Below are 109,606 nucleotides of genomic sequence, written 5' to 3' on the forward strand. Positions count from 1 at the left end.
GTAAAATAAAATAAAAATAATTTTGGCAATATAATTTACAATAAAACACACTAATTGTATTGATATTTGATTACAACAGCCAATAGCACGCGAATAACGCGGTTCTACGATTACAACAATGTGATGATATCGGTGTAAAATACAAATTAGTTAAATGTTCATGTAGCGTCGTAGCGAAGATATAATATATAGGCACACGACGTTGTTATGACGGTAAAGTGCAATGAAGGCAAGATACCCGTACTTTTTTGTAAATACTATCTTTATCGCACTGAAAAAATAATTATTGATATATTCGTATAGCTGTATTTTAGTTATAAGTATAAAATATAATATATGGAAAAAGCTCCTCAAAATAACAAATTTTTTAATTTAATTTTTATTTCGGGAACAATAACCGTGGGAAAAAAATGTTGGGTTTTCGGATTTTCAGGCAAAATACCTACTTAAATATACCATTCGGGAATTTTGATTCAGGAAAAACAATGAGTACCTTCCTAATAAATTGTTACAATGACAGTTGAAAAATATTAATAATAATGTAAGTTTTTTTTTGAAAAGTATTTAAAGTTCAAAGTTTGACAAAATACATCATAACTCAAATTTAACACATCCCTTGAGTTATGATTTAACGATTTAAGCGTACCTATACAGACAATTGGATTCCACATTTTTATAACTTCCGTACCTTGTTGGATGGAAAAGTGAATCTAGTTAGTGCATTCAAGAGGTCAAAATTTAAAATTTCCAATAGTTTTTAAAAGCACCGAGAAAACAAAAAAAAATGTTAAGGAACACCAGGAATTTTTACGCAAAATCGGTTTTTGACAAAATCGATTTTGATTATTGGTGTATGTATAAAACAAATTACATATTACATGACATTTTCACTGAATGTTTATATTAGCATTTTCTATACACCACAACATTTTAAAAATATTTTGACTTGTTTACGGACATTTTCAGTTTCTAATTTTTTTTTTGTTTTTTTTCTATAGATGTCAATCAAATTGTATTCGTTGGGTTAAAAAGCTTGAAAATTTAATACAAGACTAATAATATATTGCTACATTAATAGTTGAAAAATATTACAAATACATGGTCACAAGTATTAAGAGGATGTCACACCCACATGTGTTATCACAGTCTTACAAATGTACAACATACCAAAAACTGTTTTTCACGGGAAAACTTTTCTCGCACCATATTTGTTGTAGAATTACCAAATTTTCACAACACGTAAAAAAGAACTTTATCTGTGCATCGGCGCGCTTTTTTTTTTAATAGCACTATCCAATCATTTTTTATAAGCAAATGAAAAAAACAAAAAAACCATATGTTTAGGAGCAAATAACTTTTATTGTATTTATGTTATCTAAAATATGGGCACGCTATTGGATAGATAATTTTTCACCCTGTATGTTCAGAAATTTTGGAGCCACTAATATGAACACAGAAAGATAAAAGTTGTCCGGCGCAAAACAGTTTTTGCTATGTTGTGCATTAATTGTAGGACGGAGACAACACATGCGGGTGTGACATCCTCTTAAGTTCGATTTTAGACAAAATACGTAAAAATGTTTAAAATGTGCAAATTATGTTGTGCTATATATTCATAAAAATTTTTCTTTTTAATCTAAGATTTAAAAATTTAATATATTATAAGATTTAGATTTGATTGACATTTAAAGAAAAAAACAAAAAAAATTGGAAACTGAATATGTCCTTAAACAGCTCAAAACAAATCAAAATATTTTGAAAATGTTATGGTATATAGGAAATGCTAATATAATATTCAGTTTAAATTTCATGTATCTACGGTCATTTGTTTTAGAGTTACACCAAATACCAAAATCGATCTGGTCAAAAATCAATTTTGGGTAAAAATTCCTGGTTTTCCTTAATTTTTTTTTTGTTTTTCTCTGCGCTTTTGAAAACTACCAACTATAGATTCTATAATTTAAACTTTTCTCTCGTTAAATTAGTAAGATTTTAGTTTAAATGTTCTTTCTCTCAAAATGTCATAAAGTCTATTTTCAGTAACACTTTAAATCGATTTAAAATAAATATAATTAACTAATTACCTAAATTTCCAATATTCCATTTACATGCGTAATAATGTAATATTTAATTTTTTTATGTTTCGATGAGTGGTTTAAGAAATCTATACTCTAAAATTTCAATTAAGATTAATATAGTTACGTGTTAATAAATATTTACAATTTTTGAGAAACTAATGATAGTTTTAGTAACGTATCATTTTTTTATGACAAAAACTCAATAAAAATGATAGAATTTTTACTAGAAATTGAAATAATGCAATTTAGAATAAGTAACAGGGAAAGCCATATTATGAGCAGTGAATATACAGATAGAAAAAAATCAAAATATTAAACAATTAGAATGACAGAAAGAATTGGACATATGAATTGAAGAATTGAAACAAAAATAGAATTTAGAAACAACAATCATAGGAAAAAGATAGATCAAGCAACCAAAGAAGTTAAACAAATAATATATTACATACAAAATAAATATTTGGGGAAAATGTTTAATAACAATGATTATTTTAATAAATAAGAACAACCGAACAATAGGAAATACTCTGATGATAAAAGGGATTCACCCAGGGATAGAAACAACTATGATAAAAAATACTAGGTACATTTCCCACTCACGATTTTCAGAGTATAAAAATAGAGATTCAAGTACAAGGTTAAAATATGATAGGCAAAACGGAGATAAATAGCAAAGTAGAGATAAAAGCCAGATAGATCGAATTACAGGTCCAGAGAACCAACCAAAGATAGCGATCATTATTAATAACTATAAGAAAAATAAAAATAATACTCATTAAAAAGACAACAATTACGAAAGGAATTATAATAAACAAGATGACAGGTATAATTTATTATAGAACTCAATGTAGAGACAGGCATTACTTTAGAAGCAACCGTTATGATAAAAATTAGTATAGACAAAATTACTGGTATACCTAGTAGTATATCAAAAATCAAAAGACTAAAAGAGATAGTATGCGGATAAAGTAATCTGTTATAGGTGAAATAAAACAGGACATTATGCTTACAATTGTGAAAATTCAAAAAAATAGGTAGAATCTGAGTCAAGAGGAAATCGGAATATCCTGTTCGGAAACATAATAATATAAGTTATAATCAAAATAATTCGAAACATAATTAACATAAAGAGATTGGAAAAATTAATTATATATCTTTTAAATGGTATAAAACGGAAAATGTAAACAAATTAACCATTGACAATAATATTTATAACAATGAAAAGGAAGTCGAAAACATATTCATACAAAGTAGTTTGAACCCGTAAAATACATTTCAAAATTTTTAATCAGTAGGTAATGACCGAACAAATTCCACATGCGATTACTCTGAACGCCCAGTAAACATTTTTTTCCTACCTACTAATATTGCAATCAGCCACTGTGTTAGCCAATGTTTCCTACGCCAATTGCCTTACAAGTTAATAATATAATTAAATTAATAGACAAAGATAAAAACATAACCGAGGTAGACCACTTAATAAATAATGAACAGTGGATTCTATACCTCATAACGAAATGTAACTTTAACGATAAACACACATTCTCTAACATTTTAAGTACATTACAAAACACCAAACAATTTTGCATGGATAATAACATAACAACGTTAGCATTACCTAGAGTCTGCAATGGATATGATAAAAAAATGGGACATTATTTTTGATATTATGATAAAATTCCCCAATAAAAATAATAATATGTACATTACCAGAAAACAAAAATGACGAACAGATAAACGATTTTAAAAAGAAAGAATCACTGGGAAACGAAATTATGTTGGGTAGGAATTTTAATAACACGATCAAAGATAAATTAAAAAACAATATTTCACTTATCTCAGCAGGTTCAATCACTTAAATTATAAAAACAGTAATAGTACACGGAGACGCACTTATTATATTATGTCTAAAACAACATGATATATTTAATTCAAAAATCGGTACAACAGAAATAATAGAATGCACTATAAACACAAACCGTAATAATAAACACAAAGTAAAGATTAAATCTAATGAATATGTTACTATTGCATCAAAATCTTGGTAAAAGCCGAAAAATAATATAAAATAAATCCGACAAGACTTTTAAAATTTAATAAGTACCAAAAAAAAAAAATTAGGTAGGTAAAAAAAGGTAATATTAAATTATAATTTGCCTTATAACACAGACTGATTATTGTCACAGAGAACATATTATAAAATCACACAATATTTCCAAATCTACCTTCAATCAGCAAAACTTAAGACTTATCAGCAACCAATATATATATATTATAATAAATATTCAAGAAAAAGAGGGAAACAAAAACGACAAAGATATCATACATTCATACACTAGACTCCTAAAAATTACAAAATCGGATTCAAGGAAGCCAAAACAAGCAAAATTCCAATACTTCTCTTAATAAAAAAAAAAAAATTAAATAAAAACAGCTACAAACCAAATCACAAACATCCATAGAGGGTCAAAAGTGGAAGAATAACGAATGACGTTAACTGATATTTGTCGAAATAAAATTTCAAACTTCAATCCGAGGACATTCTGTAAAAGAGTGATTTGGTCCTATAAAAATAAATCCAATATTAATTGATTTTTACAAATGATTTTTCACAGTATACACAGTATTTAAATTATATAGGTACGCAATACGCATGTTAAACAAAAATAATTAATTATTAAAGGATGCAGTAGGATTAAATTAGTACGTCAGTATAATTTTATAGTCAATAACGCAAATAAATCTAGGGATAAAATTATAGTTAGTAATAAATATAGAAAATAAAACTTTTAAATGTAAAAAAAAGGGCGCGGAAGTAGGTTACAGGAGGGTCACTGTAATGGAATGTGTTAAATAACTTAAATTTGAATTTAATGATTTAATATCATTATTCATTGTTTAGGAAAAACGATTCTAAGCGAACTGACTGACCGTCAGCCGATGATATTACTATAAGTAGGTATATTTGATGATATTATTGTGAATGAAGTAATTTATAACCTATTAACCTATTTACGTGGAACCTTGTTTTAAATTTTCAATCCTTATAAAAGGATACTATAAAAGTTGAATACATTTTTAACTACAAAATATTTATTACATTTTATTTTTGATATATTTTGTCGAAATTTGAACTTTAATTATTTATAAAAAAAAATTGTGCATTTGTATTTTTAATATTTTTCAACTCCTATATAGTAACAACACATCAGGCGCCTTGTATTACATTTTCACGCGTTTTACCCAACAAATAAAACTTTATTGACAGTTATAGAAAAAAAAACTTGAAACGTGGTATCAACAATAACATAAAAAGTAATAAATTATAATAGGTAAATTCTGTTTTCACCAAAATTCTGTACATATAAATACTAACATTTCCAAACAATTTAAACTCAAAACCACAATTTTTTAAAAATTGAGCATTTTGAAGTTTTTTGACCATAACATGATCCAAATTAAGTTTGAGTGGCTTTTAATATTACGAGCATGCAACAGCTCATATTTAAAAAAAAAACTACAAACATTACTTGGTAGGTTAATATTGTTATTAATATTATAATATAAACCATTAATATTGTTTAATTAACGAAAACTTTAAGTTTAGTTCTTTTAAAATAATATACTGATTTATAAAAAATAAAAATTCGTAGTAATAACTGACAAGTAAGTATAGTTGTTGAAGATGGTAAAAACAATTCAAAAAATTATTCGGTAGTGCAGATTATTCGAAAAATTATCAAAAAAATAAAGTTATTTAGTCATGTATTTTATTATTCGATAGTTTGTACTAATATTCGAATAAATTTCAATAGTCTGCACTAGACTAATGTATTGTACCTATCGTGTTTGATGATTCTAAAATCACAATTTTACATAAAATTAATAAAAATTTAACCACATCACTTTATAATAATACTTAAATGATTATCGTCTAATATCGACTATCGTTGATTGCATTGATAGACTTAATCGTAAATAAAATTGTTGAACATAAGTTCCGAAACACTTCATGAGTTATAATGTGTCGGCGTTGTTCGTGTTTTATTTCTTTGCCGAGAATGCCGAAAATTAAACAATCCGTGACAAGTCGTTTAAAAAGTTTCGTGTTGGAATACGCTACGGATATATTTAAAACCGATGGAAGTATTATTTTTTGTAAGTTATGTGATGGGCAGATAAACAATGACAGAAAATTAGTTGTAACTCAGCATAACCATAAACCGATGAACATAAACAAGCTGCTATTAAGAAAAACGAAAACAAAAACTCTGAACTCTGAAGTTCAACATCTATATAGTAACTAATATTAAAAAAAAGTGTTTATTCTCGCAAGGCTTAACATTCCACTTCACAAAATTAGCAACCCTCAAGCATAGGTACTTCAAGAGAAATCCCTAGAGCCTCAGCACAACGCAAAACTTATTTCAGCGACGTATACGAAGAAACTATGAAAAATATACGAGAAAAAGTTAGCAGAAATAAAATATGGGTGTCGATCAATGAGTAAACAGACTCTGAGGGTAGATAATAAATATGTACCTAGCCAACGTTATAATAGGAACTTTAAAAACTGACGCACCGGGAAAAATTTACTGTTGACAACTGAAGTTCTTGAAAAAGTAAATTTTTCAACTATAGTTAAACTTTTTGATAATTTGATGTTTGTTTTTTGGCCTGATGATGGAATTCGTCATAATGACAACTCTACAATACTGGTGAAAGCAGGGTGAACTCTACAATCCCTGTATTCTAAAATGATTCATTTAACATGTCTTCCACATGGTATTCATAGAGTTGCCGAAAATGTATACGCGAATAATTTAAAAAAGTTGATAAACTTATTTCATGAGTTAAACAGGTATTTTTGAAGACTCCTGCACGTGCTTTAGAATTTAAAATCGAAGAACCAAATATACAACTTCCTCCCGAGCCAATATTAACCAGATGGGTACTTGGTTAAAAGCTATGCTTCTTATCACTGTAAGTAAATGTATTGGGTAAAAATAATGGATATAATACAATACTTAGGATTTCAAAAATATTAACTGGACTAGAAAGATTAATGGAGAGTCTACCCGGTGATTTAACAGGTGACGTTATAACATGGATATTTTAAATATGCGTCAACTACTTCAACTTTTGTCAAATGTAGTTTTTCAAAATATAAAAATTTGCTAACGGATAATACCGATTTTTTAACTTTGAAAACATTAAAAAATGTTTAGTGGTTTAATGCAACAGTTTTACAGGTAAGAACAAAATTACTTAGGTACTTGCTTTTTTTTACCAAAGTTAGGTACTGTTGACTGCTTTACCAAGCATTTTTTTTAATTTGAATTATGCTTTACAGATACTTACACAATTTAATGGGAACATTTTAAAAGAAAATTAATTTTATTTAGTGAATACTTTTCAAGCTATTTATTTATTTTACCTTATCTTATACTTATACATTTAATATTAATACCTGGAAATTATGTTGAGTTTAGTAAACAAGTTGTACTGTTATGTATAATTCAGTAAAAAAATTGTATTTATGAAAATATTGCATTAAAAAAATAATAAGTAGACAATTTTAAAGCATACCTATTTGTACTTTTTTAAGCGCTTAAGTGCATGTATATTTAGTACTTTTTAAGTGCATTAAGTTCCAAATCCTATTTATTAGATAACGAGGGTCGAGGAGAGTGGTATTACCCACTGTTTGGTATACGCCAACATGACGCAGCGTATATTAATTTATAGTAATTAAATGACAATATCATAATAATATGGGTAAGCAAGACGTGACGTTGTGTGGCACGGCCTTAAACCAAATCTGAACTATTGTGATCATACCATGTTTTATAGTATACTAATGTTAAACGTTAATACCACGTTTCTATTTTTAGTTCTCGTTCATTTAACAAATTGTCACACACTCACACAGGCTGCACACAGCACATTCTTAAATTACATAAAATGTTGACCATTCTCAATAGGTACGTTCCAGGTTCATTTGATTCATCACTTTGTTTTTTCTTTCTATTCTTTGTCTCAAATCTGAACTGATTGAAATTATAACCTACATTAAATTAAATATTTGTACGATATCACAAAATCAGTTTTCAATTTATTCACGGATCGTTCTAATCCATCTGCCTCAGTACAGGTGAATCATTTTTCAACATAGTATCACGAGTCAACTAGCTCCTGCAAGGCTGCAACGGATGTTTTACAGCTGTCTAATTATTTTAAGTGCCTGGCATGCAACATTCCTAATAATTGGCCATCTGCTTATGAAAAGACTATATTTTTAAAGTTGTTGTGAAACATGTTTGCTTAATATAATCGGTAGGTTGATGATGAAAAATATTCATACACATTTTGAATAAATAAATTATTATTATTTCTACCAAAAACCATCTACAATATTTAAGCCAAAAATTTTCTTCTCCAAAACTTGCCGTCAGACGTATTGTATTAAACTTACCTATTGTAAAACCAATACATTCCTTACTCCACTCAGAATCTGATACATGAAGAAAAACATTGATTTTCTGTATTATAGATTTATTTAATTTATCCACAATTTACAATTAATATATTAAAAGGCATTATACTGAGTTATTTTATAGAATAGTACTTATTGTTTTTTTTGGCTTTTAGTAATATATTTTTACAGCTCAACAGTTATGAACAATATGCATTATTAACGTCGACTATAATAGTGGTATGTTAATTTAATGAAAGGTTATGGTATAGGAGGGGGCGATGCCCAGAATTTCCAAAGGGAATGTTATGAAAAATAACAACCTTAACAATTGAATAATAAAATATAGGTACATAATTTGTCGATACTAATCAATATTAAAACATTTCATTGTTATGCAAAACAAAAAAAACATACTTACATAGTTACTACACAGTAGTTACACATCATGATTCTTCGTTTCCTGGATTCCTGATTCACAATAGTATTTTTAACGTTTGCTCGTATTAAAATATTAATATTTATAATTAAAACTCGTGGTAATTGAATTTCATATGTATGATTTCAAATATTTTTTTATAGGGAAATACCCACATCAGACAACTAAATAATTATTGTTTTAGTACCCACACGGAAATTTACGAAAAACAAACAATTCTGTTTAGTCCAGGGTTTTTATGTTTAAACATCAGAAAAAAAACATAATGATTTTGTTTTAAACGTTTAAAACACATAGAATTTTTCTATTTGGCGGGATACTTTTAGATTCTGATTGGAGCGATGAATGTATTGATTTTACAATGATGTGTTTTTTTATTTATTTTTTTTTGTCTGTGTACACGATAAGTAGTTGAAATAATGTTTCGATATTCATATTCAACTTCAGTATCTTTTCAGGTGGGAAAGTGAATCTAGTTGTTGGTACCTACCTTCTTTGGGGAGGTCAAAAATTAAAGTTCCCAGTAGTTTTTAAAAGTGCCGGGAAAAACAATTTTTGCCAAAGTTCATCAAATTTAAAATTTAATAATTATTTTGCAACTAAAAATGTATAAAATGTTCAACTTTTAGCTAACGATTGAAAATTTAAAACAAGATTCCATGTGAATAGGTTATATTATATAATTGCTTTATTCACAATAATCTCATCAATAGAGCCCGGATTTCAATTTCATATATTATTGGTTGATCTTAGACAATGTTTTCCAAGTACAAAATTTGTTCAATGTAACGAATGCTTCAAAAATAAAAATTTTATTTTGCAATTTTTTGTATATTTTGACGTTTTTTAATTTTTAGAATTATTTGTTCAATATACTCTACATATTTAGCCTATTCAAAATATTATCTAAAGATAAATTGTTTTCTTGATATTTAAGTTGTTTTCGTTTAGAGGTTTATCGGGTTTTTCCATAGTCCATACACATAGTTAATCATTCAATTCATTTCGATTTCATGTTTGTAATTTTAATAGGGTTAAATATTGTGTTAAATAATAAAATTATTAAAAAATTAATACGGCATTTTTAAAGTTATTTTTGCGGTAAAATGCATTTTTTAAGGGCATTTGGGGCTATTATTTTAGAGCCTATTTGTATGATTTAAAGTGCATTTAAATCCGGACCTTTCTCATTAAATATATTTAGTTATATCATACTATCATAGGCTGACTGACCACCTTCGCCTAGAATCATTGTCTTATACAATGATATTATATTATCGAATTCAAATTTGACACCAACCATTACAGCGACCCACTTGTAACCTACTGTACAGCAGAGCAATAACCACTTGCCCACCTTTTTTTTCAATGGTATAAGATTCTGATCAGAGCAATGTTTTTGGTCTATCTCTATTCTCTAAAACAAATGACCGTATAGGTGCATGTCATATTCACTGAATGTTTATATTAGCATTTTCTATACACCATAAAATGTTCAAAATATTTTGACTTGTTTACACACATTTTCATACTCCAATTTTTTTAGTTTTTTTTTTCTTATAATGTCAATCAAATTTCATTTGTTAAAAAGCTTGAAAATTTAGTACAAAATTGCTAATATATTGTAACAATGGTAGTTGAAAAATATTACAAATACACAGTCACAATTAGTTTTTATAATAATTTAAAATTCAAATTTTGAAAAAATACGTAAAAATCACGAAAATGTGCAAATTGTTTTGAGTTAGAAATTGATTGATCATCGATCATGTGCATTTTTGCAAACTATAAAAGATGAACACTTAAGAAAATATAAATTGTAGATATTTCAGTTAAGCGATTATATAGTTGTATTAAATAAATATTAACTACTAAGATATAAAGCCTCTTCACATATTAACACATATTAAATTATTTAAATTATTTTTATTACATGTTTTTAAATAACAATTATAATAATGAATGTTTGATGGATTTTATGAATGAACAATTATTATAGTCTTACACATAATTAATAACAAACTATTTAGTTTAAATTATATTAATAACAAACTTATAATAGTAGTAGTAAATATTTTACAAAATGATTGTTAGTAAACAATTGTCTTAAATATTATTAACACACTTGGATTCCTACTAGGATAAAATACATGTTTTCATAGTTAAGTTCTTAATGAATTAAATTAATTAATTATAATGAGAATTAAGTATATTAAGTTAGATAGTTTTAAATTATTTGTCCATTTATATAATATATACTAATTTCAGTGAAATAAATAAAAGTAGTTAATTGATATTGACTAATATTTGAATTGCTTCTATACAAATAGTTAATTATATAAATAAGTTATAACATACATCAGCATGTAATTTAATACATACAATTTAATACATTATACACAATAATTAAATGAGATTAAATAATAAAAAGTCTTTAAATTTAAAAGGCTATATTTATCCAGACCTATCACCTAAATTAAATTAATTTTAAGTTTCAAGTTTCTTCTACACAATTATATAATATTATAATTAATTAGGTAAACAAAAACTAAGATCAAGATACAAATATTTTAACTTCATGACAAAAGCAAACTATGTATATCATTATTTTTTTTTTAACTTACTAGTAAAGGGACATTTAAAACGACATATCAATCCAAGGGTTCGGAGAAATTTTACTTCTTCGTTAATATCATATAATTTAATAGCAAACATTTTAAATGTGTTGTTGGGGAATTTATCAAAAATTATTTGATCCAATTGTTTTCTTTCTTCTGTTTGAAGCTTGATTGTTTTTCCACGTGTAATTCGTACATCTGGAGTTTGATTAATTACTGAATGATCACATGTTTCAGATTTCGGAACACTTTTATTATTAAAAGAGTTTGATGTCATACATGTCTGTTTAGTTTCTTTTGTAGCAGTTAACATATTACATTTTTCTATCTTTGGTTCAAGCTTATTGTATATTTGAAGTTCATTTAATTGAATATAATCTTCTAATTTTGTATAATTTTTATTATTGTTGATATTGTTATGATCATCAAACGAATCTCCATAGATTATTGATGGTGGTAATTTAGTGAGCATTACATATAAATGACGTTTGTCAAATATATGCTTATAATTAGAAGGTACCATAATTTCGTTATTATTTTTAACATTTAAATTACTTATTTCTTTTGAACTTGTTTTAAGAAAAGATAATTTATTGTTTATCTTTTCTTTTGGAAGAGACTTTTTTTTAATCGTATTTTTTGTTTTTGATATCACAATTTTACCATTTCTTAATATTCTAGGTTTATTAGCTGATAAAACCATAGAATTTTTCATTGATATGATCAATGTTACGTATTTTGAAGAAAGAAATTTGAACTTTAAAATTATTTTAATAGGTATGTTGAATAAATAAATTTGATACCAATTGTTCTTTGTTCACTGGCTTAAAAACCTAAAAAACAACAAATAACTCAATTAGCAAATACAATTTATTTTATATATACATAATTAAAATCTATGAGTACCTTAGTAGCAAAAAATTTAGAATTAATTAGGTAGAGATTTAATATTTTTTTACATAAGCGCAAATTTCTAAACAGTTGCATATTTTTATCATTTTAAAATTTTTGGATTTTTGTCAGTTATCTTCACAAATCATAATAGTTTAAATCTAAGGCCGGGAGAACACACTGTCCGGTTTCGCACAGATCTATAACCGCTGGGGCTGTCATAAACCGTAGTATGTTGACGGTTTATTAATGCTGTGGCTGTAACAGGACGGTGTGTTCACGGCGTTCACGCACTAATGGTGAATCTTTTTTTCATATTCATGCATATTTAATGGTTATTGCATATTGAAGAGAAAATTTAAAAAAAAAATTGGATATTTTTAGAAAATATGTTAAATGATTGTTCTGTTTTTAAAAAAATTTCTTGCATATGTGTTGCATATTTTCACGATTTTGACTGGACATTATATGGCACAATTTGATACTTTTTAGTGCAGAAAAATCCATGCTCTACATAATATAAACTGAATTAGAAATGTTATTTTTAATTGCAAATAAATTTTCAATATTATTTACAAAAATGTTTATTTCCAAATTTGACATAAGTAGTTGAGTGTACTTATATAGTGGATACACAAAATAAGTAGTTACCGTGTTTGGTATTTATCAATTCTTCCTATGATTATTTCTCGTGAGTTTTTATTATTAAGGGGGCTCATGGCGTATCATGTTTTAAGGAGTAATATTCAGGCAATTAACATGACATGAAAATTTTGGGCTATGTCTAAGCATGAGTAGTAATTGAACATTAGTTTGTTTCCGAGAATTGCTGTAATGTCGCGTCGGGAAACCGCCGCTTGATGCAACTCTCGCACACGCACGCACATGTTAATAACTCGGGAAAAATAAAAATAATATATTATACTTATAATAAGTATTCTTGAATACTAGAATATTATTCTTGTTTGCATAAATATAAAAAATACTAAAAGCAGTAGTAAATTAAACATGCTTTACGAAGTTCGATTGTAATTTCGAAGAGATGGTTATTGACTTTATAAGCTTCTAGACTGGGTATGCTCTTCAGGAATCATTTTTAAAATCAAATGTGCCCAAATTAAATATAAATGTAATGCAATTATTTCATGTGGTTTTTGAAAAAAAATCTTAATTTTAAGGTCTTTAAAAATTAAAAAATTAATTTCCTAAAAAGCCTAGATATTTTTTCAAAGAGTTCATACACGCGTAAAAAATTAAAATCGGACATTGACATTACTAAAACGTAAAAAAAACACGAGTTCTACGATCCCCTGATATTTTAACAGATTAAATCGAAAGCATATTAACTATGTACAATGAAGAGCATTATTTATTTGTATTAGAAATTTATGCTTTTTTAATTTTAATTATTATACCTAATTTAATTGTTAAATTATGCAAAACCAATACTAATTTAATTACGACACGCATGTAAGTATTGGCTACAGCTATTTAAAAAAAATAATATACCTATTACTATAATTATAAAAATATTGAACTTATTATTAGATGCATAGGTGGTAATATTTAAGGTTATATGATAGAAATGACACTTTTTAGTACCAAAAAAAAAGAGTCTACAATAGGTTAGATTTAATAATATAGTTTTAAAATCAATACTATAGTCGGGGGAATGAAAACTTGCTGCTGATACGCACACTTCTGGTGGTGAATTTTTGAGATGGTTTTGCAGAGCGTGCATTTTGAAATATTATATTCAGATAATATTATTTTATATTATAATTACCTAATACAAATGTATTATAGAATTATGTTGTCTATGATTTTTAGTACTCCTGCTTTCCGAAGAAAAAAAAGGTTGCTAACATATCACTAGCAGCCAATTTTCATTCTCCCGACTATATCATACAAATAATTGGTATAAGAATTTAAAGTGATACCCGAAGAAAATGTAATATTTATTATTTAATGAACAAAGAATATAAGTACGGCTGTACATACTTTGATTAGGGTAACCACCATCTATAATTAAAATTCTGCCGTATATATAGTCAATTTATGAGCATTTTTTAATTACCTACATTTATTATACACGCTATAACTCACTTAAAAACTAAATTATCATAAAAAAAACTTCCAATAAAACACAGATAACGTTCTTACCATCAAGTTTCATAATAGGTCAATTCACTCTAATTTTTAAGCTAACGGCATAAAACTTGAATTTCTGAGCGTAAATTTGGTATGTTACGCGTTGGTAAGATGGAGACAACACATGCGGGTGTGGCGTCCTCTTAAACTATGTGTTAGGTATATGACACATAAATTGACTATGCATACTACGGGCAGAAGACATTTTAAATTTTTAATGAGGTACAAAATTAAATGAAGTTTGGTATCCATTTTATTTCCATTTTTGGTACTCTACTACATCGACTTATCAAGTACCTACCTACTAATGTTTTTTAACTGGTTTTAGGTTTATTCATATTATCCGTTTGATTATTTAAATATGATTCTTAATTTAGGTAATTTATATTTAATCAGTGTGAACAAAGTCCGTACTAACTGTAAGAAATTAAATTACGTTTACATGAAGGTTAAGTTAGATTAATGTCAGCATAGCCGTCTTATGGAAAATAATAATATTATATATTTACTTTAATGGTATTTTAATGGTATTTTAACTATCTAAAAGTGGATATATAATTATTAACATGTTAGGTATATACCGGCCGTGGTTATATTCGCAGTGGATCGAGATATTTTTTATTAGTAGAATGATAGCAAGTAGCAACCGAGATTACTGTGGACGGAAAAAACACGTGTTTTTAACTCCGGATAATACTGGATCTATACCATTTTTTTACCATAAGATTATGAACATTAATATATATAAACTCATCTCCAAAGAATGTACGTTGAGTATCGAAATATATCATAGGTATAATACTCATACTCACATGTAGAACATTACAGGCGTTTAAACGTGTTGACGCATAAATGAATAATAAAAATCTCGAAAGACTTGTTGAGTGTTGAACCGGACGACGGACAAAATGAACTAACAAAGACAGTTGTGCGTCAATCGACAGTCACGTACTCAGTAGTCCCTGACTAGTCAGTACTCCCATTCAACCGACACCAAATATTGTCAGTATAGTACTGGTGTGACCACAGAGCCATGATTACAGTGTTGCAAACTCAACGGTACGTAAGCCGGACAGTGAACAAAATATTATTATATTGTAGGGATGATTCAATGGTTAGGTGTTGGGACATCCATCCACAAAGAACAAGGGGAATTCCGAAATTTCCAAATCTCATACGGTCGAATAAATCGAAGATTTTCGTTGTAGAAATTGTACGTTGAAATCATGAACTAATCGTAGGCATTTTAGGGTTGGACCCTTTAAAATCACCAACATTTTCATAACATGAGCAAACCACACATTTACCAACCGAAAAATTCGTTATTCATTAATTAACTTAACCACGAGTAACATAATATTATTATGAACACCCTGAATGAGATAAAAGTTTGATAGATATATACGTTTATATTATACGAAAAAAATAATTTAATACCTAGAATATCTGATAAATATTAATAATTGACTGAAAACTTTTTAAATATTTTGTTTATTTATATGAGTGAATATTAATAATTAATTTATTCATTTAGTTCAAATAAATATAATGAACCCTTATTTTTCCCAGGAGAAAATTGTCTTACACAAGGAGAAAAAGTTTATTATTTCATCCAAAACAGATAAGATACTGACTGCTTCTCAATCAATACCTCATTGGTATTAACCGGTGTTCTTTTTAATTCAATGATTCAAAACGGTTAACATTGCCTAATAGGTAACTACTTTGAATATGACAGTGTTTTTTGAACTACATAAAAAACAAAGACTATACTCCAGTCGTGAGGTTTGACTTTTCAGTGAAGGCAACAGTCTTGTAACCATCTGCTGTAAGACTAATTTCATTACTCATATAAATATATAATATACAAATATATATATATATATATGTTATGAAGACATTTCAATAAGACTAAGTAAACGTATATTTAATGCGGATAACAAAGCAAAACACTTGGTATCTTTTTTGTAAATATCTTTCATTTAGGTAGAAAAAAGATGTTTGAATGGGAAAATTGTATGTTTTTTATCTATACTCCTATTAATACAAATCAAAGAAAATATAATTTTTGATGGTCTTCCAAAATCTTTTGATTTCAAACAATGAATAATATATAAATGCACTTACTCCTCTGGTAATATCCAAATAGGCAGAAAAAACTTTTGTCCCCGAAGTGCTAAAAAACAAGGAGTGAGGTGTTCAAAGAAAAATTAATGGTTTAGAGCAGTGTTTCTTAAACTGTTCTGCGAAGATCACTTCAGGGTTTCTCAAAACTTAAGTGCTTTAGGAGGTGCTTTATTTCAACATTTTCAAGAAAATTGCTTTAAAAATCTAACTAAAGATTAATAGTGGCTAGTGGGTATTAACGAAAAAAATATTTTTTGTATATTAAATAATAATATATATGATATAGTTTGTAGTTCTATAGTGTAGGTACTTATAGTGCTTATATACAGTACAGAGGTTAGGTGGTTACTAACTCTTATTTTTTAATTAAGGGATGAGGTGCATGCATATAAAGTTTAGGGTTACTGGTTCTTTGCTAAAAATCTCTCATACTCAACATGGTTATGAACCTTTAGCTATAAGACTCAGTTTAGATTCCTTGGTTGATCGTCAACATTCACTTAATCTCCAATTCTTAAAAAATATTCAATCTAGTAAAATAGACTCACCTACCCTCCTATACTTGATTAGTTTTAAGGTTTCCCAACGATCAGTCCGACATTCAGTCCCTTTTTCCATTCCACTATTCTCCACAAACAATATGTTAAATGAACATATTAAGTGTATTATGTCCATTGCCAATGTGAATCCTTCTTCCTTCTCTTTTTAAATTATTATTAATATTGTTGTGTATAAATCTTAGTATATTAAATTTAATATTGTTCTTGTATATTAATATATGTGCTATGCAATATTGTTAAATGGCTCAGTCCATAAAATCTTAATAAATAAATAAATAATGTATACTCTTTCTACATTCCTACAAAGGTAAGAATATTATCTTCCTGGTTTTTATTGATATTTTAATTTTGAAGTCTACTTGGAAGCGAGTTATAAGCATTTTAAAATTATAATATTTTAGTATTATAACTTTAAACTGAAAATATCAATAGAGGCATATAATATGCACTATATCAGGTGTGCCAAATGGATCTGCTCGGCCTACGGAAGTATTCAAATCGACCCATAGAAATTTTAAACAAGTAGTAGATATAAATGAAAAGAAATATTATTATTTAAAAACAATTGTATTTTTGATTACTTTTAATAATTACAAAATATCTAACAATAGGTAATTTATTATAAATATTATATATTAATACAAATAAATTTGTGTTTACTTTGCCTTAACTGATTCTATTAGCTGTTAAATGTGTAAAATGTGTAATCCCAATTGTTAACAAGGAGTGTAGATGTTTATCAGTTCAACAAGATTTTGTTTTAAATGAGAATTGTGCATCTGCAGTTCCAAAATCTAGTTGTTAACTTGAATGGAGATATCCAGTACTTTAAAGTTTTATACAAACAATAATTTAATAATACAAAGTTATATATAATAACTCAGTCATCAATTTAATAGACGAGTGATATTTTATTAAAAAAATAACTATCAAAACACAATAGTCTGCATTATCTAAATTACTTTAAAGAAAGATAATATTGCATTTATTGTTTGCTTCAAGATACTTATCGGAATGAACAAAAATAAGGGTCAGCACGACTTAACCTAAATAATGTTATTACCTTTAAGTTTGATAATTTTTCAATTGACTATAATATATATTATATAGATAGTTATATAGTGTTAAAGCTAACAAATAAAATTTGGTTCTGCTTAGTGTAAATTTGATGTGTTGTACCTAGTACATATTGTTTATGTACAGGTAGTGTATTGTTGTTTATTTCTTCAAAAAGATAACAGGTTTGTAAGTGTTTATATGTTAAACTGAAACAATACATGCGGCATACTATGATCCTATTAATAAAAAATGTTGTTAGCATGTATGACAAAAATGATTTAATACTTAACTGTGAATTAATGAGCATATTTTACACTTTAACAAATATATTTAGTTGCTCAAGAAAAAAATTAAATTATAAAAATATAGAATAATTAATCAAGTATTGTTTATGAGAGATGCAGGGAATAAGATCCCCCACATGTTTATAAACTATGGGTACATTTCTGCAATCCCCTCGGCAATCTCAGTATGTATGCCCAAGTGCTGCCTATGTCTACATTCTACACTATTGTAGTACCCGGTGTAGCTTAATACCCTATGTACCTATAGCTAATAGAACTAATATTAATGGCAATAGTAATTATCATGAAGAAGGCTAGGTTGACCTTGGATCCACATTACAAATAAAATATAGGTACATAAATTATACATATAATATAAAATATCAACTGAACAGGTTAAGAAAGCAGAGGACCTCGAAACAGACGAGCAGTGAATTAACGGATTTACGAATAAGTAATAGTTGGATAATTACAATTTTTAAGAAAGGGGTGAAGTACAACTAACGAATACCCAAACCGGCCAAACCATCATGTTATATTAAACTACACACATTTTTATATTTTAACCGGTGCTGCTCTCATATGCGGACTACAAATGCAAGCGGTTTAACATCATAAATGTAGACCGCATATCGTAGCAGAAAAACAATAATTATTTATAAACAGCGTTATAAACACATACATCCACTAAAAGATAAAATTGGTCAGATAAAATGTTCTGATATATGTCATATCTTGTATTTTACAACTATGTTTATTGTTATTAAAATATGAAATTGTTGATATACCTAACCTAGTGACTTACCTACAATTACTGTGCGACATTATAACAAATTTAATAAGTTTGTTAGTTACGAATTTGTCGTCGATTGTGTTGTACCTACTGAGTTTATATTTATGTCCGTTTTGTATATTGTGTGCATAATTCAATTAGAAGATTTTTATTCGTACATTTTTTATATTGAGGTTTTTCATTTATTTTATGTAGACATATTATTAATACATTATATTTTTCAAATTTTAGCTAATAAACATATTATATTATAATTATGAAAATATAAACATGGCGTATTACAATATAGGTATTATGCTATCTACGTCTTACAAGGTAGACCGCATACGTGAGCAGAAATATGTCGGTAGTCCGCATATGAAAATAGCACCTTTTAACCTATCAATAAAATGCATCATACCTATATATAATAACATATTACATATATGATAATATTATATATGTTAAGGTAAAAGTACGAATAGCGATAAATCCTAGGTTTCGCCGACTACTGACGGTAAAAGTCTGAATTTCAGACATTTACCGATTGATTTCGGTAAAACCTAGGATACACAAAATAGTTTAGTCAAACCCCGAATGATTTTTGTAGTATGAAAAAGTTACCTTTTTGGCTAATTTATTGACTGTATGAGTAGGTACACGTGTCAAGGTCTTCCGTTATTATTTATTATATTTAAGTCTAACTAAAATCCCTAAAATCGAACGTTGTACAATGAAGGAAATAGTTTCAATTTTGTTATATAATAAATTATAGTAATAATATTAATAAAAAATTGTTACGAGCACCTTCACGTTAGTCAGGGTAACGATTGTCAATTTTTGGACTTAGAATAATTTCACTGAAGAATCAATAAACGACTTAAACATTTTCAACTGAGTCTATATTTTATTACACCTGAAAACCATCCTCATTCCATGATACGCCACCTGCACAGTATTGGCTAATACTAGTATATTAACCACACATAAAATACAAGTACAAAATAGGTAGGTACTAATATTTTTAAAGATTAAATGACTTTAGCTAGTTACAATAACAATTTATTTATTAACTACCTCTTAAAAATTTAACTTTGATCAGTGTTATATTATAAGTTCTTTTTAATTGCAATTTTATAAAAGGTTATATTACCTATATAAATTATGTATTTGTGTAACTATTAAGATAAAACTAATCGCACCCTCAATCAATATTTCAATGTTTAGATGCTTATTTTTTAATTTTTAATAAATTTTGTATCAGAGTAATTTTAAAATGTTCCTTTTATTAAAGTTAAATATTAATAACTATTTATTGTTTGAATATTGAATTAAATATTTATAAGCAAGCAGTAGATTATGTACCTACTAATAAATGCCCATAAAGGTGCACTTCATTTTTTTTATAAATATATGTAAGTATTTATTCTAAGTCAATAATTTATATCAAATTGTCATCATATTCCTGAAAAATGGGTACTTAAACCGTTAATTTTCCTAAATAATAAGAATAATACCGCATAAAAAAAATTTATAATAATATAAAAGATAATAGTACCTAATTCAAATAATATTCTATTCTATTGAAATATACCTACATGGCAATTATTGTAAAAATTGTATTATTAAAGACCCTAATTTATACGTGTACCTACCACAAAATTAATACTAAGAACCTACACGTAGTAATAATAGTTTAATCTTTAAGCTAGATAAACAACAGTTTAAATTAATGATTGAAGAACAAAATATGTGTCTATGCGATCACATTAACAATTTTAGTGGTTGTCTTTAGCTTGACATGAACACGGTACTTTTTTTTAAATATAATTGTGTCTATTTTTTTTTTTTTTTTTGTAGTTGCGTATTTGTGTAGGTATTAAAAATGGTTCAGGTTCCAGGTAAATAATTTTTGTCCATTTTTGTTTTACACATAGAGGCAAAAATTGTTTGTAATAAAAATTACGATAGAATAATTGACGAGTTCGCTGAAAAGTTGTATGTAGGACTCTGTAGGCAATGCTATTTTTTAAAAAATGTATGTATTTTATTTGTGATATTGTTTATAAACTTTATTTCAATAATTATTATTTAATCGAATTTTTTTTATTATTTTATTTTCAATGTCTATATTAAAGTAAATTTTCAATAATTTGAATTTGCCCTATTTCCCCTAAGAGGGGATAGGGTGGAGGAGCGGAAAATTATTCAGGGGCCTATAGCGACACTTGTGCTAAATACGGCCTTGACCCTAGAAGCATAATAATAATTGGTCGTATTGCTCTACTTACAAATGGTTATAAGAGTTGTGCGATCCGACACGTGGGGTTGAACAGCGTGAATGGCTGTCGCAAACAACGACGCATTTAAGTATGGTGGAATGTGGGTACAACAGCAGCACGCTTCCTTCCACAAACGGTTCGTCCGACAACGTGACGACAGCAGCTGCAGCGAAGCGTTGTTACGGAGGCGACGGAACGGCGGCAGATCATTTTCAAACGCAACCGAGGTTGGTCTGAGGGAACATCGTTGCTATTCGCTTGGCACACGTAGAAGGTGAGGCGGATGTCGACTATCGAGGGAGGTCGTATTTGTTGTTATCGTTGTTATCGCTAGTATCGTTATTATCGTTGTTATCGTTATTATCGTTATTATCGTTATCACCCCACTTAGTTAAGAGTTGAAAGTCGTGTTGGGACGATGAGACGAAACTGAGATATCAACATTCGATATTGTCGGTTTGCTTCGCACTGAAAATGTTGTTGTAATCGATTGTTGTAGTTGTTGTGTAGTTGTTGTATCGGGCGAGTCGTGATAAGGACGACTCACAGAATAACGGCGTCTTGGTCCCCGTGCCTCGCGCGCACGGTAAATAATGTTATTATGGCTTGACGTGAACCAAATTCCGTCAGGCTGGACAAACTGCTGCAGTGCCGCTACTAAATATAGTTTATAATAATACGTTTGCAGCTACAACTGACGGATACCTATTTAGGTACTGTGCGAATCGAAACTGCGAAAACAATAACGGGTTCGGACGACCGAGTCTTTCGCATTAGACGTAACGGGTCACGACTCAACGCTCTCGCGGCCTCTCGCACGGTCATACGATAACAATATTGTTATAATAATAATAATTGCATTACCGTGAACGGAAAGCGGGCAATGCAATTTACCCACCATGAAACCGGGCACCCGTGACCGCGGAACAGCTGTTCGGCGTGGTACGAATGAACTCGACACGACAGTCGACACTATTATTTTGTTGTACGTTTTGTCTTGTCTTGTCTACATCTTGTCGTTTTCTGTCGATAACAATATTAAGATACATAAATCTTGCTTGCGGTGACAGTCAAACCTTTTCTTCGATATTTATAACAATATAAATAATATATTATATTATGTTTAGTGATCAAATGGTGCACGTTGAAAAATTCCTCGCACCCCCCACCCCCATGACAATACTATTTGACCGCCACTGACAACTTGTATAACAATAATGTCGAGGGTTAAGGGATAAAACCATTTAAGCGGATACCCAACCGACAATGTCATGCAACATCAGAATACAATATCTAAGGCGACTTGCACATCAGTCCGCTAAATGACAATTTAACGAATCAAACACGTTCATTTTTATTTTAAATTTTAGCTAATGACCGCCAATGCGCAATACCTACGCGCATATTAAAATGTTGAATGTTAATGGGTAGCTAGGGATGGCATTCACCATTTCACCGTTAAGAAATAAAATAACTTCAACTCAATGAGTACCAATACGATGTGCTTCAATTTCATAATTATTAGAAAGATGGCAATTATTATTTTATACTTTTATCTAAATCTATGCAAAAATGTCCAGAAAAAAAAAATAAAAATGTCCGCTGAGAGGAAGAATTATTTTAGTTTATGTAGTAAATATACTAGTAATAACTAATATTACACAGACCGTTAAGAACACGCGAGCGCACATTGTGTGGATAATAAGGAGAGCACCTCCAAACTTGAACAAGCTCGCATCAGTATGTGGAAGAATGTATTCGTTCTTGTGGACACCGTGCGTGGCACACGCATCTCATGCGTTGTTATTCGACCAAATCCCGGATTTTTCCCCATGCTTTTTTAGAAAAATAATACGGATTTTCTGGATCCCAAAGTACATCTTACAGCCTAAACTCATAAATTAGTTGCAAAGAAGTTTTGGTGCCCCAATCTTTTCTTCTAGCTTTATTCATCAATCATCAGTCATCTTAAATAATACAATATGAACAACTAAAAAATCAAATTCTACAATTAAATTTTAACACGTATAATTGTATAAGCTAAATATTTTATTTTGAGGATGCGTAAATTAATTTCTTAATTAAATTTACTTAAGCTTAAAATACTAATGCAATTGGTAGTACTCAACAAGTACTTAAACATGAGTGGAAAAAAGCCCCGAAATAAAATCCCTGGAAAAAAGCCCCTCACCAACAAACACTAAACATTCAATGATTATGCTCTAATTATTGATATTATTTATTATTTATTTTAACATTTAACAAAATGTGATACAAGGTTCCACGTATGTTAGTAGGTGATTCTGTAACCAAATAATCTAAAATATATATATACACAATATATAATATAGTTTATTTTTCTAGTTATTTTAAGTTCAATTTAGGTAAAAATTAGATATTTAAACGAAGAATAACGATTTTAATTTTGTTTTTTTAATTTAATGATATGATTTGTAAGTAGGTACTCGAAACTTCTAAGGTATATTATTATTTACAAGTATGATAATATACAATAATATTACTTCAAATTACCGGTTACCGTATTAATTAATAATAATTCCAATAATAATAGAAATATAATATAAAATATTTATCATTTTTTAATCATATTTTTTTAAATTTAATATTTAAAACTAGATTTTGTATAATTTTAATATTATTCAATAACAATTTATAAGTACACTAAACATTTGATTGAATTCAATGATATATTATTGTATACGAAAAACGATTCTGCGTGGAGACGGTTTGTCAATTGTCAGTCTATAGGATATTTTATATTATTATTAATACGGTAGAAGGTTAAGTTGAATTAATATATTTGTTTATTTTCATATTTGCATATAATAAAAATAATTATATATGTATACAATTATATACTTTAGAAGTTTCAAGTACCCACGAATAATATTTTTAAAATATAACACAAAACTAAAACCGTTCTGCCTTGTTTAAATATCTAATTTTGTCCAAATTCGAATTTTAAATGCTTATAAAAAAAAATTGTGAAAATTTATTTTTAATATTTTTCAACTGCTTTTGTAACAATATATAAGAAGGCCTGTAATAATTCTTCCTCGATTTTTGACCCAACAAATAACATTTTATTGACATTTTAGAAAAAAACTCAATAAAATGAAAATTGAAAATGTCCGTAAACAGCTCAAAATGAGACGAAATATTTTGAAAATTTTATTAAGTATTTATGGGATAAACATATGGTGTAAATTTCTAGTATTTACAGTTATTCGGTTTTTATAATTACAGCAAAATAAGAAAATCGCTAAATGATAAATCAAGTGACATCAAATGTTGTAAAAATGTTAACTTTCTTTTTTATAACGATAGACAAACTTATGAACTATTTTGTATTACTTTTTCAAAGATTAAATTTGTATGAATTTCTAACTTAAGATGATTTTCACGTATTTTGTCAAAATTTGAACTTTAAATGCTTATAAAAAAAATTGTGACTGTATTTTTAATATTTTTAAACTAATATAGTAATAATAATGTGTGAGGAGTCTTGTATTAAATTTCCAAGCGTTTTGACACAACGAATACAATTTTATTTATGTTTACTGTAAACAGCTCAAAACAAGTCAAGATTTATTTTGAAAATTGTATGGTGTATAGAAAATTCTAATGTTATAAACATTCAGTGAACATTTCATGTATCATGGTAATTTATTTTACACCAAAAACATTTTGTCAAAAACCAATTTTGCGTAAAAATTCCAGTTTTTCCAAGCGCTTTTGAAAACAACTAGGAATTTTAAATGTTCACCTCCTCAATGCAACAACTACCTACGTAGTTTTATTAAAACAGGACAAGTAGCTGCCATTCTCTGACTTAATCAAAAACTTAAATTTGATGAAAACGAATTAAGGTTTATAAAATAAAGTTGAATTGGAAAAGTTCTACTGACAAATTGTACCGACGAAGAGTGAAGTCGAAAAATAAACCATGACTGAGAACAGCGGTCAGTGATTACTGATCACTGCAGATGAGTGCAGAATATTGATTGATGATTAGTGAGAACAATATTAATATTTAATGTCTTCCAATATGATATTATAAATTAAAATATGAAATTGAGTATGTGAGATATTAATATTTGAAAATTCTCATAATTCACTTAAAAATTAAAATATTGTAAAAAATCTCCGTTAGAATACAGATAATATTCAACAGTTTAAAAATAGGTCAAATCACTCTAATATCAAAACTAACAGCACACTATTGGAACTGGTGAACAACAATTTTCTATATAAAAGATATTCAATTTTTATCTAGATAAGTTATCTAGATATTTCTCAATACTGTTAAATACCATATAAATAAATAAATAATATATTAATTAATAAAATTTATCTAATTAAAGATATTTTTTCCGGGGTTTTTTTTCCAAGGATTTTATTTCAGGGTCTTTTTATCCGAATACCCTTAAACATATTTACATATATTATATATATATAGTCGACTCTCTTTAATTCAAACCTTCGATAGTTCGAAAATTTCAGTAATTCTAAGTAATTTAACTCGTTCCCTTAAAAATCTCGTAACAATTCGAATAAAAACAATGCATTTAAGTACATTAATTGGTTATTTGTAGTAAAATTTTAGGGAAAACTAGCCGTCAACACACGACACTCCGAATTCAACGCTCGGCAATTCGAAGTATAGTCACTAAAATGTATTTCTTATTATATTACAGTTACTAAGCGCTGTATTTATAGTTGATGCTTAAGAATAAGTATCGCTTAAGCTAATTTTGATAATTTAAAAAAAAATGTTCCTTGTTCGCCGTACAGCGTGCTCTCGTGTGTACGTGCCTATGTAATTATAGGGGAATTTCTGCTGCAATTCCACTTTCAGTTTGTAATGTACATTGTACACGAAGTTACGTTAAATAATGACCAAAGAACTAACAATAAAACTGAAGGATGGGCTTCCACCAAAAAAATGAATTGCTTGTTAAATTACTAAAATCTCCGTAAAATAATGATAGGTGCGTATAATTTTTCCTGGAATAATCCATTTGCTGCTTATGAATCCTCTAGCTAGACGCAATATATTATTATATTTTATTTGAAGAAACGGGTTTCTACCTTTGAGCTTAGGTTAACAAAAATATTTTCCAAATTATTGCAATCTATCGAATATATAGATAGTATTAAATATGCCTACGACATTGTCACAAAAGTAAAACTATATTTTATAAGGTGGTGATTAATGTTTGGTGCTTTTTAGAATATTGATTATTGACTATGTAAATGCTATGAGCTTGCTTACCCGTCTATTTTAGTATACTATATTTATTTAGTATTATTTATAGCTGCGTTTGCGTGATCTGAGATTTAGGCTTTAAAGGAATTTCTTAACTTACTATGAATAAAGGTCGTTCGTATACAAAAGTCTAAACGCTGATTATAACAATTTATCTACCTAATATTACCTATATGTATTTCAAATTTTCATATGGGCCTGTATACACCTATCACAATGACACATTAGTACATTATACTAATACATCACTACACTATATGCACACACATAATATAAGTGATAATCAGTAGACGGTACCACGCCACTCAGATTTTGTATCCGGCCGCCATCAATAATAAATAGTAATAATAACTAATAGTATAAAAGTGATAATAATTAATTTTTTAATTTGTATAATAAATAATAATAATATATTTCAAAAAAGTAAGAATATAATGTAGCGAGAGGACATATTATTTTGTATAATAATAATAACTAGGTATACAAACAACATTGAAATAAAGATGGAAGCTTAATTTTTCCTTAAAAATGCCCATTGTACGTTTTTTTTCGAGTATCATAGAATTATTAGATTATAATATTAACGTGATAATATAATATACTTTATTATTTGGTTGGCAGCGTGATAGCTAACTTGCGTGGCGGGGCGAGAAAGTTTACACACGTCTGATTGGGGATATAACAAACCACTATAGTTTACTCCAATAACAGTTTTTTTATTACCTAATAATAATAAAGTACATATATTATTTAGTACAACAACTATCTATAGTCATATACATAACGATGCATGTAGGTTTATTTTACATACCGCCCCTAAAAGAGGGAAGTCCTAGACTTTTCTTAAATCTGAAGACTAGGATACAATATTATTAAATGCTTATGTTAAGGCTTAATGCATAGTCGCATAGATAATTATTTTTGTTAACCTCACTAAATGTGGATTTCGGTATTAAAGATTAATTAGTTTTGATGGACTCGTGAAAAATAATTAGGTAGTGATATATAGTACCTATATATAATTAACTATTAAGAATAATTGTATAAGTATTATATTATCTTTTACTTTACTTTACTTTCGCTGATCAATTATTTCTCTATTATATTAATCTTATTTATGTTTAAATCAATACCTATAATAAGTATAATATATACCTTATATATAAAATAATTATAAATGTTTTATTAAGTAGGTATTTTAGTATTTATTTTATACTCACATTTCCTTAGTTCCTTATCATCTATAATTAAAAATTCACTCAATAAGTTTGATATTATCAGTGCGTGGGTTGTGTATACACGAGTTTGTGTTTGTCAGAACATTAAACATAATATATAATAATGATGTTTTCAATTTCTTGAAGAATTAATAAACGCCCTTCTTTATTATAATAGTGAATAGAATAGTAGGATCACTAGGATCTATTTAAAAAATGATTTGCTTTGATTTCAATTGTTCTAATACTAATACTAAAATACTGATTTTTAAATTCATAATAACAGTTTATTTAAAACTGGAAATTGTTTTAATTGTAGTCTATTTAGGTACTTAATTAGGTAGTATGTTTTTATCTGAATGTTTGTTCCGCTAATCATTCGATATTCGATAAAATAAATATTAAATACATAATTATAATAAAAATTATCTTATTACCTTTTAAATTGTAATTTTTAATGAAAATGTGCTGGCTATTAATTGTGGTTAGTTGAGGTTGGTTTTAAACCTATATTAATTATTTACTTTAAACACGTATCTAGTAATGCTGACTTATTTTAAATATTCAGAGTAGGTTTTTCTCTTAATTCCTCGCCCCGCATACAGACCTACTGTATGTCGTATAGCTACCCCGTTGAGTGGTATTAAAAGAGGTTTTATAATAATAACAGTCCAGATGTCCAATCTATTTTAGATTGTTCTAGATATTATAACCAGTCTAGTTTTGATTATCACGGGACACTCAAAATCCATAATAACGATGTTCTGGGTCTCATTTCTAAATAAATAAAGGATCAATTTTTATTAAATTAAAGGAGCTTGAATTTTTATCAAATTGATCAAATTGAAAATTGAAAAATGATCTTGTAGTTAAATGGTTATAAAATGTTTAACTTTTATAGCTAAGGATTGAACATTTATAACAAGGTTCGTCGTAAATAAGTAAATAAATTACTTTATTCACAATATTATCATCAAAGATCAAGTATACTTAATAATATATTATATGCTGACTGACCGTCTTCGCTCGTTTTTCGTATACAATTATATTATATCGTTGACTTCAAATTTAATACCATCCATTATCTATTTTAGTGACTCACTTGTTACCCTACTGTACAGCAGAGCGACATCCACTTACCCACTTTTTTTTTTTATTTAACATACGAATATATAATATTATAATACACAGACAGCCAACTTGCTATTTGCTCTAATTTGATAACTATAAATAAACTGTAGTAAGATTCCGGTAGGAAGGTTTGCCATGTTACAGCTGATACAACACATGCGTAGCGTCCTCTTATATTATTACTGTAATTATTTTTTGTTAAAATGTGTCAAATCATTTATTAGTTAGGTACTTTCATTATTTTACATCTTGTATAATTCTCTTTCAGACCCATTCATAAACAAAAACCACCTAAATAGATAATGTGGTCCATAAACTCTGGTTTTCTCCTCGAATTTTTCTAAACCAGAATTTAAATTTCCAAATTTAAATTTTCTCTGTACCTACTTAAACTGCTAAAATCCACAATAGGTGGTGGGTTCCATACAATAGATCTTTCTCTCGGTTTGTTAATACAGTTATTATTATAATAAACTCAATTAGGTACCTACTTATAGTATATTTTTATACATTTAACATTTGCTTAAAATCTGGAAATCTAAATTTCATATTATTTTTATGTATTCTATATTACCCCTCTTCGTTTTTTCCTTTTTCCGTTTTTTTTGTTATTATGCGTTTTCCATGTGTATGTCGTGGTACCAAATATTTTAGAATAATAATTTTTAAATGGTGTTTATTTCTATTTTCTATGGCCTGAATGCCTGATCCAATATCTGCTTACATTTTTTCGGATGGGGTACTCAGAAAATAAACCCGCTATAACGACCCATTATTACTTTTATAATAAAATCAGCCAGGTTTTTGAGGTATTATTTTTTTCTATAAAGCTCGGGTTTTTGCCATCCATGGTTTGATGTGAATTTTGAATCAATTCAAATTATATTCATTGTTCCTTATTGTTAAATAATTTTACTACCTACATAAAAAGTTTTGAGAGGGTGTGGGATTTTAAAATTTTCCCCTCCTCTTTAGCTATTCTCTTAAGTCGTTTCCTTTTTTTGATCCCATGAATGGCGTAGATTTCTACGCCACTGAATGGAATGTAAAAACCGTCGAACTTCTTTTGTAGTTCTGTTATATTGTAGACTTCGAGAGAACCATTTGCAAATTACTTCTAGTATATTTACCTTGTCAGTCATCACGGAATCAGGACAAGCCTCTGTCCCAGGTCGCAAGTTTTTTTTAAGCACTTGGAATTTTACAATATTACTTTTAATATATTCGAATAATTAATATGGTATTATAATTTGTAAACCACTGAAATGAACTAAACATATTTGTTTTCCACTAGGTTGTAAGCATGTAAGGAAACCAATAATGTCTTAAATTATACAATAACATTTAGTTTGGCTCGTCTTCTATATGTAGGTACCTACTATTATCAAGCCAATTTGGACAACTGTGGGGCTGTGCCAGTAATTCCAATTTCCAATATCGTGATTATTCAACGCTGTCAAAATATTGCTCTCCGTACTATTGTCGCAGTGGTTCGACAGAAACGACATTAACCACCGAGATTTGATGATGACCTCCGTCCAGGACGAGATTCTAAGTCTGCCCTAAAAAACGAGATAAGGCTGACCACACACCAATCCAGTAGCAATCCAATTATTTGATAACTCTCCGAGACATAAGGCGTCTCAAATGCCGAAGACCGAATGACTTAGTATAAAATATTTGACTAAGATCGGGGTATCACCACTGGAAGTGATAACCCAAACATGTTTTTATATATATTTACCAATTACCATTATTCATTAATGTTAAATATTTCTGTACAACTTTGAAATGTATTGTTAAAGATCATATTATTAAGATTTATAGGTAAGTAACCTAATAAAAATCCTTCGTGCGGTTTATTAAAAAAAAAAATTAGTTTGGCTGAATTTATTACACTATTTGCAATTATTTAATATTAGTTATCTATTGCATGGCATTACTATTAACACCATTTAAGTAAATATTAATCAACATTGTTAGCATTTACATCTTGGGCATTGAATTCATTATCAGGACTCAATAAAAGGCATTTCAAATTCCTATACAACCATAATCATAACTAGGGCTATGAATTTGATTGAGTAAAAATACACACCAACATTTTTAAGTATAGAAAACAAAATATAGTAGGTATACCTACTATATTAAACAATTTATGGTCATGTTTTGAATATAAAATTTGTATCTTTGTTGTATTTTAGAATAAAATTCATGAAAAATCATTTCCACAGACCACAGTAGGTAAACTAGTTTTGTTTATAACTCAAAGTACCTACCTAGTACCTACTATTATAGCAACTAGTTTTAGACTATACTTGTCTTTTGAATCAAGTTTCTTGTTTTGTTGAATTTTCATATTTATATAATATATAATTATAAAATTTCAATGAACTTCAAATTATGTACCTATCTTAAATTCTCAACAGGCACTATAGCTATTAGTTATTGTTATAGTTAAAAATTAAAATAGATTTCAACCTTTGTATAATACAATGGTATATTGTGTAGAAAGTTAGCTTTCTCTTTATTTTCACCTAAGGCTGAAATCGTCTTGCCGCTTGAGCCACACATACCTTCATTTTTTATCATGTCTCTAACGATATTTGTACATGGGTACTACGGAAATCCACAATGAACTGTTCGTGCTGTTATCGGTATATAGATTCATAAAATTGTTTCATATGGAACAGCGCAGGAGACAGGCAGGCGCCGACTGGAATATAAATTCTTCCCGGAAAATGTGTGCGTAGGCCGGCTCTTTAAAAAAACAATTATAGGTGCTACTCTCCTAGCAGTGCCGCAACTACCGAAGGTGCAGGCGGTGCAAGACATCACCTGATGGGCCTCACAATGTACGTATGTATGATAACTGACGCAACAGTTTATTCTGGTTTACTGGGCTAATAAGCTCGTTACACAATATAATAAACATATTACCTGTATTACCTAACCTAACCGGAAAAAAGAACATGACATTTTTCCGAACCGAACGAAAATAGTTCGCAAATAGTCCAATAGCCTTTAATGGAAAAAAAAAAGAAAAATACGAAGGAAAATATAATTACATAAAATATATTATATCTATATTATATTGTATAGTGTGTTCTAAAAATATTGTATCGCAGTCGTTATTGTTACGACTTTTATAGGTAAATAGTCACAAGTAAGTATAAGTGTATATAATAAACTAGATTATATATATAGTAGATTATTTATTATGAGAAACATTTATTCGGGTCAGATTGCTTTGTGCTGCAGATGACGTAGATACCTGTATGTTCATAGTTTATATCATTATTATTGTACAAAACCCATTATGAATAATACGCAGAGAGAAAATATAGGATTTCAATGATTTAATCGTTCGCAAGTTAGTCCATCAAACGTAGAATATAGGTATAACGTGGTCAATGCATCATGGTTTCAAAGTAACGCGGAATTACCAAATGGTTTTCGCCACCATCTGTCATAAAGTTAACGACCAATATTCAGTTTTCCTCCTTCCAGTCTGGTTAAAAAAACACATTTTGTGGTATGACATATGTAGGCTAAATATCTTGGTACTGGCAAATGGCAAGAAAATCACATAATATGGTATATGAGAACAAACGTCGCTCGTGATGCGACGTGGAAAATAAATGTTAAATATTTATGGGTTTTTTTTTATGATTATCCTTTTTATGGCAGCTGTTGTATAGGTTATTTTTATTTTTCAAAGGGAAAACATATCCAACCACAACAATCAAATGATATATACATATTATTATTTGATTGTTGTGGTTGGATATGTTCTCCCTATGAAAAATAAAAAAAACCTACAACAGCTGCCATAAAAAGGACAATTATTAAAAAAAACCCATAAATATTTCAGATTTTTTTTCCATGTTAAATAAAACCATCTTTTCTAATAGTGATGCCATCGTCTTCTATCTAAAAAATAGGAAACAATTATTTTATATTAAGTCATTCACACGTAATAACTGCTAATTTAATTCTTTAACTAATAGGTACTTACGATTACTCCACATCCAGCTCCAGCCACTTCTGCCACTCCACAGCATTTACAGTCATTTTATTAATATACAATTAAATAATTAACATATAACCTAATATATATTTATATATTACACAAAATAAATACGATACTAATGTTTTAATTCAAATATGATATTAATTTGTATCCATGCAACTTATTATAACAGTATAATAAGCCAGTATTTTGTATACAAAAATAAAATTTATTTAATATGGGAATTCCTATAGTAAATTAAGATACTGATAATTCGGATAGTTTGCTCCTTTTACGGTTATTAATATACCTACATTGAAGTCGAAAAAAAGGTAGATCACAGAAAGCCGTTCTACAGGGAAAACTCACGGCGTCTCGCCAGCCCAATCCATACCTGAAGACTATCCACCTACCATGCAGCTATAGTATTTTGATAAAATTCAAATTAGATTAGTGGCGTACACAGATATTCTCAATGGGATGGGTTGTATTAAAAAATCATGTGTTTAAAATTGTATACATTTTTAGGTATCTCAATGTAATACTTATAGTAAAAAAAAATACCAAGTAGTGGGGGGGGGGGGGTTTGAACTATATTCTAGAGAGTCATTAGCTTAGAGTGTACGAAATTAGGGTGTATAGTACATTAGTACTGCAGTAGGCTTTAGAATTCACGGTAATTACCGTGTATCGCTCTATAAGTAGGTACGGGTGATACCACAGTATAGGTACCGCTATACGACTAGTACGTTTCTCTATTCTTTTTTCAATTTTTCCTGTAGCTATCCCTATGTATATTCATCATTAGGGAACGGACTTTATTGTAATAAAAAAATCAAAATCTGGCGACGATACTTTGGTTACAAAATGTTTCTGTATTCACTGAACAAACGGTCTACATCGATTGATGTAGGTAATGGGGGGAGTACTTCATATTAGTTACACCAAGTGGTGTGAGTTCAACGTTCAGAGATTCTATGGGATTTAGTCCTGTATGACGTACGTTTCTAATTATTTTCATACTTTTCAGTCCATAATTTTTCTTGTATACATGTGCACAATTGTCTCTAAATAAATTTCCTATGTGTTCTTGTGATTTTTCTAATTTATTTTGTGCTTCTTCGACAATATATAAGCTTTCTGACATGGGCATATTTCAAGTTTCCAGTTGTTTTATCGTATGTATCAAAAAAACAAAATTCGCGAATATTTTTAAATTAACAATTTCCATCAAATTAACTTTTTTGGTAGGGATGCTAGTTTCTAGATTTGAAATTATTTGTTTATTATTTTCTAAATGTCAACAATAATATTGAGTGGCTTCTAATCTCGTTAAAATAGGCTCTGAAGGGTTTAATTATTGTAAGTATGCAGCTATCTTATTATTTCAGGAACTTGCAACTTTAGGCATTTTAAGCAGTTATTTAAAACAATTCACAAATTCGATGTACGAAGACAAACAAATAACAGCTAAAATACAAATTTCATCTGAACTAGAGTCCGGACATACCGAATATTATACTGAATTGTTACCTATAGGTAGGTACTTAGTTATCGACAGCGTATATTATAATAGCGGCATGCCAGCATACCTATATAAGTACCTACGTAAATGCCATTTTGATAACGTAGAGTAATAATTGGTTGTCGTCAAAAATTACTAATCTTGTTATTTTAGGCTTTTATTGCCTATTAAACTTATTGGCGGCGTATTTAATAGCAGCATATATAGATACGTGGATGCCGTTTACATAAAGCGGTTACCTAATGTCCGGTGGCGTGTATCATAAAAAAAAACTGGTGTTGCTCAAATAATTTTTGGTGACCTACCCCTCATAATACTGTTATACCGACCCATAAAATTTCCTATTTTTCTTCTATCAATACCAACCCACCCATATTTAAGGTGTTGCCTGAGCAGCACTTGGACCCAATATGTTCCAATGTTACACGCCACTGCTAATGTCAAAATTCCAAGAAAAATCAAAAATTACCGAAATATTTACAAAATAAGTAATAATTTAAAATACATTTGAGCTTATTTCAATTTCCTATGATGATCTAAATCGTACACATTTTTTTTATCAGATTATCAATATCTCATTTCATCAAAAATATGTATTTACAATAAAATCCGTTCCCTATTCATCATCAAATACTGCAAAGCAGGGATTAAAACCGTTACCAAAATTAGTGGTAATCGGCTCAGACATTTTTCAAAAATTGTTAATCAAATATTTTTTTTTAAGAATAGTGATAGTTATTATAGTTACCTATCACCAGTATAATAAAGTCCGAGTTTTAACGGTTTTCTGCAAGTGGTTTAAATAACTGCTAACCAATTTTAACAGATTTAATTAGGTAAGTAGAAACAGCTTTTTATGTCATATTTTTTGGTATCAATTGTGAAGGATTGCAGAAAATGTGTAGAGTTAAAAATGTGATTAAATGAGTTATCATTTATTCAAAAAAATATGTGATTCTGAGTCAGAATTTCTGACTTCTGACTATTCGGTTCTGTTCAACCCTTGCACTTCCTAATAGGTGCCCTTGAGTATAACTTGAATCAATAATTTAATAGGTACTTTAAGAATTATTTTAGACTTTGGTCCCGCACACTACCTAGCAGTTAGGTAGTTTTAAAAAATGTTTAAATAATAATAATCAAAAAACTAATGTTTCAATGTACCTATAAGATATTTTTGCGTCAACCCTCGATACAAAAAGTTAAGACTTAAAATATATATTATGCCGCTATTAAAATACAAAACTAAGTTAAAATTTTTATAATGATTTATATTTATATTTATAATCATTAAATATTACTTATTACTTATTAAATACTGAACTACCTACATAATTTTATTTTTTTAAATAATTATACTAAGTATTAATAAATTAATATCAATAAAAACATGCAACTTGAGAATTAAGGTTATGCATACTACTGGTACCTATCCTATACTATACTTGACATACACATAAAATATAATAATATATACGTAATATTATTTTATTATTTTAAATTTTTTTATTAGATAAAATACCTAGGGTATTTTAGTATTTACAATCTGTATAATATTTATATACAATACAATAAGTAAATTTGATAGCTAATATAAGGTACATAACATGAAATGGCGTGAGGAGGGAGGCCCACCAGTGTGGATACCATCTAACTTGGGATAGAGAAGTTTTATTTATTTTTAAATTAATGCAGGTCGGGATTAAGATCTCGACACCAGTGTATTTTTAATCGTCGCGACGTGTGGGTTATTTGGAATGAATTCACTGGCTAAGTTAGAAATCAATTGATTTGTGTGGTTATAACTGTTTTGGTGTGGAATTTTTATAGTAATTTTTAGTTGTTTTAGAGACTGTTTCGATTTTAAGATCTTTATCTAGTGAAAGGTTTGAGGACGTACCCTGGCGCAGATGTTATTTGGCGAAGGGAAATATACTGGAAAACTTGTATAATGTTGAAGGCTTGGCATATCCCCATATTTTGATGCCATAGGCTCAGATAGGTTTTAACATTGATTTGTATATTAATAATTTGTTGTCAATAGAGAGTTTGGACTTGAGGATAGGCCGTAATAGATGAAGTCTGGTGTTAGGAACCATTCTTTTAGTTTTAAGGTGTGGGCTCATATGTAATAGCTATTACTAGTTTGAGCTCACACTAAAATACGTATACGGTATTACGGTATGTCCATTACAATTTAACCGTATGTCGTACCTACCTATAATACGTATTTTGAAATTTCATAAACTCATAACTATAATATTAAGTATTTCTTATTATTTATTTGTATATTTTTCTAGAAAATAAACTGAAATAAAAATAAACCAACAAACTTGAATATTATAACTTATATTAAAATAAAAGATAAATTCTTAAAAGGTAATTGGTACAAAAAAAATTGTTCCTCATTGTAGGTACTGGTTACTGGGTAGGTATGCTAAATGAATAATTTTTAGAGATATATCGTTAATCCGTTAAACCACTTTCTAAACTGCCCAGTAGAATCAATAACCGGTTAATGAATTTAGCCCTGCTCCAAAATTTTCCAGGCAGATCCTATTATATTTATTAATCCTCGTTTCACTCTTTTTTAATTAAATTGTTCCTAAATGTACGTAGGTTTATTGTCTTCTCTCATGTTTCCCTTTCTATTGACTAATACCTACATTTGTTGTCAATTAAAGATATTTCTCTAAACATAGTTTTTAGTACCTACATAATTTAAATTTTAAACCGTGAGTATATTTCAAATTTTGCTAAATGGCAATTCGTAAATGGGTAGGTATTAAAACGAAATATTTATATACCTAACCTATTATAATAGGTAACTATATCATATTATTATTAATTTCTAGGTTTAATCTATTAAATCCATCGCATCATAATGTCCTATTGTTTTCCAATTATTCTTGTCTCTTTGTTTTTTGTAAAAACAAGTAGGTAGGTGTATTCATTTATATACAAATTAAATAAAATATTGATAGTGGAATACTTTTCTATTGTAGGTATGATGTATGGATAGTAACAATCTAGGTCCGTCTGTTTATAATAGATATCTACTATTCGTTTCTATATATAGCCGACATAGGTACATCATTTCACAAGATTTATTGGACATTTTCAAATTCCTACGATTAATAGTTTTTGAATTACAAAAGCAATTATTACTTATTTAAAATCGTAACATTTCATTTAAATATCAGATTTCATCAAAATTTTAACTTCAATTGTCTATAAATAAAAATGTGTGCCTGTATATTATATTTTATATATTATAGAGTTATTATAAAATTAACTATCCAATCTATCTGTACACCAAAACTCACCTTGAATTAAAGTCTCAAGCCTTAAACGTATTAAAATTAAACATTTTATGAATTTGAAAGTACAAAATATTTGAAATTTAAACTTCTTATGGTTGCAAAATAATAGTTGTGCAAATGTATTTTGATATATTTTTTAAGAAAAACGAATAAGAAAGTTGAAACATTGTACCTATTACATTTTTGAGCTTTTTGGACCAAAAAATATGTATTTTACTTACATAGATTTAAATATTATAATTTAAATTTAAATTTTAGATTCTGGGCGAAGTAAGAATGTATTGATTTTACAATGAAGTGTATTTTTCTTTTTTGTCTGTGTACACGAAAAGTAGTCGAAATGATACTTCGATTTTCTTCAACAGTATCTTATTTGGTGGGAATATGAATCTAGTTAGTGCATTGTGAAGGTCAAAATTTAATATTCCAAATAGTTTTCAAAAGCGCAGGGAAAAACGAAATTAAAATTAAGGAAAAACGGGAATTTTTACGCAAAATCGAATTTGGTTCTTGGTGTAACCGCAGATATATAAAAAATTTTATATATCTGTTGTGTAACTCTAGGAAAATAAGCATAGACACATAGAACCATACATGAAATTTTAACTGAATGTTTATATTAGCAATTTCTATACACCATAAAATGTTTAAAATATTTCGATTTGTTTTGAGCTGATGGTGATACATTTTCAGTTTCCAATTTTTTTAGTTTTTTTCTATAATTTATGTCAATAAAATTTTATTCATGGGATCAAAAAGCTTGAAAATTGAGAATTGCTAACATATTGTTACAATGGTAGTTGAAAATTGTTATAAACACATGGTCACAATTTTTTTTTATAAGTATTTAAAGTTCAAATTTTGACAAAATACGTAAAAATCACGAAAATGTGTAAATTATTTTGAATTAGAAATTCATAAGTTTGTCTACATTTAACAAAAAAAAAAAGTCTACCGGAAAGCCAAATTAAATTTTTATGAGCGTTTGAAGTTCAAATTTTTACAATATTGGATATTCACTCGATTTCTCAAGTAGTGAATTCAAATGTATCAAATTACGCTCACAACTTGTACCTACTGTACAACAAAGCAACACCCACTTGCCCACCTTTTATTCATTATTATCTGAGTTTCTCAAAATAAGCCAATATAATTTGAAAATTATACAAGGTCAAGAAAATGCAAATATAAATATTCGAGATAATATTTCTAATTACTAATGTTATTCCTATCTAGTAAATGATAGACAATTACAATAAAAGAAAAACAAAACGGATGTTGTTGTAAGCTGGGATTTTGTAAATATTTGTGTGTTCCAGCAAGGGGGTTTGTTAGTTTTTTCCCAATTTTTAGGAAAAGTACTGCAACCTTCATTGTTTATTCAAAATATGCGGCTGTCAATATTTATACATAATCCTCTCTAGTTAAGCAGTAGTTGGTTAGCTATTCCCATTACACAAATTGGTCTTGAGATCTGGATTGTTGAATCAATATAAATAAAGTTTTCTGAGTTATATTTTACAGGTCCTAAAAACTTATGACCTGTGTTCATAAATTAACATAATGAAACATGATATAGCAACATATAAATAGGTTTATTAAATGGTTTAAATAGTAATATTATACAGTACACTATCACCTGAATAACCTTATTCTTAAGAGTGGTACATTGAAGATTGCAGGAGTAGTGAGAGTACAAGTCAATACAATTGAATTATTATGAATTATTTTTAAAGTAGGTTATTATACCTATAATAAATAAAATTATTAATTATACATAAAAATATAGAGATGAATGTTATCTGATAGTTTCTACTATGTGATTCAAACTCAACTTCTGTGTATGCCAATAATGTACATACTCATACTCTATGTTCCCGTGTTTTATTAACCTAAGCGGCTTTGCCGAGTGAGACATAAATTACGAGTTAGTAATTTGTTAATTGTTACAGTTCTGACTATTTTATTTTGTCGTATTTAATACTGTTGACTTGCAATGGCTTACTAGATACAATTTGCTACCGGAAATCAATGTCATCTCCAAATCTGAAGACTGAAACAAATATTCAGCTCTAAAACATGACGTTAAACACTAAAGAAAACACTAATCATTGTTCCACTCAGAATCTAAAAGAATATTTTTTAAAAATTACACAGTTTTGTATAATATTCCCATTTGAATTAAAAAAAAAATAATTTAGGTATAAAATCTGTGGAATATTGATTGAAAATAAGTTTATTTTTCGTGTATAATGCAATATTCTGTACAAAGTATAATTTTGTATGGAGTGCAAAAGTGCAATACTTTTTTGTTAACCATATGATATAGGTACTAGTCATAATCTTAAAATGGACCAGCACTTATAAAAGCATGTTTTACTTCATAGGTACTTAAATGTAGTCTAGATTCTAGACTCAGGAATAAACAATAATAAACATCTATTTATAGTTATTATTAATTTTGTAACGTATATATTTTATGAACATGAAACATAATTATATGTATAACATTATTGAAAAATAAATAATAATTTATTTCTAACATCAATAAGAATAATAAACAGTTGATCATAATAGACAAACAGTGCATTTGAAGCTTATTAATATTATTTGTAGTACATAATTTTCAACATATAACGTGGACATAATGTTTTTGAATATAAAAATAGTAACAACACTTTTAAAACAGATGTTAAGTAAAAATCTCTTAAGAGCAAAATAATATATCTAGAGGTTTTGGTACTATAAGTTATAATAAAGAATGCATTTTCTAAAATAAAACTAACTCTGTCATAATATATTTAATTGAAAATAGTATAGACATTAAACATAATTACTGACAAAGTTATTTATTAATATTAAATATATCAATTAACAATTAAAACATGCTAACAGAAATATTTATGGCATAATATGATTATTCTAGTTTGAGAATTAATTATATAGCAATTCTGATGGAAGATTTAACTATTAAAGCAAAACGCTAAATTAAATATATATAATACTTGAGACTTTTTGGATTAAAATTATGCCTGTGATTTAATTAACTAGTTAGTACAATGGTAACAAAACATTCATCAAAATGTTCATAAGTATTGTTTGATAAAGTATATTCAATTTAAACTATGTATGGCACTACATAAAAATTACAATTACTTTATTACTAGGAACTCATTAATTCATAATAACAAAGTAGCAAACCACACAATTATTGCTATTAATAACAGTGATAATAATAAAAGGTGATAAAAAAAAATTCTATAATACATTATGTTACTAATTAAAATAGTTTAAATAGAATGTCATTTTGTATCAATAATGTATAATATTTATAAACCTAGAAATGAAACTTACTTTTTAACAAGGTATTCGTTGATATAAGTTTTTTTTAAACTTAACTACTATTATCGGAATGTTATGTTGTTAAATTATAGTAAAAAATAATCTTGTTTACAACATACATTTAGTCAGATAGAGCGTTGTAGATTTTTTGTGCACGCACTCGAATCTCTTCATTTTTATGCTGTTTCATCAATACTAAGCTTTTTGTGCGTATTTTCTCTACCACGTTAACACCATAAATGTTAGCATACCTGCTAAACAAACTGATATATAAAACATTTACATTTAAATTTATTATTTCATTAAAAACTAATTATATTACATTAGGTATAAATATATATATATAGATATTAAATACCGAGCAGAGAATGTATTAGTATAAATAAATTTAGTTTTACAAGGAGTTTTGGTTTTTAACGATTTTTAGTTTCTTAACAGAGTGATAAATGTTTCATTCTACAAAGATATTTCATATTTTGTTTCGTGTTTAATATTTTTATTTATGAAATTTATCAAAATAACGATTATATGGAAATTATTTTTATATATAACATATTAGGCTTGAAAATGTAATACACAATTAAGTTAATATATTTTTTATAACTTATGAGTGATTAGAGTTTGACGTCATTGGATATTCGCACATAAACTAACAATTTCTACTCAATTTGTTCTTTTGTTTTAATTCTAAAAAAATTATTGATAGAAAATTTAAACATTTCATTATTGCTTTGGTTATCATTTTTTATCAACAATAACATTTATAAATGTTTGTTAAAATATTTACGCTTGGTCAAAAAGCTTAAAAATTTAGAACATGATTTTTCATATTCTCAAGTTTAATTTATAGGAATTTAAAAATGTAGAAAATACTCAATTATTTTACATGAGTTTTAAATACATGTTTTCACAAAACTTGTAAATTATTTTGCAGTTAGAAATGTAAAAAAATTTCAAATTTTATAGTCAAAGCTGAACATTTAATACAAGATTCCTGAAAGTAGTACAATAAAATAAAAAAATCTAAATGATATATAAGTATTATTTTTTTTTTTATAGACATGAAATTCATTTTATTGATAAAATTGGATTTTAAAACAAAAAATAGCAAGTTTAGTTATTATTATGTAATTCAAAAAATATTATGTTAAGGGATTTGAAACTATTTGCCACTCAATACATTATTATTTACTATACACAATGAAATTGTTTTTAAATATTTAGTTGAATTTTAAGCTATACCAGTAACCTGCTATTCACACTGTTTTGTAGCACATTGGTATTGACATGGTTGATAAATTATTATATAGGTAATATATAATTATATTTGTTTTTGGCAAAAATGTATTCTACGTATACTATATTAATAATAAAAATAATTTACAAATAGAAATAAAGATAGAATATAAAATATCTTTAGAATGGTGTTACCTACTCAAATTTGATTTTCAATACAAAGATTATATCAATACAAAGACTTATCATTGAATTTAAATTTAACACAACCTTACATTAACCTATTCAATGTACTAGACAAAATTAATTAGCATTGTTGGTTATTAATAGAGAAATTCCTATTCAACCTGAAGAAATTCATGATATTATGTCAAAGTAGTCGAAAAAATAGACAAGTTTATACAACACAAATTATTGAGAGCACAACTGGATGCACTTGATACTCAATATACAGTAAACCGACTTCTCAGTTTTTGTTTTTAAATGAAAATGCACATATATTTCTTTTTACTAGACTGGAATTTATATTTTTAGATAAACATTTAATTCGACATGAATATTAATTTTATTCAAACAATGAAAACTAACATAAAGGCAACATTAAAAATAATAATAATGAATAAATTTATAATAAAATAGTGGAGTAAAATTTGGAAAATATTAATTGCTATTAATCACAAAGAAATAATTTTCACAATAGAAACTAAAAAAATTCAAATAATTTTGAGTAAGCATATTTTAAAGGAAAATAGTTCTCTAGATTTTAACATCATAATTCATAAAACATTTTATTTTAACCTTTATTAGGACATAAAAGTCTGGTCTCTAACAATGATCATGTTATATTCCATATAATTAGTAAAATTTTTTAAAAATTAATACCGTAGTCAAATAAGAAGTGTTGTCGAACTAACATATTTTGATTAAATTATAAATATTTGTTTAGACGAGAAAGCTAATTGATAAAATTTGTTTATGAAATTTTACTTAGTTTTTAGCAGCATAAGAGGGATAAAAAAAAGAACTATCTACTTATGATTTTTGAACTCATAATAAAAATGTATTTAGGCTTTGTACAATGTTTACACTTACATAGTATCAGGAGCTGCAGCTTTGTCTTCCACAGGCAAATCTAATACAGGATCCAATTCCATTGCTTTTACGGCATCAGTAAGATTGCTAAATAATGTTACAACTCTAAGTAGAATGTCTTCATTTTCATTCAAGTGCAACATGGACAATAGTTTTTTGGGAGCCTAATACAATAGAAACAATATGAATTAATATCTTATATAATATTATGATTATCTTCAATATTAAAAGACGAATGAATATAACAAATTTCACATAACATCCTAATTACACTTCTATCTATATTAATGGAGTATGATAAAATTAAAAACAAGGTACACACATTATCAATATCAATAATAAATAACATACTTGTCCACCTAAAAGATGTGGAATCATATCATCATTACAAGATAAGTTGATTAATAGTTTTAAGCATTGGAGAACAACTTTGTTATTTTGGCTCTCTAATAAACCATATAATGTATGTATAGCCGGTTGCAATTCACTATGCCACATATGGAATACTGCAATGTTGGTCATAGTTGATAAACAATTGTAAATAATCTCATCCGAATCCATCATTTTCATTAGGGCTAATAACATTGGAATTGTCTCCTGAAAATCATATTAACATCTTCATTAATATAACAATATAAAAATAAAAATGTACATAAGTATAATTAGTATAGTTAGGTCTTTTAAAACTAAATATAAATTCAAACAACTTAAATTTTCATTTTTTTTATCTAACCTTCATTTCTTTTGAATTGTTTTTGTTTAAAGCCAAATTTCCTAATGCCACAAGTGCTGTTATTTGAACAGATTCTTCGGGATGGTAAATCAACTGCTGAAGTTGACTCAAGTATCCAGCTTCTCTCATTACTTCCTTAAAATAAAAATAATAAATATATTATTTAGGGATGGTCAAAATGGATTTATTCCAATTGATTTTAAATCCTGTTACAGTTCTAATAAATAATTTAGAAGATTCATTCTATTAAAATATTACGAGGGACATCCTGAAAGTAAGATTACAACATGTGTTAAAGATAAAATATGCATATATTTTAATGAAATGTACAGAATGTAATAAGCCAAAAGATGTTATTATTTCTCAAAAAAAAATTGTCATTAAGGTCAATGCTTTTTGGAAACCTGAGCACCAGCTTTTGTATGTTTACTGAAAATGGTAATCTGATTACGCCAGGTATGGGGAGTAATGTGGGTGGGTAACAATAACCCATCCAAATGTAACGAGCCGGTCCTGAGTGAGCCAGGCAGTATGATGTCTGACGTTGTCATGAAGGAGTAACACACCAAAAGTTAGCATTCCCTTCTCTTTATCTTTGATTTTTTTTCAACTTCTTAAGTCTCATAGTATACAGCAGCATTGATGATGGTGGGTTTGGGCATAAAATCCACCAATAAGCTCTAACTTTCAAAAGACAGATGCTATGCTCTTCCACTCTGAAAACTATTTGTATGACGGACAATGAGTATGCAGCCACTGTAGACACTGCCTTTTTGACTCAGGTATACCCAGGTTTTGTCATCAGTCAAAATTAAATCGAGAAAGGATTCACGCTCACAAACATAACGTTTAGTTTAAGTCGAAACTGTAGTGGATGAACTGGTTGAAAACATTTAAACATTTCATAATGGACTGAGTCGATTGATGGCTTATTTTTCACTTTTAGGAGCCCTTCAACACGTCACAGCTGCAAACTTTGAAAAAATAAAATGTTTACGTCTTACACGGCCCTTGTAATCTTAGTTTCTGGATATCCTTCATACATAGAGATTTATAATACCTTATAATTTGTCTATACAAATAAGTTTTTATTATAAGTATTTGCGTTCTACACCAAAGATGCCCAAAAATGCTATTAATAAACTAAATTATTTTCAAGTTTGTAAAATCAGCACATGATCATCTCCAATAATTTGAGAAAATGTACATACAAATATGGTGCTAATGGCCTAACTGTCAAAACAGAAGTATTGTTTTCATGATTAATAACAACAATTTTAAAATTATTTTAATACTTCTAGTATACTAGTACATCAATGTCTAGAGGGTAGAAAAAAATTTTTAATTTCTATCAAGCTATACAAATAGTAAATGTGTATACATATATATAATTAGACATTTTAAGTCTAATTTATAAATCTGTACTACTACACTCACTAAAAAATATTAAGATAGATAAATATAATTAAGTGTTTATATTTTATATTAAGGAGTTTAATAAAATAAAATCATATTCATACTTGGTTCGGAGTAAATGTTGCTAAATTACTAACAGTCACAAGTACTTTTTCAAGTACTAGAATATCTCTGGATCCCATCAATAATAATAAATTTTTAGCTTCATTCGGTTCCATAGGTCTAAAAAAATTTGAATCAATATAATTAGATATTAGTTGTCTATTAAATAATTATTTAATAAATAACACATTAATGCAAAATGTTATATTTACCTATTCAACAAAGATGGTTGGTTAATCTTTTCAAATTCTTCCATATCTTGATTAGATTGGCTTACAGAAAGTCTGTGTTCACCTGGTTGTGGGGATTTTCTTCTTAAAGACCTGTTGGAACTTTTTCTTCTTAACGGTGTGCCAAAATTTGATTCCAATGCATAATTATCACACAGCCTTAGGTTTTCAGTGGATCGACTTCCTAATATATGTCTAGCATCTACAGGACTCATTATTCTAGGTGAATTCCATGGTGATGCCTAATCCATAAAAGTAAAAAAATTTACATAGTTATACATTATACTGAAATATTTTTTTTAGTAAAATATTGAAAATTGCATTGAAGTACCTATATATTGAAGTATTAATTAAAATACTGAATTTGGAATACCTACTTTACTTTTTAAGTATTCTGAATACTTTTTTTCAAAATTAAATAGTTTAAGCCAACAAAAAATAATTCTATATTATTATAATATATTTTTTTTTATGTATTTCTGGAAATAGTTAAGATACTATAGGTACACATTTTAAATCAACTTAACCTTATGTTCCTTGTATGTTACTGGAAATGTTGACAATTTAGGAAATTATGACAATTCTTAATAAAGGAATACAATTATATCATTGCCTAGGAATTTGCATCATTTCTGTAGTTTATTAGGCAATACAGGGTGATTCATAAAGCGTAAAACACTCATTATCTCAAAAAGTATTAATGTTTTTGAAAATATTTTTTTACATAGTTTCAAGTTGTTAAAAAAACTAAGTTCTTATTAAAAATTATATTTTTAAATATTTTTTATCTATATAATTTTTTAAGTTTTTTACTTTTTTGAATGACAGCATAGAGTTTTAAATTCAGAAGCAGAATATTTTTCTAAGTATTTTGATTCATAAAAATCTAATTTAGGGCGAGTAGTCTATGAGGTATAAGCATTTAAAGTTTAGATGTGCGGAGTGGAGTGGTATGGGGTTACCCCGCAAATGTGTGTCCACAACTCTGCTTGTCTAAACCTTAAATACTTATAACTCATAAACTACTTGACCTAAATTCGATATTTATGTATTAAAATACTTAGAAAAATATTCTGCTTTGGAAAATGAAATTAAAACTCTATGCTGTCATTCAAAAAAGTAAAAAACTTAAAAAAAATATAATTTTTTAATAAAAATGTTGTAACTTGAAACTATGTAAAAAAATATTTTCAAAAACATTAATACTTTTTGAGATAATGAGTGTTTTACGCATAATAAATCACCCTGTATAAACATGCATTGTTGTCTTTTAAAATATTAAAAAAAATCAGTATTGATTATAAGATATCATATATTTAGTGGAATCTAGAACTTTTTACATCATAGTGTTTTTATTTATAAAATATGTTTAATATTATAAGATATAGGTAATAATAACAATCAATATCAATAAAAAACAAAAATAATTAAAAGTATCAAAATATAATGCTTAATAACATATTATAATACTACATTTTAAAAAAACAGTTATTTTTTGAAAAACATAAATATAGTTATCAACTGATCTTAGATTGAATTATTTTGATTATATTCATATCTACTGTTCTATCTAAATCCAGTCCCACACTAATCATATACTTGGTGGATATTTGTCAATCGTTGTGCTTTACAAGTTGTATGGGAGGTATTTACTAGTAAAGCATGGTGTTTTGTACTTCTAAATGTCACAAAAGTTTGCCATGCAAAAATAAAAATGAGTAATAGGTAACTGTCTTTACATTTTAATGACTTATTATAGGTATAAGTACTATGTATTATTAATAGGGAAGGATTTTTAGGTTTTTAGTTTTTACATATTATGTTTATTGACTTATGCAGCTCCTTGAGGGTGAAAAATGTGGATAACTTAACCAGTACAGAATTTGAAAAAAAAAATATATTTTACATATTAAATTATATTTGTTAATTTCTTGAGTTGAAAATATTTCGTAATGCAAATTTAAAAATGAAAAATTATAGACATTGTTGTTCAATAACTTGTTTGTAATTAATTTGGAAATTGTTTAATTTGTTTGATTGTTTCAAGAGTGACCGATTTTAAATAATTTACCAAAGAAAAGGTATACAATAATTATTTTTAAGTTGTAGCATATGATTATATGATGTGCAATTAATGGATGGTAAATGTAAATACAGAGAAACTTCCATACTATGAAGTCTCATTGGGCATAAAATAAAATTTGTACTGTAGAGAATTTTGTGAAATAGAATTTAATAAATTTGGTTTCTTTCTCAAAAATATTTCGTTACAAGGAAAATGTTGTTAAATGAAAGCTCATTACATGGAAGTTTCACTGTATTATAAATTAATCAAGTTTAATGTTGAATTATATATTTTACATAATATGTTTTTATTGCAACTTCAATACAGATTTTTAAATTATTTAAAAATACTACCTATACATTTTTCTAAAAAAACAATTTTAAATTTTGAATATTTTTTTTTACAAGCATTAGGGTATTATCTTATTCCAAGTACTTTTTAAAAGAATTTTATCAACGTCTACATATGGGAGAGTGATGAAAGTTGGTCCAGTTTGTATCTCTGGACCATTTTTATTAAATGTCCCCTAACTGCACTAATTGTTAATATTTCAAGCATATTTACAATATTGTAAATGTAATATTTAAAAATGGGTTTTTTTCCAAACCCTAAATCAACTGTCTTTGAAATATTTTTTTTCTAAAAACCAAAAATGGATCAAGGTTAAGTGTAGTAGTAAACCTATAAATGTACAATGTAAGTACTTTAGAATTTATATTGAAACATACATAGAAATAAAAAAAATTCAAATATATTACTAAAAACCCCTAAGCAATTAAGTATTAAACCAATAGATAATATTATATAATCACTTAATCTTAGCTAAATGATAAAGAAATTAGTACAATCCTTTAAAACTTAATGATTTGGTCCAAAGTATATGACTATTAATTTGGAAAGAATGAATCTTCTTAGACCTTAATACTAATTTTTTTTGTAAGAATGGACTACACCATAATATTTTAACATAAAATGACATTAATCTCAAGAAATTCTATAGTAAATTTAAATTTTGTACCTACATACAATTAAACAAACCAAAAATAGTTTCTTTGATAGGGGAAAATTTAATTTATTTTTATTTTTTATTATAAATACAATATGAGTGATTTTATTGTACTTGGTAATAATTGTACTAGTGGCTATAATTTCTTTATGAATTAATTCTTTAACAATTATTAAAGAAGAAATAAACATTGGTCCAGAGTACAAGACTCTTCCTATTAACAAAGTATAAAAAAAACTGTTTGCCAATTGGAAATAATTTTAATAACTGAAATAAATATAAAAATGGTTCATTGAGTCATCCATAAAAATAACAAATATTGTAAAACACTAATAAATGTACATTTTTTTTTTTCATTAAATATCATTAATATAGGTATGATTAATAAAATTGTTGACACAATTTAACTTCATGAATCTCAAAAAACTTAGGTCATGGAAGAGGAGAAATATTAGAATAACATATTATAACTTTGCCAACATAACTATAATTTAAACCAGTGTTTTTCAACTGGTGTACCACAAACTGGCATTAGATATGCCGCAAAACTATTGAAATTGTAAATCATTCATTCATATTATATTGAGTAAGGTGCCTCAGGATTTTTCTAATACCTCGAAGGGTGTTGTAAATAAACTGAAAACTATTGAACTAAACACTCACTTTATTTAATATTTTTATTGGTCATGGAATGTGAACAATGACTTAATGTAAAAACAAACCTGTAAGCTCCTAGGTCCATGCAAGGAATGTTTGTTTGAAGGTGTCTGTATAGCCATCATTGTGTCAGCAAACATTCTTGCTCGTAAATTGAGCTCTTTAATTCTCTGCTGGACAGTCATGGGTCGTAGGAACACACGAGTGGTTTCCGAAGTGTCCAAGTTTCCTAGTAGAACGTCGGTCTGTGTTGTCTGGGACAGACGGCGAAAATACAGGCGTTGATCCTCATGATGGCACCCTAGACGGGAAACATTAGTGAGTTATTTGATATAAATTGGCAGATAAGTGGGAAAACAGTCTCGGCCGTTTACAGGTTAATCTAGGCTAGCATGATCGGGCATCAACTTACCGTCATCGTTTTTCCGGCCCAGGCGTCGCCCGAAGGCGTTCTTTGCAACCGAGTATCCGACGTACGCGAAACCAGCAAAAATCGCCGAACACACGGCCACTTTGTTGACCGTGTGATCGTTGGCAGACGTTGGATTTAATGCCATTTTCAGGTCGGAACAATACCGTGCACCAACACTTGCGGGGTACTCGCACAAGCACTCCAACAGGCTAATCCAGCCGACGTATTATACCGATCGTTACGATGGCTGACAGACGCGACTGCTAAACTACTACGGTGCACGATACGTCGACAGACACATGTCCGTATTAGCCTAGCCAAGTGCCAAAGTATCGACTAGACGCGATGTACTACCGTCGGACAAGTTTGAGCCAAGTCGAGGAGTTACCAGTTAGAGCGCAGTCCGCGCGTCATATTAACGCTCTTCAGAATTCAGAATTTAGAATAATTATAATCCTTCGTAGTTCCGAGTTCTTACGAACCACGGACATCGAAACGAGACGTCATGTGTGAATGTGTGATACTGAAAATGAAAAACGAAAATCATTACTGTTATCAAAAAGTTTCTCGTATTTTCGGTTCATTGTCGCCACTCGTTACAGCCGAAACGCCGAAACACAAAATAGGTAAATTAAATATTGATTTTTACTTATCCACGATAACGATTATAATGATAGACTTAATTAATTTTATTGAACAAAAATGTATATATTATTTACAATCTGTATTTACATGTTATAGGTAAAATAAGTAAATTTTATGAGATTTGATTGACGAGAGGGGGAAGTCCCCCGGTGGCGGCACCCCGTCATGATATACTTATAATAAATTATAAGATGAATTAGACTAATTAGAGTGAAGTAGTGTACTAAGTACTGACCTATTCTGAAACTTGATGGTAAGAACATTAACTGTGTTGGTTTTATACGATAGTTCAATTTTTTAGCAAGTTATGAATCGGATAGAAATCGCACGAACTCGACATAGCTGCGACATATTGGAGTTTCAGTGGTGTAAAACAGGCTATTAAGTATTAATTACCTTTTAACTGATTTTTTTTTACTTTATTTACTAAACTGAAAATACATTAATCTAGTAAATACTAAACACGATTATACATTATACATTGATTAAAATGTAAGGAATTCAAGTTTAGAATATTTAAATCATTATAAACTAGAAGTACCTAAGATATAAAGAGGGCATATTAAAAATGAATTTGAGTATAGAATTCCAAGTAACTTTAAGATTCTTAATATGAGTATGGTAACTGTACTACTGCAGGTTAGTATTTAGTACCACCCCAGAATGAAATTCCATAAGAAATTATTGGGTTGTTTCAGAGCCAGATATACGTGCGTGAAGTTTGCCCACCCCACCGTGACCAATTTATTTGAAAGTTATGCTATCATTTTGCAAATAATTTTTAATTGTATTAATATAATTTCATTTTTATATTTATTTTTTAATTCTTTTTTATTTACTTTATATTTGTAGGAGCAAAATATGGGTTATGAAATTATAAGCTCAAGAATGTTATATTTGATAAGAATTCTTTATTCAATGAAACAAAATCTTGATTGAATAAGAAAATTCTAAATTAAATATAATAAAACGAAACCAAGTAGAAATAAAAAAGTTTGTTTTATAAAAAATCTATATTTAATAAAAAAAAAAAAAGGTGGATAAGTGGATGTCACTCTGCTGTACAGTAGGTTACAAGTGGGTCACTGTAATGGATGGTGTTAAATTTGAATTCAATGATATAATATCATTGTATAAAAAAAAACGAATCTGAGCAAAAACGGTCAGTCAGCCTATGATATTACCAAGTATATTTGATGATATTATTGTGAATAAAGTAATTTATATAAAACCTATTTACGCGGAGCCTTGTTTTAAATTTTAAATCCTTAGCCATAAAAGTTAAACATTTTATACAATTTTAAATACAAAATAATTAATAAATTATAAATTTGATAAATGTTGTCAAAATTTGAACTTTAAATGCTTATAAAAATAAATTGTGCCTATGTATTTTTAATATTTTTCAACTGCTATTAGAACGATATATCAGGAGCCTTATATTAAATTTTCACGCTTTTTTACCCAACAAATAAAATTTTATTGATATTTATAGAAAATAAAACTAAAAAATTGAAAACTGACAATGTCCGTAAACAGCTCAAAAAGAGTCAAAATATTTTAAAAATGTTATGGTGTAGGTATAGAAAATGATAATATAAACATTCAGTCAAAATTTCATGTCCTTACGGTCATTTTTTTTAGAGTTACGCCAAAAACCAAAATCGATTTTCTCGAAAACAGATTTTGCGTAAAAATTCCCGTTTTTCCTTAATTTTTCTTTTATATTTCACGTCGCTTTTGAAAACTACTGGGAAATTTTTACTTTTGACCCCCCCCCCCCCCAAAGTACCAACTAGATTCACTTTCCTATGATGACAGACACAAAAATAAAAAAAAAAAATAAAAAAAAAAACACACATTATTGTAAAATCAATACATTCATTGCTTCGCTCAGAATCTAAAATTTTACTTAACATTTATAAATAGACATGCATTTTTTAAAATTTAAATGTGTGTAAAAAGTATAATAATATACTTTCAAGTAAGTTCCTACCCATATTTTTAAATTATAAAAGAAAATCTAAAATCGTAATTCTAGCATAAGGTTAAAATATTTTCTACACGAATTGCAATTTTGTTTTGAGAGACGCAACTAGTCGATTAAAAATTGCCAAAATTCGATACTAAGGCGGACTATGTAGGCAGCATAGACAGCCTGCGCGTTATGGTATTTTCAGTTACTGTAGTTACCTAGTATATTATAAAAAGTTGTGATAACTGTTATTTTAGATTCTGAGCGAAGCGATGAATGTATTGATTTTACAATGATGTGTGTTTTTTTTATTTTTTTAAATTTTTTTTTTGTGTCTGTCATCACCTATTAGGACAGTAAAAGTGCTTGGATTTTCTTCAACAGTAACTTTTCTGATAGGAAAGTGAATCTTGTTGGTACTTTGGGGGGTCAAAAGTAAAAATTTCCCAGTAGTTTTCAAACGTGAAAAACAAAAGAAAAATTAAAGTAAAACGGGAATTTTTACGCAAAATCTGTTTTCGAGAAAATCGATTTTGGTTTTTGGTGTAACTCTAAAACAAATGACCGTAGGTACATGAAATTGAATGTTTATATTAGCATTTTCTATACACCATAACATTTTCCAAATATTTTGACTTATTTTAATCTGTTTCCGGACATTTTCAGTTTCCATTTTTTTTCTATAAATATCCATACAATTTTATCTGTTGGGTAAAAAAGCTTGAAAATTTAATAGAAGGCTCCTGATATATCGTTACAATAGCAGTTGAAAAATATTGAAAATACATATGCACAATTTTTTTTATAAGCATTTAAAGTTCAAATTTTGACAACATTTATTAAATTTAAAATGTAATAATTATTTTGTAGTTAAAAATTTTTAAAATGTTCAACTTTTGTAGCTAAGGATTGAAAATTTAAATCAAGGTTCCGAGTAAATAGGTTATATATAAATTACTTTATTCACATTAAATTATATCATAAGATATACTTAGTAATATCATGGACTGACTGACCATCTTCGTTCAGAATTGTTTTTCTTATACAATGATATTATATCATTGAATTCAAATTTAACACCATCCATTACAGTGACCCACTTGTAACCTACTGTACAGCTGAGCGACATCCACTTACCCACCTTTTTATACATTTAATATGTTACATGGGACATTTTTGAATAAAAAAGTTCGCTAAAAATAAACTTTTTGGTTTACTTATTTCCAAAATAGATTTGTCATTATTTATTAACTATTTTCTAACTACCGGTGTTTGTTCTGTAACGATCGGACAAAGCGGGTTTGTTACCTGAACATGGAACACCTAAAAAAATGTATATATAACTTCTCCAATAATGATTTGCTGTAACTTGTGCAACAATTTTTCCTAATATTTGCTAACTAATTACTAACTTTTGGTATGGGTTTGGATCGTATCACATTAAGTGTGTGGATCAAGTTCATAGACGTATATCATAGTATATTTTATTCTATATAAGCATAATTACTTATTAAGTTATGCTTTTCAGATCTCCGAATTTTATTCATTTTAAATGTACTTTAATATTTAATTCACTAAGTTCATGATTCTCGTCATTCTCGTCTCAAAAAAAATTTTTGAATTTAAGTGTTTCAATCCTTTGAGGACTTATTTAATTTTGTTGCTGCAGTAAGGTGCTGAAGCCTGGAGTCATGCCAATAGAGTTGGTTAAAGGAAAATTTAAAAAAAAATTGTTTTAAATAATTATTGATTGTAATTACTTTTATTTATTTCTTGTAACATAAACGCAATATATAAATTTAAAATTAGTGAAATTTACCCTTTAAATTTTTTGTTTATACCATAAAAAAAAAAAAATAAGCACCTTTTGTTACTGTTGTTGGTCTTTTATACCTATATACATACATTTTTATATACGAATTTTCAACTTCATCTAGAAAATTCATAGATATTTTAGATTCTGCACTTGAATCGTCATTTAATGACGTACAATCTGATTTTTGAATACCAATTTCATTTTCATCGCTCAAAGTACAATCTTCATTGTCTGAGCAAGCATTTCGAAGTTGCTTACTGCGAAAAAGTTTTGTGTTACTATCGATACTCTTTAGGTGAGTAACTACAAACTTATCCACAGCCATAGGACGCAAATCGAACCGTAAAATGAGTTTTAAATTGCTTAAAATCACATTCAACTGATGCCGATGAAGCAATTTTATATGATGATCCAAAACTTGACCTCATGACGCTACTCCAGAGTGGGAAATCGTTACATACACCTAATACATCTTTTGCTAACTCGGGTAAGAAATAAGCAGATATTCGATTACCTGCAAATTCAAAACATGTCATTAGGCACATATTATAATAATATGAATAATACCGATAGTCCCACAATGAAAATTACTACGATGATACTAAACGTTTTCAAAAAATGTTGATAGTTAAAAATATTATTTAGACAATTTTTGTGTAGGTATAGTATATAATTTTTCAAATTTAAATAGAAAAACCAAAATAACAAATATTTTTAAAACAGTAAACACATAAAGTGAATTGTTTGGTGTCTTTTTATGTATTTATCTGAAAAAATTACATAAAAAATTTTGGAAAATATAAATTTAAAATGTTTCAACTGTGGATAAATAAAATATAAATAATCTATCTTTAGGATTTCAAGGGTGGGGAGGGGTGAGGTACATGAGAACATGTCAAGATGAAAAATAATAAAACATGGTTCAAAAACCCTAAGGAGCACCGCTAACCTCGATTTATGAAAATTATAATTTTTAAACAATTTCTTATACACACGCACACGCGCACCTACATGTGCACGCATACGCGCACGCACACGCACACGCACACGCACACGCATACACACACACACACACACACACACACACACACACACACACACACACACACACACACACACACACACACACACACACAATAGTTTCAAAGAATATGTTTTATTAATAAGTGTCAATAACTGGAGCTCAAGCATGTATCCACAAAGTAATACATTTAAAAAAAATTTTCCACCATTTTTGGATCGAGAATACTTTTTTAAAATTGTTATTATTTTGTTTAAATATTTCATTTATAAAAATGTGTATTTATTTATGGTTTGGTCTATGTGGTAATTACAAATATTATTATTTAAAAAAAGTTTTTCATTTAAAAAAAAAATAGATATTATAATATAGACGTACCTTTAATTTTAGAATTTTGGTAACTTGTCTCCTTTATGTTATTTAAAAACTTTTCAATTTCACTAGACTCTACATCGCTCTCTTGGTCAGATTATTCTCAGTTATATAATAAATATGAACCTGGTAGCATATCAGTATTGGTTGACTCAGTATGGTCATTTTCATTGTCAAAAGAATTGTCATTTACATTTGGTTTAATTAATGATAAAATAAATTCTCTAAATTTTTCTGATGGAGACTTTTCAACTTGATTACTGTCAGTCACCCATCCATCTGTTTCACACAGCATAACTGTCAATAACGATTCTAATATATTTTGAAATTCTAACAATTCTTCAGTAGTTAAGAGCAAACGTAACCCTCAAACATAAAATTCTTTTAAATATTTTATTTTTTTTTCAGTAAAACATTTGAATCTACAAAAAAATTTTATACAAAAGTTTGTAAATCATTTGCAAAATGTTGGTATCATTTTGAAATTTGTAGCTTAAAAGAGGGGGCTGCGTGAAGTTGGCCCCCCTTGTCTTATTTTTCTTATACCGGTATGGGAAATTATTTGCAAATTGTGAAAACCGATTTGCAAAATGATAGCATAACATTCAAATAAATTGGTCACGGTGGGGAGAGAGCATCGTAACTTTTGATAAGTTTAAAAGTCCCAGTTGTTTTAGAAAGTTTAAGGGAAAACCAAAAAAAAGTGGTAATTTTTACGTAATACCAATTATAGAAAAAAATTGATTATTAATACATTGTTCTTATATGTATATTTTGAATTAAAAGAGTTTTTGTATTAAATGTTATGAAAATTTAATGCAAGGTAAAAAAGGTAGATAAGTGGATGTCACTCTGCTCTACAGTAGGTTACAAGTGGGTCACTGTAATGGATAGTGTTAAATTTGAATTCAATGATATAATATCATTGTATAAGAAAAACGATTCTGAGCGAAAACAGTCAGTCAGTCTATGATATTACCAAGTATATATTTGATGATATTATTGTGAATAAAGTAATTTATATATTATCATCTATTTACAAGGGTGGAGCCTTGTTTTAAATTTTCAATCCTTAGCCATAAAAGTTAAATATTTTATACATTTTTAACAACAAAATAATTAATAAATTATAAATTTGATAAATGTTGTCAAAATTTGAACTTTAAATGCTTATAAAAATAAATTGTGCCTATGTATTTTTAATATTTTTCAACTGCTATTAGTACGATATATCAGGAGCCTTATATTAAATTTTCACGCTTTTTTACCCAACTGCTACATAGCTATATACTAGCTGCGACATATTGGAGTTTCAGTGGTGTAAAACAGGCTATTAAGTATTAATTACCTTTTAACTGATTTTTTTTTACTTTATTTACTAAACTGAAAATACATTAATCTAGTAAATACTAAACACGATTATACATTATACATTAATTAAAATGTAAGGAATTCAAGTTTAGAATATTTAAATCATTATAAACTAGAAGTACCTAAGATATAAAGAGGGCATATTAAAAATGAATTTGAGTATAGAATTCCAAGTAACTTTAAGATTCTTAATATGAGTATGGTAACTGTACTACTGCAGGTTAGTATTTAGTACCACCCCAGAATGAAATTCCATAAGAAATTATTGGGTTGTTTCAGAGCCAGATATACGTGCGTGAAGTTTGCCCACCCCACCGTGACCAATTTATTTGAAAGTTATGCTATCATTTTGCAAATAATTTTTAATTGTATTAATATAATTTCATTTTTATATTTATTTTTTAATTCTTTTTTATTTACTTTATATTTGTAGGAGCAAAATATGGGTTATGAAATTATAAGCTCAAGAATGTTATATTTGATAAGAATTCTTTATTCAATGAAACAAAATCTTGATTGAATAAGAAAATTCTAAATTAAATATAATAAAACGAAACCAAGTAGAAATAAAAAAGTTTGTTTTATAAAAAATCTATATTTAATAAAAAAAAAAAAGGTGGATAAGTGGATGTCACTCTGCTGTACAGTAGGTTACAAGTGGGTCACTGTAATGGATGGTGTTAAATTTGAATTCAATGATATAATATCATTGTATAAAAAAAACGAATCTGAGCAAAAACGGTCAGTCAGCCTATGATATTACCAAGTATATTTGATGATATTATTGTGAATAAAGTAATTTATATAAAACCTATTTACGCGGAGCCTTGTTTTAAATTTTAAATCCTTAGCCATAAAAGTTAAACATTTTATACAATTTTAAATACAAAATAATTAATAAATTATAAATTTGATAAATGTTGTCAAAATTTGAACTTTAAATGCTTATAAAAATAAATTGTGCCTATGTATTTTTAATATTTTTCAACTGCTATTAGTACGATATATCAGGAGCCTTATATTAAATTTTCACGCTTTTTTACCCAACAAATAAAATTTTATTGATAATTATAGAAAATAAACTAAAAAAATTGAAAACTGACAATGTCCGTAAACAGCTCAAAAAGTGTCAAAATATTTTCAAAATTTTATGGTGTATAGAAAATGCTAATATAAACATTCAGTGAAATTTTCAAGTATCTACAGTCATTCGTTTTTTAATTACAATAAAATAAGAAAACTGTTATATGAGAAATCAAGTGAATATCAAATGTTGTAAAAATTTAATTTAAGTTTCTTGCAGACATTTTTTTTTTGATAAAGATAGATAAACTTATGGATAATCTTGTATTACATTTTCAAATCTCATGTTGAAAAAGAAACATTTTTATGAATTCTCAACTCAAAATAATTTGCTAATTTTCGTGATTTTTCCGTATTTTGTCAAAATTTGAACTTGAAATGCTTATAAATAAAAACTGTGATTAAGGATTTTTAATTTTTTTCATCTGCCTTTGAAACAATAACCTAGGAGCCTTCTATTAAATTTTGAAGCTTTTTTACTCAACAGATAACATTTTATTGATATTTATAGAAAAAAAAACTAAAAAAAATGGAAATTTCCAATGTCCGTAAACAGCTCAAAATAAGTCAAAATATTTGGAAAATGTTATGATGTATAGGAAATGCAATTATAAACATTCAGTCATTATTTCATTTCCCTACGGTCATTTGTTTTAGAGTTACACCAAAAACCAAAATCGATTTTCTGAGAAAAAGATTTTGCGTAAAAATTCCCGTTTTTCCTTAATTTTTCTTTTGTTTTTCACGTCGCTTTTGAAAACTACTGGGAAATTTTTACCTTTGACCCCCCCCCCCCCCCCCCAAAGTACCAACTAGATTCACTTTCCTATCAGAAAAGTTACTGTTGAAGAAAATCCAAGCACTTTTACTGTCCTAAAAGGTGATGACAGACACAAAAATAAAAAAATTAAAGATTAAAAAAAACACACATCATTGTAAAATCAATACATTCATCGTTTCGCTCAGAATCTTATATGGTTCTATGTATTTACCATATTTCATTATGTATACAATGCTGTTAGAAAATAAAAATCTATTTTAAATATACAAATATACAATTCCTATAGGTATGCAAATATAGTTGATTAATTTTTCAATTTTGTATAAAAACAACACTACACTGCCATATGTCGTCTCCGTCGTACAAGTACGTGTAGAGGAGTGTTAAACTAGGGGAAAAGAGGGCATTTGCCCCCGTGACAAAATTTGAAAATATTTCATAGGCGCCATTCGTATACTAATTTTTTATACATTTTTTGGTTTTTTTGTAATAGTTTAATTTTTCCATCAGTGATTAAATATGTTATAAATTTAATGTTAAAAGATTTAAGTATTAAATGAAATATGTTTTTAATAATAATAAAACGTATTTACTTATACCTATTTACTTATACGGCTATACATAGTCACATGGATCTTATTCGAATGATTACAATGTTAACACGAATTAATGCGTAAACGCAGTTGAGACTCGACGGACGAGGATATTGCTGCACTGATGTACATTTATTGTAGTAAATAGAAATAATATTTATCAACACTATTAACTATATATAGTTGATAGTTTTCATTAATATCATACATTCATATCTATGACAGGTATTGGTGTACCTGCAGTGCCGCAATTAGGATTCTTGGGGCCCCGGACAAAGTCAATGTATGGGGTGTATGGGGCCCTAAAGTCTATGTTTATAATACTTTTTTAGGTTAACTATACAAAAATAAATAATTATGGTGATTTTTTTTAAAAAGCCTATAAATATAATGTGAAGGCCCAGTGTATTGTTATTTTTATTATAAATATTAATTAAAGCTTTCCATAAAAGCTTTCCTTTTCACATAAAAGTAACTCAATAACAATAAAACACTATAATAATATAATTGTATAGATAAATATAGATATTATTATGGATAAATAGGGGCGGCGTTCTTCGACAACAAATTAAATAGCATAATAAATTATGAAAATAAATATTTTTATTTAATATATTTCATTTCATTTAAATATTAGATTATAATGCAATTATTTAAAAATGTTAAATAGATGTGGGGTGCCGTGGGGACCCTCTGAGCCAACGATCAGTGGCCCTTTATAGGGGCATTGCCCCGGCTACCACTGCGGTTGTTGCGACACTGCGTACCCGTATTATTGTGAGTTTATAAAAATACTTAGAAACGACGCAAGCAGGCAACTTCTCAATTTCCAGTCGTGGTTAATTATTAATTTATTTTTAAAAATTGTTTACATTAAATTACATTTAAGTATAATAGTCCAGGCAAATTAGACTCAATTTTGACAAATGGCGGAAAAAAAGCAGGAAAGCTGAATTTTGGTATACACCTTTATTGAAGGGTACTAAGTAACATACTAAAAGTCCCCAACGATTTGATGACCGCTACCTCAGCTAGAGCGCGCTTTGTGCAAGAAAAATCCGTTTTTCTCAAATAACTCGGTTGTTTTTAAGATTATAAGAAAAATATCTATATACTATATTATAGAAGAGGTAATTACCTATAAAAAATGTACTCATATCATATTATGTTGGAACAATATTTACCTTGATAATCGCACATGAAATATCATATAATTGGTAATTTCTATCTTATGACGTCCGTAATCGTGATTAACACAGTTTTTACTTTGTATTATACTAACAATTTTGAATTTATTGCTTTATAACTATTATATCGTATTAAGTTAATTGCATTTATGTCAATTTTGACTGATTTATGGTTCTATTGGTTGTACATAGTATATATTTATTGTATACCTATCCTATTATAATGACTATTAAAAACCTATTATTCTAACTATAGCAATGCCCCGTACAAAATATTTCCTAATCCTTCACTGCATTTACTTTGTATAATCCTTACGACATTTTGAGTGTAATTTTACGTTTTCATTAATTAATGTTAACCACTTATTGTCAAATCTTTGTTTACTCGCATTTATTAACGAATCCAAGACTTTAGATTTTAACGTTACCACGTCACTTTCCGAGTTTATTGGATTTTCACAAATGCAACACTTACTTAAAGACATACCTATCAACTTCTATTTTCGAATTTCAAATGAAAAATAATCTATGAATAAATAATTAAAATTATATAAATTAGATCGAAAACAATATAATAAATAATACGCGACGTATTGGCACGATAAGCTCTATTACATTACAGGCACACGACTGAGGTATTTTAATGGGACGGGAACTAATTTGCGATCATCAAAGTTATTTAAAGAAATATTTTGTACGGGGCATTGTTATAGTTAGAATAATAGGTTTTTAATAGTCATTATAATAGGATATACAATAAATATATACTATGTACAACCAGTAGAACCATAAATTAGTCAAAATTGACATAAATGCAATTAACTTAATACGATATAATAGTTATAAAGCAATAAATTCAAAATTGTTAGTATAATACAAAGTAAAAACTGTGTTAATCACGATTACGGACGTCATAAGATAGAAATTACCAATTATATGATATTTCATGTGCGATTATCAAGGTAAATATTGTTCCAACATAATATGATGGAAACGCTCTAGCTGAGGTAGCGGTCATCAAATCGTTGGGGACTTTTAGTATGTTACTTAGTACCCTTCAATAAAGGTGTATACCAAAATTCAGCTTTCCTGCTTTTTTTCCGCCATTTGTCAAAATTGAGTCTAATTTGCCTGGACTATAATATAGGTAACAGAATTATCACTATATTATTATAGTGCTCATTAGTAAGTGGGTTGTATAGTAATGATTAGTATTTGATTGGTTGTAATTTTGTCAAGTGTACAAGAGTAATTTTATTTTATATTTGAAAATAATGTCTTTAAAAAGAGTAAAATTAGGTGGCGCTGAATATAAAAAGAGCAAAAGTAAAACGGTTAAAATTAGAAGTTAAAACTAAAAATTACAAAATTACAAACCAACTTTTTTTACGCCATCAGCGGTAAATACTTATGTCTTATACGAATAATTATTAGTAATTAGTTATACTATTTAGCCACAATACATAGGTACTCCAAAATTTAATAATTTAATATTTTTATGTTCAATTTTTAATAGTGCTGTACTTTTAATATTTTATATATTACTATTAGACATTTTTCGAAATGATCAATTGTTTTTCACACATAAAAATCAATTACATAATGACATCATTCAGCATTTTATTTTTTGCGTGTTATAAGGCGGCAAAATATGTGTGCCTCCCAGTATTTGGAAGGAACGGATTCCTGGAACGAATTCCTTTTTAAAGAATGGGACGATGAACGAATTCCTTTTTATAAAAAAAGAACAAGGAAATGAACAAGCTCTTTTTTTGAAGGAAAAATAACAAAATTGTTCGTTCCTTTCTAGTTCCAATAATTTACACAGACAAATATGTAAATAATTGAAATTAAGATTTTTTTTAATGTGTATGATGTATATTGCTAATTAGTGATCGTTATCGAGTATCGACGTAAAGACAATCGACATACATTGGCCAACAATTTAATTTTGAAGAAAATCTCAAAATAGAATTATAAAACATGTACCTATACCAGTGTCCCTGGGATGTAAAGTGTTCAGGAGGCAAATTATTCAAAGGGCCTCTCAAAAATACCGAATCTCAAAAAAATAATTTTAAAACGTTTTATACCTAGACATTTATCACATAATATGGATCGATATATTATATATAATCCGGCAGTCCGGCGGCACTGAGTACGTGACATACCAAATGTACGCAGATCACGTTTAGCTCCGTTAGTTCAAAAATGAGAATGAATCGACCAATAATTGACCTAATGACCTATTATGAAACTTGATGGTAAGAACATTATCTGTTTGTATATGGGGTTTTTACGACAGTTAAAATTTTTAGCAAGTTTTGCGTATATAATATAGCGTAAATTAAAAATGCTCAGTAATACCTATTATAGTAGGTAGGTACTTATCTACCATTTCATATCTTCATTCTATAATATATACATTTCTTCGTTAATCCATTGATTATTATTACTATAGTACCTATTTAATATTTATAATCAACTGTTATAATATTATGTAATACCTGTCTACCTTATGTTCAATTGTTAATTTATTTGTCATCATACCAATATCATTGATAATTTATCATAATATACTAGATTGTAGACCATACTAATTATAGTCATTTGATTTTGGAACATCAAACTTATTAAATCAATAAGCTACAGTAGTACTAGTACAACTGTTTGAGGAATAAGGTAGGCAAGAATTATATTATTATACCTAATAAAATTAACATAATATTTTGCAGGTATAGGTACCCTAGAAAAAAATTAATATATTTTTTATTAGTAAGGCTCTAAGATATATTATATTATATTATATTATAATATAATATTGCTATTGCCTATTATATGAAATACCATTTTTATTATTCCATATAATATGTTTAATGTTTTCTTTATAATCTTGATAAAAAGTTTAAGTGTGTAAAAGTATATAGGCGCTTTGCCACCTCTTATGTAAATAATTATACCAGTCACCAGATACGTAATGTCATATTAAAATCACAATAACATAGTGGTCATCTTTGTGCTTGTAACTGTGTTACACAATCCACAGATAACACTCTATGTCCACAAGGAACAAGTGTAAGTGTCCTCTCTTCCATTCTGCACACAATACAAATATTTGTTTAATCTACAGAAGAATCTAAAGTTCATAGAGATTTTGAGGAACTTCTACAAAAATAATTTCTTCTTTCCCATCAACGTCTGTTTGGGCAACAGCGTTGTTGTCCCGCTGTACATCGCATCGGGTGCCGAACATTCGCGAAGTTGAACCCCGTTCCCTTCCACCACCCTTGATAGCGCTGGTGGCGCGCTTCTAGCCGGGGAATATCGCCGTCAACCAGTTCTGCCCGCACGTCCGTGCTTGGCCGGTCGTTTGTTGTTCTACCCGCGCCGTCCTTTGTCGTTGGTCTAGTGTCCGGATCCGTCCCCCGACCGCGCTTTTCTTTTCGCATACACGCCGTCATTAATCCACGCGTGCCCGTTTGTTGGTTTTTTTTTCTTTGTCCGTGCGTTATACCGATTTCGCTTGTCGCGTGTTGAGTGCGTGGGTGCGCCCCTGTTCGCCGGTTCATAGTGGTTCGCGATCGGCCGACTTTGCGTTTCCACGTGGTTTCCCACGGAGCCCTGCTGTACGCCGTTACGCCGCGAGCGCCGCACCAGTCAGGTGTGCCAATTGCATCATCGCCGGTGCGTCGGTAGGTGCCCCAGTCCCGCTTGGTGTTGTCCATTGGTACCAGTGTCAGCTGTTGTCGGTTCAAGCCACTATCATATTGTCACCATCGTCGCAGATAAGATTACATATTATGTTATTGTTTATATAGATAGTATTTTGTACATCGCCATTCCCGTATAGTAAGAAACTGTAAGATATGATCATATCCCCCGAATTATGACACGACTGTATTATATGTGTTGGCAATAATAAATATGTTTTAGTGCCACCAACGCACACCTTCAATTTAAGTGTTAAGTTATCTACTCCTAATCACACACCGGTTATAACGCATACAATTACCCGCCGCAAGTGTCGTACGGTCAGCTAGAGATACTACCTCAATAGCTCCGTTACGGTGCGCAAACATTTTGGTAGCAGAGCGTGGTTAGGAACCTTATGGGGGGTCCCAGCCAAGCGGCGTATTGAATTATCAGCCTCTGTGTGACATATAGCTACTCGTAATCGCTTAAGATGGTCGATCCTAAGAAGGAGTTTTCTGAACGCGAGGAGCGCCGTCGCGCGATCGCAGCCCTGAAGCGGGAGTCCGCGATTGAGGGTATAAAGGCGGTGCATGCCATGATACCACGCGCGAATTCCGATCCGGACTTCGTACCCGAATTTATTTTAAATGTTGACGGGTTAGATGCGGGGTGGTCTCAGTATAAAGCGGAAGATAACACGGTATTAGAATGCCTTGTTAACTTAGGTAAAGCAAGTGATTATGCTCCCGGACAATCGGGTGAATTACGAATTTTGATTAATTCCGCGAAGGCTGCCGCGAATTTACTTCGTCCGGTCCGCACAGCACCCAGCGTGGGCCAAAACGTCGGTAACTCATCGTCTGTGTCCGACGCGTCGTCCGGTCCAACGTTATCGCGACTTCCGGAAATCCCCCTACCAAGATTTGGAGGCGATTTTCGTTTATGGCCGACCTTTCGTGATACATTCACTAAGCAAGTCGATAGCCGCCAGTACCTGTCGAACGTCGATAAGTTGTACTATTTGACTGGGTGTTTGCATGGTGCGGCTTTGGACGCGATTCGCAGTATACCCGCGTCTGATGATAACTATCAGTTGATATGGTCCACTTTGTCCGCTCGTTTCCACCGCCCGCGCATGGTCGCGACCTCGTTGTTAGAAAAAGTGTTAAACGCGCCGTCGTCGTCGCAGGAGTCATTGCACGACTTAACCGTTTTTTTGTCTACATTTGACGAAAATATTTCGTTATTATCCGCGATGGACATTCCCGACCTCGGGTCGTTCATTCTGTTTACTTCGGCTTTCCGTGCGTTACCGATCGCCACTCGCAAATTATTCGAATCCACCATGGCAAGTAACGAGGTTTATCCAACAGTCGATAAACTACTGAAATTCGTGCGGGATCGTATTACCGTCTTAGAAAATGTGGGCGAGCCGCGGACGACTAATGCCAAACCGAAGCCGCAGCCTATTACCGGGCCGTACGTCAGCCACCGCGCGGGGAAAAGTAATCCCGTGGCGCTCGTCGCCGTGAAACCAACGGAGCGTCATTCGCAGACTACCACCAGCTCATGTTCATGTTGTCAGGGTTCGCACAGCATCAGCTCGTGTCCGAAGTTCCGATCATGGTCACTGGACGATCGGAATCGATGGGCCCATGAAAATAAAGTTTGTTTTAATTGCCTCAGCGGTAATCATTTTATCCGCGCCTGTTCATCAAAGTCGCGATGTCACCAGTGTTCGAAAAAACATCACACATTGTTACATGGTGTTACTCCCACCCGCCAAGAGGAAGGCGGTGACAGAGGGGGGGGAAACACCGTCGTGTTGCGCAGCCGCGTTGGCACCGCGTTCGAGTGCGATACCAACGGTCTTGCTAGGCACCGCGTTGATTCACGTGCGCGACAGGGCCGGATCTTGGCAAACGGTTCGCGCTCTGGTCGATTCCGCGTCCCAGATTAGTGCCATGACAGTGGCGTGTTCGACCCGCCTTGGTTTCCGTCCTCGTCCGTGGACAATGCCAGTAAGTGGCATATCCGGCACGCCTGTCGTCAACGTAAAGGGTGTCGTCGAGTGTCACATCAGGCCGCGGTTCGCTACCGAACCCGCGTTAATTGTCCAAGCCTGGGTACTGCCGTCTATTACAAGTGACATGCCGCGCACCTCGCTTCCCGTGGATATCAAGGATCGTTTTTCCACCCTCGCACTCGCCGATCCACAGTTCAACGTGGCATCTCCGGTGGACATGTTACTTGGGGCCGACGTGTTTTCCGCCATTCTGGACGGTCGACAAATTAAAATCGACGATGCCTTACCCACTGCTTTTGGTTCAATCTTCGGTTGGGTCCTAATCGGGCCAATTCCGGCGGCGGCCACCTGTCATCTTGTCACTACACCGGTGTCCTTAGCCACGTCCATTGAAGCTCTGATGGATAAATTTTGGACCGTCGAAGAACCAGACGCAGCTCCGTCATCTTTTACCGACGATGGGTGGTGTGAGAGTCAATTCCTCGCCGAACACAAGCGATTGCCTTCCGGTCGGTTTCAAGTGCCGCTACCAACGCGTAAGCCAGTACCACAATTGTCGTTCCCGGGTTCACGTTCCGTCGCGCTCAAGCGTTTCGAATCCCTCGAACGGAAACTGACGTCCGACACATCTCTGCGCGGGGCATATTGTGACTTCATGTCTGAATATCTCGCGCTCGGTCACATGTCCGTGGCCACGACCCCAGGGAAGTACATCATCCCCCACCACGCAGTGTGCACACAGTCCAACGGTGACTTTAAAATTCGCGTCGTATTCGACGCTTCCGCTGTGTCCCATGATGGGACGTCACTAAATAGTTGTATGTATCAAGGTCCGAAGTTGCAGCAGGACATAGTGGACATTTTGACCAGATTTCGGGTGCACAAATTCGCGTTCACTGCCGACATTTGTAAAATGTATCGTCAAGTGCTGGTAGCGCCTGAATATCGTCCACTCCAGCATATCTTATGGCGCGCGTCACCTCACGATAAACTCGTGGAATATGAGTTAAATACGGTGACATACGGCCTGAATTGTGCCCCGTTCTTGGCGCTCCGCGTGTTAGCCGCCATCGCCGAAACGGATTGCGCCGGTCACGACGACATTCGGCGAGCGCTGTTGCAGCAAACTTATGTCGATGACATATGTGTAGGCGCCGATACGGTCGACGGTGTTCTCAAGCTCCAACGTGATATGATCAACGTCCTCGGTAAATCCAACTTGGAGTTGAAGAAGTGGTCCAGTAACTATCCTGCGGTCCTCGACAGTATACCCGCCTCTGCCCGTGTGACGGGTCCGTTACCTTTTGATGCTGTGGATGGGGGTGGCATCAAGGTTCTCGGCCTGCAATGGCAGCCGATCGATGACGTTTTTGGGTGCGCCATCCGTTGTGACTCACCACCCGTATTCACCAAACGCGGCGTTTTATCGTTAATTGCGCGAATTTTCGATCCGTTGGGCATATTTTCGCCGGCCACCTTCTACGCGAAGCACATAATGCAACGAACGTGGTCCTGCAATCTTGGATGGGACGACCCTCTTCCGAATGATCTTCATCAGGAATGGTCCACTTTCGTCGAATCATTGGCCTGCCTCCGTCAAATAAACATTCCTCGACACTTTAGCACGCAGTCCGCCGGCCGTTGTCTATTGTTAGGATTTTGTGATGCGTCACAGAATGGATGCGCCGCTGTCGTATACCTCCGCGTGTTGGACGATCGGGAGGACGCCTCGATCTCGCTGGTTGGCGCGAAAACCAAGCTAGCGCCGGTGAAATCGTTGACCATCCCGCGGCTCGAGTTGAACGCCGCTGAGTTATTGGCGCGTTGGTTATACCGCGTCAAGTGTATTCTCGATCCTCAGGTCAACATCGTCGGTGTACATGCATGGACGGACTCAACGATTGTCCTGTCCTGGTTGGTCAATCGCCACGAGTCGTTTAAAATATACGTGTCAAATCGGGTTCACAGAATTAACACGCTACTACCGACTTGCGTGTGGGCACACATTCCATCCGCGGACAATCCCGCCGATTGTGCTTCACGCGGTGTGTTACCGTCCGAGCTTTCAGCATTAAAGCTCTATTGGCAGGGTCCTGAGTTTCTACGGCGTTGTCCGTCATCGTGGCCGGTCGGAGTCGCCATGCTGCCGCTGAGTGACTTGCCCGAATTGCGCGTTCTATCCGTGACCGTCAACGTTCAACCTCCCGCTGTTGAATGGTTCGACGAGTTTTCGTCTTACGACAAGTTGGTTCGCGTTGTGGCCCATGTGTATCGATTTACAAATCGCTGCCGCCGTCGCGTATGGGTTACGCGACGGGCGGCCCTCACCCGTTATGAACTCGACGCGGCACTTCAGGCGCTGGTGATCGAGTCCCAACGTAAGTTTTTTGCACAATTACGGCACGAGTTATCTCACCATCTCCGTGTGGCAGCCAAACCGCTCGCCCGTCTGTGCCCGTTCATTGATCCCTCCGGCGTCATTCGAGTGGGTGGGCGATTGCGTCACTCAATGCTGCCATATGACCGTCAGCACCCGATATTACTAGCAAAACACTCGCGCTTGGCCTTGTTGGTGTGTCGTCATTGGCATCGCATCAGCTGTCATGCCGGACCTCGAGTCGTGACCGCCATGGTGTCCCAACGATTTTGGATAATGTCCATAAGATCAGTGCTACATCAAGTCAGCAGTGAATGTACCATCTGCGTCCGATTTGACCATCAACCACTTCAACCGTTGATGGCTGATCTGCCACCAGGCCGTGTTCAACAGTGTCGGCCGTTCGGGCGAGTGGGTATTGATTTCGCTGGTCCATTGCAGTTACAAGAGACCCGCCTTCGCAAAGCACGATCATTTAAGGTGTATGTGGCTGTTTTTGTATGTTTCGCGGTGAAGGCGTGTCACCTCGAGGTTGTGACCGAGCTATCTACGGCCGCGTTCCTCGCGGCATTTGACAGATTCATTGCCCGGCGTGGTCTGCCGTCCGACGTTTTCAGCGACTGCGGGACCAACTTCGTGGGGGCCGACCGGCAATTGCACACGTTAATCAATAGCCCAGAGGGACAAGCCGCGCTAAGTGATTCGCGCCCACATTGTTCCTGGCATTTCAACCCGCCCAGTGCACCACACTTCGGCGGATTATGGGAGGCTGCGGTGCGTTCCACGAAAAGATTATTGGTCCGTGTAATGGGCAATCACCACTTTTCATACGAAGAATTTACGACAGTCCTGTGTAGAGTGGAGGCTGTCCTTAACTCACGCCCACTCACCCCGCTGTCATCCGATCCAGCCGACCTGGATTACTTGTCGCCGGGACACTTTCTCATCGGCCAACCACTGCTTGCCGTGCCACCTCGGACGTCATCGGAGGACAAGTCCAGTCTCGTGAACCGGTGGAAGCTGTTAGACCAATGTCACCAGGCGTTCTGGAGGCAATGGTCCACCGAATACTTGACCACGCTGCAGGCACGCACCAAATGGTCCACCGGGGTCCCAAATGTTCGCCTAAACGATGTCGTCGTCATCCGGGACAACCAGTCTCCCCCCCCTATCGTGGCGAATGGGACGGGTGATCGCACTGTTGCCAGGAGCCGACGGTGCAGTACGCGTGGTCCGTTTGCGAACCGCCCACGGCGAAATAACCCGCCCCGTTGTGAAGTTGGTCGTTCTGCCCACCGAAGGGACCCGTCCAGGTACCCCCTGTTAGGTGACCCCCACGCTCTGTTCGCCTATGTGTGTTTCCCGTTACATAAGCGAACTCCATTATATTTATGTTTTTTTTTTTTTTTTTATGTATTCTTGTGCTACTGTAACAGCACCCCCCTTATTTTGGTTTATATTATGTAGTACGTCATTTTGTTGTATTTTTTTTGGTGGTAAGTGGTAACAGGCCAGAACTGACTCCGAGAAGCCGTCGTCATCATTCAATTATACCAGTGCATCAGCGGATGTGAGGCTGCGCCTCCCATGGGGGGAGTATGTTTGGGCAACAGCGTTGTTGTCCCGCTGTACATCGCATCGGGTGCCGAACATTCGCGAAGTTGAACCCCGTTCCCTTCCACCACCCTTGATAGCGCTGGTGGCGCGCTTCTAGCCGGGGAATATCGCCGTCAACCAGTTCTGCCCGCACGTCCGTGCTTGGCCGGTCGTTTGTTGTTCTACCCGCGCCGTCCTTTGTCGTTGGTCTAGTGTCCGGATCCGTCCCCCGACCGCGCTTTTCTTTTCGCATACACGCCGTCATTAATCCACGCGTGCCCGTTTGTTGGTTTTTTTTTCTTTGTCCGTGCGTTATACCGATTTCGCTTGTCGCGTGTTGAGTGCGTGGGTGCGCCCCTGTTCGCCGGTTCATAGTGGTTCGCGATCGGCCGACTTTGCGTTTCCACGTGGTTTCCCACGGAGCCCTGCTGTACGCCGTTACGCCGCGAGCGCCGCACCAGTCAGGTGTGCCAATTGCATCATCGCCGGTGCGTCGGTAGGTGCCCCAGTCCCGCTTGGTGTTGTCCATTGGTACCAGTGTCAGCTGTTGTCGGTTCAAGCCACTATCATATTGTCACCATCGTCGCAGATAAGATTACATATTATGTTATTGTTTATATAGATAGTATTTTGTACATCGCCATTCCCGTATAGTAAGAAACTGTAAGATATGATCATATCCCCCGAATTATGACACGACTGTATTATATGTGTTGGCAATAATAAATATGTTTTAGTGCCACCAACGCACACCTTCAATTTAAGTGTTAAGTTATCTACTCCTAATCACACACCGGTTATAACGCATACAATTACCCGCCGCAAGTGTCGTACGGTCAGCTAGAGATACTACCTCAATAGCTCCGTTACGGTGCGCAAACAACGTCATTTCTAAATTGCTGCCATACATCCAATTCTCCATCTTCAGGAAGGATGAAGTCCATATCATCATAATCTAGTAATAAATAAATGATTTAGTTATAATTTACTAGGAAGGTACCTAATTAAAAAACAAAATTTTTTTTGATAGAGGTATCTTTTTTATTATTGGTAAGTACCTACCTATACATTAAAAACAATAATAATTTAAAAATATTTTTTTTTGAAGTCTATTATGTAAATATTACCTTCTAGCTCAATATTAATTTCAGCAACTCGAATTAAATCTTCAGCAATGACTTGTGGATCAACTGCGCCTGCAGCATCATCAACAGCTGGAATGCGTGCATTTAATATAACATTATCAGTCTGGATCTCATCTTCGGAATCTATTATAACTTATAACAATCCCTGAGGATTAAATCAATATTGTTGTTTGCAATAATGCAGGTATATATTGTAATTTTTTTTAACTATTAATAATTAATAATTTTTATAAATTATGACATCGACATTTTATTTATCATTTACAAAGTATAAAATATATACATAAGTAAGTAAGTAATTTATTTGATCAATTTTCACAATTGGTTTTTCGCGAACAAAATAATTCATTCATAGTGCCTATACTGTGTAATTCGTAGAATTTATTTATTTTTTTAGAAAAATATAAAATTAATCAAACTTATAGGTAGTATGATTAGTATTTACTATAAATGTTTAGTGTTAATTGAAGATTTTATTTTATTTATGATTATTTTTTTTAACTTTGTTTTAGTTTATTTGATATTGAAAAGTTAAGTAATTATTAGTAAAAGTAATTATTGATGAAAGGTTGCTCAAATTCACTTGCCATCACTCATCAGTAGCATCGTTCCAATTTAGCTCTGTAGATAAATACGTATCGGTACAATCAGGGCCGGCGCTAGAAGTATTGGGACCCTTACCCTCCCCCCACCCAGTTGATAATAGTAATTAAAATATAATATTATTATAAATAGTCAATAGACCGCACGAATTATTGTGCTATAGAAATCATCACATACTCTATATTATTATAGTATATAGCCAGAGCCGCAACTAGGTTTTGTGGGGCCCTGATGCGAAACATTTTATGGGGCCCCTCGCCCCTATAGCCTATGATTGTACTTTAATATAATGAAAAAAAGTTGGTGTCGCAACTAACCTTTGGTAGACCTCTAATGCAAGACAATATTTATGGCCCCCAAGTTTTAACATTTTTTCAAGCAGTATAGTAGTAATGTTGGTTATATTAAGAGGACATGATACTCACATGTGTTGTCTCCGTCTTACAAGTGCGTTACATAACAAATTTTACGCCCAGAAGACCGTGCTCCGTTAATTTAAAAATTAGAGCGAATTAACCTCTTATAAAATCTAAAGGTAAGATTATTACCTAGACAATCTCATGGGAATTTTAATATATTTTAATTTTAAAGTGAGTTATGAGTATTTTAAGATGTACAAATAATTTACAATTTTAAAATACTCATAACTCGCGATGATAACCTCACCTTTAGATTTTATAAAAGGTCAATTTGCTCTAATTTATAAACTAACAAAGCTACACGTGTTCTGCTGAGCGTAAAATTTGCTATGTTACCCACTTGTAAGACAGACACAACACATTAGGGTATCAGCCTTAAGTTCATCGTATTTCTAAACAGATCTCCAACAATACATCAGTTATCAGTAGTCAAGTAAATTAAAAAGCAATTAATTTATCAAACAAAATGTAATAGGTATGTTAATTTTTCTCGATTTTAACACAATATATTACATTACAATTTAAATAACAAAATATAAATTATCAACAAATATTAGGTAGGTATACAACGATTTTATTTTTAAAAAGTGATTCTTTCTAGACTTATATTTGCAGTCATTTATCAAATTTTCAAGATCAAGTTCATTTGTCCTTAGTTTTTAAATGTTAAGTACCTATGCCAGTTAACCTCTCTTGTGAAATTAAATTCCGAAGATAGTCTTACAACAGTTTTAATTTGTAAAATTACCTCTCGGCTGTAATGACAGAACTGGGAAACTTCAATGTATAAAAAAATTTTAACTATATAAAATTTCACTATAAAGAGACAAAAGATCATTTTCAATAATAAAAAATGTCAATTATTGAATTGTTTGAATTTTTGTTTTTCGAATAATATCAAAATAATAATACCTATCTAAAATAATATCAATCTATTATAGAAGATATATTAAATATTTTCTATTTTTTTTCGAATAATAATTAATTTTTTTCTCTTGTTGATGGGCCCACACTTAAACATAAAATCTGGCCAGGGAATGCAATGCATACCTTGTTTGCTCTATTGTTGCGGCACTGTATATATACTGTACAACGGCCGTCGCTGCCGAAAGTATTATATATAGGCTGGCGCCCGAATTGTACGACGAAAATAATATCAATTATGATATTATAATATTTATAGATTCTGCGAAAACAGTGTTTTCATAATAATAAATGTGCGAATGTGGCGCGATTCACCATGTTATATCTACCGTTACGCCATATATTAATTATTATATAAAATTATATCTAAGTATATTCATTAACAAAGAATATCAAATCAAATATAATATCATATAATATAATATTATTTCACGCCACCACTGCCTATAATATAGGAATACTGTGTTTCACTAACTACTTATTTATTAAAGACAACCAGAGAACGGAATTTATTGTAAATAAGAAACCAAAATATTTTGTAAAAATTTACTAAACAAAATATAAGAATATCGATTACCTGTTGGCCGTTACTTGTTAGTTTATACATTTGACATTACACAGCTGACCGTACGTAGCGAGAGCTCGTCGAAAACAAAAAATAATTCTGTATGTAGTGTACTATAATAGAGCAGTGTGCAATACTGTGGTATTTTCGCTGTAAGGTCCGAACGGCGTTCACTGTCGAGGTGTTTCTAACGAATCTAGACGTAATCGTCTAGTTATATGAATTTATTTATAAATGGGTAAATATTACCGCGGTATCGATGCACTGTTATATTCTTACGAATTACGATAGTTCATTATACAAATATGAGACAATTGCAGATGTATCTTCAATTAAAACGACATTAGATTATGAGTATTTCAAATTGTATAGATTGTTATTGCGTATTAAAAGATAAATTTGATAAAAATAATTTTCAGTTTGGCGCCTTTTCCGTGCTAGCACCCTGGGCAGTCGCCCAGGTCGCCCATAGCTTTCGCCGGCCCTGGCGTACAATGTGAGCATTGTATCAAAAATTCCTTTACTGTAATAGCCCCAGACCCCAGTACACAGTAAAGCTGTAGAATTTTTGATACACATAGAGTTCAAAATATATTTGAACTTTAAGTTTTTACTGGTTGTTAACCCTGCTGCCAGTTGAGTGACAACAACTCAAAACTATTGAGGTGATCTAAAATTGACATTTATTATTTTATTTAAACAGTTTTGATACTTTAATGCAATATATTTTTAATAAATTAGTCAACACTTAATTATTTATTTCATTCAATTTCATAACTAATTTTGTTTGATTAAATAAACAGTATGAAATGAAGAGAAATAAAAAATATAATTTTAGGTTGAAAAACAAATTTCCCTGCTTTATACATTTTAGATCAAAAGTTTAAGCTCCTAAAAAAAAAAAAAAAAAAATAACTACTCCCATAGCTAATTTATATATTAGAATCTGCAACTTGGGACAATGGTCTTACCATTAACAAATAATGAAGATAATAAGGTTTATAAGTGTCCTCCTTGGGGAACTCCCGATATGACCCTTATTGCAGCAGATTTAATACCATGAATGTTTACATATTGGATTCTGTGGGATAGATATGATTCAAACCCTGTTAGAATGGGTTCACCAAAACCTGCCTTGTATAAAACTTCCATAAGGATTTTGTAATCAACCCGGTCGAAGACTTTTAAGAAATCAATAAATATTATGTCGACTTGAGAATGTTTTTCAGTTATATCAAGAACATAATTTTTGAATACAATTAAGTTTGAAGTAGCCGAGCGTTATGGCTTACAACTATATTGCTAAAGAGTTTGGCTATATGGTTTTGAATCGAAATAGTTCTGTAATTTTTTACATCAGATTTATCTCCTGACTTAAATATAGGCGTTACAGACTTACAGAACTCATTTTTAGCATGGATGGTTAAACACCATCCATTAAGTGAGCGATGGAAAATCAACCATAGATGAAAGAAAATGGCAGATCTAACATTATCTATAGTTATATTCCATCCAGTTGTATGATAATAGAAAGGAACTTTCAGGGTAGTTTGCACGACAAAAATCAAACAAAGTATGGGACCCGTCGATAGGTGGAACAAAGGTTTTCTTGGTGATCTTAATTTCAAGCGCAGAATGATAAGGATTACAAGGAACCGAGAAAATATCAGATTTTTCAATAAAAAAATTATTGCTGTTTGAAAACACAAGGTCGAGAAAGCCGCCAAAATGATTGGGGATCAGATTAAGTTGACAGAAGTTGTAGAATGCAAATATGTTCGGAACACATGTGACGATCAGAGTTGGGTGACTAGCTGACCATCGATTTACAGATTAGGCTACATATATAAATATTGTTTCCGTGTGCGTTCGACAGCGACTTTGTACCGTGGGTCCAAGTCCGCCGATCAACGACAATACCTGCCGGTGCGGCAAACGCACATACACTACCCTCTTTCGTCTCCATGGTCTGGGCCACGCTGACTAATACCGTGTGTAGGGATATTGGCCGATTAATTTACATCTCCACATGCTCTCTCTCTGTCTCTGTACTCCCACTGTCTCTGTCACCTGTCGTCTTTTTCGTGCGTTTGCGGCCGACTAAGCCAACGGACAACACTTCTTTTCCATACGCCCCGTCCAAACACAATGTTGTAGAGCACCGCGATCGCCGTCGCGCCATCGGGCGGTACATGTAGGAGCATGGTACTAAAATTGGTAACGTACCTTTTCATATATATATATATATATATTTAACATCGTGGCCGGTATCCCTAAAACTTATATTACTATTATTATTGCCATATTGGCTGAGTGTTCTTATTATTATTGCCATATTGGCTGATTATTAATTATTATTATTTCCATATTGGCTAGATAATTATTATTATTATTACAGTGTGTCTTTTATTTCTTTTTATCTCTGTCCGAGTTTTATGCCGACGGCTTTCTCGACGCCAACCGTAAATAATATAATGATTTTTTTTACCCAAATAGTGTGTCATGTTCTTTTTTTTATTATTATTGTTAAGATTTCCTCAATGCTGGTACGAAAATATAAAAAAATCCATGACGCTCCGACATTTTTGAGTCTCGGCTCGTGGTTGGCGACCTGACTCGACCACATGACTCTCGGGTCATGAGAAATATGACTCGAGTTGTCACACACATTGGACTCTAGGTCCAGAAAGCGAATAATAAATTAGACCATAATTATTATTTCTCCATGTAATATTGTTGAGATTAAATTCACCACAGATTATAAATATACATTCGTGATGAGAGGAAATTATAGACTGCTTAGCTGACATAAAAGTCTCATAATTAGGAACAGGGCTAATAGGGGAAATATAAACGGAACAGACAATATAGGTACGCTATATTATATACACGGAATTTAACAAATAGGTGTTAAACATTATTCACTATAGAAGGTATTCACACTCTATGTCATTACGAATGGCAATGAGCACCCCCCCCCCCCCCCCCCCTTGTAAAATTACTTGTGAACTTATTGCGATCGCATCGAAATATAGCGTAGTTATTTAAGCCTAATTCATTATCATAAAAACTTTCATGAAGCCGTGTTTCAGATAAGCAAACAAAAATATAATTAAACAATAACACATTACATTTAAAACAATCTAATTTGGTTCTCAGACGTATACGATTTTGGTAAAAGCCGAGCAATTTCCAGACATCTTGCAGATAAACTATTTTTTTGAATTTTTGTTTTTTGGATTTTCATTTTTTAAATTATCGTTTAAGATCATATTCGGTTAAATGCGGCCCCGGAATCTCTTAACAATGATTTCATCTGGCCAGAAAGAAGGATCTCATTGTTCATTGAGTTCATCGAGTGGAAAATGAAGGTGAAACGAGACATATGTTAGATGTTTAGTTACTAGGTGTGTAATTATAATATCATCAACATTAAAAAATAGTTCTGTTTTTAGTTGGTTGACTGTAGTTTTAGGGTTAAAGCGAGAAATAAATAAGTCAGAATATTTCAGTGTTTTTACTACAGCTTAGTTATTGGAGGCATTTGTCCTGGACGAATTTTTAATATCACACCCCTCATTACAATATAATCACAAAAGAAATAGCGAATATGACACGTATTACGAGCAACAGGGTTGTCCCTCTCGGTAATATTATAAGAACGGGTACCAAATGCTTTTTTGAAATTTGGTGGTATCCATTTTCGATAGTCAAATAGTAATAAGATATAGAGTGGTATACTTCAAATGGGCACCCGAAGGGGGGTGCCTGGAAGGGTTATGCCCCCCCCCCCAGCGCTCTTTTAAGTATTTTGAATTATTTTATCACGTTATTTGGCATATGCCTACTACGCATATATTAAAAAAAAACAACTCTGTACCTAATTCAGGCACGTAGGTACACAAAAAAAATCAGGGAGGGGGGTTCATAGTAGTCTTTATTTTGTAGTTATCGATGATTGATATAAATAAATTACATAACTATTAATTTTCTGGGGAGGATTGACCCCTCCCCACGCTGTATACGTGCCTGACCTAACTACATTATATACAATTTAATTAATTTAATTCGACCTATTATATGCACAGTTCAGAATTAATGACTAATGTGTATGGCTGTGAGGTGCTAAGATGATCTGCTAACTAAAAACCTTAACACTTTCATAATATAAACAGTAACGGATAGTAACTTGTGGTATAGTATATAACTAACTAAAGTAGGTATTAATCACTCAGAATCAAATTGACTTATTATAAAAGTAAAACTTTATTGTGGATATTATATGTATTTATTTATCTTGAATTCTAGAGTTAAAAATATATTTATATGTGTTAGTGGGGGATAAGATAATATAAGTTATAACCCTCTCCCCAGATGTTCAATGAAGTTTACCCCACATTTGTTAGTTTCTGTAGGTACATTACCAATACTATATACTATGTAGGAAGCGCGGGGGTGTTTCTCGCTCGATACTCGTAAATATTGATTTTGAGGGCACTATGGCGGAGTGGACTGTTTGTGGGGTACGTGGGTCGTGGGGTTGAATAAGCTGTTTGCACAAGCGCAGTCTATCGGCCACCGTGTATTTGTGCGTTCTATTCACTTTCAATGTAGGTAGGTATGTTGTTAGATTTGTTACACACCTCTAGTTAAACCCGAGTATAATATTTTATTACATTTTCAAAATTTTGAAGTAGGTAATTCTATTCGTTGCTCAACATTTAATAAATTAATTCAGTGATGGACAACAATAATGAAAAACAAATCACAGTAACAGAGCCAACAGTTATACCGATCGATCCATCGATTACACCCCCTACTGCACCGAAAATTACAGTGGCTGAGCCAACAATAACACCAAATGTACAAAATATTACATCAACCGAGCGATCAATTACACCAAATGTACAAAATATTACATCAGCCGAGCCATCAATTAAACCGTCCTGCACTCCAACAACTACATCGAACAAACAAACAATTATATCGACCAAGTCAGAGATTACACCGACTGAATCAATATCGGTCAAGCTAGCGGTTACACCAACTGAACCAACAATTACACCGACTGAGTCCAAAATTACAATGGCTAGACCAAGAAATATTCCGGTCGAGTTAATAATTACATCGCCTAGGCCAAGAATAACATTGACTGAGCCAATAAAAACACCGATCGAGAAGGTATTAGTCATAAAGGATCATATTATTCGGCCTAATCAACCACTGTTTTATGTGAAAAATCCCAAAGGGTGGTTTAATCAATTTGAATCAAAAATATTGGCCGCGGACTTGATTGAAGACTTACCAGTGTATTATGACCTCTTAAAAGAATTAAACAATCATGATATTTTATGTTGTATTCTGGACGTATTTCAAAACATGAGTATGGTCAATAAATACATGTATTTTAGAAGCCATTTGCTTAAAAAAATATCGGAACAAGAAAGGCTTATAGAGCTCGTAAACGATTTAAAATTGGAAGATAAATATCCGTCCGTTCTTTTAAATGAAATGAAACAATTAACGGATGATAAGTTATTAGAACAGAATTTACAACGCTTGTGGTTACAAAAGTTACCACCGCAGGTACGAGATATACTATTATTATCTTCCGATTCTTTGAGTTCCAAATCATTGTTGGCGGACAACATTAAGGATCTACATTATTCTCCAGAAGCTCAATTATCAAAGGAAGCCGCTAAACAGTATGTAATTAACTTACTTTCAGGAAATATGCACTCAAAGATATTTTATTAACATTGAGCTTATTGAATTTATTCAAAGATATGAACATGAACATGGATTGGCTAACTCAGCTGATGATCATCAAACAGAAAATGCACAACCTATCAATAACAAGAATTCAATCCAAAAAGAGAAAAAAAAGTCTTGTTTAAATAGTTTTTGCAAATGCATCTAGATTAAGAGTTGTTTGGTATTGTTGCGGGTAATTTTCCATACATGCAACTATTATGAACAATCTTTTATTTTTAATCACAAAAATACATCTTCAGGTAAAGTACAAGATATACAATTATTAATATAAATCGTCTGAAAGCAATGTTGTTCAAACTATTTTTACTCTGTTTTTTATTAATATCTACCTTCCTACTTTTAATTAAAAAAAAAAAAAAATTAACATAGGTAATCAATTATCAATGAATATTACAATATTCTTATTTATCGGTCAAGCTACCGATGTTATGATTAAAGTAAATGAATTCCTAAGTCTAATGTGCCATTCAATATTATTTTTTGTATATACATAACTAGATTACACAAAATCATTATTAAAATTATTATCTCATTCAACATATTTGCATAATATGCTGTTTAGAGAAAATATAATTTTTGTAATTAAATGTTGTAACACTATATAATTAAGTATTAAGTTTGTGTACTATGTTTGTAATTATAATTACATAAATAGTTTTTTTAATTCAACATTTTTTTAAATTTAATATTCTAAAATCTGAAGCAGAATATTTTTCTGAAATTTGGATATATCATATTTATATAATCAATGATATTATTAAAGAGTATCCAACCATATAAATGTGAGTTAGAATAATTTAGTTGAGGAAACTGTTAACAGACGCTTCATGGCATAGTTTAATCCAACAGTGAGTATTTGCTTTACACAAATGTTTTGTTAAGCTATGTCCACACAAAGATAACAAAATAGTTTTTGATTAAAAAAAAATAGATATTCCCGTTTGGATGGAAGTGTTTTGTTTTCAATTTTGCTATGTATTAACCATTTATACCCATGTACTTAAGATTCCTAGATAAATGATAAATATATCACAAATATAAATTTAAATGTTAAATGTATTATGTAACCTATTACCTATGTATAATATTTTATTGTGCATTGTACCATCTGTTGTTTTAAAATATTGTTGGTTAATAAATGTTGATTAATGATGCTTTGTTGCACTTTCTTCAGAGATTAATTCAAATATTCAATCAATTTTTAATGTGGTGGAAGTACAATAAATTGTAGATAATTTATAAAAAAAATTAAAATGTTAGACTATATTTTTCTCATATTAGTTTCAACACAAGTGATTTAGATTGATCTGGCTATGCAATAGTTATTTTAAGTGTGTATATCTTATTTTGTTTTCTGTAACTACTTAAAATAAATAGGTAACCTATCCATCTTCATTTAATTTAAAATGTTATGATAATGCCTATAATTCCTTAAAAACAGATTGTTTGTAAATTACATTCCCTTTAATAATTACTAAATTAGTTATAAAACATATTAATATTTTGTAGGTACACAAATAATATAATCTATATTTATTAAACAGTTTAACCCTAAAAAGTTTAAATTTAAAACGTGTAAGTCATGTAGATATATTTTGTTTTTTAATTGTCATAATTACACCATTATGTGAAAATGAATAATTTGTATTTATATATTAAGACAATTTATTATGCACTTATTTGTATTCATGGAAATAAATAATATTATTTGTTTTTAATTAATCAAATTATCAGACAGTAAGAGAATATTCTATGAATTTGGCTTCTATAGGTTAGACAAAAATGTTAAACCTATTATATATATCATTTACGCACTCAAGGTTAGTGTGAAAATTATGATTTTTTTTTTAAATACAGAATTTCTAGGTTAGTTATTTAATATTTACAATAATTTAAGTGTAAGCTAATTGGAATGCTACAGAATCAGGGAAGAGCAAGTTGTGGTAGTTTTTATGCTCGAATCGTCTTGTTCTGAGTGCTTAAGCCTCTAATGGGACCACACTATAACAATAGTCTCAGTGGTATCCTTTTTTCTTCTACATCAAAAATTGGTGGCCAGTACTAAATTTAGTACCAGGCTTGTGGACGACAGTGTTTAATACCGTTACCTTACTCTACTTTTCCACACCAAAAATTTGAAATATATATAAGTTTACTAAACAATGACGTAGTACCTAATAAAACGTATTCATTTTTTATGTTATAAAAAGTAGTATTGACCTATACAATTCAATATCGGAAATTTACAAAATCATTGAGTTACCAAATAAGAATAAAAGAGTATAATATTATTATAGTAAATGATAATTACAATAGGTAAAACTATTGAATTGGATATTATAAAGATGGAATCATTTTAAAAATATTTACGTAAATATTGCAGTTTAATTTAATAGAATATGCAAGTTAAATTGTTTTTCTACTAGTCTAAAATGTATAACAAAAGTGTCTTAACACGTTGATTGTGTAATGCCGCAAATTGGCGTTACGAAGAATGAAGATTAATCGGCAATGTGTTTGATGTCCAATATATATTTAAAGTAAATGGTTTATTATTCTCTACTCGTGGCTGAATACTATTATATTATTATTTAGCGTGGAATAAACGCACGTTTTAAAATATGTACAGTAATCACTTGATAATTTGAAAAACTTAGAACTAAACGCTGAGTCCCCTGAGAAAACCTCTATAATTAGAAGAAAATACATGTATTCTCCTCGATAATTTGAAATGTCTGTCGGCGGGACACACTCTACAATTCAAATTTTCTTCCACGAACCTCTATAATTTGAATTTCCTTAAACGCGATTATATGTAAGTTCATATGTATGTACATATACAGATTATGTACAATCTATTTGACGTACTCGTAATGAAACTAATAACAACGTTGGTTAAATATTATCGTAGTTTATAAATGTTATCGCACCTTACCTACCTAATCTAAACTTTAATCGTATTATTTTACCAAAAATAAATGTAAAATATACATACGATTTGTCACCGCTCTTTAAATTTGAATTAATTTGTTTTACCTCGATTATTTGAACACTCGGTAAATCAAAAACCTCTATAAGTCGAATTTTTAACTCGGTCCACTGAGTTTCGAATTATCGAATGATTACTGAATATATGTCGTTTAAACGTATGACCAGAGCAGTTTCTTTATGTTAATTTTTTAATCATTTTTTTTAAATACAAATAGCTAGAAATGTTATAAGAATGAATAAATTTAACACAATTAATAACTCAAATTTAGTTAAAAAGGAGTCAATAATTAAATGATAAGAGAATGAATATAAGTAATACAATAACAGATCAAGGTAATACATGTTTATAATGAAACCATAATTTTTTTTTTTTTAAATGCAATAGTATTTTTTTTTAAATAATTTAATACCAATTAAATTAACATTAGTTTTCTTTAAATTTTTTGAAAAATGGATTAAAATTTACAAGAATAATTATGTCTTTATTACTTAATTAGGATTTATACAATATTATGATGCGTTATGTAAGAGCCTAGAAGTAATTATTTATTTTAAATAATATATAGATGAATATAAGAAATACTCATATAGAATTAATTTTAATTGTATTATCAAAAAGATGAAACTAATTATAAATCAAATTAATGTTAAAAAAAAGGTAGTATTTTGTTTGTGTACAGTTACGTACACTACATTCGAGATACCGTGTTGATGCCCAGTAAATTTAATCCCGTACTCATGTACTCAGCTGTGATTTTACACAGCAATATTCTTCCAGTAAACACTTTAACGATTTCACCTGAAAAAAATTGTGTTAATAATTTAGTTTTTATATACATTTTCCATACTTATATAATTAGAAACATAGTGGGAATAAGGTGGCTAAAAAGTTTACTAACAATAATAGTTTACATGTATTTACAATAATTATTATTACTTTTGTACAAATTAATTGTTATAAAAATTCATAGAATAAATGTTTTGAAATGCATAAACTAAGTAATACATTTTGGATTTAAATAATTTTACTGAAAATTAAGCATTAGCAACAATTGGAAATACATAATTTGTATATCTAAGGTAACATTATTATTTGGTGATGATATTTTAACAATTAAAATGCTTTTCCAATGTTTAAATGTGGTATGAAACAAAATATATTTAAATTAAACATTTTATGAATCTCTGTCAAAATAAATACCAGCGTTTTTAGTTGAAACTGTTTTATTAAAAATCAAGTATTAATTAATTCTTGAAATAACATGATGATTTGATGTTGATTGTGTATAAAAGATACTTGACATTTTTCAATGTTAAGAGGTAAATAATTTCTTACAGAATATCAACTTATTTACATAAAATTGCAATAAATTAGAACCATTACATGAGTTCAAAGTACAAGATATCATGAGTAATCTAATTAAATTATTTGGAACTGTAAGATTATTTATAAATATTAACAATATAATGTGTAGATGTGGCGCTAGAAGTATACTAGTTTTTGATTAAATTAGGTTAGGTATTGAATAACTAGATATACCTTGATAATACATTAGCAGTGTATACATTATTAAAATATCTTCATTGTAAGTTAGTCATAGGAATGTATTGAAAGTTAGAGGATAAAAAAGTAGGATTTGAACCCACAAAATGTGTAACTATTATCGAAATTAAATGTGCTGTATTGAATTTAACCTAATTCATCATTGACAAAATAAATTATTGTAAATATAGTATAAATTAAAAATTACCAGTTTGAGGATTTTTTTCAATGCAATAACAATTATCATAAAACTCGTTAAATGTTGTAGCCACATCATAAAGATATTCGCATAAATGATGGAGACAAAAATCTCCAGTGATTTTTGATAGTACTTCTGAGAACCGTAACAAAGTCTATAAGAACAAATTAATAATTATATAAACAAAACAATAAAAAAAAAAAAATGTAAGAAAAACAATACCTTAGCTAGTTTCCATTCTTTATCATGGTCGAGTGAAATAGGCTCATTTAAGTCTTGAGTATGAGTACCCAAATTATTAATAATGGACCTTATTCTTGTAAGTGCATACAACAAGTAAACCGCTGTATTTCCTTTGTCATCCAACATTTTATCGAAAGAAAATACATAATCATGATTTCTATTATGACATAAATCAGCATACTTAATGCAACCATAAGCCACTGCCGTTTCTGCTAATTTTAATTCTTCATCGGTCAATACTTTGTCTCGGCCTTTTTCTACTAGTTTATCTCTTGTTCTTTTTATACCTATTGCGGCAATTAATTTTATCAAACAATTAAACGTGATAAATGAATTAGTTAATAAACATGTTACCTTCATCTAAAAGACTAACTAGACGAACTGTATCACCAGAACGAGTTTTAAACTTTTTCTTATCTTCGCCCAACACTACACCAAAACCAACAAAGTCCATACGAACTTTAGATGGATCTAGAAGACCTGAGTGAATTGCACATTTTTTTAAAGTTTCAAAATGTAAACTCTAATAAAAACAAAAATAATTTGGTCATAAAAAAAAGTTACGAACTATGTTGAAATTGTTCATACCTGTCCAGCATCAACGACATATATAATCCGATCAGCCTTTTCTTCCTCAATTCTCTGTTTTAGTGTTGCAATATCTGATGTATCATACGTAAATCCACCATCAGATTTTACTACAGTTAATGGTATTGAGGACTCTGGACTCCACATAATTTTTCTACCATCGTCATTCTCCAAAAATCCTAATTATAATTAAAAAATTATCAAATTAAATAATATAATAATTTAGCGATTTAATTGAATTGTATTTGTAGTTACATAGAATTCAGACTATTCGCGAAACTTAGGCAAGATTTATCAAATTAAGTTCAGAAGATGTCAGCGCACTATTTGTTATCTCTCTCAGGCCCACGCGTACAATAGACAAAACGCATTTTTGCAGAATCATTTTTTCTATGTTGGTAAATAATCTTCGAGTAAAATCACCCATTACAATAAAGATTGAGAATAATATTTTTGAGGGAATGTCATATCAATTTGTCTAAATATTGTCTTATAACAATTTAAACATAATTTAAACGTACAACTTTTTTTTGTTTATTTTGAAAGTAGAATACAAAGTCAAATAACAATAAAATATAAAATCGATATGTCATTCCCTCAAAAACATTATTCTCTATTTTTTTTTGTAATTTACTCTAAGATTACTTAAGAACATAGAGAAAAATGATTCTGCATTAATGCATTTTGTCTATGCTGCGAGTGGAACAGAGAGAGAAAACAAAAAGTGCACTGACATCCTCTTAAATATAAGTAAATAATATGTAGAATAAAGGTATCATTTTTGTCTGGCGGTGGTCAGTTGCTTCCTCCACCCGGTCAACCACTGAGTTCGGCTTTCGGAACGAAGCCATACCCACAAGCACAAATTAGCCGCCCGGTACCTTTCTTATTATTAATAGAGTATAAATGTATACTTTAAAAAATACCTTTGTTTTCCAGATCTTTAACTACAATTTCCATACGGCTTTGGTAAAATGATTCTCCTCTTTCAATGATGTTGATATTTAATCTTTCATATATTTTTTGAAATTCTAAAAACAAGTTTGCAAGTTATATATTATACCTACATTTTTTAAATCTTTTATTTTAATTAATATCATAAAGATTATTGGGCCACACTGAGAAAAACTCGTGTGGAGGCCCAGGGAAATATAGACAAATATACCTATTTCTTGTGATCTTCTGCTGGTAGTTAGTAATTTAATGTCTAATATCTAATTTAGTGTAAATATTTTCGATGAATTCTTAAACAAAATTTTATAAGGTATTATTTTTTAATTTAAAAATATATATAAAACAATATTGATGTAACATAACTTTTTTAAAAAAGTGAAAAATTATAAATATAAAAAGTTTTAAAACTGACAAGTTATGGTGTTAAAAACTTTAAATAAATATAATGAGTAAATATTAAATACTTGATTAATAAACTACAATTAAAAATATTAATTCTTATGTTTAGATTTGGGATAAAGATCGCTTAATAGCGACAGATTGTAAACAACACAAGTAAGTTTATGGTAGATCATATAAGATTTTAGATTAGTACTTATATATCTATCACAGTTATCTACTCAGTTGGAAAACAACCTATCTAACTCCACTGTAATACAGCCATGCGGCGTTATCGTAAACAACCCAACAGTGATTATTAAGTTGACTTTTAAAATTTACTTATTTACAAGTTTTAACTTAAATATTGTAGATCTGATTAGTCTATTTCATTAACTATAATTGATATTACAATTTATAGATTAAAATTATAATCATGGGGAAGTGTTGTTTTGTCTATTGTTCTTCTGGATATAAAAGCAACAAAGAAAAGATTTCAAAATATCCAGTAACAGGTTAAAGGAATTTCTGTTAGATACCCAAAGAATTTAATACTTATTTTATAATTATCGTTATATATTAATAAGCATTTAGCACCTACACAGGATATAACAGGAAAACCTGACAAATGAAATAACTATTGTTCTACTCGATATTTTTGACTCTTGCATTTACATATAATATAGTATAACATTTTTATTTTTATTTTATAATACTAAAAATAAAACATTTTAAATTTTATGTACTTATCTCATCAATTTTGTTAAGTAAAATTGATCCAATATTAAAAACATTAAGCTTATAAACTTTTTTCAAATATTTTATAAGCATTTTTTAGTAGTTTCTAGGTTAAAATATAAATTATTTTTAATATGTATTTACTTTTCAAATCAACGAGTTACTTCATAAAAAATGAACCATTTGACATAGATAAATGTTTTTACAATCAAAAGTTTTCTTGAATCTAGAATTAGAAATTGGCTATTTTTAATTTTTCAAAAACAATTTTATTTAGATTTTTTATTTTCTGAACTAAAAAAAAATGTTATATTATACATGTAGTGCAAATGTCAATAAATTGTATATATAAAACAATTTTAATTTATTTCATTTGTCAGGTCTTCCTGTTCACCATGTGCAATATACAAGAAATTTATATTTTTTTAAATGTTTTTGTTCATTTATTGTACTAAATTAGTTCATTATATTTGATTCAAGTTTGATTTGAAGTTGTGTTATAAAATATAGTTTATATTATACATATATTATACGTGGAGTAATTTTTTATCGACGCTCAGTGGACCGACTACTATTAGCGCTTATAGTTTAGTAATCTACCGCTATGTACCGTGTTATCCTTGTTTCACAACCTGAGTAGATAACCATGATCTCTATAATATAATGTTTAAGTATCATAATATAAACACTAGGTACCTTTTCTTGATACATCACAAATCAATTTCCATGCTTGAACATGATCAGGTGACATACTTTGTAATTTTACAACACAGTCATAAGCCCGTTTTTTGAACTCTAAATCACTATCAAAAAGAACTTTGGATTGTTTATAAAACTGTTGCAAATCGTGTATAGGAGGAGACTTGGTCTTGTAATTAGGGAACTCGTCTTGAAGTAGAGCAATTAACATACCAAATTGCGTGCCCCAGTCACCAATATGATTTATTCTCAATACATCATGACCAATAAATTCAAATACACGGCATAGACTGTCACCAATAATTGTTGACCTAAATTTACAAACAAAAATGTGAATGTTGTTATAATATTTTAGTTGTTAATTCCACATACCTTAAATGACCAACATGCATTTCTTTAGCAACATTGGGTGCTGAAAAATCTATTACAATCTTCTGTGGATTAGCTAAAGGTTTTGGTTTCAATTTATTTTCCAGTACATACTGTAAAATGTCTCTAAGCTTATTACGACTTAACCATACGTTGATAAATCCTTGTCCAGAAACATCTACTTTATCAATAATATTGCATTGTCCTAAACATTCTACTAGTTTCTTAGCAACTACATTAGGCGACACATTTTCACCTGAAATATATATTTAATTATATATACTTATTAATATTATGTATAGGAGACACATTTTCATCTGAAATATGTATTTATTTATATATAATTACTATAATAATAAGATAATACATGGTATTTCAGTAATTTAAGAGGATAAAATTTATCCAGATAATATGTAATTATGTAAATTGTATATGTTAATGAAATATTTAATTGAATATTTTGAACCATTAACTTTTATAATAAATAAATAAAAAAAATATATGTATTAGAGTAATTACATATTACAGAAACTAGTAACAACTTAAAATAGTGGTTTAAATGTTACCTTTTGCTTTCAAAAGTTTACATATTTGCATTGATGCGTTGCATTGGTAATCAGCAAATTTACTACCAGCAGATACCGCAGGTTGGCCAATGTCTTCTAATGTCGGATATGCTGTTTTAATAGCGTTTGAAAACAAACTGATTAATATAGAATGTAAATTAATCAAAGCATGTTCTTCAATATTTATTGAGTCCATATTTGATTTCTCATTTGACTCTTTAACCGCAGCCTATAAAAAAAGACATTATGAGACATTATATTATTTAAGTTAACAAGCTTTAAAATATTGGCTAGTTTTTAAATATTAAGAGGATGTCAGCCAACTATTTGTTTTCTCTCTCTGATTTCCCCCCTGATATATTTTTGATGTGGACATTTCCCCCCCATTTTTTTTTTGAAGTTAATTATTGACTAATAATATTGAATTTAATAATATAATATTATCTATTATTTTATATGAAATTATTCTTAAAATAAAATGTAAAATATATAAAATAGTTTTTATTTTCATAAATATAATATATTATAAATGTATATGTTTAATCAACTAAACTACTTACTTGAAACAATAAAGATTTAAAAACGATTAATAAATGGTTAAAAATTCTGACATAAAAATGATACATTTTGTAAAAAACATTTGTATTCTGATTCTTTTGTTATTTCATAACTTATATTTTTAGCCTTTGTTCATATTTATTTATTTTTTTTTTGTTAAAACTGTACCAGTTTGAATACTTAATAATTTAATAATTGCTTGTGAATTTGATTCAAGTAGGTAGTTCAGTTGATCAAAAATATACATCTACAATTTATTATATTTATGAAAATATTTGAAAATATTAGACAATAGGCATAAATAAATAATATTTTATTGTTAAATAGTAAACTTTTAAAAAAATGGGGGGGAGGGGGGGGGGGAAATGTCTGCAATTCAAAAAATATACTTATGATTTTAAACTCTTCTGTTAAAACTTAAAAATGTATACAGTCAGTAGATAAATGCAATAAAAATTAAATTATTTAAATTATTCTTTGGCTGATTTATATGAATTAAATGTAGTTTCATTGATACAATAGTACTTACACTCTTTTTTATTGCATCCATACTAATTATTCAAATAAAAGTAAATTGTTAGAAATATGAAAATACTAATTATTTTATATTATTAAACATATCTGTTGGTTAGATGACGGTTTGTGCGGTCACCGTTTTATAAATGTATAATATACTAAAATTGTGTTAAACAGTTCCAAGTTTGTGTAGTAAGTTTAAATATTAGAATAAATTGTCCCTCAAATTGACCTGTTAGCAAACTTAGAGGTAAGAATATTATCTGTGATTTTTAACGGATTTTATACAATATTTATATTTTTCAGTAAGTTATGAAAATTTGTAAATTGTAATATTTTACATAGGTACTCATAACTTGGTTTAAAATTAAAATATCATAAAAAAAACCATGAGTAAACACAGATAATGCTATTACTTTTAAATTTGACGATAGGTAAATTCTCTATTATATTAAAATTTAGTAGGTACTACATAAAATTGGAAATGCTGAAAACAATATTTTACTATGTTGTACATGTGTAAGAGACAACACATGCGGGTGGCGTTCTCTCAGTGATATAAATAATTTTAAATCAGTATGTTAAATGTCAATTATATAATATTTCAATTAGTATTATCATAGTGATGAAGAGATAACTGATATATAAATTTATATGAAAGGTATTTTGGAATTATCATAACAATTCCCAGAAACTGAAACACGGAATTGTGTCTAATTTAGTTAATTAATTACAGTAGGTAACGTTTATAAACTTTTTTCTAGGCTTGTTTTTTAGACTAAATTATTATAAATGATTAGACATAAAAAACAGTTAATATTATGTCAAATTGTCTGTGGACTTATAAAATGGCCACCTGCTTCATTAAAATATTTAACCATTCTTAGGTAGGTATGTTATAAATAAAATAAATTATATAATAAAATGCTTACTATTAGGTATTAATGTATACACTTTAATAATTGCTAAGAAGGATATACTATGGTTTGAATTAGGTAACAAAATAATTATTTTTGATTTAAGAAAATAACAGCAGTCAGCACTCAACAACCACATCTAAAAATGTCTGGGAATATTCAATTTTTTAACTAATGATAGAGCAGATAAAATACAATAATATTAAAATATGGAAGTTAATGAGTACTAATTATCAACGTAATAGAATAAACCTTCAAGGTTCTAAGAATATTGTGTTATTAACTGACATAAAAAATAATATCCTTACAACTATTATTAAAACGTACATGATATATTTGATCTTTAGTCCAAAATGTAATGTGAATATGAAGATCTTTTTGGTTAATTAATTCAACAATTGTAAATTATATATTTTATAAAACCTATCACAAACAGTGATCGATAGCCATCAGAAATAGATGGAATAGTAGAGAACTTGGTACTGTGTTGCTCTAAAGGTACGGTTTCCTAGCCGCGGCTAGTCGCAACGGCTGGCCGCAGCGACCGGCTGCGCCATACTGCTCATACTGCTCTGCAGCCAGCCGTTGTGGCTAGCCGCGGCTAGGAAACCGTACCTTAAGACATTCATTTACTCTAATAAAGTTATATCGAAAATTATACTAACCTCTTTTAACAACTTCAACCTGTATCTGAGTTTTTGGTTTTGAGATTCCAACAATTGTCGTTCATTTTCCTTCTCCGCTTTGAAGTCCTCCAGTTGTTCAATATCCTTGATTAACTGAGGAATCGAGTCGAGTATAGCATCCATAATTAATATTTTATTAATGATGAATTTCGTCGCAAACAATAGAATAAATAAATGTAAAATCACGTGCCAATGCAAAATTGCCAAAGTAAATAATAACGCGAACGCCGATGATATTTGATAATGAACTATGAAGAGATGATAACGAATGGTGACACAAACAATCAGAAATTTATCATTATCAGTGTTATCTATATTATTTGTGATAGTGGCCTCAATAAAACATAACATAGCGTTTTTCATCATACCCACGTATAATATAATCTAGATCTATATAGATATAGACTATAGATCACGGTTTAAGATATACCTACCTTAAACCGTGCTATAGATCATATTATTATTATCTATGACCATACTACGTATTTGGATTGCGCTCTATGATCTTTTTGGTATTTGCCATTTGGTGGAGAACATTGAGGACCATTAGAGTATTAGACACTAAGAGCATATTATATATATTATATATCGTCGTTTAAACTGCAACAAAGCGTATCTCAAAATTTGACAAAATGAGTTTATTGTCAATATTTATAAAATAAGTGATTCCGAACATTTAAACATCAGGGGAATTTTCTGTGCGATTAGCGGTTACACTGTTATTTACAAAAATGATAACACCACTTATATCATTCTTAAGTATCAACATAACATATCTCATTTATTAACACGTGATAATCCACTATGTGCGACGAGCTGTTAGAAAAAGTAAGTTTTTTCATAAACTATGTCTTATTTTCATTATTTTAGCACTTACATTAATTTTAGGGAGTATAATATTATTAATATATAACATAATTTGATTACCATCAAACAAATATTTAATTTAATATCATTAATTGAAAAAATGGTAATATATTTTTTGAGATAGGTATTGTTGTCAAAACAAATTATATGAGATAAGCTATGTTGTAATAAATAATAATATGTAAAATAATATAATATAATTTATAATATTGTTATAATCCAGACAACATCCTTTCCCATATAAATCTGAAGTATTAACTTACTCATTTTTCTTAGATTACAGTGATAAAAAATTTATGTTTTATGAATCTATTCGTCCAGGAAGAGTGACTTCAGATGCAACTGTAACCGACCTCAGAGTACTTAAATACTGCCCTAATGGTATTATTTTTTATAAAATTAATTTTGAAGATGATTTTAAAGAGTTGCCAAGAAGACCTAAGAACATTAGTGAGGATAACATCAATAAATTTCCTAAGCTGTACCAAACTCAAAAAAAAATAACTTTGGACAAATGGAATGATTTGCAAAGCTTAAAAAGTATTATACCTTACGACTGTCACTCATTTTATGACAGTTTGCCTCATATGGAAACAAGTATAAGAAAAGAAAAAAGCAAAAGAAAAAAATTTTAAATAGTTAATAAGTTTTTGATATCATTTTATACTTTAATGTTGTTAATTGTTTTTTGTTTGATATTTATAAATTGGTAATATTTTATTATACTTTAATGTTGTTAATTGTTTTTTGTTTGATATTTATAAATTGGTAATATTTTATTTTGTTAGTTATAACTAGTGCTGTAACTAGGTATTTTATTTTTCTGTTTTTCTTATATATTTAACTAATCTGTTATGAAATCTATGTTCCTCTTAATATTATTATGTTTTTTTATACTTATAATAACATAATATTATTATGTATTATTTTGTTTTGTTTATGTTATAACAAGGTGTGACTTATATTTTATTTAGATTAAACTATTTTATATTTTTATCTTCATGTACCCATAGTAAGGAATTTTTCTGTTTTGGTAACTATACTTTTAAAAAATATTAATAATGTTTGTGTCATAACTTTATTTACTGTTGTTAAGGTGTTTTTTTTGATTTTATACCTACTAAGTTGAAAGAACAAAATAAAAAAGAACTACAAAGTGATTTTTAATATTTTATTTTTTAGTCCTGATAACAGTCAAAATAAAAATTAATTAAGATAATAACATAATAATTTATTACATCCCAACTATATCATACAATAATAATATTTATTAAAGTATGTTAAAATATTATGGTTTATTACCAGTGAAGTAAAAACGCCTATCTCAGATTCATCAGTGTCAAACAAAGCGTATCTCATAAAAAATACTGAATATTCAATAAACTTTGAATTTTAGTGTTTTAAACGCTTTTTTAATGAAAATAACATTAAATAAGCATGTTTTAACTTATATTTAGTTGGTTTAAATCATTAAACACGTGTTTTTTGTGTCTCCTGAAAAACTACAAAAACTGAGATACGCTTTGTTGCAGTTTAAACGACGATATATTACCCTATCTACACTCTATCTATACACTGTGCATTGTGGCATTGTGCAAGAAAAGTAACTGTGATGAAAAAAATGTAAAGTAATTAATTACGATTATAATAATAAATTAAAATAATATAATACTGATTTTTATGATCTTATGTAAAAATAAAAATAATGAACTATGTTTGCCAACAATTTTGTTTATGTTAATCTTTTTTTTTTTTTTGAGCGTGGCATTAGATCATCAGGTATCGATTCAACTATTTAAGTGTTATTTACCTAGCTTTTGTAAATTAAACTTATACCAATTATTTCAATTAAAAGTATTAAATATTAATGCATATTTTAATAATATTTAGACTATTTAGAGGATCGTAGTAAATAAACTAGCAAACCAAAATTGACTATCAACATTTTCAGAAAAAAAAAGCTTTACCAGAATTCATAAAAAAATATAGTGGTTACTATTTGAAAAAATAAAGTTGATTTTTCTATTGTTACACCTGCGTATTTAAAAATTTTGAAATTGTTATAAAAAAATTGCTTGTTAAAAATAAAGAAACACATCTTTTTTCGTTTTAACGAAATTCCATATTATCGTTCCATAATCGTTAAAATACCCCACGTACATAAGATACACCCTTAATACACACTGTATATTGTGTTTGTAGTTTGTATGATATTTGGTGTGTTACAAAGATCTTTTTGATATAATAAAATAATTTCTTATTAGGACAATCTTTGGAGGCAATGTGAAGTTACGAAATGGATATACATACTTACATGATACGTACATTCATTGGCGCAACTAGAGGATTTAGCCCCCCCCCCACAAATATCCCTTATTGATTTAGAAATAAGCCCCCTATAGGTTATTTTAAATAAATAGTAATAAATATTAAATTACTGTTTATCAGAAGATGAGATAGAAAAGTACCTAACATATAATATAGTAATGACACGAAAGAAAAATTTTATAATTTTTTTAAAAAATACAATGTAATATCATTATTTTTCACAAAACACGTTCATCACCAAACTGTGTTGTGCTGCAGCTCATTACATATAAACTCGTAGAGAAAAAGTTTTTACACCATTGAAAAGACTAAAACTTTTACTATTATCTCTCGTCGGTTTTTGTTCGTAATCAAAATGATATAGCTTTTGAATTTAAGTCCAGGCACGTAACCAAAGGGGTCGCCTAAGGGGGGCTGGCCCAGTTAGAAAAATCAATGGCCCCGAAGTGGCCCACTCAATTTTATTTTTAAATATTTTAAATACTATAGCGTTTAATTATTGTTTTGAATCCCGGATTTATATTATATGTAGGTAGTTAAGTAATCGTAAATTGTAATTAAATTCCAAGATTTTATTTTATAAATATTTGTCACCCGACAATTTGAGATAACACAAAAACGTATAATAATAGATTGAAAACGAGAAAACTCTATTTGGGAGGAGTACTACACACACGCATGTGTCATGTCTCCGTCTTACAAAATATGTACAATATACCAAAGACTGTTTTGCGCGGGATAGAACCAATCAGACTGTATTGGACTCCAAATTGATATACAATATGATACAATTGAGAACACAATCTTTGAAATATCGTTTTATTTTGTTGATATCACTAATACGAAAAAAATGCTTATTTATTGTTTCAAAATCCATAATTTTTATGTTTTTCAAATTTTATAATAACTTTTTTTTAAGTTCCGATTATAAAAAAAAAATAAAATGATATTTCACAGCCAAAGTTCTCCTTTTTATTAGGTGAAAATTTCGTTTCTTAGTAAGTTATGACTAGCTTTCTCGATTCTTTCCCTCACAAAACAGTTTTGCTATGTTTTACATTTAAATGGAGACAACACATGTAGGTGTAGTGTCCTCTTAAAATTATTAACCAATATAGACAATATATTGTTAAAATGTAGTATTTTTTTTTTTAGATTTTATTTGATAAGGAGATGAGTGGTAGGAGGTACAAAAAGCAGGGAGGGTCCTAAAAATGTTGGCCTTCTCATGGGAAAATGTCTGGTTACGTGCCTAAATTTAACGTTTGGTTTTTTTTTTTAATTTTTTAATCCAGCATATTTAATAGTTATAATCAGAGCAAGGATTTATATACAATAAAAAATTGTAAAATATGAATTTTATTTACCAAAATATGCAAAAACAAATTTTTAAATATTTAGTTTTTTTTTCTCGACACTTTCTAACAATTCTGGGAAAGTTATTGATTTTTTTTAACTCAGTTAAGTTAAGTTAATATGCACCAATAACAAAAAGTTAAAAGTTAATTTAACTTTAAGTTAACTCAGTTAAGTAAACTTTGTATTAAGTTGAAGAAAAGTTAATTTGTTTGTACAAAGCTAGCGTACTTAATTTTTTTCTAACCCAACACTATAGTGTTTATACTTTATACAGTTTTTGACATAAAAACGAAATAGACTGAAATAGTGAAATATAATTAAATTAAAAACAAAATAAATTAACTTAACTTACTTCTTAAAATGAAAAATTAACTCGTTCATTTCACTTTAATTAAAAAAGAAATTTAGCGTAATAGTTAACAGTTAAGTTAATAAAAAGCCAAAAGTTACTTTAACTTTTTAACTCGTTAATGCCCAGCCTTGCTTTCTAAAACTACTTGGAATTTTCTATTTTGACCTCCCAAAACTCAAAAGAACCAACTAGATTCACTTTTCTATCAGAAAAGATGCTGATCTTGAAAATCTGAGCATTTTCACTACCCAAAACGTTGCTGACAGAAAAGAAAACACCCATCATTGTAAAATCAATACGTTCTTTCGCCCTGCTCAGAACTTAAAATTCTAAAACATGCAGATGCATATAAATCCTAGATTCCTATCCCTAGTTTTAATCAAGTTATTGAAATAATCCGATGAGAGATAATATTAAAAGTTCTGACCTTTTAAACAGTGCAAAAACATTTTGTCTACGAGTTTTATGCAATGAGCTACTCAATTGGGCGATGACGTGTTTAAAGCTTATATTTTTGGTGGGTGTAGCCGGGTGCGCGAATATTATTTTGACACGGTCGCCGTGATTTTGTCTCGTACCGTACGTTGTCGCGGCAGTATCGGCGCGTGCCAATATTATATTATACAATTTATTTTTCATTATTAAAATAGTTAAAAGTATCATTGTGTTTTATAATTGTGAGCTCCAAAAGGGCCTATTGATGTTATAATATTAATTGTTAAATACAATTGTGGGTTTGAAACGCCACCCTTTTATTATATTGTATATTGTGTTGGCGCGAATCCGAATCGCCATTCGCCACTAATATTATTATAGGTACCTTACTATTGTATTATTGTTTTTTTAATAGGTAATCGCCGAATACATCTTGCACTTCATTGTGAGCCATAAGGACCGTATATTATTAGTTATTATAAATATTCATTTTATGGTTATCTTTACCTTGTACCTATTATATTTTATATTATTATAGCTTTAGGACTATAGGACCAGCTGGCCAGACTGCGCTCTACAAATTGTGAGTTTTTAATAAATTATTATTTATTTTATATATTTTTGAGCCAGAAAGGCCATATATTATTATTTTCATATTTATACTCATACGATTTTACAGCACAAATACCGGTCCAAATATATATTTTATCCTGTTGGGCCAGATATCAAGGCATAAATATCAAATAATTTTTGAGTTCTTTTTAAATGGTGCTGTGAATTGTGATTTATTTCTATATTTCGTACCTTTATAATTTTATTATTATTCAAATAATGTAGGTATCATACATTTATATAGCAACTCACTTACCAGAAACCGTGATACCATTTTTTATTGTAAACACACACACACAAGTATAATAGGTAGATACACACTGCAGTCCCATACACCATTACACATCCAGCCATTCCTTCATGATTTTTGGTTTTTAAGTTATTGGGCATAACATATTTAGTGTCCGGGCGCGCGTACTATAAGGCTGAAGGCTGATCTACGCTCCCGGCACTGTCAGAATCTTCTATTAAAATATATAACGTTGGATATAAAAAGAAAAACTTTTATAAATTTCTAACTGAAAAATAATTCACAACATTTGAAAATTTTCTCATGGCTATGAATAGTTACAAAAAAGAGTTAAAATAGTTTGAAAGCTTAGCGTTGTAAAAACCTATGGAAATTTGTCATTTTAACATTTCAAGCTACGGTTATTTAGTTTTGACTTTGAATAACAACAAAATATCGAAAATCTATAGATGAAAGTTTGGTGAAAATCCAATAGGTATCATCATAAACATTTTTAATTCAAACGCTCATAAAAAATTAATGTTACTTTCGAGTAAATTTTTTTGTTGTTGTGTAAGATAGACAAATTAGTGGGGAATCTTCGATTAAAATGTCTAATGTTAGTTATGGAAAGAAAAACTTTTAGGCACATGCAACTTTTATACCAGTGTTTGCCGTTTGGAAAGTTCCTTATAAAAAAGAATTCGTTCCGTTCCTTGTTCCTTAAAATAAAAATTCTTATTTATACATTTATGATTTTTTTTTCATATGCATAATACATATAATTCTTTAGTTTTTGATTATAATATATACCTACTGCAAGTAAGTAGGTTGTAGGCAAGGCTGGGCAAGTTAATGTTTTTTTTTAACTTCGTTAAGTTAAGTTAATATGCACCAATAACAAAAAGTTAAAAGTTAAAAGTTAATTTAACTATAGGTTAACTCAGTTGGGTTAAAAGTTAATACACACTTTTTGTTAACTTTTTATTAAGTTAAAAAAAAGTTAATTTGTTTATATAACGCTAGCGTACTTAATTTTTTTTCCAACCCAAAACTAAATTATAGGATATAGTGTTAATAGTTAATACTTCATACAGTATTTCCATATAAGTTATATTCGAATGATATAAATTTTTAACTTTAAAAAATTTACGATACATATTTTTTGACATGAAAACGAAATAGACTAAAATAGTATAAAATTAAAAACACAATAAATTAACTTAACTTACTTCTTAAAAAGAAAAATTAACTCTTTAATTTCACGTTAATTAAGAAAGAAATTTAGTAAGTTAACGGTTAAGTTAATGAAAAGCCAAAAGTAACTAGTTAAGCTAAAAAGTTTAAATTAAATTAACTTTTTAACTTAACTTAAATTTTTTAACTCCTTAATGCCCAGCCTTGATTGTAGGTACATATTTTAGAATTCTATTTTGAGATTTTCTTCAAAATTAAATTGTTGACCGACTGTCTAATCGTTAATTGTTATAAATAATTATATTTTATAGGTATAGGTATAGGTAGGTACCACAGACTAAGATATAATGGACTGGAAATAAGCAGCTTATCGTGGCGACGAATGTATGTATAAGCAGTGTTAGGACTTATCTAGATAAATTATCCAGATAATTATTTTTTTATCTTTTATCTTATCTAGATAAATAAATATAAGTTATCTAAGTATTTATTTTAGATAAAAAATTAACTTATCTAGATAAATTTACAAGATACATTTTTTGGAGAAAATTAGCTAGATCTGTTATTGTTTTATTTTTATTCTCATTATCTGAGGCACAGCTTGTACGTAAAATAACATCCAGGGCTAAAAATATATGACGTTATTCTGAAAAGACTATAAATTATTCCTATTTAGTACTTATTACTTATTAGTAATTAATATTCTGTATTCGATTAATAATATATAATATAATATACTAATTAATTTATGTAATTAACCTATATTAGTATATTACTGTCGCAACAAATATGTCAAATTCCCAGAATTTTTTTAATATTTTTAAACTATGTATAATTAAAATACGAATAATAGAACAGATGGAAAGTTATAACCACCGCCGTCCCAAACAAAATTCCATAGAATATAATATTATTCATTGAGAAATAAAGAGAAACCAGCCGTCTATTCTTTCCGTATATTTTGCAATGCGTCTGAAATTAATGACAATTGATAAGTCTGACGAGCAATACATGAGTTGCTATTTATATATTTCGGGTTTTATGTTTTATATTATAAATCTATGGACTATAAACAATCTCTAAACCAATTTTAATTGCACATGACTTATAATAATAATAAACATTATTTTGTATACACAAATATACAATACTCGTAAATATCTTTTCAATGTTGTTAATTAATATTAATAATAATAGTACGTGACACGAAAAGTTTACAGCGCCCTCTGTATAAAACACGGAGTAAGAAGTAAGATACAAATATATTATGAAGTCAAATAAAACCACCGGTAGCATTGAAAACTTTAAGAACATTATTCTTATCACCTAAGTGACACCTTTTCGTGGCTGTCCCCCGACCCCCGCCGACCACGTCATTTCCAGTTCGTTATATCTTAGTATGTGGTAGGTACTCATTTATATATAAATTATTATAACTTATGAAATATATTAATAAAGTGACTAATGACTAATGAGTAACGATTAACGTCAATACTCGATAACTAAATCTGATAGCGATCACTAATTGGCAATATACATTATACACATCAAAAAAAATATATCTTAATTTAAATTATTTACAGTAAATTATAGGAACTAGAAAGGAACGAAAAATTTTGTTATTTTTCCTTTTATAAATTCGTTCAACGAACCGTTCCTTTTGGAACTCGTACCTTCCAAACGGTGCTTGAAAAAATTCTGTTTTATGTTATTTACAATTCAAACGTTACACAAAAATTGTTATTTTTCGTTTAATGATATTCTATAAATTACGTTTTGCGTTTTGATATTTAACATATTTTGTTAATAGTTATGTTTTGTTTTACAGTATTAAATTTTTTTTGATTATCGCATTCCGTTATAATTACGTTTACAAATTTCAATCGTTTTTTGTCAAATATAACATTATAATCATAACGTTATTATAACGTTTGCAAGCCCTGCTTCCAAACATTGTCTTATATACTAGGTACCTACTACCTATATGTAATACCTACCTTCGTAGCTTACGAACCTCCCTTCGACTTAATAAATAATGAAAGATGTAACTATGCTCTTAAGGCCAGGGTTTCGAAACGCGGCGGAATACGCCGTGTATAGCCCCGACTTAAGTTAGGATTTAATGGGGCTGGAGTCTTGAAATTTTTCGATAGCATAAATATATCGGGACAGTCACCGTTACATATGTGTACTTGGTAGTTATAATATACTGTTAATTTAAATAATTTGAATATTTTGTACAAATATAATGACACCAATATTTTAACCGGTGCATACTGGTTATACCGGACATACAATGACAAGGGACAATTGGACAGACATAACGTATTTATAGTTAAAATACTTTTTAGTGGTATTTTTAATCATTGACAATAGTCAAAACATTAAAATATCGACAATTTCACTTTAATCTATACATCGTGAATAAAAACTCCCCAGATATTACTAAAAGAAAACTTTAAATAAGTGTGCAATAATAATAATATATGTATATTATCTCAAATTGTAAAGATTTCCAAAATAATTGTTTACACATAATGTTGTATGCCCGTATTCTTAAGTAATAAATAATAATATAGAACACATTTAGACCAAACTTACTTTAGAACAAAAAATGTGTATAGGTAACCTATTACTCTAAAATTAAAATAATAATAGTGTGTTGAAAACAGTTTGTTATTTTCATTAATAAAAGATAAAATTATATAACATAAATTAATTTAGGGTTGAGTATAATAAATATATAACCATTTAATTTGTACTAATAGACTGGTCATATCTGTAGGATGGATGTTTTACCTATATGGCTACATGACCGATCAAACTTGCCGTCGTGAATATAGTGCAATGTATTCAAATTTTTAACTCAAAATAATATTATACATTAATATAGTATATACATTATACACACAACAAGTAGTGATAACGAGTATTGACAAGGCGGAGCATTAACGAATTTAAAAGTTTAAGTAATAAGTTAAAAAAATAATTTAATTTTAACTTTTAACTTACTAGTTACTTTTGAATTTTTATTAACTTAACTATTAATTTACTAAATTTTGTTTTTTACTAATGTAAAATTAACGAAATAATTTTTCATTTTAAGAAGTAAGTTAAGTTCATTTATTTTATTTTTAAATTTATTAAATTTCACTATTTTAGTCTATTTCGTTTTCATGTTAAAAAATATTTTCCGTGAATTGTTTGAAGTTAAAAATTGTATACTTTTTCAATCTAACGTATATAGAAATACTGTATAAAGTATAAACACCATAATCTATAATTTAATTTTGGGTTGGAAAAAAATTGAGTACTCTAGCGTTGTATAAAAAAATTAACAAAAAGTGTGTATATTAACTTTAAACTTAATTGAGTTAACCTATAATTAAATTAACTTTTAACTTTTAACTTTTTATTATTAGTGGATATTAACTTAACTGAGTTTAAAAAAAATCATGAACTGTTCAGCCTTGGGTATTGATAATAATTAATAGAAATAGATTATAGCGCAAATAAAGTCATGAATAACAATCACCCCCTTTCTCTGATTGATCTGAATACACAAATGGCCGGTCTATTAGTACAACGTATACATTTATAAGTTATAACTGAACATAATATTATTATATTACATTTATAGGTATTATAAATTATGATGTAGGAAAAAAACATTACAAAATTAGTACAGGTACATTTTATAAGTAGTTATTTTAAAGTTATTAGTGAGCAGGTATAACTGTATAAGTCGACTTAATATTACTTTATAAGTGGATACTTTATCTTATAATAATAACACTTTTTGTACGTTTTAGAATGAGATCTGTTAAGAATAAGATGGCTAAAATTTTAATATTTATCTATAATTTCGACATAATGCGATATTGGCTAATATTTAGTATCTGCAGCTCATGCTGATACCCAACCCTTACATTGTAATCTGTATAATAAAGGTATCAAAATAAAATAACATTTAATATTTTCATAACAGTAATTAAACTAATATAAGATAGTGGTTTTAAAGACTAAACAATAGGTAGGTAGTGCATACTAATAGTGGTATTATTGATAATCTGTGATTTCTAGTAAAAGACTTTTGTATACTATCATTGTATTGAATAAATAATAAATTGTATTAAATCAGTGTTTGAATTGGTGGGAAAGCATGGGATGGAGTTACATTATTCTGCTAATTATTTTCATTAAACGCACGGAGGATGGTATGGGTTTTTTTTTTAAATATTTGAATATTATTCTTGTAATTTTTATTATACGCAAAACTGTATTGAATTGGACATTCGAATTTTATTTAATGTATATTATATTTAACTTTTTATTATTATGATACTGCATAGTGCATAACAAATAACAGCTATTGAATAAAGTTAAACAATAAAAACTATTTTTATTGTAAATAAATGACGACCTATACAAAAATATTAATTTTTTTTTGCCCAGAAGTATAGTCGTTACTAATATAATATTATATGCTGGTATATTGTAATTATTTGTTTGAGGATTGAAAGTTTAAGGTTGAGTTTAATCATTTTAAGGGGGGCCCATTCTTTTATTTTCCCAATTCAAGCACTGATTATATATTTTACTAACAAATCGTGATGATATTATAGTTTATAATTTATTCTATGCGTACACAAATAAATGTCTTAACTGGCACCTCATATTTGTGGAAGCTGTAAAATAAATAATCAATGGGTATATATAAATAGAACAATATGTAGCAAACAATCAGTATTTGAATAATCATTAACAATTTTGATTTTATATTATCACTTCGGTTGAATTTGGTTTTTCTTTGTAGCTTTCTTGCCTTGTTTCCAGTCATTGTTAACTTGGATTGTTATAACCGTGTATAAAATGTTTAAACGAAATGTAGAAATTATTGTTTGAACTTTCAACAATAACAAATCGTGCTTCTCTAAAAAAAAAACAAACAATTAAAATTTTATTATATTTACAAAAAGTATTTTTTATATTTAATGCTGTGACTCGACTGAGTATAAAAACACACAGCACTTTATCTATACAATTGTCAGGAATACGTATATTCATATTCATAATCTGTAAGTATCATAAATAAAAGAAAACTTAATAGCATTCATTTTCACGATAGAACAACTAGCTGATCCCGTGCACTTCGTTGCCCGTTAAATGTACCAACTCTATATGACTCAAATTTTGTTGAATTTGTTATTTAATATTCAGTGTATGGTGTTAAAAATGTATCTTAACTTTTCTGTTGCCCGGAATAAAAATTCTGATTCGCAGCAGTATATTATTAGGTAGGCAATGGAGTAGATCATGGACCCCGTGCTGTTTGTATGTAAGTGTATGATTTAACTCTAAAGTATCAAAGTTATACCACGTTTCATATAATACTGTGGATTAATATAATCAATTAGTACATAATCCTAACCTAACTTAACCGTACTAAAATCCGATCAATAAAAAAATCAAATTTAACCCTTTTTTAAATTAGCCTATCTTCTTCCCAGAGGTCTAATCTACACACAAACATTCATTTATATATGTAATAATACAAATCAACAAATATGCCCGCCGATTAACCAATAGCAATGGTGGTACATTTGAATAATAATATGCTATTCTTCGGACTCCCTGATAGGTGGTGTACCCCGTACTTTTCTGAGACCAGTTGTCTTGCAATTTGGCCAATATATCCTTGTTGTTATATTTTATATGTCAATGTTGTTTTCGTATTTGCGAATAGCTATTCCATAGATCTCGAGGTGAAATGCATACTATTTCTCTATTATGACAATGATATACAACTTTTTAGTAACATCCTTATAGTAGATAATTAATATCCCAACCATACCCAACAAAAACACTCCGCAAAACTCCGTGTGAAAAAAAAATCCAAGTTTAAAAAAAACGGACCTAAAAGTTGTGATATCATTTTAAAGTCAAGTTTTTGAACAGATTGAACTTCAGAGTATAGATATCATTTATGTTAAAATAGTCTGCTAAATAATTTAACTAACTTGGCGACTTTCAACACTTGATTAGTAATACACTACATACCTATTTCAATAATAGTATTAATATAGTATTTTTAAATTTTTAATCCAAATTGTCCTCTAACTGTGCACTGGGATGGCAAAATATTACCCGATATTACCGGGAAAGGTCAAAGGTCAAAGGTCTTTTGCTGATTTTGTTAATCATAAATCAATTGATTTTTTTAATATATTGAAGATACCAACTGAGTTCCTTAAGTCTGATCCTGAAGATTGGGAAAATATGCCAGATTATCAATTAGGACTAAGTGTGGTTAGAAATATGAAAGTTGTCAATGACTTTGCTGAAAGAGGAGTGGCTCTAATTCAAAATTATAATTCGATTCTTACGAAAAATGAAAGTCAAAAACAATTCCTTCTACAAGTCGTCGAAAGTCATAGAAAGAGATTCCCTGATGCTCGAAAATCAACCATCATATCAGACGAAATTTAATCGAAATAATATAATTTATAAATTAATAATAGATTCAAAAGAAATTGTATAAATGTATTTTTTATTGACAATATTTCGAAATTCATTCGAAATAATTTTATTACTCAAATTATTCAATATTTTTACGTAGGTACCTATTAATAGATTCATAAGAAATTGTATAAATGTATTTTTATGTATTTTTCATTGACAAAATAAATAGTAAATATCTATAATTTACCTTTAATACGTTCATTGATAAGTATAACATTTTTTAAATTAAACTTAAAAATTTACATATCAACCCTTTTTTGGAATTTTTCAATCCCTTTGTGGCACGTGAAGGGGTTGAGTAATCATGACCAAATTTAAAAGCAATTACTTTCTTATAGTAATGAACAAAATGGAAAGGTAAGAAACCAAAAATTTTGAAGTTCAAAAATAAGGACCACCCTACTATCTATAGTTCATAGGATATTCCAGCTAGATTCTTGTTTGTTTTTGCCTATGAGTGCATTTTAAGGCGCTTTTATCTTTTTATACTTAGCACGAACCTGCTGGGTTGTTAACATCCAATTGGATAATCGTGATTCAATAAAATGTTCAATCAATGTTACAATAAAATATATATTATTATTTTTGATAACAACTTTTGGTTGTTTATGTGCACGCATTTTTGATAGTAAATATATATAAGTTTTTAAGAAATTCTGAGAATTCGAGAGTCCCCTAACCATATATTATTATACATAAGGATACATTTATGATTGTAATAAGTTAATAAGTCATAACATAATTTAATCTATTTTCGTTTCATCAACAGTTCTTCTTTGTTTGAATATTGTATAATAGGTAGAAATGTATCTACCAATTTGGTTATTCTATCAAAAATATATATTGATCATTATATATTTTCGTTTCGAGCTAAATATATTTTTTTCATTTACCTACCTAATATTTTAAATTAAATATATATATGTGAAATTATATATATATGCCTATGGCATATTATAATTATGTATAATATACTAGCTGATCCCGAGCACTTCGTTGCCCGTTAAATGTATCAACTCTATATGACTCAAACTTTGTTCAATTTGTTATTTAATTTCGGTGTATGGTGTTCAAAATTTATCTTAACTTTTCCGTTGCCCGGAATAAAAATTCTGATTCACAGCAATACATTATCAGGTAGGCAATCTACCTGCGGTAGATCGCGGACCCCGTGCTGTTTGTGCGTAAGTGTTTGATTATAGTGTAACTCTTAAGTATTAAAGTTATACCAAGTTTGCCAAAAGTGACAAATCTAAAATTGAATAAATAAAGGCTTCAAAAAGTTTTTGTACAAGTCACCACTATTATATTAGTTATAATATATACAATTTTGTTTACAAATTGAATTATTTACTCCATACGAATCAAAGAAATCTCTTTAATATTCAGGACGGCGTTGTGTGTGCCGAGAGTAAGTCAATAGTAAATGAAAGGATTATTTGAAGTTATACAAAAGGAACTGAAATTCAAAAGATATTTGAAAGTCACATGGTTTATTATAAGTATGTGCAACTTGAATGAACAAAACGTAGTAATAAAACCATGAACAAATAATAAGTCAATTATGATATGTAAATATGTTATAACTTAAGTTATATACATATTATTATTTATTATATATAACTTATAAGTCACAACAGCAACTAAGCCTTTTCAAAGAGATTTCTACTAAGAAGTTTAACATTGACAATTTTTATTTACATTTCATACTAAAATACCTATTTTTCTTAGAACAAAAAATATATATTTTACTAGCTTATCCCGTGCACTTCGTTGCCCGTTAAATGTATCAACTCTATATGACTCAAACTTTGTTCAATTCGTTATTTAATATTCGGTGTATAGTGTTCAAAATTTATCTTAACTTTTCCGTTGCCCGGAATAAAAATTCTGATTCGCAGCAGTACATTATCAGGTAGGCAATCTACCTGCGATAGATCGTAGACTCCGTGCTGATTGTACGTAAGTTTATGATTTAGCTCTAAAGTATCAAAGTTTTACCAAATTTGTCGTTTTTATTTAATTACACCTACGGTGGATTAATATAACTAATTTATACAAAATCCTATCTTACCTAACCGTACTAAAATCCGATGAATAAAAAAAAAAAATTTAACCCTTTGTAAATATTAACCTATCTTCTTCCCAGAGGTCCAATCTACCCACAATCATTAATTTATATATCTATTTATTTATCTAACTATATAAATACACAGACTATAACTATACAGACTTAACTCTGGAACATGAGAGTTAATACATTTAACGGGCAACGACGTGCACGGGATCAACTAATCTATACTATTATATAAAGAGGAGTTGTTAGTTACCATTGTTGAGGGTAATCTCTGGAACTACTGAACTGATTTCGAAAATTCTTTCACCAATAGAAAGCCACATTCTTTGTGAGTGTTATAGACTAATTTAAAAAGGGAATTGATCGCCCCTGGTAGGTTCTCAAACAGGAATTTTGAGATTTACGATAGAAATTGTTGTTTATTAATGGTTGCTATGGGTTATAGAAGTTGAGATTAATACTGATTTATTATTATTTATTACTACGTAACAAGCCATTATTTATAATAATTGATTACTCCTTTGTTTATTAAGTTAGAGAATCGATCAAATACCATAAACCTTCTCCGCAATGAGCTCTTCAATTTAAAAAAAAAAGTCATAATGATCGGTTCAGTAGATTCCGAGAACATAGGCCTCAAACTTTTTCATTTTCACATTTATATATAAGATATTTAGGAGCAATTTAGTATGAAATTATTTTCCTTAGCACCACAAATATGCGTTGGCTTTTCAAACAGTGATAATACAAAAATTAACTTGTTACTAGGTACAGCTAGAATATCAACATTTTTTTTGTAGGAGTCTTTCAACAAAAACATTTTTTTTTTTAAATTTTGTTGCTATTTTTTCTTTAAATATAAAATAATATTTTATTTTCACAATCGTCTTTTCACTTTTTGCAATAACAGAAAATCACAGAATCCATCGTTATTTATGAAAATTGTGTCCAATGATACTTTATTATTAGTACTAGGATTAAATTGTTTGTAAAATGTTGTGTAAATGAAAATAAATATGTCATAATTCATTTGCGTGCAGAGCTGATAAGTATATATGCGTACCTATTAAAACTTAACTAGGTATACAACGAAAAATTTATTATTTATGGTACATTTGAATTTGAACAAAAGTAGTATAAAAGGCTATATTATTATATAACATCGCTATTCCATATCATTACGCTCCTAAT

At 29.4% G+C, this 109,606-nt stretch overlaps 4 protein-coding genes and 2 pseudogenes across 7 annotated transcripts; 2 read left to right on the forward strand and 4 right to left on the reverse strand.

Moving 5' to 3' along the window:
* Positions 1 to 10,923: 10,923 nt before the first annotated feature.
* Positions 10,924 to 22,523, reverse strand: LOC132936735 (uncharacterized). 2 transcript variants are annotated; one of them, XM_061003489.1, is made up of 2 exons: positions 15,465 to 15,605; positions 10,924 to 12,443 (listed from the first exon to the last, which is right to left on the reverse strand). In XM_061003489.1, exon 2 carries the CDS (start codon positions 12,323 to 12,325, stop codon positions 11,597 to 11,599), a length of 729 nt encoding a protein of 242 aa, XP_060859472.1. In that variant the 5' UTR covers positions 12,326 to 12,443; positions 15,465 to 15,605; the 3' UTR covers positions 10,924 to 11,596. The 2 variants fall into 2 exon arrangements, with proteins under 2 accessions (XP_060859472.1, XP_060859471.1); XM_061003488.1 differs by lacking the exon at positions 15,465 to 15,605 and adding an exon at positions 21,746 to 22,523 and having other exon boundaries at positions 10,925 to 12,443.
* Positions 22,524 to 40,834: 18,311 nt separating this feature from the next.
* On the reverse strand, positions 40,835 to 51,058 carry LOC132936355 (uncharacterized). 3 transcript variants are annotated; one of them, XM_061003072.1, is made up of 8 exons: positions 50,526 to 51,058; positions 50,179 to 50,414; positions 46,368 to 46,627; positions 46,158 to 46,275; positions 44,638 to 44,772; positions 44,256 to 44,501; positions 43,905 to 44,068; positions 40,835 to 41,830 (listed from the first exon to the last, which is right to left on the reverse strand). In XM_061003072.1, exons 1-8 carry the CDS (start codon positions 50,668 to 50,670, stop codon positions 41,698 to 41,700), a joined length of 1,437 nt encoding a protein of 478 aa, XP_060859055.1. In that variant the 5' UTR covers positions 50,671 to 51,058; the 3' UTR covers positions 40,835 to 41,697. The 3 variants fall into 3 exon arrangements, with proteins under 3 accessions (XP_060859055.1, XP_060859054.1, XP_060859056.1); XM_061003071.1 differs by having other exon boundaries at positions 40,835 to 41,839; XM_061003073.1 differs by having other exon boundaries at positions 40,836 to 41,827; positions 50,526 to 51,057.
* Positions 51,059 to 64,332: 13,274 nt separating this feature from the next.
* Positions 64,333 to 72,812, reverse strand: LOC132939765 (uncharacterized; annotated as a pseudogene).
* On the forward strand, positions 70,169 to 70,838 carry LOC132933618 (uncharacterized; annotated as a pseudogene).
* Positions 72,813 to 79,389: 6,577 nt separating the features above from the next.
* Positions 79,390 to 80,717, forward strand: LOC132935869 (uncharacterized). Its single transcript, XM_061002504.1, has 2 exons — positions 79,390 to 80,422; positions 80,502 to 80,717. The coding sequence occupies exons 1-2, from the start codon at positions 79,458 to 79,460 to the stop codon at positions 80,635 to 80,637; spliced, it is 1,101 nt and encodes a 366-aa protein (XP_060858487.1). The 5' UTR covers positions 79,390 to 79,457; the 3' UTR covers positions 80,638 to 80,717.
* Positions 80,718 to 84,071: 3,354 nt separating this feature from the next.
* On the reverse strand, positions 84,072 to 92,677 carry LOC132935867 (arginine--tRNA ligase, cytoplasmic). The gene is made up of 10 exons (XM_061002503.1): positions 92,417 to 92,677; positions 89,761 to 89,989; positions 89,198 to 89,450; positions 88,823 to 89,136; positions 86,983 to 87,087; positions 86,057 to 86,235; positions 85,823 to 85,991; positions 85,448 to 85,755; positions 85,235 to 85,379; positions 84,072 to 84,282 (listed from the first exon to the last, which is right to left on the reverse strand). The coding sequence occupies exons 1-10, from the start codon at positions 92,558 to 92,560 to the stop codon at positions 84,173 to 84,175; spliced, it is 1,956 nt and encodes a 651-aa protein (XP_060858486.1). The 5' UTR covers positions 92,561 to 92,677; the 3' UTR covers positions 84,072 to 84,172.
* Between the last annotated feature and the right edge of the window lie 16,929 nt (positions 92,678 to 109,606).

Source organism: Metopolophium dirhodum, chromosome 1 (assembly GCF_019925205.1).
Source record: "Metopolophium dirhodum isolate CAU chromosome 1, ASM1992520v1, whole genome shotgun sequence".
Taxonomy (NCBI): Eukaryota; Metazoa; Arthropoda; class Insecta; order Hemiptera; family Aphididae; genus Metopolophium; species Metopolophium dirhodum.

Bases quoted from the DNA above. Each gene is read 5' to 3' on its own strand.
- LOC132936735 (XM_061003489.1), bottom strand. From the start codon at position 12,325: ATGAAAAATTCTATGGTTTTATCAGCTAATAAACCTAGAATATTAAGA.
- LOC132936355 (XM_061003071.1), bottom strand. From the start codon at position 50,670: ATGGCATTAAATCCAACGTCTGCCAACGATCACACGGTCAACAAAGTG. The intron at 46,276-46,367 runs GTAAATATAACA...AAATTTTTTTAG, and splicing joins CAACCATCTTTGTTGAATAG to ACCTATGGAACCGAATGAAG. The intron at 44,069-44,255 runs GTATGTTATTTA...CTATTGTATTAG, and splicing joins CACATCTTTTAGGTGGACAA to GCTCCCAAAAAACTATTGTC.
- LOC132935869 (XM_061002504.1), top strand. From the start codon at position 79,458: ATGGACAACAATAATGAAAAACAAATCACAGTAACAGAGCCAACAGTT. The intron at 80,423-80,501 runs GTATGTAATTAA...ATTTATTCAAAG, and splicing joins TCAAAGGAAGCCGCTAAACA to ATATGAACATGAACATGGAT.
- LOC132935867 (XM_061002503.1), bottom strand. From the start codon at position 92,560: ATGGATGCTATACTCGACTCGATTCCTCAGTTAATCAAGGATATTGAA. The intron at 89,451-89,760 runs GTAACATTTAAA...TATATATTTCAG, and splicing joins TAAACTTTTGAAAGCAAAAG to GTGAAAATGTGTCGCCTAAT. The intron at 85,380-85,447 runs GTATTGTTTTTC...TTGTTCTTATAG, and splicing joins AAGAATGGAAACTAGCTAAG to ACTTTGTTACGGTTCTCAGA.